At 37.5% G+C, this 121,896-nt stretch overlaps 15 protein-coding genes and 1 non-coding gene across 28 annotated transcripts; 3 read left to right on the forward strand and 13 right to left on the reverse strand.

The window, feature by feature from the left end:
• Nucleotides 1–630: 630 nt before the first annotated feature.
• LOC145898358 (uncharacterized) lies at nucleotides 631–9,245 on the reverse strand. Of its 3 annotated transcripts, none has more exons than XM_082986788.1 (21): nucleotides 9,048–9,245; nucleotides 8,127–8,201; nucleotides 7,788–7,880; nucleotides 7,448–7,692; nucleotides 7,251–7,382; nucleotides 6,337–6,492; nucleotides 6,218–6,280; nucleotides 5,637–5,871; nucleotides 5,390–5,574; nucleotides 5,225–5,296; nucleotides 4,926–5,120; nucleotides 4,625–4,696; nucleotides 4,366–4,560; nucleotides 4,195–4,266; nucleotides 3,711–3,902; nucleotides 3,569–3,640; nucleotides 3,130–3,324; nucleotides 2,901–2,972; nucleotides 2,539–2,730; nucleotides 2,322–2,393; nucleotides 631–1,205 (listed from the first exon to the last, which is right to left on the reverse strand). In XM_082986788.1, the coding sequence occupies exons 1-21, from the start codon at nucleotides 9,175–9,177 to the stop codon at nucleotides 963–965; spliced, it is 2,958 nt and encodes a 985-aa protein (XP_082842914.1). In that variant the 5' UTR covers nucleotides 9,178–9,245; the 3' UTR covers nucleotides 631–962. The 3 variants fall into 3 exon arrangements, with proteins under 3 accessions (XP_082842914.1, XP_082842912.1, XP_082842913.1); XM_082986786.1 differs by having other exon boundaries at nucleotides 1,064–1,904; XM_082986787.1 differs by lacking the exon at nucleotides 7,788–7,880 and having other exon boundaries at nucleotides 1,064–1,904.
• A 10,579-nt stretch (nucleotides 9,246–19,824) lies between these two features.
• Nucleotides 19,825–22,001, forward strand: LOC145899044 (endonuclease V-like). 3 transcript variants are annotated; one of them, XM_082987753.1, is made up of 6 exons: nucleotides 19,825–20,025; nucleotides 20,318–20,474; nucleotides 20,594–20,725; nucleotides 21,077–21,235; nucleotides 21,371–21,568; nucleotides 21,629–22,001. In XM_082987753.1, the coding sequence occupies exons 1-6, from the start codon at nucleotides 19,982–19,984 to the stop codon at nucleotides 21,674–21,676; spliced, it is 738 nt and encodes a 245-aa protein (XP_082843879.1). In that variant the 5' UTR covers nucleotides 19,825–19,981; the 3' UTR covers nucleotides 21,677–22,001. The 3 variants fall into 3 exon arrangements, with proteins under 3 accessions (XP_082843879.1, XP_082843880.1, XP_082843881.1); XM_082987754.1 differs by having other exon boundaries at nucleotides 21,371–21,461; XM_082987755.1 differs by having other exon boundaries at nucleotides 21,077–21,230; nucleotides 21,489–21,568.
• Nucleotides 22,002–33,017: 11,016 nt separating this feature from the next.
• Nucleotides 33,018–37,442, reverse strand: LOC145898364 (uncharacterized). 2 transcript variants are annotated; one of them, XM_082986793.1, is made up of 11 exons: nucleotides 37,381–37,442; nucleotides 37,082–37,153; nucleotides 36,824–37,018; nucleotides 36,662–36,733; nucleotides 36,185–36,376; nucleotides 36,044–36,115; nucleotides 35,636–35,830; nucleotides 35,419–35,490; nucleotides 35,057–35,248; nucleotides 34,823–34,894; nucleotides 33,018–33,709 (listed from the first exon to the last, which is right to left on the reverse strand). In XM_082986793.1, exons 3-11 carry the CDS (start codon nucleotides 36,998–37,000, stop codon nucleotides 33,467–33,469), a joined length of 1,287 nt encoding a protein of 428 aa, XP_082842919.1. In that variant the 5' UTR covers nucleotides 37,001–37,018; nucleotides 37,082–37,153; nucleotides 37,381–37,442; the 3' UTR covers nucleotides 33,018–33,466. The 2 variants fall into 2 exon arrangements, with proteins under 2 accessions (XP_082842919.1, XP_082842918.1); XM_082986792.1 differs by having other exon boundaries at nucleotides 33,568–34,408.
• A 206-nt stretch (nucleotides 37,443–37,648) lies between these two features.
• Nucleotides 37,649–41,256, reverse strand: LOC145898365 (atlastin-2-like). The gene is made up of 9 exons (XM_082986795.1): nucleotides 41,059–41,256; nucleotides 40,137–40,211; nucleotides 39,472–39,722; nucleotides 39,271–39,402; nucleotides 38,772–38,927; nucleotides 38,653–38,715; nucleotides 38,063–38,297; nucleotides 37,813–37,997; nucleotides 37,649–37,720 (listed from the first exon to the last, which is right to left on the reverse strand). Exons 1-8 carry the CDS (start codon nucleotides 41,186–41,188, stop codon nucleotides 37,918–37,920), a joined length of 1,122 nt encoding a protein of 373 aa, XP_082842921.1. The 5' UTR covers nucleotides 41,189–41,256; the 3' UTR covers nucleotides 37,649–37,720; nucleotides 37,813–37,917.
• A 10,554-nt stretch (nucleotides 41,257–51,810) lies between these two features.
• LOC145899191 (endonuclease V-like) lies at nucleotides 51,811–54,132 on the forward strand. Its single transcript, XM_082987919.1, has 6 exons — nucleotides 51,811–51,977; nucleotides 52,279–52,435; nucleotides 52,563–52,694; nucleotides 53,261–53,419; nucleotides 53,555–53,752; nucleotides 53,815–54,132. The coding sequence occupies exons 1-6, from the start codon at nucleotides 51,934–51,936 to the stop codon at nucleotides 53,860–53,862; spliced, it is 738 nt and encodes a 245-aa protein (XP_082844045.1). The 5' UTR covers nucleotides 51,811–51,933; the 3' UTR covers nucleotides 53,863–54,132.
• A 784-nt stretch (nucleotides 54,133–54,916) lies between these two features.
• On the reverse strand, nucleotides 54,917–58,043 carry LOC145898058 (atlastin-2-like). The gene is made up of 8 exons (XM_082986500.1): nucleotides 57,914–58,043; nucleotides 57,430–57,504; nucleotides 57,202–57,335; nucleotides 56,646–56,801; nucleotides 56,521–56,583; nucleotides 55,367–55,601; nucleotides 55,118–55,302; nucleotides 54,917–55,033 (listed from the first exon to the last, which is right to left on the reverse strand). The coding sequence occupies exons 1-8, from the start codon at nucleotides 58,041–58,043 to the stop codon at nucleotides 54,917–54,919; spliced, it is 1,095 nt and encodes a 364-aa protein (XP_082842626.1).
• Nucleotides 58,044–59,621: 1,578 nt separating this feature from the next.
• LOC145897540 (uncharacterized) lies at nucleotides 59,622–68,612 on the reverse strand. Of its 3 annotated transcripts, none has more exons than XM_082985871.1 (21): nucleotides 68,398–68,612; nucleotides 67,437–67,511; nucleotides 67,256–67,333; nucleotides 66,916–67,160; nucleotides 66,719–66,850; nucleotides 66,218–66,373; nucleotides 66,095–66,157; nucleotides 65,523–65,757; nucleotides 65,267–65,451; nucleotides 65,102–65,173; nucleotides 64,804–64,998; nucleotides 64,535–64,606; nucleotides 64,277–64,471; nucleotides 64,106–64,177; nucleotides 63,622–63,813; nucleotides 63,480–63,551; nucleotides 63,041–63,235; nucleotides 62,812–62,883; nucleotides 62,450–62,641; nucleotides 62,232–62,303; nucleotides 59,622–60,397 (listed from the first exon to the last, which is right to left on the reverse strand). In XM_082985871.1, the coding sequence occupies exons 1-21, from the start codon at nucleotides 68,528–68,530 to the stop codon at nucleotides 60,056–60,058; spliced, it is 3,045 nt and encodes a 1,014-aa protein (XP_082841997.1). In that variant the 5' UTR covers nucleotides 68,531–68,612; the 3' UTR covers nucleotides 59,622–60,055. The 3 variants fall into 3 exon arrangements, with proteins under 3 accessions (XP_082841997.1, XP_082841998.1, XP_082841996.1); XM_082985872.1 differs by lacking the exon at nucleotides 59,622–60,397 and adding an exon at nucleotides 60,482–61,110; XM_082985870.1 differs by lacking the exon at nucleotides 59,622–60,397 and adding an exon at nucleotides 60,968–61,805.
• A 1,669-nt stretch (nucleotides 68,613–70,281) lies between these two features.
• On the reverse strand, nucleotides 70,282–74,063 carry LOC145898572 (uncharacterized). The gene is made up of 10 exons (XM_082987077.1): nucleotides 73,923–74,063; nucleotides 73,796–73,864; nucleotides 73,226–73,420; nucleotides 73,082–73,153; nucleotides 72,822–73,001; nucleotides 72,694–72,765; nucleotides 72,433–72,609; nucleotides 72,198–72,269; nucleotides 71,165–71,338; nucleotides 70,282–70,869 (listed from the first exon to the last, which is right to left on the reverse strand). Exons 1-10 carry the CDS (start codon nucleotides 73,932–73,934, stop codon nucleotides 70,816–70,818), a joined length of 1,077 nt encoding a protein of 358 aa, XP_082843203.1. The 5' UTR covers nucleotides 73,935–74,063; the 3' UTR covers nucleotides 70,282–70,815.
• Nucleotides 74,064–74,792: 729 nt separating this feature from the next.
• LOC145899393 (ATP-dependent RNA helicase DDX54-like) lies at nucleotides 74,793–84,635 on the reverse strand. Of its 2 annotated transcripts, XM_082988149.1 has the most exons (19): nucleotides 84,503–84,635; nucleotides 84,042–84,184; nucleotides 83,222–83,493; nucleotides 83,038–83,108; nucleotides 81,383–81,571; nucleotides 81,127–81,314; nucleotides 80,721–80,904; nucleotides 80,334–80,465; nucleotides 80,020–80,230; nucleotides 79,590–79,724; nucleotides 78,169–78,292; nucleotides 78,013–78,110; nucleotides 77,866–77,939; nucleotides 77,658–77,797; nucleotides 77,226–77,292; nucleotides 76,170–76,306; nucleotides 75,895–75,979; nucleotides 75,181–75,400; nucleotides 74,793–75,095 (listed from the first exon to the last, which is right to left on the reverse strand). In XM_082988149.1, exons 2-19 carry the CDS (start codon nucleotides 84,170–84,172, stop codon nucleotides 74,857–74,859), a joined length of 2,697 nt encoding a protein of 898 aa, XP_082844275.1. In that variant the 5' UTR covers nucleotides 84,173–84,184; nucleotides 84,503–84,635; the 3' UTR covers nucleotides 74,793–74,856. The 2 variants fall into 2 exon arrangements, with proteins under 2 accessions (XP_082844275.1, XP_082844276.1); XM_082988150.1 differs by lacking the exons at nucleotides 84,042–84,184; nucleotides 84,503–84,635 and adding an exon at nucleotides 83,572–83,656.
• A 520-nt stretch (nucleotides 84,636–85,155) lies between these two features.
• Nucleotides 85,156–86,516, reverse strand: LOC145897384 (uncharacterized). The gene is made up of 4 exons (XM_082985651.1): nucleotides 86,185–86,516; nucleotides 86,013–86,123; nucleotides 85,882–85,956; nucleotides 85,156–85,805 (listed from the first exon to the last, which is right to left on the reverse strand). The coding sequence occupies exons 1-4, from the start codon at nucleotides 86,250–86,252 to the stop codon at nucleotides 85,418–85,420; spliced, it is 642 nt and encodes a 213-aa protein (XP_082841777.1). The 5' UTR covers nucleotides 86,253–86,516; the 3' UTR covers nucleotides 85,156–85,417.
• Nucleotides 86,517–87,164: 648 nt separating this feature from the next.
• LOC145898620 (translation initiation factor eIF2B subunit gamma-like) lies at nucleotides 87,165–92,009 on the forward strand. Its single transcript, XM_082987148.1, has 11 exons — nucleotides 87,165–87,423; nucleotides 88,019–88,167; nucleotides 88,227–88,383; nucleotides 88,464–88,555; nucleotides 88,694–88,821; nucleotides 89,903–90,024; nucleotides 90,299–90,474; nucleotides 90,532–90,609; nucleotides 91,020–91,168; nucleotides 91,229–91,332; nucleotides 91,543–92,009. The coding sequence occupies exons 1-11, from the start codon at nucleotides 87,273–87,275 to the stop codon at nucleotides 91,596–91,598; spliced, it is 1,362 nt and encodes a 453-aa protein (XP_082843274.1). The 5' UTR covers nucleotides 87,165–87,272; the 3' UTR covers nucleotides 91,599–92,009.
• Nucleotides 92,010–92,072: 63 nt separating this feature from the next.
• Nucleotides 92,073–102,133, reverse strand: LOC145898059 (uncharacterized). The gene is made up of 19 exons (XM_082986501.1): nucleotides 102,124–102,133; nucleotides 101,648–101,847; nucleotides 100,936–101,141; nucleotides 100,084–100,162; nucleotides 97,270–98,942; nucleotides 96,360–96,549; nucleotides 96,137–96,284; nucleotides 95,816–96,005; nucleotides 95,280–95,418; nucleotides 95,068–95,199; nucleotides 94,553–94,615; nucleotides 94,358–94,489; nucleotides 93,742–93,905; nucleotides 93,449–93,571; nucleotides 93,148–93,315; nucleotides 92,955–93,075; nucleotides 92,636–92,845; nucleotides 92,413–92,519; nucleotides 92,073–92,286 (listed from the first exon to the last, which is right to left on the reverse strand). The coding sequence occupies exons 1-19, from the start codon at nucleotides 102,131–102,133 to the stop codon at nucleotides 92,073–92,075; spliced, it is 4,269 nt and encodes a 1,422-aa protein (XP_082842627.1).
• A 3,469-nt stretch (nucleotides 102,134–105,602) lies between these two features.
• On the reverse strand, nucleotides 105,603–107,188 carry LOC145898061 (uncharacterized). Its single transcript, XM_082986502.1, has 5 exons — nucleotides 107,164–107,188; nucleotides 106,952–107,088; nucleotides 106,726–106,843; nucleotides 106,234–106,362; nucleotides 105,603–105,892 (listed from the first exon to the last, which is right to left on the reverse strand). The coding sequence occupies exons 2-5, from the start codon at nucleotides 107,000–107,002 to the stop codon at nucleotides 105,603–105,605; spliced, it is 588 nt and encodes a 195-aa protein (XP_082842628.1). The 5' UTR covers nucleotides 107,003–107,088; nucleotides 107,164–107,188.
• An 829-nt stretch (nucleotides 107,189–108,017) lies between these two features.
• On the reverse strand, nucleotides 108,018–110,333 carry LOC145899334 (uncharacterized). Its single transcript, XM_082988077.1, has 6 exons — nucleotides 110,251–110,333; nucleotides 110,025–110,142; nucleotides 109,533–109,661; nucleotides 108,922–109,184; nucleotides 108,502–108,565; nucleotides 108,018–108,435 (listed from the first exon to the last, which is right to left on the reverse strand). The coding sequence occupies exons 1-4, from the start codon at nucleotides 110,299–110,301 to the stop codon at nucleotides 109,003–109,005; spliced, it is 480 nt and encodes a 159-aa protein (XP_082844203.1). The 5' UTR covers nucleotides 110,302–110,333; the 3' UTR covers nucleotides 108,018–108,435; nucleotides 108,502–108,565; nucleotides 108,922–109,002.
• Nucleotides 110,334–111,255: 922 nt separating this feature from the next.
• On the reverse strand, nucleotides 111,256–120,372 carry LOC145898608 (cubilin-like). 5 transcript variants are annotated; one of them, XM_082987128.1, is made up of 24 exons: nucleotides 120,232–120,372; nucleotides 120,043–120,170; nucleotides 119,531–119,742; nucleotides 119,302–119,452; nucleotides 119,010–119,224; nucleotides 118,730–118,880; nucleotides 118,432–118,646; nucleotides 118,151–118,304; nucleotides 117,853–118,067; nucleotides 116,735–116,888; nucleotides 116,435–116,649; nucleotides 116,057–116,204; nucleotides 115,752–115,978; nucleotides 115,422–115,572; nucleotides 115,124–115,335; nucleotides 114,778–114,943; nucleotides 114,163–114,513; nucleotides 113,763–113,870; nucleotides 113,551–113,687; nucleotides 113,325–113,442; nucleotides 112,833–112,961; nucleotides 112,218–112,484; nucleotides 111,798–111,861; nucleotides 111,256–111,731 (listed from the first exon to the last, which is right to left on the reverse strand). In XM_082987128.1, exons 2-24 carry the CDS (start codon nucleotides 120,101–120,103, stop codon nucleotides 111,596–111,598), a joined length of 3,957 nt encoding a protein of 1,318 aa, XP_082843254.1. In that variant the 5' UTR covers nucleotides 120,104–120,170; nucleotides 120,232–120,372; the 3' UTR covers nucleotides 111,256–111,595. The 5 variants fall into 5 exon arrangements, with proteins under 5 accessions (XP_082843254.1, XP_082843253.1, XP_082843257.1 ...); XM_082987127.1 differs by having other exon boundaries at nucleotides 115,752–116,204; XM_082987131.1 differs by lacking the exon at nucleotides 120,232–120,372 and having other exon boundaries at nucleotides 115,752–116,204; nucleotides 119,650–119,742; nucleotides 120,056–120,132.
• Nucleotides 120,373–121,042: 670 nt separating this feature from the next.
• Nucleotides 121,043–121,116, reverse strand: Trnat-ggu (transfer RNA threonine (anticodon GGU)). The gene has a single exon. It is a non-coding gene; the product is annotated as a tRNA-Thr (tRNA).
• Nucleotides 121,117–121,896: the final 780 nt, after the last annotated feature.

Raw genomic sequence — 121,896 nt, forward strand, 5'->3', positions numbered from 1 at the left:
AAAAATAATGTCTAAAATCTATTTTTCACGTGATATAGGCTACGTCAAATTATTGCCTGATAAGGTTACGCTTGCTTATTCTAAATGAAAATTGTGTAAGTATAAATTTTTCAGATGAGTCATCTCAATCGAAAAGCGATTTAAAACTTGTCATTCACTTAATTTTGTTTGTAGGCCACGAAACATCCCGGCCAGAAGTCCAATTCCCGCCCCTATAAAACCCCCCGAAAAAAATCCAGCTGCAGCACCAAGCGCAGCATTTACCACTACACCACCTATACGACGTACCCATATCCACCTATTTTTACGGTTGTTTTTTTGTATGTTTTTGTAGAGATTGTCCAGTTCCTGCATGCAAATTTCTCGAAATTCTCTCCAAAACGGATATTCATTTGCATCTGCTTGCTGAGCAAAATTATTCTTGAGTTGTGTCTTCAACTGCTCGTGCGCCTTGTCAAGGTCATTGGGGTCAATGTACTTGGAATCACACAACTGCCAAATGTAAATGTGACGCAATAAATTCAGGTTACCCTTTTAGATGTAATTCGAGGTTATGTAAACAATTCCTGTCCTGGGAATCCTGTTTTCTAATACTTACACCAATTTATAACACAAAGGGTTTTGTCATGCTGCTATGCGGGTTTATTTACAAATGCTACGAATAATATAGTAATAATACACAGTACATTCCTAAACACAATAATCAACGTAATGTTTTCAAAATTATTAAGTTTGGTGATAAAAAAGAGAAAATGCTATAGCGAAGTGTCAGTTTTGTTCACATGAGTCAAAGTACGCCAGATTTCGAATATACACATTTAAGGGACAAGTTAGTAAAAGTTCTGATTCAACTATTTGCAAATCCAATATAATCAAACCTGGTTGTAGGATTGTCAATGATTGTAAATTTTTGCAGAAGCACGAAGCGTGGAATGCAGTAGGAAAAGTTTTTAAAGATTCAGTTAAAAAAGACTTCGCACAATCTTCCACCCTTGTTTAACATAATCCAAAACTCCTTTCTTTGCCTCGTTGTTTTTCTTTATTGTTTTAAACATTTCTTCCATTTCCCTTTCATACGTTTGTGTTCGTTGGAATGAAATGTCTTCACCCAACGACCGAAAACGGATGTTTCGTAGTAATTCCAATTTACATTGCTCGTGCGCACGATCCAGATCTTCTGGGTTTACATAACCACGGTCGCACAACTAAAGCAATATTTGGTAAACAATATAAGTGTCATAGGTAGCAAAGTAGTTAAAGGACAACAGTATTTTTGTCCTAAGGACGCAAATAACATACACCTATTCAATGTACACAAAGCTTTCCATGTAACATGTAAAACAAATAACAAAGCAAATAAGAAGGCTTGTAAATGTTATTTCTACAGGGTGTGCGCTTATATTCTTTCATTCTTTAGGGGTTGATTTGGTGTAAGGTGGTGGAGGGCTTGGGGGAGGGGAAGGATTTGGACGAGGATCAACAGAACTTGAAGGTTGCATGCTAAGAAATGGAAATTTTTTGTCCCGAAAAGTTTCACAATCTTGCTTAAGTGAAAAACCATCTTTGTCGTCCTGAAAGCTGGTAAGTAATCTAGAAAGTCCTGAAATTCCGGCCACAATCCAACGTTTTGGGTGGCTTAGGTTGGTAAAAAATGCTGTTGCACCATAGAGAAGAGCCTCGCCTATTTTAGGCAGAACTTGTTTGTACCAAAGATTTTTATTCTTTTCGTTCAAGAGGGAAATGGATTGAAATCTTTCTTTTGCGTATTGCCGAAATTGGTCTGACATTCGATCGGCAACTTCTGGGGCAGGAACGTGTTCCCTAATCTTGCTCTGAATATCCCGACACAAGGAATCATTTTCTTTTTCCAGCGCCACTGGGTCAACGTACTGCCCATCACATAACTAAAGAAAACCACAAATCGACATTCACCGCACAGCGCTTGAAAATTTCACTTGTTTGTTTAAGCAACACGACTGTGTAGCATTTAAGAAAAAGGGTTTTGGAAGTAATGATCCTCATGTTAGATAAAATCGACATTGTAAAGGTTTTGGGCAACAGGCCAAATCTGGCTATACTTGTGTTTGTGTATTATTGAACTAGGCTCCGTATTAGGTAATAAATTCAACCTGCAGTATTGCATTTCCCTAAATAATGCACATGAGTCGAACAAACAAAATCACAGTTAAAGAAACGCTACGATGTTGTTATTCACTAATTTAGAGCATAAAAAGTTGTGCATAGGAATCCGAAAACATATTAAAAACATACCTAGTGAAACAAACTTAACATTTGGACAAACAAAAACAAATCGGTCTCACGTTGGTCATGTGCTTCATGTAGCCCTCTTTAATTTCCTGCAGAACTTTTTCCGCTGTTTGTTGCATTTGCATCTGTGGAATAGCAACACGCTTTGGTTTAGTAGGATTGCAAAAATTTTGAAGTAAATCTTATTGTAGACTGTAAATACCTCGAGGGGACACGTATTTGTACTTCTAGAAACAATATTTATTCGTTTGATTTTTCATTGCTGCCAACCTTAAGCTCTTCATTCTTTTCGCAGATCAACTTGTAATGATCAATGATATCACTTTTCAGCTTGTTCAGTACATTGTCACGATCTTGTTTCGGAATATTTGTGTCAGTTTTACTGAAGTCGTTTATTGCTTTTTCCTTTTCATTGCTATGCAACCTGTCTAGACGACTTTCATCCACGTATCTCACTGTTGCCTGCAACAATTTAAAGATTTTCGAACCGTTCGTCAACGAAAAAACAATAGCAATGTCATGAAAATTTCAAAATTAAGGAAAATGCTGTTAAAGAACTTTCCACATGAAAAGTGTATTTACCATTAATGTTAAATAATTTTTAAATTGGAATTACTATCATTTCAACTCACTTGGTCAACTTCCTTAGTATAATTTGTGTATACTTCAATTTTTCTTTGATGTAACATATTCAAACAATCTATCTGCAAAACGAATCACATCACGAAACCACAACAAAATACAACCAGACATAACCAGATATAACCAGTCACATTATCAACTGAGACTTCACTAATTAATTTTCAGTCATAATATATGTCTGTCTGCATGGATGACAATTCCAACAAAAAACAAACTTACTTTCCGATTTGCGTTTTTCCTTTTTATCTTTTCGTACTCATTTTCCATAAATTCATCAAATTGAGATAGGCACTTTTGCACGAAGCCAATTTCTTTGTGATGTTCAAGCGATGAAATGACAACCATGGCACTTTGCTTGCTGTCAGCATGTGCTTCTCTCAGATTTTTGTCATCCACAAAGCCATGACCACACACCTGAAGAATTGTAAAGTACTGTTTCTATCCACTTCAAGCAAAACAATAAAGCCTTAGAACAACATAATGCATAACTACGCCACAGCTACATCGTTAAGTTGTAAAGTCTCCGTCATCAAAAAAAACTGTTTTCGCAGGATTATGAAGTTGAGTAAAAAGGAAAACATTAAACGGAGCACAAAGGTAAATATCCTACACCTATGAGTAGCGACACCACATAACTATTCCACTGATAATTACCTACCTCTTCCATAGCGGACTTATACATACTTTTCGCTTCTTTCATGGCTTCTAGAGTTTGTGTCTGTGCAAATTTCTGAAATTTCGACGAAGTTATGAACACTCTACCAAACACAAAATTCTTAGATATATCGAAGAAAGATTACTTCGTTCATGTCGTTGGCTCTTTTGTAATTTGTTTTCTCTATTTCAATTCTCGAATCCAGGAGATCTCGTTCTTCTTTGCTTTGCCGTGATGAGTTATCACATTTGGAGTCAAAGTTGTTCAAAGCATCAGTCTTGGCAATTTCATGGACTTCATCAAACTGGTCTTTCCTCATCACCACATCGTTGCATTTCTTGAAGAATCAATACTTTTTTACTTAAGTTTTTACTGTGCTGTTAACTTTGTTTCCAATGAAAGATGATACGAGAAAAAGTTTTATTACCGCAACAGAGTAACAGCAATGAAGATCATTCCAATATTTATCACCAAGGGAAGAGAAATAGACAGTTTGGTTTGGTTTAGTATTACGCGTACAGCATATGTATATCGCAAATTCAACACATGTCATTTGTTTAAAACAGAAGTATCAAAACCTCGGGATGCAAACTTCAAGAAATTTAGTTAAACAGTGTAATATCACTCACCACATCCATTAATTGAATATATTTTCGAATTGCAACAAGGGATTCTTTTTCCAGATGACGCCTCAAGTCTTCCTGTGCATAATACAAAACATCGCATTACAAAATAATTTCCACAAAAAACAACATATATATTTACACACAACAAAGCACTTAGTATATTGTATACCCGACCTTTTTGTGATTATTGGTTTCCTGGAACCTCCTCAGGGCTTGGGCGATCAAGTCATGCAGTTTTACACGATATTTTTCCACAATTTCTAGTGGAAGATCGTTTGTTTTTTCTTTGTATAGTTGTAAAGCTTCTTGGCGGCAAGTTTGAGAAATCTCCTTCAATGTTTGTTCGTCCATGTGTTGACCACCACTGCACTAAAAAGCGATTCACATTTGGAAATTTATGCATCACATAACATAAATATCATCTGTAACTTACGTCATCAAGACCCTTCACATAAATTTCCTCAGCTTCCGATGCAGCTTCTCGAGCCGTAAATTTACTTCGTTCCTAAAATGATAGTTGTTTTCTTGCTTTGTACAGAATAGACATTCAAAATTGTTAAATTTATACAAACATGTATTTCAAAAGTTAAAATCTGTTGACTTTCGTGTAAATCAATCGTCAGTGTGATATTGAAATGAAATCAATCAATATTAATTTGATAGGCATTAGAAGATTTTGCCTCGTAATATAATGCAACGCAAATATTCATGAATTGTTACAACTCATTTCAAACCTTTTGAGTTTTATTGATTTGTTCAAATACAGCAAACTCCTGTTCAATGAGCTCTTTCAAATTACTTCGATATTGCTTAATAAAGTGATCGTCCCCAAATTTGGGTTTTTTGTCAAATATTTTTAAGGCTATTGTCAGGCAAGCAATGTGAGTTTCCTTCAAGTCTCTTTCTCCGATAAACTTGTCCTTGCATCTCTAAAAGAAACACATGAAGAATTTTGTTGTGCAGTAACATAACCCCAGTAACATTAGAACAACGAAATTAATTTGGTTAGAAAAATAATACCACATAGATCTACCTTGTTCATTTCATCCTTATATGCAGCTTTGCACTCCTGGAGAGTTGTCAAGATGGCAGCTTTGGCCGTTGCCTTTGCAACACCACAAACGTTACTTTACTTATCAAAGAAATATGAATGTGTAGGGATATCTTTTTGACCTTGTGCAAGGTTTTGAGAACTAACCTGCAAAATGGTTCCAACTTCAGGCATATCTCCACTGGCAAACACTTCAAAATATGCAAGGGTATAATCAACAAGTTCTCTTCCGGTGACCGTTTTGTTGTTGATTCTTTTCACCACAATTTTTTTGGGAGAGAAGAGTGTACGCACCAAAATGTCAACAGTTCGTAAAAACTCTTCTTTGATGTCTAAATATTGCAATAAATGTATTTAAAATTGTTAATAGTTTGTATAACGAGCACACGCCTACCCGTTAAGCGAAGAAAGTTTTTTTGTTCTTCACTTCTAACAGCAACTTTCTCGCCTGGATAAGGCATCAGACAACACGAAACTCGTTCAAAAGATTCAAGCAGATTTTTTCGAACAGATTCTGTATCTTTGTGTTCGAGTTGTGTGTGCAGTACATTTTTCAAGAGTCTATTGCCGCCATTAAAGTCATATGTGTAAGAAGGATCAGCCCAATCACGAATAAGGAACATCAAATCCTGAAATGCATTTCAATGTAGGCTACTTTGATATTGGAGCAAAAAGCAGTATGTACTTAAGCGGAAATTCTATTTGGTGAGATTGGTTTGAGTTAGCAATAATAAAAAAGACTTTGAAAGGCAAATTCAATAAGTTATAGGTTGTTTAAAGTGTCGATAAACGACTATATAGACGATTTTGATGGTGCCTGCGGATCTTCTATTGCCTTTTGGTCCAGAGAAAGCGCAGTGTCACCATCAACAGTAAAATTTTACAATGTCCAAAAACCTACTTGGCGACCGAAAAATCGAAAACTAATGGTTTCCAAATAGTATAAACTTGTTAAATGTAACAAGGTGTACCAACTTGAAACGGCTTTTCACTACGATTTGGATTTCCTTTCGCGATTTTTCCATATTCAGTAAAAAGCTGCAAAATAAATGACTTGTTGCTTCTCCGATGAAGAAACAAAACTAGGGACTGACCTGGAGATTCTGCAAAATGTCTTCTTGCAACTGCTTGGACACGTTGTAAATTTGGACAGAACTTATCAGAGTACTGAGTCCAAATATAACTGAGCAGTCTTTTACGTTACGCGTGGGATCAAATGCCCCTTGTGTGTCCATTAGAAACAGTGCCACCTTTAAATTAACAACAAAAATATTGAAACAGCCGTGCTTTAAAAAACATTCATTGATACATATATTCACACACACACAGCGCTTGAAACATGATTCACCCTTTACTATGTAGAAAAATATGTTTTTCTTCTATGTAGTGTGTGTGCATAATTCCATTGTTAAAGAGGCATTGATCGCTAGGAAATCATCTGCACATGTGGTTTTGATCCCCATACTCAAAACTAGAAGTCATCTCTTACATATATATGCTATAGATCAGTGGTTCTCAAACTGTGGTACGCGTACCACTAGTGGTACGCGAGAGCTTTTCAAGTGGTACGCGATTTAGTCTACTCTATACAATTTGCCGCACTTTGCAGAAGCCAAAACCGCTGCAAATACATGATGTCGGTTTTCTTTATTGTGCATTTGGGACGCAATAGTATCAACGTGAAATTGTTGCATTGTTGAAGTAATTCTGACATCGTGTATTCAACTGTGCAACAATTCCACGTTGATACTATTGCGTCACAAATGCACAATAAAGAAAACCAAGTAACTGGTGATATTGGCTAAATTGTTATTCATTGGTGTTATGTCATAACAGTTATGGTATGGTACTCAGTGTATTAAAAAAAACTGAGCGGTACGTGATTGCAAAAAGTTTGAGAAACACTGCTATAGATATGGACAAACCTTAAAGACACACCTAGACATCCTGGAAATATTTTGTTTTATGCTTCATGCGACTAATTAGACACAGTCTAGATTTTTTTTACTTTTCCATTCCGTGTTTCGATGAAAAACGGTTCGTCCCAAATCCATATTCCTTGAGTATGTTTATTTGCTCCTCCCCGCCAAACGAATCCTTTGTTGAGTTCGTCCTGTTTCGCATCCAGCCATTTATCAGTCTGTGATTAAATGGTAAAAATTGTATGAGTTCTACTAACAACAACAACAAAAAAACAATAAGTACCGCTCCTTTTTTGTTGGCCCACAGAAATCGTAAGAAAAAGTTTAAAATAAAAGATTTTCCTTGTCGAAAAGCTCCGGCAACGGAATAAATTGCAACAGGTGTATTGACTACATCTCGATGTTCGAAGATGGTTTGGATTACATGTTGGTTAATGCAATACCCTCTCCCCCCAATTTGTGGTGAAACAATTTGTACAGCTTTGTGGCGCATGGGTTGTTGTGAACCGCCATCGAATCTTGGCAAACCTAAACATATGATCCAAAAATGACCAATTGAAAAACGAGCAACAAAATTTCTGGAAAGATAGGGCAGCAAAAAAAATAAACGAATACAAATTTACCAAACACATCTTGCGACTCAACATTAAATGATGAAAGATTGCGATGTGGAAAAAAATTTGCATGGTGATACATACTGCTTGTTGCAGGGTGCTCTGTAATATTAATGTACGTTGTGTTTATCCCAAAAGACAAACTTTTTATTTGCATGTAAACATAGAAGCATTGCGAAAGTCTTCACCAATACCTTAAATGTTTTTACATGCGGAATTACCAAAATGGGGTTTTGTCATAAATGCTGACCCCAGAACCAACTTGATCCAAAGTGTCATGACTTCCTTAAACTTAAGGGTAATGTTTCTGACGCAAACTCAATTCATTGTATTGTCTTCAACACCTACCTGGACTGTATCCGATGTCACTATTACTCAGCACTTCAATGAGTTTATGTAAAGTTGAGTTGTTGATATCAACACCTGGTATGAAATCTAATATTAAAAACGGAAATATTGAATAACAACGTGCTGCAACCATATAACTATTGCCTTTACAACGCATTATTGCTGTACACCCAGTAGCATATTCAATTGTTGTCGTAAACAAACAACGAAGTATAGCAGTAAAACCATCAGCATGGCGCATTCGCAGTAATGTTTTTTAGACTATATAATATTTAATTTATCTGAGCAAAGTTTGTTTGCTGGTACATGATGTGTGTTATGACATCCCACAGCAAACATTTGTGTCAACAACTATCATGCGAATCATCAGTTGTTTCGCTTATCTGCAGACATCCTCAATATCGCTAAAGTCATACAACAATGCAATATAAAATAAACATGCATAAAAACTCTGACAATCAGGTTTCACATTGTGAAATGTCCTGTGGACTTTGACAAGCGTTTACATTGGGTCTGAGGTCACAATGCTATCTTATTTTTGGTGCTTTATTCTTCGACAGTTTCTGCTTTGCCTAGACGATTAGAGTTACGCTACACAAGTTTTAGCAAATAATTCCTTGCTAAACCGTTTTCAGCCAGCCTTTACTCGCAGCATTGTAACGTCAGACCCAAGATAAAAAGAAACAAAGGGATGAAAAGCGGTTGCTTTTCTGTTTGATTAGGAGGTGTTTATACCAGGCTTGATGCGTGGCACAAATAAAACGATTTGTGACGTACTGCTGTTAAATAAAAGTTGTTATCAAATGACTATGCCTTTTGTATTTTGGCGCAATTTGCGCGAGTGCACAAGGATGCAATTTTTCAGCAGGAGCAAAGAGTTATCTTAATCAATAGCATATCGCAAAACGTTAACTATTATACCAAGGTTCTTAGCAACTTGTCTTATCTTCGGTTCTTTGAGGCCCATCTCCTCTAATTTGGTCATAGCTTCATTGCGGTCGCTGTAGGAATTGTCACTATCGTCGTCGGCGTCCCATTGATTGTTGGCCATTATTAACTTTCAGCAGGAGAATAAGCGCACTTTCATAATATATCTTATTTGAAGACAAAACTAAAACAAACGCTGTTGACATGCCCAATGACAGCATGAAACAAAAGTTTAAGTGAAATCAGTAGCCTCAAATATATGTAACAGTTGTGTTGTGACTTTTCTCTGCCCAAAGCCTATTCTGCGTTTATGAATGTTCTTTCAAACACGAAAGTTACTGCCTCATAAATATCCTCCACTGTGATGCGATTGTCTTCAACTGTGGTTAACTGTACCATTAAAATGTCAATTTCCGCAGCACTAGAACCAATGCCACCTATGCTGTGTTTGGCAACTAGTTCCTCTCTCTGGAGAACATTTAGAAACCACTTGACTGAGTATGTTTTCCCCGCGCATATTAGACCATAAAGTCCCCCACAAAACTGGAAACGTATTTGCTACGTCGACAGTTACTAAAAAGTAAACCCACACCGTTTTTTGGTGTCCCTGGTAAACTGCGGCGCCCTTTCTAAATGTGCTTGACAAGATAAACACATTGCACACAAGTGTTTTATCGAATAAAATGTTATACGCCAGTATTTTCGTTTTCTTAAATCCCCAAAATAGAATCTTGCAACTTTTCTTGCGATGTAGGCACAAATAAAAAGGCTTGTGACATACTGATATACAAACACAAGTGTCTTTGGAAGCAGTTTAAAGTAATCTTTATTTAATAGCTTATCGCCAAAGAAACATTTGTGGCGCGTCTCTTTCTTTGTTTGAGTTCTATTAGTCACCAGATTTATTAGCCTACTATCTTTGGCGTCGTCCGCGTAAATAGCCTCCACTAAACTGCGATGAACTTTGACTGTAGTCAACTGCGCAATTTAAAAGCAAATGTCCTTGAGCACCAAAACGTCTGCTACCAAAGCTGTGTCTGGCAACTAATTCCTCTTTCTGGAGAACATAAAAGAAATCCGCTTCACTGAGTTTGTTTGCCCCGCCTAATTACACGATAACGGCGTCGACATGAAGAAAAGCTTTGAAATCAGATATTTGACAAAGCTACAAAAAACAATGACAGATTCAAACACAACGTTTTTGCATTGATTCGTTTGTAATCAAGGTTGTTTCTCTGTCCTTATCAGACGTTTGAAAAAAAAATTACCCATACAATATATTTAATCACTTTAATCTATTGTAGTATACATCATAAAGCCATATAACTCGTAAAAACACAAGCTTGATAAGCGTATGACATTAAAAATGAAACACAATAAAAGGTACAAATTTGACGCAATGTCGACATGACATTAAAATATAAATTTGTAAAAAAAGAAATTTGACAGAGCAACACGACTGCCAAAATTTCATTGAAAATCCTGAAGTGCTGAGAGCTCGAAAAGAAGCTGCCAGACAACGGAAGCAAGAGGAATTGAAAAGAAGAAATACGAGGAAATAATCATCACCAAGAAAGGCAGAATCAACGTCCACAGACCGAAGGAGAAACCAAGGAAACGGCAAAAGGTGGTCAAGAGGATAGCAGAAAAAAGGAAGTTAACAAATCACAACAAGAAAAATATGGCTACGCGTAAAGCAACGCAGGGATTTGAAGAATTTATTTGTTTTAGATGTTTATGCGTGTATCTGCCTGATCGTAAAAAAATGCTGCAAAAATAAGGGTTGGGGAAGTTGTTATTTTTTCCTAATTTAACTTTTTACCGCTCCGGGATTCGAATCTCAGTTTCCTGCGCACGAATTACGATTGGGTGTCCAATATTTTGGAAAAAACGCCGCCTGTCATAATTGTGGTTTGTGGCAATGTTGTTGGCATATTTTCAGTTTGTGTCAACTGTATGTCATGGAATTGTAACAATCAGCTTTAACTTTTTTGATCCAATCTTTTCATTTTTGAGCACTCTGTACAACAAGATGCTTATAATGAGGAGAAGTCCTGTAAACTGAAAAGTACATTTATTATTATTGCGAAACAGAACAAGGCGAGTAAAATTGCACAAAGATAAGCAACGTTACACAGCACATGTTTTTGTCCTCATCACACGGAGTGATTTTATGCTTATCAGGTAAATGTAGTTTCACGCAAGTTGTTGTCTGCGTCGAAACTTCAACGAGTGTTTTTTATGCGGAAAGTTTTGACTGTGAAAGGATTTGATAATTATCATCATAAACGTGTGGAGAATAGCCATAATGTTACGTCGCTGGCGACGACTGTGCTAATGCTAAGGCAGTCACAGTTTGGTGTTTCATAAGCTGTTCACACGCTCCGCTGGCTATGTCATTTCGTTTCTATCGTTCGCTTCGCAAGGCTTGTGCCTGGCATTCTATTCTATTGGTTATCACGTCAACTACTATTAGATTCTATTCGTTGCAATGTTTAATTCTATTCCATTCGCTTGATAAGTTCACTGCTGACTGGAAGAGACTGAAGTTTAAACGTTTCCTGCCTCAGTCCAGATTAAGGACCGGGGTAAGGCATAATTTAAAATAAGTCAATAATTTGTTCATCAAATTATGCCTCACTCCGATCGTAAATGTGGACTAAGGCAGGAAACGTTTAAACTTCAGTCTCTTCCAGTCAGCAGTGAACGTGTTAAGCGAATGGAATAGAATTAGACGCGGCAAGGAATACAATCGAAATATAGTTGACGTGATAACCAGTAGAATAAAATGCCAATCACAAGCCCTGCAAAGCGAACGATAGAAAGAAAATGGCATAACCAGCGGAGCGTGTAAACAGCTTATGAAACACTAAACTGCGTTTGCCTTACCATTAGCACAGACGTCGTCAGCGACGTAACATTATCGCTATTTTGCACACGTTTTCGATGACAATCATCAAATCCTTGCAACAGCAAACTCTTCCTATTTCTCAACGTAACCAGCCTTCCGCGATTTATTTGGGTTTAACTTCAGCTGGGAGTCATGTGAGAAATTGGTTTGGCAAGGGGCCACGACTTGACCAGAAGGGAGTGTGAAGCGCACACTTCTTTTCTTCTTTTGTCGTGTTTTATCTCTGACAATCTTCGCGCAGTGTTTTTCTTTTCGCTGCGAAGATTTGCAAACGGTCGCGTCGTCCCACAATTTTGATGGACCTGCTTCTGTGTTTAAAGATTGTCGAGCTCTTTCCGCTTTAAAATATTCCAACCAATCTTCGTCGGTTGGACCTCCACATCGTTCTTCCTTCTCCTCAGTCTTTGATCCAACTCTTTTGATCATTGCCATCAAACTCCGAGGACTTAGGGGTTTAAAAATCTTGTTGCTTTTCACGCAAGGTTCGTAACTGACAATTTTAGTTGGAGATCGACTGAGTTTCAGCTTTGGGAACGACTTTGTTGCGGAAAGGTGGTTTGACGTGCTTGCGCCACTAGATGACAGTAGAGTGAGTTTGGCTTGTGGCCCTTCCACTTGTTTCCCAGGGAAGCTATGAGGAACTTCACACGTTTGAGTGTATTTGTTCTCACTGGGCTTGTCAAATTCACTTTCCAGAAGTTTAGAGTTTTCTAAAAACTCCATTCCTTGTGTGTACAATGCATCAATAAGGCGCCTGGAAACTCGAACCTCGCCCACTGGGATATGACAACTGTCAGTCGTTGCGATTGTTCGGTGTTGAAATGCTTTACAAAATCCTTGCCCTTGTGAACTGATGATCGCAGAAATCATCCCAAATGTTTCCGCCCCAAAAAACTCGGGTATAATAAACATGGCGGGTTGTCGGGTTGGATTTCCCGTCTGAAAGTAAATCACCATCGAGACTGGCAGCAGTAAACGTTTATTCCAGGGCCTCGGAAGCTGCAACATGTTTCGGCCCATTTTCTGGGACACAGCATGTTCTGCGAAATACAAAATGATTGTAATGTGTTTGTGGTTTGAATTTATTTGTACGCAAATGTGACGCGAAACACTTGAATTCCCTAATCGGGTTTGTAAATTACTTAGCGGTATTGTCATTAATTTATATCGGAATATTGTACTTTGGCTGCTTACCGGGAGTGTTGTAAACAGAAAGAAAAGTTTCTGATACAAATTGAATGCCGATATTTTCTTCACGTTGTGCACATTCCCGAGTTTCCTTTACCAATAAAATGTGTTTGTTTTTCTGAAAAAGACCACATCAAAATGATCATTATTGCTGAAAAAAAAATTAAGTAAACAGTATAATGTAAAACTGTTCTGGTGTAGATCAAAATTTTAGTGCAATAAGTTTAACAGAATAGAAAAGTTGTTGGTTGTAACCAAAAACATCTCAAAATGCACTTAACATTTACGTTTCGGGAAATATTTTATCAATTTTCTGGAAAAAATGGGACGCGATTGTTTCTTTACCGTGGAGCTTCTACATCCTGCGGACGAAGTATCCGAGGTTTGTTGAACTTCGTTGGCCTTGTAACTTTTATCGTTGGAAGCTGTATTGATATTCACCGGGTGTGGGTAGCTGGTAATTGTAATTGGAGAATGGCCCAGTCGTAACTTGTGTTTACAATTAATGAGGTTTGTCGTCGTCATATTATCAGTTGTCTGTGTATGTTGATGAAAACTGGGTTTGTCGCGAAGACTTAACAGAATCCCCACGTTTTCAATAAATTCTGCAACTTGCGTGCAAACTTGATCTATCAAGTACGTAGGCACCAGGACCTCATCATCTGAGGGATTCAGACCACTAGATTCAGCTGAATGACAATCAGGTTTCAGAACTCCACTTAATGTCAATGGTTTTGAAAATTCTTCTTGCGATCTTATGATCAGCGATAATATCCCGAAGGTTTGCTCGCCAAAAAACTCCTTGGAAATAAAAATGACCGGTTGTTGGGGTGGACGTCCTGTCTGATAAAACACAACCAAAGAAACAGGCAGCAATGAACGTTGGTTCCAAAGCAGTCGAAACAGAAACTTGTTTTTCTTCTTTTGTTGATTCCCAACTTGCCCTGACAAACATATAATGGTTGCAAGCATCGTGATTTTTATTTTGCTTACTTTAACAACCTTCTCTATAATGTAACCTTATTTTACTTACCAAAATTGTTAAAGTCAGAAGGCAGGGTGTCATTTGCCAAAGCACCGAAATTATTTTCAAATCCTTCCTCTTTTTGAACGTGAGTTTCCTTTACATGTGCATAAATGGGTTTAATTTGAAACAAGTTACAAGATAAAACAAAAAATATATATTTATAATTTTAATCCTCTCTGTTTCTTATAATTTTTTTAGAGTTTGTTGCGAAAAAGATTTTAACACCTCACAATCTTTGTGCAAATAATATTTTCACTCAAACATTTCGATAAATACTTTACCTTATTTTTGGACGAGGCAAGACAAGATAATTCTTTTGGTCGTGGCCAGAACCATACTGCTGTTGATGGGTAAGAAAGCTGCAGAACTATCTTCTCTTTTCGATATCCTGGCCAACATTTGTCCTCTTTACTATAGCCTCGTTCCCAATCACTGCCTCCATCATCATGTAACATTTTTGGCAGTGTATTGAAACTAGAGGTATTGAAGTGCTTAACTTCAGAAATGACATTGACAATATTCTCTTTGACTGTAGGTTGGTTTGACTTGCTTGCTTCTGCAAGTGGCACTGCTTTGAGATTAGTTTTAGAAACATTCTGTGCAGAAGGCGACTTTCTGTATGATAAACCCTTAGTATCAACAGAAACAGATCGTGGCGATTTAAGTTGAACACGTGGGCCACTTGAAGTAACATCGTCTTCATGCAGATTGATTTCAGTTCTGTCAGCGATTGCAATGTCGAGTGGATCTATCAACATTTCGATTAAGGAGTTGCCAAGTTGGTGTTTTTGCTCAGCAATAGACTCTTGTGCAGTAACTTGGTTTGTTGTGCTTGCTTCGACCTGTAACACTTTTGTGAAGTTGTTTGGAAAACCCTTTTGTTCAGTATCTTGCTCACATGAAGTACAAGCCTCATCGTCAACAGAAACACTCGATAGTTTCGCACTAACATCTTGGAATTCTTGTAACGCGTCACCCATCAAGGTCTGCGTACAAATGTTGTGAAACTGCACATTGTTGTCTATCGTTGTCACACCATCATCTGTCTGTGTAGATTGGTGCTCACAGGGTTTATCGCAATCAATCAGTAAAACCTGGGCGTGGCCAATAAGCTCTGTAACTTCTTTGCACACTTTTCCAACCAAGTACCTGGGAACAAGAACCTCCTCGAGCCAACTATTTCGATTCGGTTCAACAGAAAATTCGTCGGTAAATCCATGCTGTTGCTTCCTAATGATCGAAGATAATATCCCAAACATTTGGTCGCCGAAATATTCTGGTCTAATAAATATAGTCGGCTGTCGGGTTGGTCGTCCCGTTTGATAGAAAACAACCAATGAAACTGGCAACAATAATGGTTGGTCCCAATTCAGTGGGATATGGACTGAGCATAACGGATGAGTCACAACTCCTCCTTCATGTTTGTTCTCAGCGAAATCATCAGCTGCCGTTATGTGGTTTGATTCAGTACGGAATTTACAGTGTAGGAGACATTTCTTGTGGTGAACAGAACCAGTCATCAACGGTTGGTGCGCAATTAAGACCTGTAAATTGTCACACGTCTGTGTGCTATTGGTGCGTGAATGTAGTTGAACTTCGTTTGTCTGCGTGGATCGATGCACGCAGAGTTTGTCGCGATTCCTCAGCAGAATTTGGACATTTTTCATGAGGTCTGCACCTTCTACGCACACTTTTTCAATCAAGTACCTGTGGACGGGAATCTCATCCAGCAGTCTCTGGCCATCGGGTTCAAGTTCATCAAAATCAGCTTTTGGAACTTTAAATATTAATCGATGTGGGAATCGTTGTTTCCACCTAATTATCGGAGATATTATCCGAAACATTTGCTCGCCGAAAAACTCGGGTGTGAGGAACATGGCCGGGTGTCGGGGTGGGCGCCCAGTCTGCCAGAATATAACCAACGACATCGGCAACAATATAGGTTGGTTCCAAACCGATTGGATCTGGAACATGTTTATTAATGGTGGATACACAACTTGTCCTGAAAAAACGTATGACGGTTGTAAGTATTTTGTTATTTTTTGGTTCATGATAACAGCTATATTTTCTTACCATTCCTGCATTGAACATTACTCGTAAACCAGCTATCTTGACATAGAAAATCTGCCACTGTAGGGATTTTTATGTCAGCCGCATTCTTCCAGTGAAAACCTTGCAAGGAAATTACTATTAGGGCTTTTTCACAAATAATTTATTACATAACCTTGTATTTTAGATGCTCACCGAAGGTATTATAGATGGATATAAGTGTGTCGGTTTCCAGTGGTGCGCTGATATTTTCTTCAGGTTTCATATGCCGTTGAACGGGATTTTCCTTCGCAAAATAAGTTTGCTAAATCATAGTCAAAGCAAAACCCAACAAAACGTAATGAACATTTGCACATCAATTCAAACATGACATTTTGCGTAGATCCTATTATTTAATTTCAAATATTCCTAAAATACTCACCATATTTCTGGATGGAACGGAAGAAGGAAATTCCTTTCTGTCCAAAGAAAAACATCCTTCTGTTGATGAGTCAAAAAGCGTTTTTTCTGCATTGCGAGATTCCAGGCATTTATTCTCGCTTTGATTATCGCCTGTTGCAGGATCTTCCTTGTCTTCATGTAAATTGCTTTCAATTCTATCGGCGATTTCTATGGCGGGGCTCGGATTAAGCTCTGAGATTTTTTGGGCCTCATCCGATTTCATGCCTGCCTGGGTAGGTTGATGTACACAGGGTTTGTTGTGATTATTCAGTAAAACTAGCGAACGCCCCACGAGCTCAGTAACTTTGCTCAATTTCTCAATCACCAACAGCGAGTCTGACAGCAAGGGTTGGAATTTCGATATTTGAGTCATTGAAAGTGGGTTTTTGTTCATTTGTCCTGAAGAAGAGTTTAAAGTTTATACACGTTTATTTGTCTCCGAGATTTGTCTCTCACCAAATGAATTCAACTTGCATTCCATATCCAGTATTGTCATATCTGTTGAATTTACAACATCATGGTCGGTTTGACAATCTTCACAGTGCGCTTTTAGCGATTTCCATCCGTTTGTGGATTGACAACTTTTGTGACTAGCGGGAGTGTTGGAAGGAAAATCAAGGTTTTGACGTGGCAGGATGGAAGTTTCCTTTAAAATTAAAAGTGGATATTGCATAAGTTGACATATCGAATGAGCCTAGCAAACACAAAGATAAGTAAAGCTTAAATGTGGCAAAAGTTGGCAGTATTTTTACATACATATTCATTTATACTTTACCATGTTTGTGACTGAAACGGAGTGAGGTAAATCCTTGCTGTTCACCGAAAAACATCCTTCTGTTGACAAGTCAAAGGTCTCGTGGGATTTCTCTGCATTGCGAGATCCCACGCAATTTTCCTTGCTTTGATTATCGCCTGCTGCATGTTCTTCCTTCTCTTCATGCAAGTTGTTATCAATTCTATCGGCGATTTCAATGGCGGGGCCCGGATTAGACTCTGTTTGTGTAGATTGGTGTACACAGTATTGGTTGCGATTATTCAGTAAAATCTGCACACGCCCCAGGAGTTCCGTGACTTCACAAAATTTCTCCATCACCGCCAACGAGTCTAACAGCAAGGGTTGGAACTTCGAAGTTTGTAAATACGGAAATGGATTGTTGTGAATTTCCTGGGACATTGCTTGTCCTGAAAAAGAGTCAAAAGTTTATACACTTTTTTTTGTCTCCGATTGCTGCCATATTCTCTCACCAAATATGGTTGATGAATTCCACATGCATTCCATATCTCGTATTGGAATATCTGATGAATTTACTGGAGCTGCATTTTCAAGTTGAGTTGCCAACGAGAATTTCCAGATATTTCTGTAAAGGCAATTATTCTATTAGCCGTTTAACATCATATGCGAATGTACAGTTTAAAACTATTCAAGATCAACACTCATCTAAAATGAATGTAGTTGTTGGTGCAAAAAAGCACTCTAGGTTTTTGTTGTTTTAAAATTTAAAGATTTGCTATGGTTTTGCACAGGTCGCTTAACTTATAAGGTTATACTAAGAAACACAGAAGTATCACCATGTCTTTGCATAGCAAGAAAGGATCGCCCCACTGCGCGGGCCGTTTCTATTTGGCGATCTCATCTCTCGTACTTTGATCATAGAATTCACAGGGTTTGCAAATGAAGGGACTGCGCAGTGGGGCGATCATGTCTTGTTATGCGAATACATGAAGATCCCCTATATATGTGAAGGTCGCCTGGCAAGTTGTGCGTTTGCGCACCGGTGTACCTATTGGCCACAATATACCTAACGCGTAAAACCACTGAGCGCCTGTGGCTCAGTTGGTAGAGTGTTGGGCCTGGTTAGCCCATGGTCGTGAGTTCAAACCTCACCGAGAGCTTGATTTTACAGATCTCGCTCCAAATTGTCGGGAAAAATCCAGCTTGGCTGGTATGCCTTAACTGCGAAGTCTGTGAACCTTATACTACAAAAGTAATCATTTTTCGTACCGGTGCTTATTTATGGGTGCTAGGTTCTGTACATCTTTGCCCGTGGGAAAAACACGCAACGAAATATGTAAGTTGGCTGTAGCAAGGTTTGTCAAACGTATAACGGGCTCAGTTGTGCGTGAAACGATCACCAATTTATGAATTCTTTGTGTGAAATTGTAAATATGAGAACATAAAATGGCTCTTGTATGCAACCATGGCAAGGGTTGGATAATAAACTGAAGGTGTGCTTATCGAAAGTTCAACACAGATATGTAATTTGTGAACAGACCCATACTTCGCAATAAAGACGATTGCGTCGGCTACATGTATCCAAGTGACGCTGAAACTGAACTATCGGTATGGAAAAGTGAATAATTAAACCCTCACTACTAAGCTTATAATAGTTACCAGCTCACCTTTTCACAAAGAAGAAGATCTGTTTGCCCAAGATCAATATGATCATTCCCAACATCAAAATAACTAGATAGATAGCCAAATTACTTCTCATGAGGTCAAGAACGAGGTGAAGAGTCGCTCCAATGCCGTGTTCGTCGGGTTGGACAAAAACGCCAGTGTACTGAGCGACACACTGCCACAAGTTGGAAAATTGACGGCAGTCAAGGACTTTTTCTTCAGGTTTTGTGAAGCCGAACAATTCCTTGAGGTATTTGATACCTTCAAATGGAACAAGGTTCCCAATTGCAGAAACTAACTTCTTATAAGCGAACATCATTTTAATTTTATGATAAACTGTTACCACTAAATTGCTAAGATGTAGTCAACATATATGTAGCTGCTGCCAAGAGATATTTTCGGCCAATGTGACGTCATAAAGTTCGTTTCATGACGCTACTTCTACGTGTGTACTGTGTAGTTCAGTACGATTTTGCCAGCATGCTTTGTTTACCGTATTCAATTTGTTTACGCACTGGAATGAGTATATTTGTTAGCAATAGATGTTTTTGTCCCGTTAGCACCCTTTTGTAAAATGTTTTTGGTGTTTTTTCAGGCTGACTGGTGTGGGATTTATTTTCTAATTATAAAAACCTAAACCAGTTAGCTACATCTTATGCGAGCATGAAACCATACGCTGTTGCTTCACCTTGTTTGGTTTTGTATCACTATATATTTTAATATTGTTATGTTACAAAACACGCACTTTTCCAAATGGCCTTGTATCATTGGGGAAGCCCCATCCCAAAGTTCCAAAAACCTAAAGCACCTTATGTTTGTGAATAGTCCAGAATAAATAGATACGAAAACAGCACTTAAAAATAGAAATTCAAAGATTTTATTCATCTGCTACTAGTTTGGTAGCCATAACTGAAATGGCGAAAGTATTGTCAGAAACCATGCTTCTAGATTGGGCCAAGTAAGTGTGTTCATCTTTAGTATGCTTAATTAATTACGAAGCATTTTTAGATGAATGCTAATACAATTGTGCAGTAAATATGTTTTTGTGTAAAATTGTCAGAAATTATGTTGTTTCTTATGTGAACATTTTGATAATCTACACATTATCTGCGCATTCATCGAAAGAAATCATCCTTACTAATTACAAACTTTCCAATCCACCCTGCAGACAATGAAGAGTATCCGTAATGAAAAGCAAGAACTTGTTTTCATTGGGCTAAAACAAAACATAAAGACTTCCATATTTACAGGAAGCAGAACAACCTTCGCCAACAACTTAGCAATACTGATGATGAATTATTATGTAACATTACTCGCGTGGGTGGGCTTGACATATCAGTACCAAAGAATGGGGATTCAAACATTGCATGTGTTACACTCGTCGTACTTGATTTTGCGTCACTTAAGGTGAAATTAAGCGACACTTTTTACTTTATGATAATTCATATTGATGAACTTTTGTGATGTTTGGAAGTACATCTTTTGTGTTTGAGCTCAATTAACATTATTAACAAATCAAATAACAGGTTTTGTATGAAGACAGTCAACTAGAAGAGTTAACTATCCCGTACAAACCTGGGTTTCTTGGCTTCCGAGAAGTGCCACTGTTCAAAAAAAGAGTGGAACAGCTTAAAATGAAGCCCAGTATTATGCCCCAGGTAATGATTCCTCAAAGGAAAATATGTTTGTGTTTTGCAGTCTAGCTAGATTTCAATGCACAACTTGCCAGGTAAACCTTCGCATGTATGTAGGGGATCTCCACCACTATAATCAAATAATGCAATAACGTTTCATGCAATTGCATGATTGACTGGGTCGCCCCACTGTGCAGGCGATCATAGCCATTGTTTCAAGATCGTTAGATTTACAGGATTCGCTGTAGCTCAGAGCGATGGGCAGATTTGTCAGGAACACGTGGCTGATCAAGCTAGGCTGCAATGCCTGGGTGTTGCTGGGACCGGACTTTCATTTATTTTAAAATTGAGCACTTTTCACTCTTTTTCACGAAGGTATTCCTTGTTGATGGTAATGGTCAGTTTCATGTAAGACGTTGTGGTTCTGCCTCTCATCTTGGTGTTGAATGTGACATTCCAACGATTGGAGTTGCAAAAAATTTGCAGTGCCTTCATGACGAGGGAGTGAATCGTGATGAAGAACACAAAAGTAAGGTGTGATCTGTTTGTTGCTGCAGTGTACTTTTACTTTATGAACTACATCATGCTGTAAATGATAACATCGTAACATATGGCCACTTTACTAATGATTCAGAAAAATTTTTCGTTACAGTTGCGGTATTTTTTTAGATTGAAGGACTGCTTGATAAAGGTCACCAATTTCCTATAACCACCAATGGTGGTGAAACAATTGCTGTGGCTTTGAGAACATCCATAAATGGTAAAAACCCAGTGTATGTTTCAGCAGGCAACAAATGCTCACTTGAAACTGCAGTTAAAATTGTGCTTAAGTGCTCTATGTTTCGAATACCTGAACCTATCCGACAGGTACAATGATTTTGATGTGAGTCAAAACTGATTTTTTAATTCTTGTTGTATTTTTTGCAGGCAGACATGAGGTCACGGGAGATACTTCGAAAAAACTTTTATGAATAAAAAAAAGGTTTAAACTTTTTTACTACCAAGCTTTTCTTTTACAATGACAACCTTTTTTATGAGTTTTTCAGATTTTCGATATGCTTTATAAGTTTTTTTGGAATATGTTTTGTTTTATTGGTCTTTGAAAGTTCACTACTCTGTTGTGTGATGCCAGTTTGTTTCAATGTAAACATGTTTTTTACTCATTACCATGTAAGGAGAATGATAACATCTAAATCATTGTTATGTGCAATATGGATAGACTGAAGTTGTGCTTTGTTTTTATTTTGAAAAACGTTTTTAAACTTTGCAACATGTCAGGTATTCATATGAACTGTTATTTGATCGAAACGTTCTTTTTATTTTTTACAATATTTTTCAATGTATTTTTTGCTTATCTAATAAAAAAAATCTTCTGAAAGTGTAGTTTCTCCCATTCCAACAAGGTTACATTTATAGAGAATAAATCTCGAGCGGGCACAAATACTTTTATGATAAAGTACAGTTGACAATTGTAAAAAGATTAAATCTTAGCCTTTTTTTGTTACTCAAGTGACACATGTCAAAATTTACGTCCTCTGCGTATCGGAGGCGGGTAAATCCATTAATGCTATTGTAATAATTGCTAATTTGTGCAATAATCTGTATAAGTCTTATGACACTAAATTGCATTTAAAGTGCCAAGACCAGAAAAGTTCAGTTCAGATTTTATGTTATACGGCAGCGAGCAACAAATTCGTTTATTGGGCCTTTTAGTAGTCCGCTAGGTGGGCTGGGTGCACTAGGTTCCTTTTAATACTGCACGTGCTCTAGGTCTAGCCTACTAATACTACAGGTCTGTTGGGTACCTTCCAAAAGTGTAGGTCCCACTTTCTAATGCTATAATTGGTACACTTAACGCGTGCTCTGTTTTGAGTACTTTAGTATTATAAGAATTGACCTAGCCGACCTGCAGTATAGGAAGGTACCGGTATATGGGGCATAGAGCCGCTGTGGTGACTATAGAAGGTCAACATATTTTGTGTGCACATAGGGGAGACCGGGGATACGTCGGACACGGGGATACCTCGGACCAGGTGTTTTACGTCAAAATTAGGTATTGTTAAGACACTTTTACAAAAGCTTTATGTCTCCATCAAACGTTAACAGGAACTTTGGAATTAAATCATGTCTGCTTAAAAAGTTATAATCGAAAAAGTCAATTTATCAGTGAAACCAAGTTTTTCAATTTGTATGTGGAAGGTTATATATCTGTCACAGTTAATCAAAATGCAGTAATTTTGGGTTGATTGCATAATCAAATATGTATTCTTGGATAGGCCAATGATGATTTTGTGTAACCTTTAAAAATATGGCCATAGTTTAAGAATTTCTATGTCGTCACGTGGTCGGGGATACGGACATCATGGCAAAAAATCGCGAGAAGGCAACAATTTTTGAGTTTTATGAAAAATTATCGGTCATAGTAGAGAATAAACAGAGGCTGGATGAAATAATTGAATTTTGGCAGTAAGAAAAAGTCCCAAGCAATTAAAATAAATGATGTTAAGACGCATAGACGAAATTCTTTGTTTATGATAGTTAAATTATTCCTTTTGATTGGGTAACACTAAACGAAAATTGTGCATCGGTAAGTTTACAAAACTTGAACTTCTCAAGAGTTTTGTTACAAATTAGAAATTAGAAATTAAAATATCAATTACAAATAGCCTAATCACAAAAATCGTTATTTGTAAATCCACGAAGAAATCCGCCCATAGCGCCAATTCCCGCTCCAATAGGTCCCCAAGAAAAAAGTCCTCGCACAGCACCAGCGGTAGTGCTTAACACCACACCACCTATACGACGTACCCATATCCACCTATTTTTACCGTTGTTTTCTTGTACGGTTTTGTAGAGATTGTCCAGTTCCTGCAAGCAAGTTTCTTGAAATTCTCTCCAAAAAGGAAATTCATTTGCTTCTGCATGTTGAGCAAAATCATTCTTGAGTTGTGTCTTCAACTCCTCGTGCGCCTTCTCGAGGCCTTTTGGGTCAATGTACTTGGAATCACACAACTGCCAAATGGAAATGTGAAGAGCAGTAAATCATCCCATGCCCGAAAATACTAACATTTCAATATTTTAGATATGTTAAGAATGACAAAGTCGTAAAAAATTCCTGCCTGGTATCATCTACGTAAATGATCACTCAAACACAAAAGTGTTTTGTTTTGCACTGCATAGTACATGCTGTAATTGTAATAACGTTTGAAAAACAGTTTGCAATCCGAATCATACATCAGCAGATGTCGAAAATTAGAAACTTCTTTACATAGGAAAAAAATTGCAAGTAGAAATAATATGCAGCGCTTTCCTAAAACACAATACAATTACAAAATGTGTACAATAATTTAACAATTGGTGTTCTTTGCACCAAGCTTTGTACATGTAAAGGAAATATATCTGTGGGTCAAAAACTAATCCATGTCGAATGCAAATTTTTTCTACGTAGCGAATACGTGTAAACAGATGCAAAATCACTTAAAAATAAAAAAAACATGCAATAAAAACAATTAGTTGTGGGTTCGCCTGTAGTTGCATGTGGGCACCTCGTATAGAACCGAAAAGTTTTTGAGTACAGTGTAACAAATAAATTGAAAAAATATTAAAATAAAAATTTTAATACAGACTTAAGCCCGTCCTTTACTTTCACAACAATTCCTTTCTTTGTCTCGTTGTTTTTCTTTATTGTTTCAAACATTTCTTCCATTTCCCTTTCATACGTTTGTGTTCGTTGGAATGAAATATCTTCACCGAACGATCGAAAACGGATGTTTCGTAGTAATTCCGATTTACATTGCTCGTGCGCACGATCCAAATCTTTTGGGTTTACATAACCACGGTCGCAATACTAAAGTAAGTTTATGTATATGAACAGTGTGTAATAGGCAGCAAAAGTAGTTTTACCGATAACAACACTGCATGTTTAGCGGTTAAACAAGATTTGACCACGGACGCAAATACGCTGAAAGTAGATATTTACAGCACTCTATGTATTAAACTTTGCTGGAACAATGATAAACGTTTACTTATAGCAACAATGTGTATATGGTGCGCGGTACATTATTCAAGTTTTTGGTGTAAGGATGTGGAAAGCTGGGGGAAGGGGTACGATTTAGATGAGCAAAAGATACATGCCACGAAATTAAATTATTTATCTCTAAAGGCGTAAAACTATTTTGTCACGCTTTCCACGCATGCATGAAACTGAAATAAAATTGACCAACTTATTTTCACACATTAAAGTGTAAAGGAGTCTACGACAATGATAAAATGTAACTTTGATAATTCTATGATCACATTACAAGTTTTATCTGAAACAAAACCTAATATTTGTGGCCAAAATTACTTACATACAGTTAGACCTTTTATGTATGTACTCATTTTGTATGTTATTTGCTAGCTGGCCCGCACAAGACTTATCGCAGAACAGCCGATTGTGCGATAAGAATTGCCGGAGATATTCGGTGGAAATTATTTGCTCCTATGCCGATGCTACTCAATCTGTGGTATACGTTCGAGTATCGGTAAAAGGTGGGCGATTAGATTGCTGGTACAGCCACTATTTCTTTTACAAAATGTATGAAGTTTAACGGACCGTAAATTATGCGTGATAAAATATAATAAAAAAACTACGCAAGGAAAAGTTCGTTATTAAGTCTTACGTTGGTCATCTGCTTCATGTAGCTTTCTTTAATTTCCTGCAGAAGTTTTTCCGCTGTTTGTTGCATTTGCATCTGTGGCAGATATATGCAAGTTTGAAGGTGGAATATTTCTCAGATACTTTTAATCATAAAATGCAATGGTTTGAAAGCAAAAAAATATTGTGTTTTAATAAGAATATACACAATAAATTATTCACCTAAAAATCCATTAAATTTGGCATTTTTTACTTAGACTGTTTAACTTTTCATTGCTGCTAACCTTAAGCTCTTCATTTGTTTCGCAGACCAACTTGTAATGATCAATGATGTCACTTTTCAGCTCCTTCAATATATTGTCACGATCTTGTTTCGGAATATCTCTGTTAGTTTCACTGAAGTCGTTTATTGCTTTTTCCATTTCATTGGTATGCAGATTACGTAGGAGAATTTCATCGACGTATCTCACTGATGCCTACAATTATTTTACTTCATTAACGGCTACGCAATCTTGAAAATTGATAAAGTCCAATCATATACTGTATTTCAACTTACTTTGTCAATTTCTCTGGAGTAATATTTGTATACTTCAATCTTTTTTCGATGTAATCGATTAACTGCATCTTTCTGGAAAAAAGTTATCATCAGTGCTTCAGAAGAAGTTTTTCAAAATTCGATTATAGTTGCATCTCGTCGAAACAGTTTGGCCCACATATTTCACTTTCTTATTTTTTGTATTTAAATTTTATGTTTTCACCGTCATCGGCTAGCGTGAAAAATCGTTCCAGCAATGCAAAAATTAAGGAACTAACTTGTTGAGTTTCATTTCGTCGTTTCAGACTTCCGTACTCTTTGTCCATAAACTCATCAAATTGTGACCGGCACTTTTGCACAAAGTCCATTTCTTTGTGATGTTCAAGGGATGATATGACAACCATGGCGATTGCCTTGCTCTCACGATGTGCTGCTTTTAGATTTTCTTCGTCTACAAAGCCTCGACCACAGACCTGAAAGTCGTAACCCAACGCATAGTTAAACAACGTTGAAGTATAATTCATGGAAAAATTGTTCCGTTGTATGAGAGAGAAGTTCTGAAATTGTTTCCAAATATTACTAATTAATTACCTCTTCCATTTCGGATTTGTACAAGTTTTTTGCCTCCCTTAAAGTTTCTAGAGTTTGGGTCTGTGCAAGTTTCTGAAATTTTAACATAAGTTGTAGATGTGGACAGTGTGTATCAAAGGGTGACCTGCTCTCAATACGCGATTGGCTATATAATTTACAAACGCATTAGATTTTCGCTAAGAAAGATTACTTCGTTCATCTCGTTGGCCTTTTTATAATTCATTTTCTCTGTTTCAATTTTTGAAACCAAGAAAGCTCGTTCTTCTTTGCTTTGCCGTGATGAGTTATCACAGCTAGAGTCAAAACTGTCCAAAGCATCAGTCTTGGCAATTTCATGGATTTTGATAAAGTTGTCTTTCCTCATCACCATATCGTTACATTTCTAAAAGAAATAAAGTAATAAACAAGGTAGGACTTGCTTAATAGCTGTAGAGGTATCTGGCCCTCGGTTAAGCATTGTTTATTTATCTGCGACAGCAAATTACTTTAGTTGGTTTATATAATGAATGAACGCAACACGCTTGTGATTTACGTCAGCAGATTTTATTGTAAAAAATCGATTTCGCTGATGTAAGTTACCATAAGCATCGTCAGTTTCAGCAAAAAATACGTAGTAGTAATAATGAAAGCAATAAAATACACACAAAACACCGCTGCAACTGGAAGTCTTTTATTCACGCTAACTCCTTAAGCTCAAACTTTGAACTACATTGTTTAGCGAGGTAAACAGAAAATTTAGTTAAACATTGTAATATCACTCACCACATCCATTAATTGAATATATTTTCGAATTGCAGCGAGGGATTCTTTTTCCAGATGACGCCTCAAGTCTTCCTGTGCATAATACAAAACATCGCATTACAAAATAATTTCCACAAAAACAGCATGTATTGGCACACAACAAAACTACTTTGCATATTGCACCTGACCTTTTTGTGATTATTGGTTTCCTGAAACCTCCTCAGTGCTTGGGCGATCAAATCATGAAGTTTTACACGATATTTTTCCACAATTTCTAGTGGAAGTTTGGCTGTTTTTTCTTTGTATAGTTGTAAAGCTTCTTGGCGGCAAGTTTGAGAAATCTCCTTCAATGTTTCTTCGTCCATGTGTTGACCACCACTGCACTAAAAAGCGATTCACAATTGGAAATTTATGCATCACATAACATAAATATCATCTGTAACTTACGTCATCAAGGCCCTTCACATATATATCTTCAGCTTCCGATGCAGCTTCTCGAGCTTTAAGTTTAGTTCGTTCCTAAAATGATATTTCATTACAACTGTCTGGCTAAGTATACAGATAAATATGATGCAACAAAAAAAATTAACATAGGGTAAAAATTCTATAAAAAAACATTTTGGCACGATTGTATTCATCTGTGTGTTACGAGGACAGGACTTGTATAAAAATTAAACCTTTTCAGCTTGATTGATTTGTTTAAATACAACAAACTCCTGTTCAATGAGGTCTTTTAAATCACTCCGATATTGCTGAATAAATTGATTGTCTCCAAACTTGGATTTTTGGTCAAATTTTCGCAACGCTGTTGACAGGCAAGTGCTGTGAGTTTCCATAAAGTCTCTTTCACTGATAAACTTGTTCTTGCATCTCTAAAATAAATGCAACATGGATCTTGTTGTACAGTAACATGAATACATTAACATCACAGCAATGTGTAGCCTAACAACATTATGTATAGTCTATAGACTATGGCCTTCACTACAGGCAACCTTTAGTTATACAAAATGTAACCAGCCATGCTACCTTGTTCATTTCATCCTTATATGTAGCTTTGCTCTCCTGTAGAGTTGTCATGATGGCGATTTTTGCCGTTGCCTTTGCAATAACAATTACGGTGGTATTGAATTTAACATTAAAATACAGTTATTATTCAGCTATGTAAATGTTTTAGGAACTAACCTGCATAATGGTGCCAACTTCAGGCATATCTCCACTGGCAAACACTTCAAAATATGTAAGAGTGTAATCAACAAGTTCTCTTCCGGTGACAATTTTGTTGTTGATTCGTTTCAACACAATTTGATCGGGAGAGAAGAGTGTACGCACCAAAATGTCGACAGATACTAAAAACTTTTCTCCGATGTCTTGAAGCGTATAATGAGTGATATATTAATGTTCATAATTTTTGCATAAAAATCGCACGCATACCCTTTAGACGAAGAAAGTTTTTTTGTTCTTCACTTCTAACAGCAACTTTCTCGCCAGGATAAGGCATCAGACAACACGAAACTCGTTCAAAAGATTCAAGCAGGTGTTTTCTAACTGACTCGGTGTCTTGGTGTTTAAGTTGTGTGTGCAGTACTTCTTTCAATACTTTTTCACCGCCATTGAAGTCATATGTGTAAAAAGGATCAGCCCAATCCCGAATAAGGAACATCAAATCCTTAACGTAGATCAATTTATACACGAAAAGGGCACCGTAAGAGTTTGTTGGTTGCCGAAGAGAGCTCAATGTTTATGGATACTTGATGATTGTTTCTATGTCTATACAAATCACATTGTTTGAGCAAATAGGGTTTCTCTAATTGGAAAAGCTTCTGCGCGTTTTAAATTGAATTAGACTTTTGTCAATGAAGGTACAATGCAACCAATCCGGATTGTTGTACAGGGACATAGACTAATTCGAATATAATGCCATAGTGAAATCGATTGGTTGTTGGCTGCCACTTAACTCGGCCATCAACAGCAAATTAATTGCATAACTAATGTAGATTCCTAAACCAAAATTGATTATTTCTTTTCGTCATTGTTGTGATTTCTATGTTTGACGCAACATTCATAACAAAGGCTGCGCAGTAGCTCTGCGCGTGCAGACCGCGTGGGTGGTTAGGTTTGCTTGTACTTGTGTTGCCAGTTTTTTTTTGTCATGTGCTTTAACCTGATTCTATTTCAATAAGGATCATATTTGAACAAGGCGTGGGTAGTGTTTACGTCTGATAGCTGTGTTTATCTCTGAAAACTGTGTGACATTTTGAAGTTTTGCCGGCATCTGATAGATCGGTCGCAAACGGTTTGGTGAGAGTACTAGAATGTTTGCAAACCGTATGTACAATTGTGTTTCTTTTTGTTTATAGAAACCGTTCCTGTTCCGTTGGTGTTGTGTTGGTCATTTTCGTTGTATTGAATACAAGTGTCTGTTGTGTTCTGCTGGCTTCGCCACTACCTAGGAGAACTGGGACGCGTTTTTAACACATTTGGGTTAAAGGCCAAAACTGCTGTGTAGCGTGTAACGCCGCCGATCCGTTGAAAAAGCACGTTACAGCTAATATTTTGGAAAATGGTAATAGTTGAATATCAAGATGTACCAACCTGAAACGGCTTTTCGTCACGTTTTTGCATTCTTTTGGCTGCTTTTCCATATTCAGTGAAAAGCTGCAAAATAAATGACATGTTGCGTCATCGATGGAAAAAATGAAAATAAACTAGAGACTGACCTGGAGATGCTGCAGTTTGTCTTCTTGCAACTGTTTAGACACGTTGTAAATTTGGACAGAGCTTATTAAAGTACTGAGTCCAAATATAACAGAGCAGTCTTTTACGTTACACGTTGGATCAAATGACCCTTGTGTGTCCATTAGAAACAGTGCCACCTTTAAATTATTAACAAACGGTAAATATTGAAAAAAATAGAAAACAACAGTAATTTTTGTTGCAAAATATTTTACAATCCTATATTAACAATCTAGTTACTTTTCCTTGTGGCGTTTCAATAAAAAACGGTTCGTCCCAAATCCATATTCCCTGAGTGTGTTTATTTGCTCCTCCCCGCCAAACGAATCCTTTGTTGAGTTCGTCCTGTTTCGCATCTATCCATTTATCAGTCTGTGATTAAGTGGAGTTGTGTAAGGTTTTATACGATCTGTGATACAATACATACCTTTCCTTTATTGCTCGCCCACAGAAATCGCAAGAAAAAATTTAACACGAAAGATTTTCCTTGTCGAAAAGCCCCGGCAACGGAATAAATTGCAACAGGTGTATTGACTACATCTCGATGTTCGAAGATTGTTTGGATTTCATGTTGGTTAATGCAATACCCTCTCCCCCCAATTTGTGGTGAAACAATTTGTACAGCTTTGTGGCGCTTGGGTTGTTGTGAAATGCCATCGAATCTATGCGAACCTTAATAAATGATTTAAAACGGACCAATTTAAAAGCAAGGCTCACAAACTTATTTGAAAGTACAAACCCAGCTTTCATTTAAACTGTGTGCTACCTGTAATATATCCGGTGTCAACATTTTTGAGGATGTCAATAATCAAACCCAAATTTGAGTTGCTAATGCCGATACCTGGTGTAGAAGAAAATGTTACAAACCATTCTGTTTCAATGCTTAAGTAGCCGAGACTAAATAGTTTATATTGCCTTCATAACACTTACTGGGGCATAATTAAGTCCTTTTATTTATGTGCTATAACACTTTTAATTATGTGTTAATGTGATTAAATTTTTACGTTGTACAAACAATAGTCAAAATGCTGTTTTTGAATGTTTGCTTAACAAATAAACAAAGAGATAAAATGCTCTACTTTTTCATTCAGTGCTGCTGGTGTGGGCTACTCGGTATAATGTGTGGACACAAATAAAAACAACACTGGCCAAGTATCGATAAACAAAACCCGCAAATGATATTTGTGATGCTCACAGGCACAGTTTTGAGAAATTATTTGTCAGCATCACTAATACAGTAAGTCACCATACCAACACTCTCGGCAGCCCGTCTTATATTCGGTTCTTTGAAGCCCATGTCCTTTAATGTGGTCAACGCTTCATGGCTTTCGCTGTAGGAATTGTTACTATCTTCGTCGGTGTCCCAGCGGTTGTTAGCCATCATTGACTTTCGATAGCAGGTTAACCACCACTGCCAAGAAAACTTGTTATAAATTTAAGTGGATCCGTAAACAACGTAAAGCTTGTTTCATAATCCTACTTAAACTCAAAGGCCGAGCTGCGAGCAATTTACAGTTTATCAAGTGTCCTTCCCTGTGCTGCAATGTAGTGCTACTTTGTAGACAACTGCGTCCGCCACTAAGATACCATGTCACCAACCAAAATGCTATTTATAATGTGATCGTTCTTTTTTTGAGAAATGAAAACCTTATTCCTGAGTCCACAGACAATAAAACTTTCCTGTGACGCTGTAAGTTTACTCACAACGTTATCGCGTGAAATATATATTGGTGTTGGTGCAATATTGTGCCCGACACCAAGGAAAAGGCAAGCAGAGGGGACACTTTGTTTGCTTTAAAGTTAAGTGGTATGTTTGACATCAAACATCCAATTATGTTTCGTTATGTTATTGTGTATGAATTGGACTATGTCCCTGTGCGACATACCACATTGGTCGCATTGTACCTCCATCGAAATGATTTCATACTTTATTTCTCATATGGCTTATTTAACGTTATATAACGCTCAGAGGTTACTCAAACATGAAAAATTATTTTTGCTAAAACAAATAGATCATTGCTGTTAAGAACACATCACTAAATTTTAGGCTTTTGTTATTGTAAGACTACCTTGTTTAAGTACAATACTTTATTAGCACTGAAATCTGCATTTAAATGTAGCCCTGTGTGTTCATTTTGTATTGACTATGTTTTGTAATAAATATACGTCCAGTGCATGTCCATCCTCATATTTGACGATCTGTGAAAAGACATGACCCACGCAATTGGCGACCTCATAAGTTTTATTTGCGAACACAAACTGCATGAGTAAGAATGAATAGCATAAAATATGGCACATTGAAACTTTCAGGAGCAAGTTTGCTGCAATGACGGCATAGATAAAAAAGGCAGGACTTTGACAAAGCAACACAATTATAGTTTCAAGGCTACAGTAATCATAAACAAGTATATTTCTATTGTGAAACTAAAGCAGAAACCACAGATATCAGTGCAAATTTGCAAGTACAGAAATAAACATTGAGAAAACAGGCAGTGAATGAAAACAATATGCACTGTAACAACCTTTTTATTTTTGACTTAAGTGCAGCAAACCATTGCATGTTTGGTAATAATAATGTCTAAAATCTATTTTTCACGTGATATAGGCTACGTCAAATTATTGCCTGATAAGGTTACGCTTGCTTATTCTAAATGAAAATTGTGTAAGTATAAATTTTTCAGATGAGTCATCTCAATCGAAAAGCGATTTAAAACTTGTCATTCACTTAATTTTGTTTGTAGGCCACGAAACATCCCGGCCAGAAATCCAATTCCCGCCCCTATAAAACCCCCCGAAAAAAATCCAGCCGCAGCACCAAGCGCAGCTTTTACCACTACACCACCTATACGACGTACCCATATCCACCTATTTTTACCGTTGTTTTTTTGTATGTTTTTGTAGAGATTGTCCAGTTCCTGCATGCAAATTTCTTGAAATTCTCTCCAAAACGGATATTCATTTGCATCTGCTTGCTGAGCAAAATTATTCTTGAGTTGTGTCTTCAACTGCTCGTGCGCCTTGTCAAGGTCATTGGGGTCAATGTACTTGGAATCACACAACTGCCAAATGTAAATGTGACGCAATAAATTCAGGTTACCCTTTTAGATGTAATTCGAGGTTATGTAAACAATTCCTGTCCTGGGAATCCTGTTTTCTAATACTGACACCAATTTATAACACAAAGGGTTTTGTCATGCTGCTATGCGGGTTTATTTACAAATGCTACGAATAATATAGTAATAATACACAGTACATTCCTAAATACAATAATCAACGTAATGTTTTCAAAATTATTAAGTTTGGTGATAAAAAAGAGAAAATGCTATAGCGAAGTGTCAGTTTTGTTCACATGAGTCAAAGTACGCCAGATTTCGAATATACACATTTAAGGGACAAGTTAGTAAAAGTTCTGATTCAACTATTTGCAAATCCAATATAATCAAACCTAGTTGTAGGATTGTCAATGATTTTACATTTTTGCAGAAGCACGAAGCGTGGAATGCAGTAGGAAAAGGGTTTAAAGATTCAGTTAAAAAAGACTTCGCACAATCTTCCACCCTTGTTTAACATAATCCCAAACTCCTTTCTTTGCCTCGTTGTTTTTCTTTATTGTTTCAAACATTTCTTCCATTTCCTTTGCATACGTTTGTGTTCGTTGGAATGAAATGTCTTCACCAAACGATTGGAAACGGATGTTTCGTAGTAATTCCAATTTACATTGCTCGTGCGCACGATCCAAATCTTCTGGGTTTACATAACCACGGTCGCACAACTAAAGCAATATTTGGTAAACAATATAAGTGTCATAGGTAGCAAAGTAGTTAAACGACAACAGTATTTTTGTCCTAAGGACGCAAATAACATACACCTATTCAATGTACACAAAGCTTTCCATGTAACATGTAAAAAAAATAACAAAGCAAATAAGAAGGCTTGCAAACGTTATTTCTACAGGGTGTGCGCTTATATTTTTTCATTCTTTAGGGGTTGATTTGGTGTAAGGTGGTGGAGGGCTTGGGGGAGGGGAAGGATTTGGACGAGGATCAACAGAACCTGAAGGTTGCATGCTAAGAAATGGAAATTTTTTGTCCCGAAAAGTTTCACAATCTTGCTTAAGTGAAGAACCATCTTTGTCGTCCTGAAAGCTGGTAAGTAATCTAGAAAGTCCTGAAATTCCGGCCACAATCCAACGTTTTGGGTGGCTTAGGTTGGTAAAAAATGTTGTTGCACCATAGAGAAGAGCCTCGCCTATTTTAGGCAGAACTTGTTTGTACCAAAGATTTTTGTTCTTTTCGTTCAAGAGGGAAATGGATTGAAATCTTTCATTTGCGTATTGCCGAAATTGGTCTGACATTCGATCGGCAACTTCTGGGGCAGGAATGTGTTCCCTAATCTTGCTCTGAATATCCCGACACAAGGAATCATTTTCTTTTTCCAGTGCCACTGGGTCAACGTACTGCCCATCACATAACTAAAGAAAACCACAAATCGACATTCACCGCACAGCGCTTGAAAATATCACTTGTTTGTTTTAAGCAACACGACTGTGTAGCATTTAAGAAAAAGGGTTTTGGAAGTAATGATCCTCATGTTAGATAAAATCGACATTGTAAAGGTTTTGGGCAACATGCCAAATCTGGCTATACTTGTGTTTGTGTATTATTGAACTAGGCTCCGTATTAGGTAATAAATTCAACCTGCAGTATTGCATTTCCCTAAATAATGCACATCGAACAAACAAAATCACAGATAAAAAAAACGCTACTATGTTGTTATTCACTAATTTAGAGCATAAAAAGTTGTGCATAGGAATCCGAAATCATATTAAAAAATACCTAGTGAAACAAACCTAACATTTGCACAAACAAAAACAAATCGGTCTCACGTTGGTCATGTGCTTCATGTAGCCCTCTTTAATTTCCTGCAGAACTTTTTCCGCTGTTTGTTGCATTTGCATCTGTGAAATAGCAACACGCTATGGTTCAATATGATTGCAAAAACTTCTTTTTTCACAAACTTTGAATTAAATGTCATTGTAGATTGTAAATACCAAGAAGGGGGCAGGTGTTTGTACTTCTAAAAATATTAATCATTCGTTTGACTTTTCATTGCTGCCAACCTTAAGCTCTTCATTTTTTTCGCAGATCAACTTGTAATGATCAATGATGTCACATTTTAGCTCTTTCAGTACATTGTCACGATCTTGTTTCGGAATATTTGTGTCAGTTTCACTGAAGTCGTTTATTGCTTTTTCCATTTCATTGCTATGCAACCTGTCTAGACGACTTTCATCCACGTATCTCGCTGTTGCCTGCAACAATTTAAAGTTTTTCGAAGCATTCGTTAACGAAAAAACAATAGTAATGGCACAAAAATTTCAAAATTAAGGAAAATGCTATTTAAGAACTTTCCACATGAAAAGTGTATTTAACATCAATGTTAAATAATTTTTAAATTAGAATTACTATCATTTCAACTCACTTTGTCAACTTCTTTGGTGTAATTTTTGTATACTTCAATCTTTCTTTGATGTAACATATTCAAACAATCTATCTGCAAAACGAATCACATCACGAAACCACACCAAAAACCAGACATAACCAGATCACATTATCAACCGAGACTTCACTTAATTTTATGGTCATAATTTATGTCTGTACGCATGGATGAAATCGATTCAAACAAAAAACAAACTAACTTTACGGTTTTCGTTTTTCCTTTTTATCTTTTCGTACTCATTTTCCATAAATTCATCAAATTGAGATAGGCACTTTTGCACGAAGCCAATTTCTTTGTGATGTTTGAGCGATGAAATGATAACCATTGCACTTTGCTTGCTGTCAGCATGTGCTTCTCTCAGATTTTTGTCATCCACAAAGCCATGACCACACACCTGAAGAATTGTAAAATACTGTTTCTATCCACTTCAAGTAAAACATTAAAGCCTTATAACAACATAACGCAGAAATACGCAGCAGCTACATCGTCTAGTTGTAAAGTTTCCGTCATTTCAAAAAAAACGTTTCCGCAGGATTGCGCAAAGGTAAATATCCTACACCTGAAAGTAGCGACATCACACCACATAACATAACAAATAATTACATACCTCTTCCATAGCGGACTTATATATGCTTTTCGCTTCTTTCATTGCTTCTAGAGTTTGTGTCTGTGCAAATTTCTGAAATTTTGACGAAGTTATAAACACTCCACCAAACACAAAATTTTAGATATATCGGATAAAGATTACTTCGTTCATGTCGTTGGCTCTTCTGTAACTTGTTTTCTCTATTTCAATTCTCGAATCCAGGAGATCTCGTTCTTCTTTGCTCAGGCGTGATGACTTAACACTGTTGGAGTCAAAACCGTTCAAAGCATCAGTCTTGGCAATTTCATGGACTTCATCAAACTGGTCTTTCCTCATCACCACATCGTTACATTTCTAGGAGAATCAATACTTTTTTATTTAACTTTTTACTGTGCTGTTAACTTCGTATTCAATGAAAGATAATACGAGAAAAAGTGTTATTACCGCAACAGAGTAACAGTAATGAAGATCATTGTGATATTTATCACCAAATGAAGAGAAATAGACAGTTTGGTTTGGTTTAGTATTATGCGTACAGCATACGTATATCGCAAATTCAACACATGTCATTTGTTTAAAACAGCAGTATCAAAACCTCGTGATACAAACTTCAAGAAAAAACAGTGTAATATCACTCACAACATCCATTAATTGAATATATTTTCGAATTGCCACAAGGGATTCTTTTTCCAGATGACGCCTCAAATCTTCCTGCGCATAATACAAAACATCGCATTACAAAATAATTTCCACAAAAACAACATATATTGACAACAAAATACTTTGTATATTGTACCTGACCTTTTTGTGATTATTGGTTTCCTGGAACCTCCTCAGTGCTTGGGCGATCAAATCATGAAGTTTTACACGATATTTTTCCATTATTTCTAGTGGAAGTTTGGCTGTTTTTTCTTTGTATAATTGTAAAGCTTCTTGGCGGCAAGTTTGAGAAATCTCCTTCAATGTTTGTTCGTCCATGTGTTGACCACCGCTGCACTAAAAAGCGATTCACAATTGGACATTTTGTATCCAGACATATAAATATAATCTGTAACTTACATCATCAAGACCCTTCACTTAAATTTCCTCAGCTTCCGATGCAGCTTCTCGAGCCGTAAATTTACTTCGTTCCTAAAATGATAGTTGTTTTCTTGCTTTGTACAGAATAGACATTAAAAATTGTTAAATTTATACAAAAATGTATTTCTAAAGTTAAAATCTGTTGACTTTCGTGTCAATCAATCGTCAGTGTGATATTGAAATGGAATCAATCAATAATCATTTGATAGGCATTAGAAGATGTTACCTCGTAATAATGCAACGCAAATATTCATAAATTGTTACAACTTATTTCAAACCTTTTGAGTTTTATTGATTTGTTCAAATACAGCCAATTCCTGTTCAATGAGCTCTTTCAAATTACTTCGATATTGCTTAATAAAGTCATCGCCCCCAAATTTGGGTTTTTTGTCAAATATTTTTAACGCTTTTGTCCGGCAAGCAATATGAGTTTCCTTAAAGTCTCTTTCACCGATAAACTTGTCCTTACATCTCTAAAAGAAACACATGAAGAACTTTGTTGCACAGTAACATAAATCCATTAAAAATGACACCACATAGAACTACCTTGTTCATTTCATCCTTGTATGTAGCTTTGCACTCCTGAAGAGTAGTCAAGATGGCAGCTTTGGCCGTTGCCTTTGCAACACCACAAAAGTTAGTTTACTTATCAAAGAAATATAAATATTAAGGCTTATTTTTTAGCCTAATTCAAAGTTTTGAGAACTAACCTGCAAAATGGTGCCAACTTCAGGCATATCTCCACTGGCAAACACTTCAAAATATGCAAGAGTGTAATCAACAAGCTCTTTTCCGGTGACAGTTTTGTTGTTGATTCATTTCAACACAATTTTATTGGGAGAGAAGAGTGTACGAACCAAAATGTCAACTGCTCCCAAAAACTTTTCTCCGATGTCTTGAAGCGTATAATAAGTGACATATTAATGTTTATATATTTTGCATAAAAAAGCACACGCATACCCTTTAAGCGAAGAAAGTTTTTTTGTTCTTCACTTCTAACAGCAACTTTCTCGCCAGGATAAGGCATCAGACAACACGAAACTCGTTCAAAGGATTCGAGCAGATGTTTTCGAACAGATTCTGTATCTTTGTGTTCGAGTTGTGTGTGCAGTACATCTTGTAAGACTTTATTACCGCCATTAAAGTCATATGTATAAGAAGGATCTGCCCAATCTCGAATAAGGAACATCAAATCCTTAAATGCATTTCAATGTAGGCTACTTTGATATTAGAACAAAAAGCAGGATGTACCTACACGAAAATTCTAGTTGGTCAGATTGGTCTGAGTTAGCAATAGAAAAGACTCAAAAGGCAAATTCAATAAGTTATAAGTTGTTTAAAGTGTCTATAAATGACTATATAGACGAGTAACTATATTTCATTGGTGCCTGCGGACTTTTTATTGCCTGGTGGTCCGATGAAAACGCAGTGTCACCATTAGTTGTAAAATTTTACAATGTCCAAATAAAAGGCTACGTGGTGGCCGAAAAATCGAAAACTAATTGTTTCCAAATGGTATAAACTTGTTGAATGTAACAAGGTGTACCAACCTGAAACGGCTTTTCACTACGATTTGGATTTCTTTTGGCGATTTTTCCATATTCAGTAAAAAGCTGCAAAATAAATGACATGTTGCTTCTCCGATGAAGAAACAAAACTAGGGACTGACCTGGAGATGCTGCAAAATGTCTTCTTGCAACTGCTTGGACACGTTGTAAATTTGGACAGAACTTATCAGAGTACTGAGTCCAAATATAACAGAGCAGTCTTTTACGTTACACGTTGGGTCAAATGACCCTTGGGTGTCCATTAGAAACAGTGCCACCTTTAAATTAATAATAACAAAAATATTGAAACAGTTGTGCTTTAAAGAACATTTACTGATACATATATTCACACACTCGCTTGAAACACGATCAACCCGTTACTATGAAGAAAAATAAGTTTTTGGTCTATGTAGTGCGTGTATATAATTCTATTACTAAAAGAGGCATTGATCGCTAGGAAATCATCTACACATGTGGTTGTGATCCCCATACTCGAAACTAGAAGTCATCTGTTACATATAAATGCTATAGATAGACGAACCTGTAAGACAAAGCTAGACATCCTAGAAATATTATGTTTAATGCTTCAGGCGACTAATTAGACACAGTATAGATTTTTACTTTTCCATTCGGTGTTTCGATGAAAAACGGTTCGTCCCAAATCCATATTCCCTGAGTATGTTTATTTGCTCCTCCCCGCCAAACGAATCCTTTGTTGAGTTCATCCTGTTTCGCATCCAGCCATTTATTAGTCTGTGATTAAATGGTAAAAGTTGTATGAACTCTTCTATAATCGTTGTAACAAAAAAAAACAATACGTACCGCTCCTTTTTTGTTGGCCCACATAAATCGTAAAAAAAAGTTTAAAATGAAAGATTTTCCTTGTCGAAAAGCCCCGGCAACGGAATAAATTGCAACAGGTGTATTGACTACATCTCGATGTTCGAAGATGGTTTGGATTACATGTTGGTTAATGCAATACCCTCTCCCCCCAATTTGTGGTGAAACAATTTGTACAGCTTTGTGGGGCATGGATTGTTGTGGACCGCCATCGAATCTTGGCGAACCTGAACCTATGATAAAAAAAATGTCCAATTGAAAAAACGAGCCACAAAGTTTTGAAATATAGGGCAACAGAAAAGATAAACAAATACAAATTTACCAAACACATCTTACGACTCAACATTGCGATGTGGAATGAAATATGCATGGTGATACATACTGCTTGTTGCAGTGTCCTTTGCAATATTAATGTACGTTGTGTTTATCCCCAAAAGACAAACCTTTTATTTGTATGTAAACATAGAAGCATTGCGTAAGTCTTCACCAATACCTTAAATGTTTTTACTTGCGGAATTACCAAAATGGGGTTTTGTCATAAATGCTGACCCCAGAACCAACTTGATCCAAAGTGTCACGACTTCCTTAAACTTACGGGTAATGTTTCTGACGCAAACTCAATTCATTGTATTGTCTTCAACACCAACCTGGAATGTATCCGATGTCACTATTACTCAGCACTTCAATGAGTTTATGTAAAGTTGAGTTGTTGATATCAACACCTGGTATGAAATCTAATATTAAAAACGGAAATATTGAATAATAACGATACTGCAACCATATTACTATTGCCTTTACAACACATTATTGCTGTACACGCAGTAGCATATTCAATTGTTGTCGTAAACAAACAACGAAGTATAGCAGTAAAACCATCAGCATGGCGCATTCGCAGTAATGTTTTTTAGACTATATAATATTTAATTTATCTGAGCAAAGTTTGTTTGCTGGTACATGATGTGTGTTATGACATCCCACAACAAACATTTGTGTCATCAACTATCATGCGAATCATCAGTTGTTTCGCTTATCTGCAGACATCCTCAATATCGCTAAAGTCATACAACAATGCAATATAAAATAAACATGCATAAAAACTCTGACAATCAGGTTTCACATTGTGAAATGTCCTGTGGACTTTGACAAGCGTTTACATTGGGTCTGAGGTCACAATGCTATCTTATTTTTGGTGCTTTATTCTTCGACAGTTTCTGCTTTGCCTAGACGATTAGAGTTACGCTACACAAGTTTTAGCAAATAATTCCTTGCTAAACCGTTTTCAGCCAGCCTTTACTCGCAGCATTGTAACGTCAGACCCAAGATAAAAAGAAACAAAGGGATGAAAAGCGGTTGCTTTTCTGTTTGATTAGGAGGTGTTTATACCAGGCTTGATGCGTGGCACAAATAAAACGATTTGTGACGTACTGCTGTTAAATAAAAGTTGTTATCAAATGACAATGCCTTTTGTATTTTGGCGCAATTTGCGCGAGTGCACAAGGATGCAATTTTTCAGCAGGAGCAAAGAGTTATCTTAATCAATAGCATATCGCAAAACGTTAACTATTATACCAAGGTTCTTAGCAACTTGTCTTATCTTCGGTTCTTTGAAGCCCATCTCCTCTAATTTGGTCATAGCTTCATTGCGGTCGCTGTAGGAATTGTCACTATCGTCGTCGGCGTCCCATTGATTGTTGGCCATTATTGACTTTCAGCAGGAGAATAAGCGCACTTTCTTAATATATCTTATTTGAAGACAAAACTAAAACAAACGCTGTTGACATGCCCAATGACAGCATAAAACAAAAGTTTAAGTGAAATCAGTAGCCTCAAATATATGTAACAGTTGTGTTGTGACTTTTCTCTGCCCAAAGCCTATTCTGCGTTTATGAATGTTCTTTCAAACACGAAAGTTACTGCCTCATAAATATCCTCCACTGTGATGCGATTGTCTTCAACTGTGGTTAACTGTACCATTAAAATGTCAATTTCCGCAGCACTAGAACCAATGCCACCTATGCTGTGTTTGGCAACTATAGTTCCTCTTTCTGGAGAACATTTAGAAACCACTTGACTGTGTATATTTTCCCCGCGCATATTAGACCATAAAGTCCCCCACAAAACTGGAAACGTATTTGCTCAACGTCGACAATTACTAAAAACTAAACCCACACCATTTTTTGGTGTCCCTGGTAAACTGCGGCGCCCTTTCTAAATGTGCTTGACAAGATAAACACATTGCACACAAGTGTTTTATCGAATAAAATGTTATACGCCAGTATTTTCGTTTTCTTAAATCCCCAAAATAGAATCTTGCAACTTTTCTTGCGATGTAAGCACAAATAAAAAGGCTTGTAACATACTGATATACAAACACAAGTGTCTTTGGAAGCAGTTTAAAGTAATCTTTATTTAATAGCTTATCGCCAAAGAAACATTTGTGGCGCGTCTCTTTCTTTGTTTGAGTTCTATTAGTCACCAGATTTATTACTATCTTTGGCGTCGTCCGCGTAAATAGCCTCCACTAAACTGCGATGAACTTTGACTGTAGTCAACTGCGCAATTAGAAGGCAAATGTCCTTGAGCACCAAAACGTCTGCTACCTAAGCTGTGTCTGGGAACTAATTCCTCTTTCTGGAGAACATAAAAGAAATCCGCTTCACTGAGTTTGTTTGCCCCGCCTAATTACACGATAACGGCGTCGACATGAAGAAAAGCTTTGAAATCAGATATTTGACAAAGCTACAAAAAACAATGACAGATTCAAACACAACGTTTTTGCATTGATTCGTTTGTAATCCAGGTTGTTTCTCTGTCCTTATCAGACGTTTGAAAAAAAAATTACCCATACAATATATTTAATCACTTTAATCTATTGTAGTATACATCATAAAGCCATATAACTCGTAAAAACACAAACTTGATAAGCGTATGACATTAAAAATGAAACACAATAAAAGGTACAAATTTGACGCAATGTCGACATGACATTAAAATATAAATTAGTAAAAAAAGAAATTTGACAGAGCAACACGACTGCCAAAATTTCATTGAAAATCCTGAAGTGCTGAGAGCTCGAAAAGAAGCTGCCAGACAACGGAAGCAAGAGGAATTGAAAAGAAGAAATACGAGGAAAAAATCATCACCAAGAAAGGCAGAATCAACGTCCACAGACCGAAGGAGAAACCAAGGAAACGGCAAAAGGTGGTCAAGAGGATAGCAGAAAAAAGGAAGTTAACAAATCACAACAGGAAAAATATGGCTACGCGTAAAGCAACGCAGGGATTTGAAGAATTTATTTGTTTTAGATGTTTATGCGTGTATCTGCCTGATCGTAAAAAAATGCTGCAAAAATAAGGATTGGGGAAGTTGTTATTTTTTCCTAATTTAACTTTTTACCGCTCCGGGATTCGAATCTCAGTTTCCTGCGCACGAATTACGATTGGGTGTCCAATATTTTGGAAAAAACGCCGCCTGTCATAATTGTGGTTTGTGGCAATGTTGTTGGCATATTTTTAGTTTGTGTCAACTGTATGTCATTGAATTGTAACAATCAGCTTTAACTTTTTTGATCCAATCTTTTCATTTTTAAGCACTCTGTACAACAAGATGCTAATAATGAGAAGTCCTGTAAACTGAAAAGTACATTTATTATTATTGCGAAACAGAACAAGGCGAGTAAAATTGCACAAAGATAAGCAACGCTACACAGCACATGTTTTTGTCCTCATCACACGGAGTGATTTTATGCTTATCAGGTAAATGTAGTTTCACGCAAGTTGTTGTCTGCGCCGAAACTTCAACGAGTGTTTTTTGTGAGGAAAGTTTTGACTGTGCAAGGATTTGATAATTATCATCATAAACGTGTGGAGAATAGCCATAATGTTACGTCGCTGGCGACGACTGTGCTAATACTAAGGCAGTCACAGTTTGGTGTTTCATAAGCTGTTCACACGCTCCGCTGGCTATGTCATTTCGTTTCTATCGTTCGCTTCGCAAGGCTTGTGCCTGGCCCTCTATTCTATTGGTTATCACGTCAACTACTATTAGATTCTGTTCGTTGCAATGTTTAATTCTATTCCATTCGCTTGATAAGTTCACTGCTGACTGGAAGAGACTGAAGTTTAAACGTTGCCTGCCTCAGTCCAGATTAAGGACCGGGGTAAGGCATAATTTAAAATAAGTCAATAATTTGTTCATCAAATTATGCCTCACTCCGATCGTAAATGTGGACTAAGGCAGGAAACGTTTAAACTTCAGTCTCTTCCAGTCAGCAGTGAACGTGTTAAGCGAATGGAATAGAATTAGACGCGGCAAGGAATACAATCGAAATATAGTTGACGTGATAACCAGTAGAATAAAATGCCAATCACAAGCCCTGCAAAGCGAACGATAGAAAGAAAATGGTATAGCCAGCGGAGCGTGTAAACAGCTTATGAAACACTAAACTGCGTTTGCCTTAGCATTAGCACAGACGTCGTCAGCGACGTAACATTATCGCTATTTTGCACACGTTTTCGATGACAATCATCAAATCCTTGCAACAGCAAACTCTTCCTATTTCTCAACGTAACCAGCCTTCCGCGATTTATTTGGGTTTAACTTCAGCTGGGAGTCATGTGAGGAATTGGTTTTGCAAGGGGCCACGACTTGACCAGAAGGGAGTGTGAAGCGCACACTTCTTTTCTTCTTTTGTCGTGTTTTATCTCTGACAATCTTCGCGCAGTGTTTTTCTTTTCGCTGCGAAGATTTACAAACAGTCGCGTCGTCCCACAATTTTGATGGACCTGCTTCTGTGTTTAAAGATTGTCGAGCTCTTTCCGCTTTAAAATATTCCAACCAATCTTCGTCGGTTGGACCTCCACATCGTTCTTCCTTCTCCTCAGTCTTTGATCCAACTCTTTTGATCATTGCCATCAACCTCCGAGGACTGAGGGGTTTAAAAATCTTGTTGCTTTTCACGCAAGGTTCGTAACTGACAATTTTAGTTGGAGATCGACTGAGTTTCAGCTTTGGGAACGACTTTGTTGCGGAAAGGTGGTTTGACGTGCTTGCGCCACTAGATGACAGTAGAGTGAGTTTGGCTTGTGGCCCTTCCACTTGTTTCCCAGGGAAGCTATGAGGAACTTCACACGTTTGAGTGTATTTGTTTTCACTGGGCTTGTCAAATTCACTTTCCAGAAGTTTAGAGTTTTCTAAAAACTCCATTCCTTGTGTGTACAATGCATCAATAAGGCGCCTGGAAACTCGAACCTCGCCCACTGGGATATGACAACTGTCAGTCGTTGCGATTGTTCGGTGTTCAAATGCTTCACAAAATCCTTGCCCTTGTGAACTGATGATCGCAGAAATCATCCCAAATGTTTCCGCCCCAAAAAACTCGGGTATAATAAACATGGCGGGTTGTCGGGTTGGATTTCCCGTCTGAAAGTAAATCACCATCGAGACTGGCAGCAGTAAACGTTTATTCCAGGGCCTCGGAAGCTGCAACATGTTTCGGCCCATTTTCTGGGACACAGCATGTTCTGCGAAATACAAAATGATTGTAATGTGTTTGTGGTTTGAATTTATTTGTACGCAAATGTGACGCGAAACACTTGAATTCCCTAATCAGGTTTGTAAATTACTTAGCGGTATTGTCATTAATTTATATCGGAATATTGTACTTTGGCTGCTTACCGGGAGTGTTGTAAACAGAAAGAAAAGTTTCTGATACAAATTGAATGCCGATATTTTCTTCACGTTGTGCACATTCCCGAGTTTCCTTTACCAATAAAATGTGTTTGTTTTTCTGAAAAAGACCACATCAAAATGATCATTATTGCTGAAAAAAAAATTAAGTAAACAGTATAATGTAAAACTGTTCTGGTGTAGATCAAAATTTTAGTGCAATAAGTTTAACAGAATAGAAAAGTTGTTGGTTGTAACCAAAAACATCTCAAAATGCACTTAACATTTACGTTTCGGGAAATATTTTATCAATTTTCTGGAAAAAAATGGGACGCGATTGTTTCTTTACCGTGGAGCTTCTACATCCTGCGGACGAAGTATCCGAAGTTTGTTGAACTTCGTTGGCCTTGTAACTTTTATCGTTGGAAGCTGTATTGATATTCACCGGGTGTGGGTAGCTGGTAATTGTAATCGGAGAATGGCCCAGTCGTAACTTGTGTTTACAATTAACGAGGTTTGTCGTCGTCATATTATCAGTTGTCTGTGTATGTTGATGAAAACTGGGTTTGTCGCGAAGACTTAACAGAATCCCCACGTTTTCAATAAATTCTGCAACTTGCGTGCAAACTTGATCTATCAAGTACGTGGGCACCAGAACCTCATCATCTGAGGGATTCAGACCACTAGATTCAGCTGAATGACAATCAGGTTTCAGAACTCCACTTAATGTCAATGGTTTTGAAAATTCTTCTTGCGATCTTATGATCAGCGATATTATCCCGAAGGTTTGCTCGCCAAAAAACTCCTTGGAAATAAAAATGACCGGTTGTTGGGGTGGACGTCCTGTCTGATAAAACACAACCAAAGAAACAGGCAGCAATGAACGTTGGTTCCAAAGCAGTCGAAACAGAAACTTGTTTTTCTTCTTTTGTTGATTCCCAACTTGCCCTGACAAACATATAATGGTTGCAAGCATCGTGATTTTTATTTTGCTTACTTTAACAACCTTCTCTATAATGTAACCTTATTTTACTTACCAAAATTGTTAAAGTCAGAAGGCAGGGTGTCATTTGCCAAAGCACCGAAATTATTTTCAAATCCTTCCTGTTTTTGAACGTGAGTTTCCTTTACATGTGCATAAATGGGTTTAATTTGAAACAAGTTACAAGATAAAACAAAAAATATATATTTATAATTTTAATCCTCTCTGTTTCTTATAATTTTTTTAGAGTTTGTTGCGAAAAAGATTTTAACACCTCACAATCTTTGTGCAAATAATATTTTCACTCAAACATTTCGATAAATACTTTACCTTATTTTTGGACGAGGCAAGACAAGATAATTCTTTTGGTCGTGGCCAGAACCATACTGCTGTTGATGGGTAAGAAAGCTGCAGAACTATCTTCTCTTTTCGATATCCTGGCCAACATTTGTCCGCTTTACTATAGCCTCGTTCCCAATCACTGCCTCCATCATCATGTAACATTTTTGGCAGTGTATTGAAACTAGAGGTATTGAAGTGCTTAACTTCAGAAATGACATTGACAATATTCTCTTTGACTGTAGGTTGGTTTGACTTGCTTGCTTCTGCAAGTGGCACTGCTTTGAGATTAGTTTTAGAAACATTCTGTGCAGAAGGCGACTTTCTGTATGATAAACCCTTAGTATCAACAGAAACAGATCGTGGCGATTTAAGTTGAACACGTGGGCCACTTGAAGTAACATCGTCTTCATGCAGATTGATTTCAGTTCTGTCAGCGATTGCAATGTCGAGTGGATCTATCAACATTTCGATTAAGGAGTTGCCAAGTTGGTGTTTTTGCTCAGCAATAGACTCTTGTGCAGTAACTTGGTTTGTTGTGCTTGCTTCGACCTGTAACACTTTTGTGAAGTTGTTTGGAAAACCCTTTTGTTCAGTATCTTGCTCACATGAAGTACAAACCTCATCGTCAACAGAAACACTCGATAGTTTCGCACTAACATCTTGGAATTCTTGTAACGCGTCACCCATCAAGGTCTGCGTACAAATGTTGTGAAACTGCACATTGTTGTCTATCGTTGTCACACCATCATCTGTCTGTGTAGATTGGTGCTCACAGGGTTTATCGCAATCAATCAGTAAAACCTGGGCGTGGCCAATAAGCTCTGTAACTTCTTTGCACACTTTTCCAACCAAGTACCTGGGAACAAGAACCTCCTCTAGCCAACTATTTCGATTCGGTTCAACAGAAAATTCGTCGGTAAATCCATGCTGTTGCTTCCTAATGATCGAAGATAATATCCCAAACATTTGGTCGCCGAAATATTCTGGTCTAATAAATATAGTCGGCTGTCGGGTTGGTCGTCCCGTTTGATAGAAAACAACCAATGAAACTGGCAACAATAATGGTTGGTCCCAATTCAGTGGGATATGGACTGAGCATAACGGATGAGTCACAACTCCTCCTTCATGTTTGTTCTCAGCGAAATCATCAGCTGCCGTTATGTGGTTTGATTCAGTACGGAATTTACAGTGTAGGAGACATTTCTTGTGGTGAACAGAACCAGTCATCAACGGTTGGTGCGCAATTAAGACCTGTAAATTGTCACACGTCTGTGTGCTATTGGTGCGTGAATGTAGTTGAACTTCGTTTGTCTGCGTGGATCGATGCACGCAGAGTTTGTCGCGATTCCTCAGCAGAATTTGGACATTTTTCATGAGGTCTGCACCTTCTACGCACACTTTTTCAATCAAGTACCTGGGGACGGGAATCTCATCCAGCAGTCTCTGGCCATCGGGTTCAAGTTCATCAAAATCAGCTTTTGGAACTTTAAATATTAATCGATGTGGGAATCGTTGTTTCCACCTAATTATCGGAGATATTATCCGAAACATTTGCTCGCCGAAAAACTCGGGTGTGAGGAACATGGCCGGGTGTCGGGGTGGGCGCCCAGTCTGCCAGAATATAACCAACGACATCGGCAACAATATAGGTTGGTTCCAAACCGATTGGATCTGGAACATGTTTATTAATGGTGGATACACAACTTGTCCTGAAAAAACGTATGACGGTTGTAAGTATTTTGTTATTTTTTGGTTCATGATAACAGCTATATATATACCATTCCTGCATTGAACATTACTCGTAAACCAGCTATCTTGACATAGAAAATCTGCCACTGTAGGGATTTTTATGTCAGCCGCATTCTTCCAGTGAAAACCTTGCAAGGAAATTACTATTAGGGCTTTTTCACAAATAATTTATTACATAACCTTGTATTTTAGATGCTCACCGAAGGTATTATAGATGGATATAAGTGTGTCGGTTTCCAGTGGTGCGCTGATATTTTCTTCAGGTTTCATATGCCGTTGAACGGGATTTTCCTTCGCAAAATAAGTTTGCTAAATCATAGTCAAAGCAAAACCCAACAAAACGTAATGAACATTTGCACATCAATTCAAACATGACATTTTGCGTAGATCCTATTATTTAATTTCAAATATTCCTAAAATACTCACCATATTTCTGGATGGAACGGAAGAAGGAAATTCCTTTCTGTCCAAAGAAAAACATCCTTCTGTTGATGAGTCAAAAAGCGTTTTTTCTGCATTGCGAGATTCCAGGCATTTATTCTCGCTTTGATTATCGCCTGTTGCAGGATGTTCCTTGTCTTCATGTAAATTGCTTTCAATTCTATCGGCGATTTCTATGGCGGGGCTCGGATTAAGCTCTGAGATTTTTTGGGCCTCATCCGATTTCATGCCTGCCTGGGTAGGTTGATGTACACAGGGTTTGTTGTGATTATTCAGTAAAACTAGCGAACGCCCCACGAGCTCAGTAACTTTGCTCAATTTCTCAATCACCAACAGCGAGTCTGACAGCAAGGGTTGGAATTTCGATATTTGAGTCATTGAAAGTGGGTTTTTGTTCATTTGTCCTGAAGAAGAGTTTAAAGTTTATGCACGTTTATTTGTCTCCGAGATTTGTCTCTCACCAAATGAATTCAACTTGCATTCCATATCCAGTATTGTCATATCTGTTGAATTTACAACATCATGGTCGGTTTGACAATCTTCACAGTGCGCTTTTAGCGATTTCCATCCGTTTGTGGATTGACAACTTTTGTGACTAGCGGGAGTGTTGGAAGGAAAATCAAGGTTTTGACGTGGCAGGATGGAAGTTTCCTTTAAAATTAAAAGTGGATATTGCATAAGTTGACATATCGAATGAGCCTAGCAAACACAAAGATAAGTAAAGCTTAAATGTGGCAAAAGTTGGCAGTATTTGTACATACATATTCATTTTTACTTTACCATGTTTGTGACTGAAACGGAGTGAGGTAAATCCTTGCTGTTCACCGAAAAACATCCTTCTGTTGACAAGTCAAAGGTCTCGTGGGATTTCTCTGCATTGCGAGATCCCACGCAATTTTCCTTGCTTTGATTATCGCCTGCTGCATGTTCTTCCTTCTCTTCATGCAAGTTGTTATCAATTCTATCGGCGATTTCAATGGCGGGGCCCGGATTAGACTCTGTTTGTGTAGATTGGTGTACACAGTGTTGGTTGCGATTATTCAGTAAAATCTGCACACGCCCCAGGAGTTCTGTGACTTCACAAAATTTCTCCATCACCGCCAACGAGTCTAACAGCAAGGGTTGGAACTTCGAAGTTTGTAAATACGGAAATGGATTGTTGTGAATTTCCTGGGACATTGCTTGTCCTAAAAAAAGAGTCAAAAGTTTATACACTTTTTTTTGTCTCCGATTGCTGCCATATTCTCTCACCAAATATGGTTGATGAATTCCACATGCATTCCATATCTCGTATTGGAATATCTGATGAATTTACTGGAGCTGCATTTTCAAGTTGAGTTGCCAACGAGAATTTCCAGATATTTCTGTAAAGGCAATTATTCTACTAGCCGTTTAACATCATATGCGAATGTACAGTTTAAAACTATTCAAGATCAACACTCATCTAAAATGAATGTAATTGTTGGTGCAAGAAAGCACTCTAGGTTTTTGTTGTTTTAAAATTTAAAGATTTGCTATGGTTTTGCACAGGTCGCTTAACTTATAAGGTTATACTAAGAAACACAGAAGTATCACCATGTCTTTGCATAGCAAGGAAGGATCGCCCCACTGCGCGGGCCGTTTCTATTTGGCGATCTCATCTCTCGTACTTTGATCATAGAGTTCACAGGGTTTGCAAATGAAGGGACTGCGCAGTGGGGCGATCATGTCTTGTTATGCGAATGCATGAAGATCCCCTATATATGTGAAGGTCGCCTGGCAAGTTGTGCGTTTGCGCACCGGTGTACCTTGGCCACAATATACCTAACGCGTAAAACCACTGAGCACCTGTGGCTCAGTTGGTAGAGTGTTGGGCCTGGTTAGCCCATGGTCGTGAGTTCAAACCTCACCGAGAGCTTGATTTTACAGATCTCGCTCCAAATTGTCGGGAAAAATCCAGCTTGGCTGGTATGCCTTAACTGCGAAGTCTGTGAACCTTATACTAGAAAAGTAATCATTTTTCGTACCGGTGCTTATTTATGGGTGCTATAGGTTCTGTACATCTTTGCCCGTGGGAAAAACACGCAACGAAATATGTAAGTTGGCTGTAGCAAGGTTTGTCAAACGTATAACGGGCTCAGTTGTGCGTGAAATGATCACCAATTTATGAATTCTTTGTGTGAAATTGTAAATATGAGAACATAAAATGGCTCTTGTATGCAACCATGGCAAGGGTTGGATAATAAACTGAAGGTGTGCTTATCAAAAGTTCAACACAGATATGTAATACGTGAATTGACCCATACTTCGCAATAAAGACGATTGCGTCTTCTACATGTATCCAAGTGACGCTGAAACTGAACTATCGGTATGGAAAAGTGAATAATTAAACCCTCACTACTAAGCTTATAATAGTTACCAGCTCACCTTTTCACAAAGAAGAAGATCTGTTTGCCCAAGATCAATATGATCATTCCCAACATCAAAATAACTAGATAGATAGCCAAATTACTTCTCATGCGGTCAAGAACGAGGTGAAGAGTCGCTCCAAAGCCGTGTTCGTCGGGTTGGACAAAAACGCCAGTGTACTGAGCGACACACTGCCACAAGTTGGAAAATTGACGGCAGTCAAGGACTTTTTCTTCAGGTTTTGTGAAGCCGAACACTTCCTTGAGGTATTTGATACCTTCAAATGGAACAAGGTTCCCAATTGCAGAAACTAACTTCTTATAAGCGAACATCATTTTTATTTCATGATAAATTATTACCACTATCTTGCTAACATGTAGCCAACATATATGTGGCTGCTGCCAAGAGATATTTTCGGCCAATGTGACGTCATAGAGTTCATTTCATGACACAACTTCTACGTGTGTACTGTGTAGTTCAGTACGATTTTGCCACCATGCTTTGTTTACCGTATTCAATTTGTTTACGCACTGAAATAAGTATATTTGTTAGCAATAGAAGTTTTTGTCGAAAGTCGCGTGATCCCGTTAGCGCACTTTTGTAAAATATTTTTGGTGTTTTTTTTTCAGGCTGACTGGTGTGGGATTTATTTTTCAATTATAAAAACCTAAACCAGTTAGCTACATCTTATGCGAGCAAAACACGCACTTTCCAAATGGCCTTGTATCATTGGGGAAGCCCCATCCCAAAGTTCCAAAAACCAAAAGCACCTATGTTTGTGAATAGTCTAGAATAAATAGATACGAAAACGGCACTTAAAAATAGAAATTCAAAGATTTTATTCATCTGCTACTAGTTTGGTAGCCATAACTGAAATGACGAAAGTATTGTCAGAAACCATGCTTCTAGATTGGGCCAAGTAAGTGTGTTTATCTTTTGTATGCTTAATTAATTACCAAGCATTCTTAGTTGAATGCTAATACAATGGTGCACCAAATATGATTTTGTGCAAAAATTGTCAGAAATTATGTTTCCTGTATGTGAACATTTTGATAATAATGTAATGTACACATTATCCGTGCATTCATTCGAAAGAAATCATCCTTACAAATTACAAACTTTCCAATCCACCCTGCAGACAATGAAGAGTATCCATAATGAAAAGCAAGAACTTGTTTTCATTGGGCTAAAACAGAACATAAAGACTTCCATATTTACAGGGAGCAGAACAATCTTCGCCAACAACTTAGCAATACTGATGATGAATTATTATGTAACATTACTCGCGTGGGTGGACTTGACATATCAGTACCAAAGAATGGGGATTCAAACATTGCATGTGTTACACTCGTTGTACTTGATTTTGCGTCACTTAAGGTGAAATTAAGCGACACTTTTATGAATCATAGTTTATAGATAAATTCATATTGATGAACTTTTGTGATGTTTGGAAGTACATCTTTTGTGTTTGAGCTTAATTAACATTTAAAAAATCAAATAACAGGTTTTGTATGAAGACAGTCAACTAGAAGAGTTAACTATCCCATACAAACCTGGGTTTCTTGGTTTCCGAGAAGTGCCACTGTTCAAAAAAAGAGTGGAACAACTTAAAATGAAACCCAGTATTATGCCACAGGTAATAATTCTTCAAGGGAAAATATGTTTGTGTTTTGCAGTCTAGCTGGATCAACCGCTTTTTCCTGACATATTTTCAAAATCAAGCTTACAGGGAGGTTTGAACTTGCAAATGTGTGCCATCCAGGCCCATCACTCTACTGATTGAGCAATAGAAGCTCAGCGATTTCACTGGGCATATTGTGGTCGAGATACACTGTGTGCAACGCACAACTTATCAGGCAAACCTTCACATGTACGTAGGGGATCTCTACCACGATAATCAAACAATGTAGTAACGTTTCATGCAATTGCATGATTGACAGGGTCGCCCCACTGCACAGGTTCTTACTTGGCGATCATGGCCATTGTATTAAGATCATTAGGTTACCAGGATTCGCAGTAGCTCTGTTGGTAGAGCAATGGGCCTGGTTAGCCCAGGGTGTTGAGTTTAAATCTACCGGGAGCTTTTTTCAGATTTGTCAGGAAAAAGTGGCTGATCAAGCTAGGCTGCAATGCATGGGTGTTGCTGGGACTGGGCTGTCATTTATTTTAAATTTGGGCACTTTTCGCTTTTGTTTTCTGAAGGTATTCCTTGTTGATGGAAATGGTCAGTTTCATGTTAGACGTTGTGGTTCTGCTTCTCATCTTGGTGTTGAATGTGACATTCCAACGATTGGAGTTGCAAAAAATTTGCAGTGCCTTCATGACGAGGGAGTGAATCGTGATGAAGAACACAAAAGTAAGGTGTGATCTGTTTGTTGCTGCAGTAAACTTTTACTTTATAAGCTACATCATGCTGTAAATGATAACATCGTAACATGTGGCCACTTTACTAATGATTCAGAGAAATTTTTCATTACAGTTGTGGTACTTTTTTAGATTGAAGGACTGCTTGATAAAGGTCACCAATTTCCTATAACCACCAATGGTGGTGAAACAATTGCTGTGGCTTTGAGAACATCCATAAATGGTAAAAACCCAGTGTATGTTTCAGCAGGCAACAAATGCTCACTTGAAACTGCAGTTAAAATTGTGCTCATGTGCTCTATGTTTCGAATACCTGAACCTATCCGACAGGTACAATGATTTTGATATGAGTCAAAACTGATTATTTTATTTTCTTGTTGTATTTTTTGCAGGCAGACATGAGGTCACGGGAGATACTTCGAAAAAACTCTTATGAATGAAAAAAGTGAAAAAAGGTTTAAGCTTTTTTACTACCAAGCTTTTCTTTTACAATAACAACCTTTTCAAACTGTATCTTTGTGGGTTGTTTTCTTTGGCAATTCTCTGACCTTTTTTGTGAGTTTTTCAGATTTTCGATATGCTTTATAAGTTTTTTTGGAATATGTTTTGTTTTATTGGTCTTTAAAAGTTCACTACTCTGTTCTGTGTACCAGTTTGTTTCAATGTAAACATGTCTTTTACTCACTACCAGGTAAGGAGAATGTTAACATCTAAATCATTGTTATGTGCAATATGGATAGACTGAAGTTGTGCCTTGTTTTTGTTTTGAAAAACGTTTTTAAACTTTGCAACATGTCAGGTATTCATATGAACTGTTATTTGATCGAAACGTTATTTTTATTTTTTACAATATTTTTCAATGTATTTTTGCTTATCTGATAAAGTTGTTGCAATGTGATGCAAGAATTTTTTTTCTGAAAGTGTAGTTTCTCCCATTCCAACTAGGTTACATTTTTAGAGAAAAAAAACTCGAGCGGGCACAAATACTTTTATGTCAGAGTACAATTAACAATTGTACTTCAGCCTTGAAAGAAAAGGCTGAAGTACAATTCAGCCAGAAAAGTTAAGTTCAGATTTTATGTTATACGGCAGCGAGCAACAAATTCGTTTATTGGGTCTTCTAATAGTCCGCTAGGTGGGCTGGGTGCGCTAGGTACCTTTTAATACTGCACGTGCTCTAGATCCAACCTACTAATACTACAGGTCTGAAGGGTACCTTCCAAAACTGTAGGTCCCACTTTATAATGCTATAACTGGTACACTTAACGCGCGTGCTCTGTTTTGAGTACTCCAGTATTATAAGAATTGACATGGCGGACCTGCAGTATTGGAAGGTACCGGTATATGGGGGCATAGAGCCGCTGTGGTGACTATAGAAGGTCAACATATTTTTGTGTGCAAATATATGAAGACATGCGAAGTCATTCAAATTTTGATACAATCTGAAAACTGACACGCGACGTTTAAAAGTTTTCTGATCCTTATACTCGGTGATCACAGGCAACCTTTAGTTATACAAAATGTAACCAGCCATGCTACCTTGTTCATTTCGTCCTTATATGTAGCTTTGCTCTCCTGTAGAGTTGTCATGATGGCGACTTTTGCCGTTGCCTTTGCAATAACAATTACGGTGGTATTGAATTTAACATTAAAATACAGTTATTATTCAGCTATGTAAATGTTTTAGGAACTAACCTGCATAATGGTGCCAACTTCAGGCATATCTCCACTGGCAAACACTTCAAAATATGCAAGAGTGTAATCAACAAGTTCTCTTCCGGTGACAACTTTGTTGTTGATTCGTTTCAACACAATTTGATCGGGAGAGAAGAGTGTACGCACCAAAATGTCGACAGATACTAAAAACTTTTCTCCGATGTCTTGAAGCGTATAATGAGTGATATATTAATGTTCATAATTTTTGCATAAAAATCGCACGCATACCCTTTAGACGAAGAAAGTTTTTTTGTTCTTCACTTCTAACAGCAACTTTCTCGCCAGGATAAGGCATCAGACAACACGAAACTCGTTCAAAAGATTTAAGCAGGTGTTTTCTAACTGACTCGGTGTCTTGGTGTTTAAGTTGTGTGTGCAGTACTTCTTTCAATACTTTTTCACCTCCATTGAAGTCATATGTGTAAGAAGGATCAGCCCAATCCCGAATAAGGAACATCAAATCCTTAAACGTAGATCAATTTATTTTCGAAAAGGGCACCGTAAGAGTTTGTTGGTTGCCGAAGAGAGCTCAATGTTTATAGATACTTGATGATTGTTTCTATGTCTATACAAATCACATTGTATAGGATTTCTCTAATTGGAAAAGCTTCTGCGCGTTTTAAATTGAATTGGACTTTTGTCAATGAAGGTACAATGCAACCAATCCGGATTGTTGTACAGGGACATAGACTAATTCGAATACAATGCCATAGTGAAATCGATTGGTCGTTGGATGCCACTTAACTCGGCCATCAACAGCAAATTAATTGCATAACTAATGTAGATTCCTAAACCAAAATTGATTATTTCTTTTCGTTATTGTTGTGATTTCTATTTTTGACGCAACATTCATAACAAAGGCTGCGCAGTAGCTCTGCGCGTGCAGACCGCGTGGGTGGTTAGGTTTGCTTGTACTTGTGTTGCCAGTTTTTTTTTGTCATGTGCTTTAACCTGATTCTATTTCAATAAGGATCATATTTGAACAAGGCGTGGGTAGTGTTTACGTCTGATAGCTGTGTTTATCTCTGAAAACTGTGTGACATTTTGAAGTTTTGCCGGCATCTGATAGATCGGTCGCAAACGGTTTGGTGAGAGTACTAGAATGTTTGCAAACCGTATGTACAATTGTGTTTCTTTTTGTTTATAGAAACCGTTCCTGTTCCGTTGGTGTTGTGTTGGTCATTTTCGTTGTATTGAATACAAGTGTCTGATGTGTTCTGCGGGCTTCGCCACTACCTAGGAGAACTGGGACGCGTTTTTAACACATTTGGGTTAAAGGCCAAAACTGCTGTGTAGCGTGTAACGACTCCGATCCGTTGAAAAAGCACGTTACAGCTAATATTTTGGAAAATGGTAATAGTTGAATATCAAGATGTACCAACCTGAAACGGCTTTTCGTCACGTTTTTGCATTCTTTTGGCTGCTTTTCCATATTCAGTGAAAAGCTGCAAAATAAATGACATGTTGCGTCATCGATGGAAGAAATGAAAATAAACTAGGAACTGACCTGGAGATGCTGCAGTTTGTCTTCTTGCAACTGTTTAGACACGTTGTAAATTTGGACAGAGCTTATTAAAGTACTGAGTCCAAATATAACAGAGCAGTCTTTTACGTTACACGTTGGATCAAATGACCCTTGTGTGTCCATTAAAAACAGTGCCACCTTTAAATTATTAACAAACGGTAAATATTGAAAAAATAATAGAAAATAACAGTAATTTTTGTTGCAAAATATTTTACAATCGTATATTAAGAATCTAGTTACTTTTCCTTGTGGCGTTTTAATAAAAAACGGTTCGTCCCAAATCCATATTCCTTGAGTATGTTTATTTGCTCCTCCCCGCCAAACGAATCCTTTGTTGAGTTCGTCCTGTTTCGCATCTATCCATTTATCAGTCTGTGATTAAGTGGAGTTGTGTAAGGTTTTATATGATCTGTGATACAATACGTACCTTTCCTTTATTGCTCGCCCACAGAAATCGTAAGAAAAAATTTAACACGAAAGATTTTCCTTGTCGAAAAGCCCCGGCAACGGAATAAATTGCAACAGGTGTATTGACTACATCTCGATGTTCGAAGATTGTTTGGATTTCACGTTGTTTAATGCAATACCCTCTCCCCCCAATTTGTGGTGAAACAATTTGTACAGCTTTGTGGCGCTTGGGTTGTTGTGAACCGCCATCGAATCTATGCGAACCTTAATAAATGATTTAAAACGGACCAATTTAAAAGCAAGGCTCACAAACTTATTTGAAAGTACAAACCCAGCTTTCATTTAAACTGTGTGCTACCTGTAATATATCCGGTGTCAACATTTTTGAGGATGTCAATAATCAAACCCAAATTTGAGTTGCTAATGGCGATACCTGGTGTAGAAGAAAATGTTACAAACTATTCTGTTTCAAGGCTTAAGTAGCCGAGACAAAATAGTTTATATTGCCTTCATAACACTTCCTGGGGCATAATTAAGTCCTTTTATTTATGTGATATAATACTTTTAATTATGTGTTAATGTGATTAAATTTTTACGTTGTACAAACAATAGTCAAAATGCTGTTTTTGAATGTTTGCTTAACAAATAAACAAAGAGATAAAAGGCTCTACTTTTTCATTCAGTGCTGCTGGTGTAGCCTACTCGGTATAATGTGTGGACACAAATAAAAAAACACTGGTCAAGTATCGTTAAACAAAACCCGCAAATGATATTTGTGATGCTCACATACACAGTTTTAAGAAATTATTTGTCAACATCACTGATACAGTAAGTCACCATACCAACACTCTCGGCAGCACGTCTTATATTCGGTTCTTTGAAGCCCATGTCCTTTAATGTGGTCAACGCTTTATGGCTTTCGCTGTAGGAATTGTCACTATCTTCGTCGGTGTCCCAGGTGTTGTTAGCCATCATTGACTTTCGGTAGCAGGAAAACTTATTATAAATTTAAGTGGATCCGTAAACAACGTAACGCTTGTTTCATAACCCTACTTTAAATCAAAGGCCGAGCTGCGAGCAATTTACAGTTTATCAAGTGTCCTTCTCTGTGCTGCAATGTAGTGCTACTTTGCAGACAACTGCGTCTGCCACTAAAATACTATGTCACAAACCAAAAAATGCTATTTATAATGTGATCGTTCTATTTTTTGAGAAATGAAAACCTTATTCCTGAGTCACAGACAATAAAACTTTCCTGTGACGCTGTAAGTTTACTCACAACGTTATCGCGTGAAATATATATTGATGTTGGTGCAATATTGTGCCCGACACCAAGAAAATAGCCAACAGAGGGGACACTTTGTTTGCTTTAAAGTTAAGTGGTATGTTTGACATCAAACAACCAATTAGTTTCGTTATGTTATTGTGTATGAATTGGACTATGTCCCTGTACGACATACCTCATTGGTCGCATTGTACCTTGTTACATACGTCACAGAAACCAGTGCTTGAATTGCGTAATGTTTTGCGTGCAGCTTTGCACATGCACTGCGTAATCCCATAATGTGACCCAAATGATTTAGCCATCGAATATTCTCGAGTAAAGTGATTCATTCAACACCCTGTTTGCCACATAAAATGTTCTCCTATGCTCAGGTCACATCACACCTATGTTCTTGTATTATATTACTTCGACTGGCTCATGATATCACGTGACATTATTGACCAATCAGCTCTCAGTATGGGGAGCTTTAAAAAGCCCAGGTTGGACCGGTAAATTCATTCTATTTGATTCTATTTGATTCCATTCGATTCTACTTGTTCTATCGTATAACTGTTACACTGCTATTATTACTGAGACTCTACAAGCTATTCGCCGGCTTGGGATTTATTCCCACAGCCTAATAATAAACTGTTTAATCGGGGTGAGGTGAGGTTCAAACCTTCATCGAAATGATTTCATACTTTATTTCTCATATGACTTATTTAACGTTAAATAACGCTCAGAGGTTACTCAAACATGAAAAATTTTTTTTTGCTAAAAGAAATATATGATTGTAATGAGATGAAAACAACATATACACTTGGGTCTTGTCGTTTTTGCAACGTTCATTAAATCAGCTGCACAATATAATGAAATATCTGTGATTATACAACTGTTTCATTCAATTACCATGCATTGCTGTTGAGATGCTTAATCTTGTGAGGAATTATTATAGATATATATAATCGATTTTCCTATTACACCATTGTTTCTTTCGATTAAGTTATCACATCTCATCTCAGTTAGTCACACCAAACGAAACATTGCGATGACCAAGCTCACTGTTTTGTTGAATTAAACCACTTTATTAGCACTGAAATCTGGATTTAAATGTAGGCCTGTGTGTTTCATATTGTATTAACTTTGTTTTGTAATAAATATCCGTCCATGTCCGTCCTCATATTTGACGATCTGTGAAAAGACATGACCCACGTAATTGGCGACATCATAAGTTTTATTTGCGAACACAAACTGCATAAGTAATGGTGAATAGCATAAAATATGGCACATTGAAACTTTCAGGAGCAAGTTTGCTACAATGACGGCATAGATAACAAAAAGGCAGGACTTTGACAAAGCAACACAACACAATTATAGTTTCAAGGCTACAGTAATCATAAACAAGTACATTTCTATTGTGAAACTAAAGCAGAAACCACAGATATCAGTGCAAATTTGCAGGTACAGAAATAAACATTGAGAAAACAGGCAGTGAATGAAAACAATATGCACTGTAACAACATTTTTATTTTTGACTTAAGTGCAGCAAACCATTGCATGTTTGGTAATAATATTTTCTGTCTAAAATCTATTTTTCACGTGATATAGGCTACGTCAAATTATTGCCTGATAAGGTTACGCTTGCTTATTCTAAATGAAAATTGTGTAAGTATAAATTTTTCGGATGAGTCATCTCAATCGAAAAGCGATTTAAAACTTGTCATTCACTTAATTTTGTTTGTAGGCCACGAAACATCCCGGCCAGAAGTCCAATTCCCGCCCCTATAAAACCCCCCGAAAAAAATCCAGCCGCAGCACCAAGCGCAGCATTTACCACTACACCACCTATACGACGTACCCATATCAACCTATTTTTACCGTTGTTTTTTTGTATGTTTTTGTAGAGATTGTCCAGTTCCTGCATGCAAATTTCTTGAAATTCTCTCCAAAACGGATATTCATTTGCATCTGCTTGCTGAGCAAAATTATTCTTGAGTTGTGTCTTCAACTGCTCGTGCGCCTTGTCAAGGTCATTGGGGTCAATGTACTTGGAATCACACAACTGCCAAATGTAAATGTGACGCAATAAATTCAGGTTACCCTTTTAGATGTAATTCGAGGTTATGTAAACAATTCCTGTCCTGGGAATCCTGTTTTCTAATACTGACACCAATTTATAACACAAAGGGTTTTGTCATGCTGCTATGCGGGTTTATTTACAAATGCTACGAATAATATAGTAATAATACACAGTACATTCCTAAACACAATAATCAACGTAATGTTTTCAAAATTATTAAGTTTGGTGATAAAAAAGAGAAAATGCTATAGCGAAGTGTCAGTTTTGTTCACATGAGTCAAAGTACGCCAGATTTCGAATATACACATTTAAGGGACAAGTTAGTAAAAGTTCTGATTCAACTATATGCAAATCCAATATAATCAAACCTAGTTGTAGGATTGTCAATGATTTTACATTTTTGCAGAAGCACGAAGCGTGGAATGCAATAGGAAAAGGGTTTAAAGATTCAGTTAAAAAAGACTTCGCACAATCTTCCACCCTTGTTTAACATAATCCCAAACTCCTTTCTTTGCCTCGTTGTTTTTCTTTATTGTTTTAAACATTTCTTCCATTTCCCTTTCATATGTTTGTGTTCGTTGGAATGAAATATCTTCACCAAACGACCGAAAACGGATGTTTTGTAGTAATTCCGATTTACATTGCTCGTGCGCACGATCCAGATCTTCTGGGTTTACATAACCACGGTCGCACAACTAAAGCAATATTTGGTAAACAATATAAGTGTCATAGGTAGCAAAGTAGTTAAAGGACAACAGTATTTTTGTCCTAAGGACGCAAATAACATACACCTATTCAATGTAGACAAAGCTTTCCATGTAACATGTAAAAAAAATAAGCAAATAAGAAGGCTTGCAAACGTTATTTCTACAGGGTGTTCGCTTATATTCTTTCATTCTTTAGGGGTTGTTTTGGTGTAAGGTGGTGGAGGGCTTGGGGGAGGGGAAGGATTTGGACGAGGATCAACAGAACTTGAAGGTTGCATGCTAAGAAATGGAAATTTTTTGTCCCGAAAAGTTTCACAATCTTGCTTGAGTGAAGAACCTTCTTTGTCGTCATGAAAGCTGGTAAGTAATCTAGAAAGTCCTGAAATTCCGGCCATAATCCAACGCCTTGGGTGGCTTAGGTTGGTAAAAAATGCTGTTGCACCATAGAGAAGAGCCTCGCCTATTTTAGGCAGAACTTGTTTGTACCAAAGATTTTTATTCTTTTCGTTCAAGAGGGAAATGGATTGAAATCTTTCATTTGCGTATTGCCGAAATTGGTCTGACATTCGATCGGCAACTTCTGGGGCAGGAATGTTTTCCCTAATCTTGCTCTGAATATCCCGACACAAGGAATCATTTTCTTTTTCCAGCGCCACTGGGTCAACGTACTGCCCATCACATAACTAAAGAAAACCACAAATCGACATTCACCGCACAGCGCTTGCAAATATCACTTGTTTGTTTAAGCAACAGGAGTGAGTAGCATTTAAGAAAAAGGGTTTCGGAAGTAATGATCCTCATGTTAGATAAAATCGACATTGCAAAGGTTATGGGCAACATGCCAAATCTTGCTATACTTGTGTTTGTGTATTATTGAACTATAGTTCATAGGCTCCGATTTAGGTAATAAATTCAACCTGCAGTATTGCATTTCCCTAAATAATGCACATGAGTCGAACAAACAAAATCACAGTTAAAAAAACGCTACTATGTTGTTATTCACTAATTTAGAGCATAAAAAGTTGTGCATAGGAATCCGAAATCATATTAAAAAAATACCTAGTGAAACAAACTTAACATTTGGACAAACAAAAACAAATCGGTCTCACGTTGGTCATGTGCTTCATGTAGCCCTCTTTAATTTCCTGCAGAACTTTTTCCGCTGTTTGTTGCATTTGCATCTGTGGAATAGCAAAACGCTTTGGTTTAGTAGGATTGCAAAAATTTTGAAGTAAATCTTATTGTAGACTGTAAATACCTCGAGGGGGACACGTATTTGTACTTCTAGAAACAATAATTATTCGTTTGATTTTTCATTGCTGCCAACCTTAAGCTCTTCATTCTTTTCGCAGATCAACTTGTAATGATCAATGATATCACTTTTCAGCTTGTTCAGTACATTGTCACGATCTTGTTTCGGAATATTTGTGTCAGTTTTACTGAAGTCGTTTATTGCTTTTTCCTTTTCATTGCTATGCAACCTGTCTAGACGACTTTCATCCACGTATCTCACTGTTGCCTGCAACAATTTAAAGATTTTCGAACCGTTCGTCAACGAAAAAACAATAGCAATGTCATGAAAATTTCAAAATTAAGGAAAATGCTGTTAAAGAACTTTCCACATGAAAAGTGTATTTACCATTAATGTTAAATAATTTTTAAATTGGAATTACTATCATTTCAACTCACTTGGTCAACTTCCTTAGTATAATTTGTGTATACTTCAATTTTTCTTTGATGTAACATATTCAAACAATCTATCTGCAAAACGAATCACATCACGAAACCACAACAAAATACAACCAGACATAACCAGATATAACCAGTCACATTATCAACCGAGACTTCACTAATTAATTTTTAGTCATAATATATGTCTGTCTGCATGGATGACAATTCCAACAAAAAACAAACTAACTTTACGATTTGCGTTTTTCCTTTTTATCTTTTCGTACTCATTTTCCATAAATTCATCAAATTGAGATAGGCACTTTTGCACGAAGCCAATTTCTTTGTGATGTTCAAGCGATGAAATGACAACCATGGCACTTTGTTTGCTGTCAGCATGTGCTTCTCTCAGATTTTTGTCATCCACAAAGCCATGACCACACACCTGAAGAATTGTAAAGTACTGTTTCTATCCACTTCAAGCAAAACAATAAAGCCTTAGAACAACATAATGCATAACTACGCCACAGCTACATCGTCAAGTTGTAAAGTCTCCGTCATTAAAAAAAACTGTTTTCGCAGGATTATGAAGTTGAGTAAAAAGGAAAACATTAAACGGAGCACAAAGGTAAATATCCTACACCTATGAGTAGCGACACCACATAACTATTCCACTGATAATTACCTACCTCTTCCATAGCGGACTTATACATACTTTTCGCTTCTTTCATGGCTTCTAGAGTTTGTGTCTGTGCAAATTTCTGAAATTTCGACGAAGTTATGAACACTCTACCAAACACAAAATTCTTAGATATATCGAAGAAAGATTACTTCGTTCATGTCGTTGGCTCTTTTGTAATTTGTTTTCTCTATTTCAATTCTCGAATCCAGGAGATCTCGTTCTTCTTTGCTTTGCCGTGATGAGTTATCACATTTGGAGTCAAAGTTGTTCAAAGCATCAGTCTTGGCAATTTCATGGACTTCATCAAACTGGTCTTTCCTCATCACCACATCGTTGCATTTCTTGGAGAATCAATACTTTTTTACTTAAGTTTTTACTGTGCTGTTAACTTTGTTTCCAATGAAAGATGATACGAAAAAAAGTTTTATTACCGCAACAGAGTAACAGCAATGAAGATCATTTCAATATTTATCACCAAGAGAAGAGAAATAGACAGTTTGGTTTGGTTTAGTATTACGCGTACAGCATATGTATATCGCAAATTCAACACATGTCATTTGTTTAAAACAGAAGTATCAAAACCTCGGGATGCAAACTTCAAGAAATTTAGTTAAACAGTGTAATATCACTCACCACATCCATTAATTGAATATATTTTCGAATTGCAACAAGGGATTCTTTTTCCAGATGACGCCTCAAGTCTTCCTGTGCATAATACAAAACATCGCATTACAAAATAATTTCCACAAAAAACAACATATATATTTACACACAACAAAGCACTTAGTATATTGTATACCCGACCTTTTTGTGATTATTGGTTTCCTGGAACCTCCTCAGGGCTTGGGCGATCAAGTCATGCAGTTTTACACGATATTTTTCCACAATTTCTAGTGGAAGATCGTTTGTTTTTTCTTTGTATAGTTGTAAAGCTTCTTGGCGGCAAGTTTGAGAAATCTCCTTCAATGTTTGTTCGTCCATGTGTTGACCACCACTGCACTAAAAAGCGATTCACAATTGGCCATTTTGTATCCAGAAACATAAATATAATCTGTAACTTACGTCATCAAGAGCCTTCACATAAATTTCCTCAGCTTCCGATGCAGCTTCTCGAGCTGTAAATTTACTTCGTTCCTAAAATGATAATTGTTTTCATTACATTTCTGCAAACGTGTATTTCCAAGGTTAATATCTGTTAACTTTCGTTTAAGTCAATAATCAGTGTGATATTAAAATAGAATCAATCAATCATCATTTGATAGGCATTAGAAAATGTTACCTCGTAATAATGAAACATAAATATTCATACTTTGTTACAACTAATTTCAAACCTTTTGAGTTTTATTGATTTGTTCAAATACAGCAAACTCCTGTTCAATGAGCTCTTTCAAATTACTTCGATATTGCTGAATAAACTTTTCGTCCCCAAATTTGGGTTTTTGGTCGAATATTTCTAACGCTTTTGTCAGGCAAGCGTTGTGAGTTTTCCTCAAGTCTCCTTCACTGATGAACTTGTCCTTGCATCTCTAAAAGAAACACATAAATTTATGATGTACAGTAACATAAATCCAATAAATATCAGAACAACGTTAACAGTTTGGTTAGAAAAATAATACCACATAGATCTACCTTGTTCATTTCATCCTTATATGCAGCTTTGCACTCCTGGAGAGTTGTCAAGATGGCAGCTTTGGCCGTTGCCTTTGCAACACCACAAACGTTACTTTACTTATCAAAGAAATATGAATGTGTAGGGATATCTTTTTGACCTTATGCAAGGTTTTGAGAACTAACCTGCAAAATGGTGCCAACTTCAGGCATATCTCCACTGGCAAACACTTTAAAATATGCAAGGGTATAATCAACAAGTTCTCTACCAGTGACAATTTTGTTGTTGATTTTTTTCAACACAATTTGTTTGGGAGAGAAGAGTGTATGCACCAAAATGTCAACTGCTCCCAAAAACTCTTCTTCGATATCTAAAGATTGCAGTAAATGTACTCAAAATTAATCAATGATTGAATTGTTTGCATAACGAGCATACGCGTACCCTTTAAGTGAAGAAAGTTTTTTTGTTCTTCACTTCTAACTGCAACTTCCTTGCCAGGATAAGGCATCAGACAACACGAAACTCGTTCAAAAGATTGAAGAAGATTTTTTCGAACAGATTCTGTATCTTTGTGTTCGAGTTGTGTGTGCAGTACATCTTTCAATACTTTTTCACCGCCATTGAAGTCATATGTGTAAGAAGGATCAGGCCAATCTCGAATAAGGAACATCAAATCCTTAAATGCATTTCAATGTAGGCTACTTTGAAATTAGAACAAAAACAGCATGTACCTACACGGAAATTCGTTTTGGTCAGAGTGGTCCTACTTTATAAGGCAAATTCAATATGTTATAAGTTGTTTAAAGTGTCGATAAACGACTATATAGACGAGTAATTCCAATTCATTGGTGCCTGCGGACCTTTTATTGCCTTGTGGTCCGGTGAAAACACAATGTCAGCATGGTTGTGCAATTTTATAATGTTCGAATAAAAGGTTACTTGGTGGCAAAAAAATCGGAAACTAATGGCTTTCAAATGGTATAAACTTGTTGAATGTAACAAGGTGTACCAACCTGAAATGGCTTTTCACTACGATTTGGATTTCTTTTGGCTGCTTTTCCATATTCAGTAAAAAGCTGCAAAACAAATGCTTGCTGCTTCACCGATGAAAATATCAAAATAAACTAGGAACTGACCTGGAGATGCTGCAGTTTGTCTTCTTGCAACTGTTTAGACACGTTGTAAATTTGGACAGAGCTTATTAAAGTACTGAGTCCAAATATAACAGAGCAGTCATTTACGTTAGACGTTGGGTCAAATGACCCTTGTGTGTCCATTAGAAACAGTGCCACCTTTAAAAAAATATTAACAAAAGTATTGAAACAGTTGTGCTTTAAAAAACATTTAGTGATACATATATTCACACACACATCGCTTGAAACAGAATCACCCGCTACTATGTAGATAAATATGTTATAGGCCTATGTAGTGTGTGTGCATTATTCTATTACTAAAGAGGCATTGATCGCTGGGAAATCATCTGTACATGTGGTTTTGGTCCCCATACTCGAAATTAGAAGTCATCTGTTACATATACATGCTACAGACGGACGAACATGTACGATAAAGCTAGACATCCAGAAATATTTTGTTTAATGCTTCATGCGACTAATTAGACACAGTCTAGATTTTTTTACTTTTCCATCCGGCGTTTCAATGAAAAACGGTTCGTCCCAAATCCATATTCCCTGAGTATGTTTATTTGCTCCTCCCCGCCAAACGAATCCTTTGTTGAGTTCATCCTGTTTCGCATCCAGCCATTTATCAGTCTATGATTAAATGGTAAAAGTTGTATGAGTTCTACTAACAACAAAAAAAACAAAACAATACGTACCGCTTTTTTTTTGTTGGCCCACAGAAATCGTAAGAAAAAGTTTAAAATAAAAGATTTTCCTTGTCGAAAAGCTCCGGCAACGGAATAAATTGCAACAGGTGTATTGACTACATCTCGATGTTCGAAGATGTTTTGGATTTCATGTTGGTTAATGCAATACCCTCTCCCCCCAATTTGTGGTGAAACAATTTGTACAGCTTTGTGGCGCATGGGTTGTTGTGAACCGCCATCGAATCTTGGCAAACCTAAACATATGATCCAAAAATGACCAATTGAAAAACGAGCAACAAATTTTCTGGAAAGATAGGGCAACAGAAAAAATATACAAATACAAATTTACCAAACACATCTTGCGACTCAACATTGCGATGTGGAAACAAATTTGCATGGTGACATATACTGCTGGTTGCTGGGAGCCCTGTAATATTAATGTACGTTGTGTTTACTTCCTCAGGCTTACGGGAAACTTACAGGTAGTTTCTCACTCTAACTCAATTCATTGTATTGTCTTTAAAATCTACCTGGAATGTATCCGATGTCACTATTACTCAGCACTTCAATGAGTAAATTCAAAGTTGAGTTGTTGATATCAGCACCTGGTATAAAATCTAATATTAAAAACGGAAATATTAAATATTAACGATACTGCAACCATATTACTATATTGCCTTTACAACGCATCATTGCTGTACACGCAGCAGCATATTCAATTGTTGTAAAGAAGCAACAAAGCATGGCAGTAAATAAGACTATCAATAAGGGACAATCGCAGTTTTGGACTATATAATATTTCATTTAAGGAGCAAAGTTTGTTTGCTCGTACATGATGTGTTATGACATCCCACAACAAACATTAGTGTCAACAACTATTATGCAAATCATCAGTCGTTCGTCACACATAGTATTGTTTGCTACATTTCACTTACTTGCAGACATCTTTAATATCGCTAAAGTCATACAACAATACAATATAAAACAAACATTCATAAAAACTCACAAACTGACAATCAGGTTTTTACGTTTTTTGTCAAGCGTTAACATTTGGTCTGACGCCACAATGTTATCTTATTTTTGGTGCCTGGTACTTACATTCTTCGACAGTTTCTGTTTTGCCTAAATGCAATTTTTTTCCCGCAAAAGGATTTAGGGCTGCGCTACACGAGTTTTGGTGAATAACTCCTATCTAAACCGATGCATTTTCAGCCAATCTTTACCCGCGACATTGTAACGTCAGACCCAAGATAAAAAACAAACAAAGGGATGAAAAGCGGTTGCTCTACTGTTTGATTCGGAGGTATGCCAGGCTTGGTGCGTGGGCAAAAATAGTTTGTGACGTACTTTTATTAAAAAAAAGTTGTTATCAAATGACAATGCCTTTTGTATTTTGGAGTAATTTATGCGAATGCGCAAGGACGCATTTTTTCAACAGGAGCAAAGAGTTATCTTAATCAATAGCATATCGCTAAACGTTAACTTTCATACCAAGGTTTTTAGCAACTTGTCTTATATTCGGTTCTTTAAATCCCATCTCCTGTAATGTGGTCAAAGTTTCATTACGGTCGCTGTTGGAATTGTCACTATCTTCGTCGGTGTCCCAGGGATTGTTGGCCATCATTGACTTTCAGCAGCAGAATAAGCACAGTTTCTTGATATATCTTTTTTTAAGACAAAACTAAAACAAACGCTGTTGCCATGCCATGCCTAGTAACAACGTAAAACACAGGTTTAAGTGAAATCAGTATGGGTCCAAAATATATGTAACAGTTGTGTAATGCCCAGCACCAAAACGTCTGCTACCTATGCTGTGTCTGGCAACTAGTTCCTCTTTTTGGAGAACATAACAAACCGCTTGACTGAGTATGTTTCCCCCCCGCATATTAGACCATAAAGTCCCCAACAAACCCGGAAACGTATTTGCTACGTCGACAATTACTCAAAACTAAACCCACACCATTTTTTGGTCTCCCTGGTAAACCGCGGCTTCCTTTCTAAATGCGCTTGACAAGAGAAACACATCGCACACGAGTGTTTTATCGTATAAAATTTTATTATATTTTATTTTTTAGACAAAACTAAAACAAACGCTGTTGCCATGCCATGCCTAGTGACAACGTGAAACACAAGTTTAAGTGATATCAGAAGCCCTAATATATGTCACAGTTGTGTCGTGACTTTTCTTCACCTAAAGCTTTCACCGCGTTTGTGAATATTCGTTTAAGCACGAAAGTTACTGCTTCATAAATATCCTCCACTGTGCTGCGATTGTCTTCAACTATGGTTAACTGCGCCATTAAAATGTCAATTTCCGCAGCACCAGAACCCCTGCTACCTATGCTGTGTTTGGCAACTAGTTCCTCTTTCTGGAGGACATAAGAAACCGCTTGACAGAGTATGTTTTCCCCGCGCAATTATCCATAAAAATACTTGAAACGTATTTGCTACCCACACCATTTTTTTGTGTCGCTGGTAAACTGCGGCGCCCTTTCTAAATGTGCTTGACAACATAAACACATCGCACACAAGTGTATTATCGTAGGAAATGTTATACGCAGAAGGGTGTTGAAGTTTATATTATGGCAAACAAAAAGTTGTTCAACAGAGCTGTCAATGAAGTTTAATTGTAGTAATGTCACATAAAATAGTTCACTTACAATTGTGTTTTCTGGTACCGGGATTGTGTGTTGACAATTCGTTACAAACACTTCTATATACTAATGCAAGCCACGGCAAGCCTGGAGTAACCATAAAGGAAGTTTTTTTCGTTTTCTTAAATCCTCAAAATAGAATCTTGCAACTTTTCTTGCTATATAGGCACAAATAAAAAGGCTTGTGACATATTGATATACAAACGCGAATGCCTATGAAAGCAGTTTTTGAGCAGAGTAGAAAGTAATCTTTAATTAATAGCTTATTGCCAAAGAAACATTTGTGGCGCGTCTCTTTCTTTGTTTAAGTACTATTAGTCATCAGATTTATTACTATCGTTGACGTCGTCAACATAAATAGCCTCCACTAAACTACTAAACTGCGATGAACTTTAACTGTAGTCAACTGCGCAATTAAAAACAAATGTCCTTGAGCACCAAGACGTCTGCTACCTAGGCTGTGTCTGGCAACTAGTTCCTCTTTCTGGAAAACATAAAAGAAATCCGCTTCACTGAGTTTGTTTGCCCTACCTAAATACGCGATAACGGCGTCGACATGAGGAAATATAAGCTTTGAAATCAGATATTTCACAAAGCTACAAAAAACAATGAAAGATTCAAAACATACTGTTTTTACATTGATTTGTTTGTAATATAGGGTGATGCCCGTCCATGGTTCTCTGTCCTCATATATCAGACAGTTGAAAAAAATATTGACCGACAGGCTACAATATATTTAATCACATTAATCTGTTGCAGTACATCATAAAGCCATAGAACTCGTAAGCACAAGCTTGATAAGCGCATGACATTAAAAAATAAAACCCGATGAAGCTTTCAGGTATAAATTTGATGCAGTGATGACATGGCAATGAAATATAAAGCTGTAATATAAGAAATTTGACAAAGCAACAAGACAGCACAAGTAACGTTAAAGGTTCCCTTGTAAGTAAAAGATTCTGTGTTGTGAAAACAGAACAGAAACCGCAGACTTCGGGAACAGATAAGAACGCATTGAAAATGTATAGTATGGACATGAGCATTAAAAGTTTACATGCTCTAAAATATTTTACGTAAATGCTAACCAATATCATACAGGCGTTTGTTTGAACATACCCTTTAACACAAATTTAGCCATCGTACATCTGCTTTTGATGCAGGCGAAGACTCGTCTAGTTGGTTACGCATATTACAAAATCTTTTAATCTTCCAGCACAAGCTCGTACCGTGGACAATAAACAAACTGGAAGGATGCTCATCTCAGCAACAAGCGGACAAAATCCCGAGCAAGATCTTCCCGCATGTTTTCCTGAATTAAAACCGAAGAAAAAAATCCATTAAATTGAAGATTGTAATATGAACGCACAAGTAATTTAAATTATTGTTGTCCAGTAGAACTGACGAGTCTCATTGTCATTAACGATATCCTATATGAAGGAAATATGTTTACTGCGTTTACCCTGGCCAGTGGCCGCCATACTTTTTTGCTGGTGTTATTTTTGGCGTGTAAATACAAATACATTAATACTTATTTCATAAAACTTGTGTTATGTTAAATACTATGAACAAACAAAGTTGTGTTTCCCAATTAATCGTTGCTTTACCAGGAGTAATTGACGAGCGAATTCGTTGATTTGGTCAAGCAGTTCCTGGCCGATTTCATTAAACTTAGAGACCGGATCATGGGGACCACTTTCCTCAAATGCCTTGACTGCAGCTGCTTTACAAAGAGCGTGGGCCAACTTGAATCCTTCACTGTTCAAATCGCGAATTTGTCGCTGTGACATAAACAGATTAAAGTCCTATGCATTCCTAACGTTTTTTCTGTTTGTCTCCTCATCCGTTGAGTAACATTACATTATTTAGGACTTTTGTACACGGATCTATGCTGTCGTAGAATAAAACGAATATCGTACAATAAAAACAGAATCTCATTATTAATACAGGTTATCAATCCGAAACATTTAAATATGAGATTTGGTAAAAGAGTTTGCTGTACTGTTCGTTTCATAATGAGACATAATTCGGCATATTTTCTTGTCAAACTAGTATGGAAAGACTGATTCGAAATGAGAAATTTACAAAATCGCAAAAATAATCACATACTTTCATATATAACAACCTACGTTTTAAAAGCTGTGGTTAGAGTGCTTACAATAAATTTCCATATTGGACACCGCACATTGAACAGGCTATGTTAAGGTCCAATACTTTCAGACAATTTTTGTCGGTATCTCGGCCTTGTTTGTGATTGTAGAATCACTGATAACTTTTTAAAGTGTCTCGAGCGTCGCAACTGAGTACTATTATGTTAATTCACAGGCTCCTGTAGGTGCCACCTTCAAAATTCCGCCAACCTTAAGGTTATAAACTGTACCTTGTCGGGGTTAAAATTCAAAAAAAGTTAACGATTAACTTTCTTCATAAACGATTTACGAAAAGAGAGGACGCTGTATGCCGGGGTTTGGTTGTGTTCGTTCCTTGGGTGAAAATTGCTTTCGACAAGTGTTTTGGTTTCCATGTTGTGGCAATTTTTAATTCGTATTGAATGCGTTTAAATGACCGTGGTATTCTTAACAATTAAGATATTGGGGACTGGCGACCTTGACGGATTACAAAGTACATAACACATAATACCTGGCACATGCTCTGCTTGTAGGCGGCTAAGGACAATTTTTTTCGTTCTCGAAATGATGCCACAGCTTTATCCTGAAACAAAACAGTGATAAAAGCCTGGTTTGACAAAAAAAATTTGTTTTTGGTTTTAATGTGTTAATTTGTAGCAGTATTTCTGTTTCTCACAATAAATGCTCGATGGTAAGTTTACATACTTTATTTGTTGTTTAGTGGCAGGTTATTTCGTTAATCTTACTAAGCTCAGTTGCTGAAAAGCTGGTTTTAATCTGGCAGCCTCCCGTTTCACTTCCTCCACCTCTCTGTCTGTTCGCGAACCCATTTTCAAAGCAGTCAGAACAGACAACGCCCCTTGCAGGGAAGCAGAATGCGCCACTTCCAATCTCAGCAACCCAAGAAAAGATGCCTCTGCCTTCTTTTGTAAGGAAATACTTTTGTTTTATTTAACATCTTAAAACATTCCAAATTACTAACAAAAATCAAACATTTTGTGATTTACCTGCTTCATAGATGCTTTGTATTTCTCCAAAGCTGCAATTTTGGCTTTTCTAACAGCATCTTGCATAGCATTCTAATAAGTTTTATACGCGTAAGTTATAAACCAGATTAAACTTGAGACGTGGGTACTTTTGTTTGTTTGCTTAATGTTTCCTTTTCATGACGAATGGCAGTGTACAAATCGGAAAGTGCTTCTTGCTTAACATCACCGCCAAGTCCGAATTCCACAGCATTAAATTGTTTCATTGCCGCAGCAAAGGCGGCATCATGAACTGCATCAATGTTACAAACCGCATTGCTGGTCAAAGCCTAAAAAGTCAATAGTCAATAGACATTACTTTTATTGGTGTAAATATTGGATTTAAATGTAAGTCACCCAGACTAACCACCTTATTCATCGTTGCTGTGTACACAGTTTTTGCTTGGACGCTTGCTTGAGTAAACTCTGACTGTAAATCTTGCTGTAAAATCATAATGCAAATTATATATTTGCTCAAAAACGTGGTCGTCACGAGCACATCATAGTAACAAACCTTTTTATTATTATTTTCATCAAGAAACTGGTGAAACTTTCGACGCAAGTTTCCGTTCAATACCGTCTCGAACTCATCTATTTCATCCTCTCCAAAATACGAGCATAGACGGTGAAAATGATCGACAGCTTCTTGTGCACAAAGTTCGTCTAAGGCGTTTAATTTGGTTGGGTCGGCGTACTTGCATTTTGTATGCTGGAGGTAACAAATACATTGGAAGCTTGATTCGCTCAAAGCAGAACAAACATTGTCGCGATGATGTTTGCTTTTAGAGATGGTACTTACCAGAAATGTGTTGGTTTGTTCGACACCAAAACCCCGGTTTACAATATTAAAGTAACATAATAAAGTGAAAATTCAACACAAGACTAGTTCGTGAGCTACATACACACATTTTACAATTTATGTCTAGTTTAATCTCAACCTGTCGATTAGCCTACATAAAGCAGCATTTCAGGTCGAGCTGCAGCAGGTTTTGTTGGGCAACTGTAATGAACTTTGGTGTAAGTTGCACGTTCAAATAAAAACCCTGACATGTTTGAGATATGTAGGTAAAACATTTTACAATACCTCATTCATTTTCTTGACATAGTGCTTTTCGGCTGCCGCCACATTGGCCATTAAGCGTTTTCGAACATCCTGTGAATGAAACATTAATGCAGTTGTACCCTAATCGCATTATTACAATGTATCTTACTGCGTTGGTCATGACCCTTGTAAGCTGGATGCCTAGAGGTTCGTTTACCTTGACAATGAACTAACTGTAGGGCAGATGTCTGCAAAACCACCTTTGCCTCAACAAATCTGTGAAAGAGGAACCAATGTGTTTTGTTACGCTTCGCAAGTTGTGACGTTTTCCACGTGATATGACGCAAGCCCAGTCAACAAAAGAAAGGCAATTAATCTCTAACTCTTTACACGCACCGGTACCATTGCTATACCTGTACTTAGTAGTTTTAATCGTAACACAGGTGAAATTTTTTTATCTAACTGTGACATATGGAGATATACTACTGTGGCTTTGCTAAACCAACATTTTACGCTTGTGTTGGTAAAATGGGCAGTGTGAAAAGATTTGTATTATGTCATAGTAAAGTTTAATTTAAAATCCAAATGCCCACGCTACCAGTAATCTGAGCAATCACGGTTCACGCGAATAGTTTTATTGTTACATTAAATTTCTCAGTACTCATTCAAAAACCTATTTCACCTTCAACTGGGTTGCAAACGTTTGTAGGTCTGTGCTAATGCCGAAAGTCCGAAGCTACTCTATATTGCACTGTCATACCTTAGTTAATAAATACCCAATCAAAGCAGCTTCTGCTAAACTAAAAAAAGTCTTGCCTCCGTTCGTAGTGCAAGAAAGTGTGCGAACAACTGGACTAGTAGATATCACTTCTGTGCGTATGACGTTGAGCAGTGTTTTGGGAGCAAGAAGCGCGTGAGGTTAAAACACTCCAATCGTTTTTTCGGGATGTGCAAATGTTAAAATTTAAGCGATTTATGTCGACATCCTACTATCTAACCAGGCCAAAATCATTTCACAATTAAATCGAAGGCGAACTAGTGCAGCTAAATGCGTTTAAACATTAAAAGTTTTATTTTCTCAATATCGCAACACCAATAAGAACTCAACGTTTTTTCGCATTCCGAGGTCGACGGTTTCCTTTTTGCTTTTTTTTTAATTGTTTTTGCTTGCGTTCTTTTAATATCTGCTCCGGTCTTTTCAGCTCTGAACGGACCTTGCTTTCTTTCTGTTTATTGAAGCGTTTTCCAAGTTTTCCTCCAAGGTGCAGACGGTTTCCTTCGCTGTTTTCGGTCTTTCGTCGAAGGTCAGAACGATTTTTGTTGAACCGCTTCTGGCGTCCACCTAAACATAGTCTGACGTTTACAAAGCGCTCGGCACACAACTGCCGTAAAACACTTGTTGCACGCAAACGGGGATTGTCGCAAACCTCTCCAATCTTGCTTTTTCTCAACGTCTGCCGCATTTTCTCTTTCTTCAAACTTGGATTTCTTTTTCCACTCGGAGTAGAGATTTTTCTTATAGCTAGAGGAGATGATTCCGCCGCTCTCTGTTTTGATTTTCTTCTTCTGCGGGGCAACGTCCTGTGCGTTGACGAATCTCTTCCGTTTGCGATCCCAAACCTTCCTTTGCGTTCGCTGCTTCCGCAACTGTGTGTACAAGTTCATCAAACATAAAAATAAATTCTGTGAGCTGCGTACAGTTGGCAACTGTTATGAATTACAAGGTCTAATCAGTGCAGCTCGATGTGACTAGAATTCTTTGCCTGGACGTTTAGTCGGCAAGATCGGCCATTGTCACACCAAGCTACACTTGTGAGAACTTATAGATCAAAACAGTGGTCACCTGTATGAAGCTCACAAAATTCATAATATACTTATTTATAAAACTAAATATTGTGCTGTTATTGCTCGTCATACAGTAGGAAAAAAATGGGTTAGTAAACAAAGGTTAATCTTTTGACATAATTTTTACCTGCAGTATATAATATACAAATTGTACTATTACACTCCGCTGACATTGATTTGAAGCCAGGGTTGTTGGATGGGAATTATTCGATTGTCTAATTTTTTTGGGGGGGGCCAAAATACTTGCATGAACAAGAAGGCGTGCGAATTAAAATAACATTATTTTTTGTACGAACCTGTACATCCTCATCTCCCATCAGGTCGATACTGGCGTTCGTTGCTTCCTTTGAGAAACTGCTCTGTCCGGACGAAACTGATAACCTGCAACATTAGACGTACACGGATAAAAACGGAGCTTTGTATGCCGTGGTTTCCAACGTTGGGTTTATAAACGCCCTCAACAAAAATAAAACTTGATATATACAAAATTTCAGAAATTTTCTTTTTTCGTTATTTTGTTTTGCGCAAGGAACCAAGATTTCAACAATCTGTCGATATTGTCTGTACTTGCCCAGATTCTGTGTGGTGATCTTTCGGCGCGTAACCAATGTAGAATTGCTCGTCGCGAAAATGTTCACGTTTTTTCTTCGATTTTCTCGTGTGAGAAAACTCCTTGGAAGCAGATTTGATCACACGGGTGAAGACTTCCTAAAAATGGAAGGAAAACTTTTGGACTTTGTCAGAATTATGTTTAATTAATAAACAAAAAATTGCCTGATGCTATCACACTGCTGAATTGACTCCAAAAAATTGAATTACAATGTATAGTATCTACTACGTTTTGTGGAAATATTAGGTGTAAGGAAGTATTGTGATAGTTTTTGAAATAAGTTGAAATAACAGTGCCAAACCAGAAAAGTACACTTCAGCGTCACAGGATTGATATGGTTTATTATATAATTTGAAATAACAATAATTTCATTATTCCCTCACACAAGCACATTTAGTAAGTTCTGAATGGTCTAATTCAGCGTTTCTCAAAACTTTTTTTCTGCACCGCCCCCTAAACACCTTAGTCATTTTACAACGCCCAACAGAACAGACAAAAACATAACAAATTTATTTGTTGCTTGTCAATTAAGTTCGTTGTGACGTCAGAATCGATAACTTCCAGTTCAGCATGCGAGAAAAACCCTTTTTAAAGTAGCATAAATTATACAAAGATTGGACTGACCTTTTCGTGGTTGCGTACTACTTGGAGGTAAAACAATTTCGTCGTGTACCAACTAATTGTATGTTACAAAGTAACCTAGGGGGATTTGAAATCAAGTACGATTTTTTAAATTCGAACTTTACACGCAAATTACGGAAAGGTGCTCACGTACCACCAGGAATGCGGTCGCGTACTACTAGTTGTACACGTACCACCGGTTGGAAAACACTAACTTACGCTATAAGAGAAAATTTGCCCGGTCACCAAGCGCCCACCAATCGGTCATTTATTTCCTATAGCGCCTCCCAATTGTTCATTTGGTCTCCAGCGCCCCCCGTACGATTGCAAACCATAAGGCTGGCACAAACTTTGGGAACGACTGGTCTAATTGAACCAATTGAATCAGAACAGTACCTTAATTTCTTCTTCCGTGGACTTGTCAAGACTATCATTTTCAGATGATGGTTGAACACTCTGTGTGCTGTGAAAAGTCAAATTCATTGCTCACATGGACATTAGTTAAATACATAACACATGTTTTTTCTTTGTTTTCTTTAAAAAAACTATTTCTGTCATGTATGAAAATAAACAAAACACTATTGACATATCTAACACAAGGTTGCCATCAATCCAAAATTAACATAAGTACGACTGGGAAAACATTTTTGGGGGATGATGTCTCATGGACAGAGGGTCACAAAAATTAGGACACTTCTTAAAACTAAACTTGCATTATACATAGTTGGAACAAAGAAAACATATCCACCCTTTTTATGCACCTCATTTACAAAACACAAAAATTTAATATGTTTTTCCAACCACAAGACTATTTGTCAACAATGATACCTTGGTTTACTTGCATGGTTTTCTTGGAGCATTTTGATCTTTTCCTGGTATTTGTCAACAAATTTAATGTTTCGTTTTCTGGTTTTCTTCATAACCACAGCTCCTTTTGCCTTCGCTGTGGCTCCAATTTCAAAAATAGTCTTTACAGCATAATAAAAAAGCTTAATTTCACAATCTTGGTGGTTTTACTGTATTTTGTTGTAATTACCGATCTTGGTTTGTATTTCTTCACGTCGGAAAGTAGATTAAGACGAACATTCTCGGATGCGTCAATCACATCACCTTGTCAATAAAACAACCATATTTTGGGGAAACTATTTATGGTATTGTACAAAAAACAAATGCATTACTCTACCATAAATAGGATGAATTCCGATTTTGCTTGAAATTAGCATTTCCTTTGCCCGTTTGACCGACTCTGAAGCTGGTGCTGGTCGGGATTTTAAATATTGTCTACAAAAGAGATATTTTTTCAAATAGATCCATATTTTATCTCCAACAATACACAAACCTATATGCATTTTCCGAAACTTTTTTAAGAGCTTGCAGTTCTGCATTATATGCAATTGTGTGCAAAGTTGATCTCTCCTCATCAATGACAAGTTGTGCCACGGAGCCATAAAGAGAATCCCATGCTGTAACACAGTGTAAGAAATGTAATTAAAATTGCAAACACAACCACATGGTGCTACAGTGTAAAAAATGTCATGTATGTGCCGTAACTGTCCACACCAATGTTGTCTGCAAATGGCGGGGTTCTCAAACACATGTGTATAATGTCGGAAGGCCTCAGTGACAAATGCACACATCTTTGCACAGTCGCGTACCTACACCTTCCTAATAAATCAAGTTAGGTCATCATTGTCATGTTCACCTTGGTAATTACCGAATAAAACTGTAAAATCAATTAGGCAGACAGCTCTAAAGATGTTTATTAGAAATATATAAGTATCACATACCAGTGCCTACTAGACAATGACGACACAGCACTAGGAAACTATTTAAAAAAGGACACAGTCAAATTTTTTATCAAAAACCGTCACTACCATGCTGTTACAGTGTAACTTATGTGCAGAAACCTTTTGCAGAAAACTTGGATTTGTATAAGGACCTGTGGCTGCAGAGGACAAGGGCACAAATTAACGTGCATAGCATGATTACACCTGCATGCAAACAGACTTTGCAATGTTGCCCACTGATACATTTGTAATGTGCCCTCTATTTGTTTAGGTTGCTTTCTTTGTGGTGGTTTATTTCATCATAGTTGGGTGGCAATATCAAGTACAAGATTGTGTGCCTAAATGCTCAAAAGCTAAAGTCTTGTGACCCCTTCCTTGTGTTTTTTTCTCTTCGTTTTGTTGCATTTCTTTGGTGTTGTATATATACATACATTTTTTTTTTATTTGGCTGTCTCAATTTTGTTTTTATAAATCTAGTTTTTAATGCGATTAATAAATAAAAACTGGATCAAAAACCAAAGGCCCCTGGCAGGCTGTCGATCGCACACCGTATTAATAATATAGATTGAATAAGTTTAGATGAAATTCAAATAGATTTAGATTGAAATTCAAATAGATTGAATAAGTTTTGGTTAATGGAGAAACTAATGATGCCGTTTTAGGCGAAATATATTTTTCTCTTAATAAATCCATCTGAGCTGTCTAAAGATCGCTTACTTAGGGGATTTTAATATATTTGTTTTTAATGCATGTTTAAAATCAGGTAACATTTCCATATCCACCACCAACTTTTTATGCTGTTTCTGTTTTTAAACTCTGCAGAAACTGATGATTTTTCTGCCATTAAACATATTTTGAGATGTCTGTCTTATTGATTTTTACAGTTTTACACAGTAATTATAGATATATTGGTCGATAGCCTACCAGGATGCTTCGTTCACCGATCCAACAAAGTTTATGCTACTATTTTCACCTTGGTACTTTTCGTTATCTTTGACAAATGTAAGTGGTCGCCCAAGAAACAGGTGAAGATCAATGACGAAAGGTAGCTCATCGGGACTCACTATGGAGTATGCAGATCCAGTACGTCCAGCTCGAGCAACTCTACCTGGAAACACATATTCGGTTTGTAAATCACAAATTACTAAGAAAAAAATTAGGAAAGAAACCCACCAAAATTACCTTGTAAGGCCATAAATAGGTAAAAACTTTGAATTACAACACTGTTTGCTCCAAACAGTTTATGAGTAACACAATTACCTAAAGCTACTTAACTTAGTTAATGACATATACTCATTCAAATATTTATGTTTTTGATAAAAATAGCACAGTTAACACATTTGTACTTTAAATATAAGAATGTGTACAAAGACCACATTTACAGATCTACAATATTCACTCACCAACTCTGTGTACAAACAATTTGCACTTAGATGGAAAGCAGTAATTGACAACATTATCAAGCATAGGTATGTCAATACCACGAGCAGCAACATCTGTGACAATAAGTGTCATTGTTTTCTTATTTCTAAACTTCGATATGTTGATGTTTCGAGCTACTTGATCCAAACTGCTATAAACATAGGAACATTCCATTCCAAACAATGACAATACCTGAAAAATCACACAATACATACTGAGGAGTAATCAGCAGGTTCCATTGCAAGCATTATATATAAGCAGAGTTGTTTCACCAAATGTTTTATGTAATTTTTACCTCTTTTATGTACTCAACATGGTGTTTGGTAGGAACAAAAACTACAGTCTGCTCAGTTTCATTGAAGACATTTCTTAATAGATGAAGAAGAACTGGAAGTTTGTCTTCAAAGCGACAATGCAGAAATGCCACCTTTAAAAAGTGCACACCGGTATGCGGTTTGTCAACCAATTTGTATAATATATATATTGGTTTTATCTTCAGAAAAATTTAACACTTTGGTAAATATATTACAATACACTGTTAAATAATATGTAAAAAGATATATGTTGTAAGACACAGTAGTTTAAACCAGTGATTTTTAAATATCAACAATTGCAGAATTTACACCAGCATATATTTGTTGAAGTGCTTTTGTGTAAATTAATGGTGAAAGTACCTACTAACCTTGAGTTGTTCACTGAGCTTTGAATCAACATCAAGTCGGACAAGTGTTGGGTCATTCAAACCAGCTTTTGCAAACTCTATTAATTGTTTTGGAAGAGTTGCAGAAAACAGCAAAGTTTGGCGATCTTCTGGCAATCGTTTCAGTATTTCAAGTAATTGTTCTTGGAAACCAAGTTCAAATAACCTTTATTGATTACAGCAAGTTAGATACTTGAGATGTAAAAAAGGATTTATGTAAAAACAATTCTCCCACAATTTTTTTTCTTTTCTATCTACATTTTATCTATGTTATTGGCTTTATTACAAACTCACCCACAATTTTATAACAATAATTTTGCATTATTCCTTCGCATCATAAATGAAAGGAAAATTGTAACACACAATTTTACAGATTTATTTTGCATACCTGTCAGCTTCATCAAACACTACATATTGCACACATGAAAGTCTTAATTCCATCTCAACCAAAACATGCACCAATCTACCAGGAGTGGCAATTATAACATCAGGGTTTTCATGCAGAGCAGCAAACTGATCATCCATCTTGTCACCACCAAGTATGCATGCAGTTTTTAAGGACGTGAAACGACCCAACTAAATGACATCAGATAAATATAATGTGAACACAAACTTTGTAAACTTATCAAACAACATGGACAAACCTCCCGAAAAAATTTCATTGTCTGAAGTGCAAGTTCTCTTGTTGGAGAAAGAAGAAGTGCTCTAGCACCCATCGTACTCTGTCGGGTTTGTAGCTTTTCAAACAACGGAATGAGGAAAGCGGCAGTTTTACCACTGCCAGTCCTGGCCATGGCAACAACATCCTTGTCATCCATAATGAGGGGAATACACTTTAAAAATAAGTTCATAAAATTGCCAGTAAGTATAAAATAAATAAAAGGACCTATGGAGGTCAAGGCTAGTTGTCAAAATTATGAAAAAAGCACCCTGGTTTGGAGCATGCGACTCTTACACTTTAAGCAAATTTCAATGCTTCGATGGTTTATGCTTGGTTGCTGGTCGGGGTTTTCAAACGGGCATAGGCTAACCCCCTTTCCACTGCTGTGTCTTTAACATTCCAAACAAGCAACACATTTGCTATTATGACAAGATCTGTCCAGTTAACAAAACACAGAAACCATCCAATTGTTAGAAAACGTGGTGACTTCAGTGTATTCTGACATTGATAATTGTTTTAATGTATTTTGAATAAAGTTGGCATGTTCAGATATAATTTGTGTGGAGGACGAGAAAAACATTAATGTCTACAATAAGAATACTACATTAAATCACTCCTTAAAAACACACTTTCAATTTAACCAAATTTACAAAAAAATGGTTTGGACAAACCAGGGTTTCAAAACAATAATATATTAACCTAAGTCTTCTCTGGTATTTGTTCTACAAATGGATGACATGAAAAATACAAGAATAACTTAAAAGTCAGGCTAAACATGTAACTGCCATTATATTGAATTGGGCCTATTCATTATTGGAAAGTAGACAAATAAATTTGCGCAGATAATTTTTAGACCATTCATTGCAATGACATGTGCATGTTCAATACACATTAACGCCAGGTTGAAATTCGTAATTTGAATGAAAAAGGGGTGCAGAATCGTATATAACTATGTTCTGGACGTAGAAGATCCCTCAAATTACATCACTACAAAGGTTAGCGCAAGCTGTGACATCACACAAAAAAAGTATATATGTCATTGTGGCGACAAGGACCAAAGTTAAATGCACTGGCATGTTTGTCTCTGATTATCAGCAGAAGGTACAGCAATAAAATTGGTTTGTACTTTTTAAACTTAAGCAGAGTTAGGGGCAGTGTTTTTCATACTTTTCTTCTGCAGTCATCTAACCACGCCCAACAGAACAGACAAAAAACACAATGAATTTATTTGTTGGTTGTCATTAATGCGATGGGGGAGGTTGGTGGAATGACACCAATTTCTCAATATCAGGTTTCATGTGGGACAAAAACAATCGTAAGTCTCCTCAATTGCCAATATCAAGACGATTTCTTTTTCCATCTAAAGGAGTGGTGAATGCGCAGAACGCATTGGGAAACACTGGCTTACACTACAAGAGAAAATTGGCCCTGTCACCAAGCGCCCCCAATCGCCCATTCAGTCTCCAGCGTCCCCCATACAATTGCAAACGCCCCTAGGGGAGCGCTGGCGCCCACATTGGGAACCACTGTATTAAACCATGCTGCATATGTGTAAAACTATAGGGTTGTTATTTCGTTGCTGTTGTGCCACACAACATCAAATGCCCTAATGCGAAATGCATTTTTGACAAATCTTACTTTTCGTTGAATTGGAGTTGGCACCTTGTAACCCTTCTTCATTATGCCTTTGTAAATCAGATGTGAAAGTCCTGATGATAAAAAATATTTACAGGTGAAACTTCATTTATTATGAATAATTATGATTTGTAACATCATTTTTTTAAATTAGCATTCACTTTAGACCTATAAACCAAGACTATACCCATGGATTGAAACCCTCCAGATTTCTTTTTTTTTCTGTTCATTTCAGACACTAGTTTTCTGGTGTTCAACTCCGGTTCGGATGTGTATCCTACATCATCGACCAACGAAACTAATTCATTTATGTTGTTAGAATCAAATTTGCTGAGACTCGCGTCTTCCTCAGTTTCGTTGTTGTCTTCCATCTTTCCTTTATATGCTGACATAGGCGGATATATTGTGACGTAAAGACAAATAACATCCAAACTCTTCAATAACAATTCACTGTCTTTCCTAAAAATGCGATAGTTATCGAATGGTGGCGTGTTTATATACGTACCAACGTGGTTTACTTAATTTAATCATCCGTACCACGACGGTGCAATTTCGGATATTTATGTGTCTGTTCCTTTCTTTTCATAACTATGCTTGTACATTTAATTAGGTGGATTGTGCTTGCGGTATTTAAATCTGCAATAAACTTTTTGCATGTATCCCTTACGCATTAAAGTTTAACCTTCATCAAAATGTCTTTATATTGATTGATGTTCCATATGTGTCTGATTTCATAATGGTCAATTTTATTAAATGTTGTTTTACAAAGCATAGTCCTGGCTGCAAACATAATTTTGCTAATTAAATGTTCATAAAAATATATTTTGTGTATAACTTAATTGCACTGGCAACATAAACATTTTTTTTCTATTTGGAACACCAAATATTGTTTGGGATGTCATTACTACTATCATTAGCCTATTTTATTATGAAGTGTAAATTCCCTTGCACAGGACATGACAGTTTCTCAAATAATGTTACTTTTACTGCAGTACAATGAAACTTACCAAGGTTTTAGGATTGCTAAAGACTGAAATAAACAAATCAAGTTCAACATTTTACAGTAACTTGCTAAAATGTTTTCCGGGAAGCATGAGTTTAGCCTTTTCATATGGATCTGGAATTTTTCCACAAACATCAGGAGAAACTCCTGCAAGTAACATGCTGGATTTCATTTTTGTTGTTAATAATGCGAAAAAATGGCACACTGAAAACCTAAGGATGAACCGATCACACTATTCAGCAATAATGAGGCTTGGAGGAGTTAAAAGGATAGTCGATTTAATGCAAAATTATGGTGCATCTGTATATTACAATACAGATATACAAATGTTCAACAGAAGTATTAAATATGGTGTAATTACAGAGGAAAACTTGGTGAAAGATCTTACTACCTGGAATAAGTTGTATGTTGCTGGACGGTTACACAAACCTGTGCATATTGCTTACCACAACTTTGAAAACTCACCAGGATTGTTATCAGGCTTGAAAACTAATTTAATCAGTGCAGTTATAACATCTTTGATTTTGTTGCCAGAAACCTTTACTGAAAATGAGTTATTTGAAACCATTACTGGACTGTCTTATACCGGGGACTTTCGAATGACCTTTGGTGAGGACAAGAAGAAAGTTGAAAAAATTGTAAAATCAAACTATGAGAGATTTCAACAACTGTACTATCCAGTTTTAGAAGGCATTTGTGAAACATCATTTGGTAGATCAGCTTCCTCCCAAAGTTTTATCTACTGGAAAAAGGACAGTCGTATTGTTGACCAGGACAAATCTCCAGCCATACAACATAGTCATTTAAAACGCCTTCCCATTACAGTACAACTACAAGTGTGTCGCATTTTTGACATACAAGCAAAGCACATTCGAGATGTGGAGGAAATTCTCAAAAGTGTTGCAAGGTATCCAGACTGTGCCGAAGTAGTTCAACAAGCTGTGTCCAACATTGTTCAAAAACCAAGCAAAACTCAAAGCCTGAAGGGCATTCTGACTGCTGGCCCTTTTACAACAGTAAAGTATAGCGGGACCAAATTACGAAAAATGATTAAGAGTATGGGCACTAAAAAAGGTGCTACTATTTAACATTTTGTAACTGACTATTCAAGGCATGAAATTATGCAATAAACATGATTTATTTAAAGTTATTAAAATACTGAACTTATGAATATTGAATTCAGGAAAGATTACAGGAGACATTACATACTGTAGCACAAGCATCTGATAAAAAGAGTGAAGTGGCAATACAAACCTTTTTAAAATTCTTTTGAAATCTTTAATTTCCCACCAATATTTTTGAATAAAGTAATTAAAAGTATGTGCTCTATCTAACTTTGATGATACAATAATTACATAAACACATCAAAATCCCTTAGCGCTAAAGTTTTGGTTGGTGTTGTGGTTTCATTTTAATCTTTGACAGACCAGATAGGAGGTGATCTGGTAAGCAGCTTACTGGTCTTTGGTGACTGGGGTCAACAAAAACATGCACTGGTGAGCCAATTGCACTCGTTTCACAGGAGTAGTAGTTTTCCAACTCATTCCAAATATGTGTATTTTTGTCATTAACCAATAGACCTTGTGATCCAATGCCCAAGATTAACAATGGGTCGTATTTCCTTGGGTTTTCTTGTTTAACTGCACATAATGAGGTGTTGTAATCCTGCTTTGGCTCAAAGAAAGCTACTTCATAATGCACACTGGATCGGCCAAGTTTCTTAACACCAAGTCCAGCCAGCACTACTTGCGGAAAAATCAGCGGTTTTCTGTTAAATCAATTTTAGCATAAAACCCAACTGTAAATGTAGACACAGCAAATTATGGAATGTTGTCTGCACTCACTTGTATGTGCAGTTGGTCTGAACCATATAAGCCAAAGCACTAGCATTTACTATGTCTGTGTTTAGTCCGCAGTACCTGCAATATAATATAAATAGTTTTTAAATTCTCAAAAATTACATTAAAGTTTATACCATATTAGGTAGGTGTTAACTATTGTGTCACAGTAAAGATGATATTGTGAGTTGTTGACATGTCTGTAGTAGTCATTATCAGCACATCTGGTCTGAATTGGCAAGAAAAACCTTTTTGAATGTATATGGAATAATAATTTCCTGGGAGGCATGTTTTACTACAGGGACAAACCTGTATTGTGAAAAGTTGGATTGCATTCTAAATATCGAGGTTAAAACACTTTTACCAACAGAAAGCATTTCCTAAGTGTTTGTATAAATGCTGCAAACAAAAATATGTTTTGAAAAATTTTACATATATACTGCACACACAAAAAGGCAAAATATATTTCAATCATTGTCAAAAAACAAATAGGCTTTGTTGATTATTAGAGACTTGAATTGTCAGTTGCAATGCAAATTTGAGGCTGGTCCAAGCTCCAAGGGCTCCTTTCAGAAGTTAAATTTCCTTCATAACTTAATTGGAAACTTCCTGTAATGTTAATTGCGCCTCCCAGTTATTATTTGCTCTGAGAAGTACTCTCTTCGGGTTTTGGTTTTCTGCAAGCAATAGTTTTTTTGTCATTGCTTGATATAAATGATAATGAATATGGATTGCCTACATAGGCAGCAAATCTGCAATTGGTATTGCAGGATTGGGCACAATTAGTTGCGGATTTTCTTCAAGATTTTCTATGAACTCATCATATGTTGGCATCATTGGGTGGATTTGGAAAGTTTTACCTCCAATTACAACTTCAAGTTTTTGCTCTAATTCTGCTAAAAGAGGTCTGTACATCATATCAGTGCTTACATAATTTTTTTTAATGTAAAATAGTATACAAGTATGCAGTCATTTTGGAAGAATTGAAAAGTGACATATAGTAGACTAAGTAGAGTAGATTGCATTATTTACTTGCGTCCACAGAGGCAGTGTTGTCTGAACTATTAGAGTGATTTTCCAACAAACTTGAAATAGTGCTTCCTTGCTTTACTTTGTCTTCGAATTCCGACCATGTCATCGCAGAAGTCATGTTTATTAGATCTTTAGATGCACAAAACTCCCAACAACCTAGCGCTTACGATTTTCAAACTAGGGTATTTCCCCACCGTAAACCTGCGTCATGGTTCAGTAAACTTTGGGTTGGTCAACGTGCTTCCATCAATTTGTATTTCAAGGAGGCTATCCAAATCTTGTCTGAAAATTCTATAGTTTTAGCGAAACTGTGTTATCCGTCACCAAGGCCAGCAGAAGCGTGAATATTTGTATCGATAAACACCATGGAGTTGCAAGCTGTGGTAATGGCTGGAGGACGTGGAAGTCACATGCTGGATCTTACTCAGGGACTGAGACCAAAACCTTTTGTTTCAGTTGGCAATAAGCCTCTAATTTGGTATACAGTAAACATGCTGGAGAGTGCTGGATTTAGTGGTAAGTGAATTTTAGTTTTTGAATATATTATATTTGATTTTAGCATAAAGCCTGTGGTATGAATTCTTTGAGCTGCATACAAATATTGCCACTGTTTCGACCTATAAGGTGTCATCAGTGCAGCTTGGTGTGACTAGACGATCTTGTCAGCCAAATAGCCAGATAAAGATTTCCATTTTGTGGTGACTATACAATCACTGTCTTCCGTTGGGCAGCAAACTAGGTGCCACTGTGTCTGTGCTAATGTCCGGAGAAAACAAGGTGGAAACAAAGTGGTCAAGCAAAAGTGTCACAACAAATCCTATATATAAGGAAAGAACTAATAATATGAATTCTTTAAGCTGCATACAGATGGCCACCGTATCGATCTAGAAAGTTCTCATCAGTGCAGCTTGGTGTGGCTAAATGCCAGGCAAAGACTTTCACTTTGTGGTGACTATGCATCACCAAGATACACTGATAAGACCTTATTGGGCAAAACAGTGGCCCATCTGTACAAATAAGAATTGTTTTAAAGAACTTTGAATTTATTCTCTAAATAATTGTAAACACAGCATTTACGTTTGTATTGTAAAACTGTTTGTGTACAAATTAGAGGCAATAATCATCACTTTGAACTGTGTAAAAACACACATGGAACTTCTCCTGAAGGATTTCAACATGTCAACAAAAGTTGTTGGGATTAACGAAGAAATGGAGTTGGACACAGTCGACTCACTCTGTCTTGTGAAGGACCACATCAAAGTCTGTATTTAAAACACAAATCCCTTACAACCTTTTGCTAGCATAGCATTTTTGTACAGTCTGATGTTCTCATACTAAGTTGTGATTTGATGACTGATATTCCTTTTCATCGATTGGTGGATATTCATCGATTACGGGACTCTTCTCTCACAATGCTTTTATGTCCTACAAGACCTGACATTGAAAATATTCCTGGTGTTAAGCCGAAGAAGAAAAGTAATTACCTTATCCTGAATACTTTTTCAGTTGCCTAATCTACATATATATAACTGTAATAACATTCATTACATTCCCAGGTCAGCAGAAACAGAGAGAATTCATTGGACTTTGCCCTATAGATCAACAAAACCACAGAATTTTGTTTATTTCAAATGAAGCAGACATGGAAGTAAGCAATATATTCACACTTAGCCTTAGAATTTTTTTTATGGCCTTTAGTTTCACAAATGAAATACATCTTTATTTTTTTTATAAAGCACTTCAGTTTAGTTGTAGTCTTTTAAAAGAGATTTTTTTGTGTTTGTAGGATGATCTACTTCCTGTCCACCAATCTTTGCTAAGAGAATTTCCTAAATTTCAAGTGAGGACTGATCTGCATGATGCCCATGTATATATTATGAAGAAGTGGATAATCAACTATTTAAGTCATAACAGGTGAGTAAAATGCTATTTTTTATCTAATCTGAGAAAGCCTCCAACCATTCACTGGATAGCTTTGATTAAGCTAGTAACAGATATTGTCATAAGCTGATATTTGGTGTAATGTTAATAGAATTGAAAATGTTGCTTATGAAAAATATATATTTATATGTTTGCATTTACCCTCTGATCATTATAAACATTCTAAAAAATTAAAATTTTTGTTGAAAAGAATATTGTGCTGTTGTTACTGCCTGGCAAAGTATAAAAGAACACCCAATAAAAGTTGAAAAATACTATTTGGAGGTGCACTACATGATAGTTAAAAAAAAATGTTTTGATTATTGGAAACATTAACACCCACCTCTCTGTAGTTGTGCTGGTAGAAAGGTTTCGCAGGTGAAACAAATTAGTGTAATCACCATGCTGGGGGCAATATCATGTGCTCTATTTTGATTGCTGTGTTTGTTGTATGCTTATTTAGCTTGAAATAGAAAAACCAAAGCTAATATGCTATTAATCATGTTACCTAGAGTAGACGTTTCAACACTAACTACGTTCATCATCAGTACTATGTTCAAAACGTCTACTCTAGGTAACATGATTAATAGTAACATGATAATGAAAATTAATAGCTTTGGCTTTTCTAGGTAATTAACTCTAAGTATTTGGCACCCACTTATTTAGCTATAAGTGTGCCAAGCAATGAATTTGTAGCATGTTTAACAAGAGCTACATGACATTTATTTATACTAGGTATTGTATTTCATGCTGCATTGTGATTGTTGATGTAGGTGTCCAACCAGCACAGCTTTGTGTATCTAGGCTTGTCCAAGAAATCACATTCAACAAATAATATCAAAATAAAGATCAAACAATCCCAAACAGTTATCAGTGCGAGTTCTTCATATTTTGAGCAGACAAAAAATAATCCTTAAAATAAAATATACTATCAATAAAAATATACTGCAAAGACTGAAGCAAAAAAATGTGTGCTACGATTGTGTTTATTTAAAAGTGTTGCTTTATTTTCACTTTGCATGCTTAGTGAATGTTTCTATTCATGTACAAAAGTTATCTTAACACTTTTTTGCAGGCTTCGCACTTCCTTACGCAGTGAGCTAGTTCCCTACATAGTTCAAAAACAATTTACGAAAGCCCACAAAGAACACAATGTTACTGTAGAAGCAGAAAATGGAAAAATATCAGACCTAAAAGGTGTGCAAACATATTTTTGCTTCTTGCATGCCATTTGTGATCTCTGGCTAGAGACTGTGTGTTTAAGTGTTAACTACATTTATTATTCACTGCTTTAAAAATTCTTTTTATTCACTGAGTTTGTGATTTTTATGGCGACCTTTCTTATGTTTTGGAAAACAATTTATAAAGATAATGTGGGCTGATCAATACTTAATTGTTAATCAATATTTTTGCACCCATTGCTGTCGTATTATTATCTAGGCCACTTTCATGGTCTTGTTTTCTTTTTCAGATATATTTTCATTTATAAGTGAGGATAAAGAACGAGATTTCATTTATGACCTTACCCTCAGTCCTGAAGAAAACCAGGCTAAATCCAAAAAAATATCCTGTTATGCTTATGCATACGAAGAGGGTGTTTGTATGAATGTCAACACAATATCCTCATATGTTGAAGCTAACAGACTTGTAAGCCAAGTTTGAATAAGTTAATACCTTTTGTATGTCATCATGTTTGCTTTGTAGGTTTCTAAACCAGATTCTTTGTTTGTCTCTTCACAAAATCGCATTCATCCTACAAGTAAAGTCGATGAAAAGTCACAGGTTGTAATAATCATTTACTAATTTAAGCTAAATTAAATTTGTTTGGTATTTGGTACGTTCTGCTGTGTATTGTATTGCAATGTATATTGCTTTTGATCATTACCATACCAGGGCATCTCAATTTTCGGGCTGCCAGATTTGCCTTTGTTGGGACAATTCACTATTTTACACTTTTAGTTGTCACAAAAAATTATTTTTATTATCTTTTAAAATGAAGTCACATGACAAAAAAATTGCGCTGATAAATACAGTGTTTTGTGTGTATTGGACAATTTGCAACGAAAACCTCTATTGGCTGAACTAAAACCTTTTCAGCTAATGTCATGTTTAAGTTAAATTGACCATGATCAAAAATTAAGTTCGGGAGAGCACCAAGGTTTGACAAAAACTAATCGTCAGCAACTCGTCAGGTGGGAACGGATTGCTTGGTTGGAGAACGAACGGAGATCCTCAGCCGATCATCGGTGAAGCGATCAGTTGTCGGTCGCAACTGCGTCATAGGTACGGGAGTGAGATTATCAAACTGCATTATTATGGACCGGGTTCACGTTGAGAACGGGTAAAATGATCACTGGGTTTGAAAATCTTGTGCAGAGGTAACATCTTTCAATTTTTCCAGATGTAACGTAAACGGTTGTATTATTTGCGACGATGTTTTGATTGGGGAAAAAGGCGAATTAAAAGACTGTTTTGTTGGTACACAGATGAAGTTGCCCGCTGCATGTAAGTTGGCTTTTAAATATTTACAAGTCCTTAAACACTTTTTGTAAACTATTTGAACGTGGTGTCCTGTAACTAGTACGGGAAAAAAAGTGGAATTTCAGTCTTAAATGTGCCTTGCAATAACATATTCCTTGAAAAACAAAACACTTATCCGCTATTGTAAGGCAAATAGATCCGTAGAACATCTAATAACTTATCTGTATGTTACAGCTCGTCTGTCAAAAGAATCTATGGTTGAAAATCAAACTATGATGGAATTTGAGTAAATGTCGTATTTTGCTGCTAATGGTATGTTTCGTTGGTTTGTGATCTGACGGAACATCAATAGGAATTGCGCTGCTTTGAATTTGCGACGTAATATTTTTTTGAAATGTTGTTTTTAAGGATTGTTGCGGGTTGTCTGTTTTGTTACTGCTGAAGATACATGCCATTTACGTTTGATTACATCAAAACGGTTTATTTGCGGTATTTCTTGTTCCGAAGCAAGATATTGGTATTACAAAGTTCTCCCATATGGTTTTGCAATTTCAGTTGTTAGATCCTCTTTTCTACAAACGTTTTCCTTTTGTTTTGTTGTGGTTTGCGGCACAACAGGGACTTAATACGGTGTTGGTAATATAATGTGCAAACTCTGCGTCACCATGTTTACGATGATCGTGGATGCTGAATATACTGCTGAAAAACTGATGTTTGTTTGAATTTGTTTCACCAAAACCAAACAAGTTTAGGAATAAATTTATTCAAGAAGCAACATTTTCACGGTGCGAGGTAACCCCATTGGATTCGAAATGCCCGGTGGAGTCGCGTTTTTCCAATTCTCCAAATGAATGGGGTTGACGAAGCAAATCATGCGAGAGAAGCAGAAGTTCATCAGCCAATGTTTCCTCTCGAAACGCAAGTCTTATATCCGGAACATTTGTTTTTGAAATATCGTTTCCCGCTGAACCGTCATTTCTACACGACATAAGCAATTTCTTACAGTGACAATTTGAAGATTGAGTCGTCATTAAAAGAGAAAAGATTACAAAAACGCAATTTTTTTTAAAGGTTTGAAAATCTTAGGAAACTTATTTTACTAACCTGTAATCGTCTCCGAGCCATCTCATTTTTTCTTCGTGCGAAAATCCACTTAAACGAACGCTGGTTCGCGAAAGCTCACACATATCGCAAACACTAAGCTTCCAAACCTGCAAATAACCGGTGCGAATTTAGCGTTTTAAAATGTCAGCTCGATTAACACAACATAGACGGTGACGCAAGTGATAAGTCAGGCCCTACTTACGTTACATCAATTTCAACTAACCTGCGCTGCTACAGCGTATTCCTCCATAAGGGGCTCCATAGTAAAATGAAACTGAAGCGGATCGTCAGTTGACAGACATACGTTAAGGCCTCTGGCAAAGTAGTCAGGGAATGGACTTTTGTTGTACTCGAGAAAGAGGTGGTTGTTGCTGAGTGGAGACATGCAGATGCCGACTTGAGCAAGATAGTACAAGTACTGCAGAACCGGCACCTAAAAGTGTATTTACAAAGTGTATCATGCGAAAAAAGTGATTTTATCTTTTCAAACATAATCTGTTTATGTCGTCGAAACGCTCGTGATTTTTGTCAATATTTAGTACCTTCTTTAAAACCAGGCCGTGTGAGATGTTTTCGGCGAGCAAAAACCCAGTCAGTAGGTGGTCTAAATGACCTGCCTCTCCACAATGTGGACGTAACGCAAATGTATTCATTCCTCGAGAACTGAAAGCAAATTGGTGAGTTGCGACCAATATACAAATTATAAATAAACTTGTTTAAACCATGTCGACTTACTGCCGAAGGTAATTAATCCTCATCACGTTGGCGTACATATAGAATATGTAATAAGTGTAAGAAGGGTTTGAATCTCTTCTCCACTGATCTGGAGTTGGAGAGGATTTCTTCATGAAACCAGCTTCTTGCTTTGATTCATCATCGACGCTGTCGAATCCTATTACATGCCTGTCGTATCGAGAGCTGTTACAACTTGTAATAACTTTTCAGACAACATGCACGTAACAATTCCAAGGAAACAAAATTTACACTTGCTAACCAAATACAACAGTCGGTGCCGACAAATAGACTAAGTTTATACCTAAGAAACATGCTGATATCTTTGTGCTTGTGGGGTTTAACGCTGGCTTCCATCACTGGACGAAAGACGTTGTCCAAAATTTGTTGAAACGTTTCAACGGCGCCTTTGGATTTATACATGTCGCTGCATCAACATTAAAAACGACATGCTATATGACAAAGGCACTCTGTTTGACTTATCCAACCACATAGCCAGAGTTAACGAAATCTAATTGAAATGTCATATTGATTTTACATTGCTGGACAACAGAACAAACAATTTTTCATCGTTATTGATAACATCACACGTCTTACTAAAGTCGAGGAACTTGTATAAGCCAACGTATGTGAGTGCTTTCAAGCTTGTGGGAGCAAAACCAATGTGCCAGGTTTTCCCATTCATCGTAACTCTTTCCATAAATTGAGATCCGTAATTCAAGAAGATGATACTTCTGCTCAGTCAAGTTTTGTTCAACTTGCTGTGGATAGTTTGTATATGTTATATTACATAAGTTATATTTTGTATGTTTAAGGTATAGGATCGGCTGATTGTGTAGGTATTTTGTTGGCAGTCCAGCGTATGCGAATCTTCTATAATGGCATGGTGGTAACGCAGACAGTTGTAGATCAGAGAATTTCACTTGATGAACAGGAGCGAGATAACTCAGTCCCCACCCAACAGATAAGTATCATTTCCGTCCACCCACCTGCACTGATGTATGTATTAGGCCACTGTAGGCCACTGATAGTTAGTGTGGGTTTGGAGGTCAACTTATGCAGGCACACAACTTTTACATTTATTGAGATTTGGTGCCACCGTATTACAGTAACGTAGATATATTACTCTATGCAGGAGGGGGGTCACACCATGAAACGCACAAATTCCCCAAATTTTTGTGGCACCCTCCCATGTAGAGAAGGTTTCACTTACACTTATTATTTCTGCAAAGTAGTCCCCATTGATATCGTTATTGGTTTTCAGAAAGATTTCTCGCAGTTCTGATGCTCCCATTGGGCTGTACAAGTTGTTAAAGCGATCGAACCGATGAAATGTTTGCCTGTCCTGCCAAAATTACATACATTTATTTAAATGGATAAAATCTACCAACCTGAACTATGCACTTACTGCGTGGACATCCAATGAGTCAACGTTTAAATGAAAAGGGTCAAGATGAAGAAAATGGAAAACCTGTTCAATAGATTGTTTTTCAGTAAGTTACAGTTTACACATACCAGTTCTCCTTAAACTTTTTTTGACCATGACAATTTTTTGACAATGCTACATTCCATTCACCCAAATGCAAACCAACATGACCGCAATATCCCAACTATACAGAATAATGTTATTTCGATTTTTGTGCATTGTTCAGAATCTACTCAAGCTATTTGCTGCGATTAGAGAAAACCTCATCAATATCTACAGACGATGTTTGTTGAAGTTTTTTGGATAGGCACAGATTTAGCATTGCGAACAAACAGCAGTATAAAAAAGAAATTATTTACTCTATTCTGTTGGTCACCCTTGCAAAAATCCATTCACCTTGTGGTGTGAACCATTCACCAGAAATACTGGTTTATGCTGTGGATTCTCTCACGCTAATAGTTGCTCGTGTATGTTTAATCGTAGAAAAATTTCCTCACCTCTCTGAGAGTCATTTTTCTGCCTTCCTTTTTTAAAACCATCCTCTCAGGTTCTTTCTTAGCTTTTTCTTGTATAAATCCAAGCAAATGCTTTTGACTCATGCAAGCAGCAGCGTGTATATGGGTGTCTACCTACGAAAAACGTTACATATATGTGTGAGCTCTTGGCCATTTTTTTGGTTTTTATTTATAAAGCGCTTTGTTCGATTAACCTTTCTGACGTTGTAAAAATCTCTCCGACAAGAACGTCCAGGATTTTTCATCATTTCCAGCTCAGTTTCTTCGTTAAGAAGGCGATGCATTCCAAATTTGTTTTTCAAATATGATAATCGCTGATAGCAGAACGACTTGCTAAAAACAACATATAGTACAGCGTAAAGCAGTGTGGTGGCAAACTTTTCGACTCACAGGCAAGGAATTAAAATTTACAAGCGGACTATGACCCATGCAAGTATAAAGTGTACAAATAACGTTTACAACAATGTAAACTATGACTTTTCCATTCTTTGTACACTTCTGTACTAACCCATTGACAATAATTGGAGTTTAAAAGTTGTAACTGAAAAGAAAAAAAAAACGTGCACCAAAATTATACGACGCTTATTTGTACCAAGTTCTGGTGGGCCAGGTTAAAAGGCCTAACGAGCCAGATTTGTCTGGTGTAAAGACAGTACTTAAAATCTAAAAATTTACTCCATTAAAGTACTTCTATGTGATATACAAACACAATGATATTCTTTGTACCTACAGGGGCCCGTCAGCAACGAGTGCATACAGAAGGTTTCGATTGGTGATAAAGGTATCGCGGTTGGCAAGGGGCAAGTAAATCTCTTTTCCGTTTTCGCCGTCGATTACGGTCACTACTCCCTTGCAACATGTAACCTCCCAATGTTTCTCGTCGTTAGGAATACTCGGTTTCTCCATTGGATACAAATAGTCTACAAAAAAAACCTATTATTAAATATAACACTTCTAGTATATTATTCATTATACATTAAGTATATTATTATACTACTAAATGTACGAATAACGTTATATGGTGAGTATTATTTTTAAAACTATTTATTACCCGGATATGATGCAGGCCTAAATGTAGAGTGAGTCGCTTTCGAAGTAAACTGGGCCACAACGTTGGGGAAATTCTGTCTCGCAAGTCTCATGTAGTACTGTCTAGTTTTTAAGGCGTGGATTAGGCTAACGCAAGAGTCGCGTAGTTCCTGTAAATTACAATGCATATATTTACCACTTCCATCAATCATGTCACAAGCAAATCCAACAGAACGCATTTATACCGGAAAAGCAAAGTCTTCGCTTTCTCCAGAGACAAAAACACGTTGAAATGGAATGGTTTCAGTACTTCTTTCCAATTCGTTTGAAGGTTTTGTGTGCATCGTATGTTGAGGTTCTGAAGACTGCGTTTCCGCCTCTTCAATTTCCACTACGCTCATTCGCTCGGGTTTATGCAAGTTGTTTACAGATTCCCTAAATTCAAATTTATTTCACCCAATGTGATTAGTAAATCAAATCTGGATCAAAAAAACCAAAGGCCCCTGGCAGGCTGTCGATCGCACACCGTATCAATAATAATGTATTAAAATCCAAACACAGCGATCTTCAGACAGCTCAGATCGATTTATTTAGAGAAAAATATATTTCGCCTAAAACGGCATCATCAGTTTCTCCATTTACCAAAACTGCCAAAAAGGAAAAACAGAAAGGAAAAAGTCAAGAATGTAACGCAAAAAGGTTACGCAAGCTAAAAATAAATAAAAATTAATAAAAACTATAAAAATATTCAGGTTTCAAGCATTAACTAAAAAATAATAAAAGTATGAATTAACTGCATGTGGTCAGACCTGTCTGTACTACTTTGCTTTCAAAAACCACTGGCGCTGACACCGAGTGAGCACACAAACATACAGAAGCAACTGAATGTAAAAACAGAACAAAAGTGGAAGGGGAATGGACGTCACGAACTGCAGACAGGTAGGCCTGTGGGCGAACAGGTGTGACCGATAAGACTCGGTGAATGATAAGACGATAAAAACAGGTTAACAACACAGGAAAAGTCATCAACCCGTTACAGCGAAAACAAGCGCAAACAAAAACATAGTCCTACGGGCGGGGAATAGCAAAACAAACTATTTGCATGATGGTGTTACCATGGTTTGCACATTGATTTGTGCCCGTATTCTGTGCAACCATAAGTCCTCATATAGATCCAAACTCCCTGCAGGTGGTTTTTGCACGAACGTCACGTCATAGCAACTTGGCAATATGGGTCTTTGCTGGAATGTTTCGCTATGCTTCTTCAGGTAGTGGTTACCCAGCGCCGTAGCATCGCTATCTAGCGAGCACTCGAACTGGTACCAAGTAGACCTGTGAGCATTCCAGCGAGTGGAGAACTTGTTTTTCGTCTGCCCAACATACTGGGCTCCGCAGGTTTTGCACGAGGCCACATATATCCCATAGTCGCGACATGTTAGTCGCTGACGCAACATTATTCTGCCTTTGGGGGTACACAGGAAGGTAGTTGTGGGCACCATGGGCTCGTGGTTACCATGGTGCCCGCACAGCGCACAGTGGCCGCAAGGGGCCGATTGGCCAGTGTCCCGAGGCTCGGTGCGATGGGCAAGCTGCTTGTAGTGGCATAGTTTGTTAAACATCGTTGGTCCTCTCCGATAAACGATGGAAGCATTTGCCTGGAGGCTCAATTCATTGGGCGAAAGACGCAGTATATGAGGGAATGCTGTTGCCCAGATAAGTTTGTGCAGGCTTGGAAGCGAGTCTACCGACTTGTTGTGGAAGAATCTAGACTTCCAAGCGCTGGCTGTTGCTAACACATCGCATGTCATCCTCACCGGGAAATTGGATTTCACAGCTTTATCTTTCAGCCACAATAGGGCCTTTTTGTAGTCGCTTTCATTCTCGTTTAAGCGCCGCATCCGTATGGCTTCGGAAAACACAATTGATTTAAACACATGGATTGGGTGGTGGGAACGCCTATTAAGAAAACAACGGTCAAGTGCTGTGGGCTTAGTGTGATTGGTGGTTTTGAAGCCCGCCAGTGACACGGGGTCGATAATGTGGCACACATCAAGAAATTCAACTCCAGTGCATGGCTTTGCCGTTGTGGCTTGGCGGAAAGTTAGTTCCAAGCCTGCGTTACGAAAGCATTCCACCAACTTCTGTTGTATGACATTGGTTGTTTTAACCCCAAGCGACACCCATATAATGTCATCAATGAACCTCTTAAATATGTACGCCTTGTTTATTGCTGTGGCAGCTTTGCAAACAATGAAGTGAACAGCAATGTTAGCCACCGATACTGAGTTATTGTCACCTGTGACAATGCCTTCTTTTTGGCAATAAAAAGAATCTGCATTCCTCAATATGGCGTTGTCAATGCAAAACATTGTCAATTCGATGATGGTGTTTCTTGCCTGCGCGGTGAATGTTGAGTGACCATTCAAAGCCGCCTTCAAAGCCTGGCGTATAATGGATCTGGGAAGGTTGGGATATAATGATTTTACATCCCCTGCCACAATGCATAGTTCCTGGCGCCGCATTTTCTTGGAGAGGTGTTGCGCATTTTCCATTTTCCACTTGTGGAGTTCTTCTAAATAATCTTTACTGTCCCGGGAATATTCATTTACGTTTGCCTTGCAGTAGAGTACACTGATCGGCTGCAAAATGCTTTCCAGGAAAATCGTAGTTCGGGACGTCGTGGTGTTTCCAGATGCTTGCACCAGTCTCACTGGCATCTCTCCAATACTGCAATGCAGCAGCTCTTCAGGTGCGAGCTTGTGGGTTTTGAACAACGGATACGCATATCCGGGTTCGTTGCACGCAAAGAATTTTGCTGTAGTCTGGTCCTACATCTGGAAACACCACGACGTCCCGAACTACGATTTTCCTGGAAAGCATTTTGCAGCCGATCAGTGTACTGCAGATTCTTTTTATTGCCAAAAAGAAGGCATTGTCACAGGTGACAATAACTCAGTATCGGTGGCTAACATTGCTGTTCACTTCATTGTTTGCAAAGCTGCCACAGCAATAAACAAGGCGTACATATTTAAGAGGTTCATTGATGACATTATATGGGTGTCGCTTGGGGTTAAAACAACCAATGTCATACAACAGAAGTTGGTGGAATGCTTTCGTAACGCAGGCTTGGAACTAACTTTCCGCCAAGCCACAACGGCAAAGCCATGCACTGGAGTTGAATTTCTTGATGTGTGCCACATTATCGACCCCATGTCACTGGCGGGCTTCAAAACCACCAATCACACTAAGCCCACAGCACTTGACCGTTGTTTTCTTAATGGGCGTTCCCACCACCCAATCCATGTGTTTAAATCAATTGTGTTTTCCGAAGCCATACGGATGCGGCGCTTAAACGAGAATGAAAGCGACTACAAAAAGGCCCTATTGTGGCTGAAAGATAAAGCTGTGAAATCCAATTTCCCGGTGAGGATGACATGCGATGTGTTAGCAACAGCCAGCGCTTGGAAGTCTAGATTCTTCCACAACAAGTCGGTAGACTCGCTTCCAAGCCTGCACAAACTTATCTGGGCAACAGCATTCCCTCATATACTGCGTCTTTCGCCCAATGAATTGAGCCTCCAGGCAAATGCTTCCATCGTTTATCGGAGAGGACCAACGATGTTTAACAAACTATGCCACTACAAGCAGCTTGCCCATCGCACCGAGCCTCGGGACACTGGCCAATCGGCCCCTTGCGGCCACTGTGCGCTGTGCGGGCACCATGGTAACCACGAGCCCATGGTGCCCACAACTACCTTCCTGTGTACCCCCAAAGGCAGAATAATGTTGCGTCAGCGACTAACATGTCGCGACTATGGGATATATGTGGCCTCGTGCAAAACCTGCGGAGCCCAGTATGTTGGGCAGACGAAAAACAAGTTCTCCACTCGCTGGAATGCTCACAGGTCTACTTGGTACCAGTTCGAGTGCTCGCTAGATAGCGATGCTACGGCGCTGGGTAACCACTACCTGAAGAAGCATAGCGAAACATTCCAGCAAAGACCCATATTGCCAAGTTGCTATGACGTGACGTTCGTGCAAAAACCACCTGCAGGGAGTTTGGATCTATATGAGGACTTATGGTTGCACAGAATACGGGCACAAATCAATGTGCAAACCATGGTAACACTATCATGCAAATAGTTTGTTTTGCTATTCCCCGCCCGTAGGACTATGTTTTTGTTTGCGCTTGTTTTCGCTGTAACGGGTTGATGACTTTTCCTGTGTTGTTAACCTGTTTTTATCGTCTTGTCATTCACCGAGTCTTATCGGTCACACCTGTTCGCCCACAGGCCTACCTGTCTGCAGTTCGTGACGTCCATTCCCCTTCCACTTTTGTTCTGTTTTTACATTCAGTTGCTTCTGTATGTTTGTGTGCTCACTCGGTGTCAGCGCCAGTGGTTTTTGAAAGCAAAGTAGTACAGACAGGTCTGACCACATGCAGTTAATTCATACTTTAATTATTTTTTAGTTAATGCTTGAAACCTGAATATTTTTATAGTTTTTATTAATTTTTATTTATTTTTAGCTTGCGTAACCTTTTTGCGTTAGATTCTTGACTTTTTCCTTTCTGTTTTTCCTTTTTGGCAGTTTTGGTAAATGGAGAAACTGATGATGCCGTTTTAGGCGAAATATATTTTTCTCTAAATAAATCGATCTGAGCTGTCTGAAGATCGCTGTGTTTGGATTTTAATACATTATTATTTCACCCAATTTAAGTTATAGCCTACATATTTTGTTACAAAAATAAACGATTTTATCGTGTTTTTAATTGCAAAAAAAAACTCAGGACCGAATTTGTTTAAATTTATTAAAACTTACGTGGGGAAAGTCTGCGATAGGTCTGGATCGGCAACAATGGGAATTATACTTGGTCTGGGCCAACTTGTCACCAGGTTCGTACCGGATCCAACACTTATTGAAGCTCTGTGCTTTTGCATACGACGCCTCGCCTGTTCAGATTCCAACTCTATAGGCTTCTCATTTCCCATTTCGACGTGTCGCTTGGTTTCCATCTTAAGGTCCTCCTGGAAGGCACTTGTTAAAGTAAACAATGGCTTTTATTTTGAATTAAAATTTAAATACAATAAAATTCACAACTAACTGCAACACCAATAAAGCAATCTTCATTTTAGGGGAAATTTGATTTCGCTTCCCTTATAATCTCTTATCTTGTCTATTTGCAGGTGCATTGTAGTCTGAAGTTACAGTCGACCATGCACGTGTATAAACCTAGTACAGCATTTTAAATTCTTGTTTATTCTCCCGCCCCAAACACTCAGTCAAAAAGAAATCGCTCGTCTTTAAATATTTGTTAGCTTAACACAGTTGATTTCAGCTGGGAGTCTGCAAAACATTTTTAATGCTGGGTCCGCTAATAAATAACAATCCACAAAGTTCAGTTGCTGTACAACGTTTTTAAGCAAAAGTATTGTTTGCAAAACTGCCCCATTGGTATAAAACAACAATAAAAAAATGCTATTTAACACCTCTATATCAACCAGCAATCTTTTTTGTTTATTTTTATTTTTACCATAAAGAGACGTTCAGCGATTTCTGAAAGCCGTTTCGTGTACTGTTCCTCATCGGTAAGAATCACACTGCTTCCTGCTGTCTCTTCAACCTGTGCAGCAAGAATGCGCACAATATCATTTGCCAGGGCTGCCGAAGCTGTTTTTCCAATATCATCACAGCTTGATGTCGTGGGTGAAGCAAGAAATAGAGTCTTATTTTCTGAAAAAAATATCAACTGTTGTGTTATAGTGCCCGTAAAGTAAACGTCAATTTGTTAATTCGTGCTTATTGTAGCATCCTAGTGCCTTTTTTACTTTTTGCACCAGTGCTTAACATTGTAACAATAAAGACTGATTAGTTGTCTAGTTCAGGGATCACTAAGGGCTTCGCGAACCTGCGGGGGTCGCACGGCGAATTTAATGGATTGCGAAGATTACGGTAATTTCTAAATACATTAGCACAAAATACGCACGTGCTATTTCACACGCCACGTACTCGTATGCATTCTTGTATGTTCCCTAAGTTCTAGAAGTTTTCAGTAGATGCCAAAAAGTATTAGAGTCTATAGCTCTGGCCTAGTTAACACAGCTATCCACTAATTAACACAGCTATCCACTAATTAACACAGCTATCCACTAGTTAACACAACTATCTACTATTTAACACAGCTATTCACCAGTTAACACAGCTATCCACCAGTTAACACAACTATCCACAAGTTAACATAACTATCCACTAAAAAGGCTAAACTATCCACTAAAGGCTAAAAAAGTGAACACCACATAGCACAGATACCGCTGTTAGTCTTACAATAAGACCACAAGTCGAGATGAGATAACCTACCGGTTTGAACTTTCGTTCGAGATAAGCAGTTACCCATGTTTTAAATCAAATATTTTGATAAAAAAATTCAGAATCTTTTCTGTAGCCCAAAACCAATTGTTTGCAAAAAACGTTTCTTTCGTCATAGTTACCTAAAGTCAATTGAGGTAGAAATAGGTATTGTGCCAATCAGGCAAGATATGTTCTCACGGTTCCATAGTTCCCGACACAACTCAAAAATACAGGCGCAATTAGACTTTTCAGCAGAACTCACACAGCCTTCTGACATCCGGCACGACGGAAGACCTTTTTCCTTGCACTGTACTATGAATGTTTTGTTACCCGTCGGTACCGTTGTGTAAGAGACTCAACTCAACTAAAATATCAGCACGCTCACTTGGATTCTGAAAGTTAGTTATTACTCGCTCGATCGGTAAAGACTATAGTTTTTCGCTCCTCGGTTATCAGTTCGCCAAGTGGTCACTTTGATAGCCGCCTGGCATCGCAACACGTGTTTCTACTTGCTTATACTGCGTCAGATTAGTAGTAGATTTTAAAAAACGCTCCAAGCAAACTTGGAACACTTTGATTGCCAGATCTGAACAATTGTTATGGGTCCGAGAGTAAAGGCAATTTAGAACCAGTACGAATTGCGCTCCATTGGCATAGTAGACGCCGACAGTCATTCTTGGATAGGCTATATGGGGGCGGAAATGAACCCGAAAAGTTAAGCGAATTTGAGCACTTTAATTTTGTGAAACGGAGCTTAATCTGAACCTGTTGTTGTTTATCTAACAACCCGAACCGGAATTGAAAGATCAAACAAACCTACTATGGTATGTCGTCACATTCGTTGTCGACATTTGCAGCATCGTTTGTCAAACAAAACGTTTGAAATCCATAGTCGCTTGCACAATATAATTTTACGGGTCTCGAACCTTGCGTTATTAATACAACGCTCTAATCTAACCAACTGAGCTAACCGGCCTCACGTAAAGCCATCTTCTATTTGAGATTGCATTCAGAGAATATATGTGAAGAGGTTTCTTTATGAGAAGTGTTCTCCTTTCTCAAATAAAATTAATTCCTTTGAAACTGTTTTTAAAACCACGTGTTCCCTCTTTGAAGTAGTAAGGAAGGTGCAATGGGTGCAGAAGACAAACAGGATGAAAATGAATGTATACTCGATATTTAAAATAGCATTGAATCCAACGAAACAAAGTTCAAATTTGCATTGGCCGGGAAACGAACTCTAGCCTCCCGCGTGGCAGGCGAGAATTCTACCACTGAACTACCAATGCTAAGCTTTCAAAACTGGGAAAGCCAGGAATCCTGAAATTTTGTAAATTCCTCTACCCGGGATTGGAGCAGGGACGTTTAAATCTTCAATCTAAGGTTTTCCTGCAACTACAGACTTTCTCACATTACATCGAAACTACTCATGCGCATTACATAGTTATTTATGCTGAACGTTAATCGTAACTAATAGAGATCAGTATGTGGCCTACCGTATGTGTGCAACATATAAACAAATCAGGGATTTAAATGGAATCGAAAACAGTTATTAATCTACAAATATAATTAAATAGCATTTGAAAAGTATTCCACAAATGCAAAGCGATATGAAAAGTTTCTTGCTGTCTGTGTAGTTGCACATTGACCACTCTCTGGTCGGCTGAACAACAAGACTATTTATTCCACTTTGTGGTCACTTTGCAGTCGACATCGATCTGTAATGTACTAAACTTGTTGTGAACTACCATAGATCTCATCGTTATTGCTTCATGAGTACATAAAATAAAATTTTATACTGACCGTGACTAAAATATTTTTTTTACCGCACTGGTATTTGAACCCATATCAGGTTTGGCTTATTTCTCATAAATAACGACAATAGAATAGAATTTCTCGCTACAGCGAATGTACAAACAGTGCGTGGTATTTATCGACTGATATGCAAATTTATGGCGCCATTAAAAATTAGAATTCGACCGAATACGGGTTGCAGGTATTCGGATTAGGCCGAATCCCAATCTTTTTAGGGTAAGGTGATCTCTGATATTTATAAATGAACATGTTTTCTCCGGCTAATGTTATCTCTTCCCGAATTGTCAGTGGAGCAGAATGTAATTTTTGCTCAAATATATTCTGCAGCAAATCCATCAATAGAGAACAAAAATGTTGATTTTTCTACAGTTGGAAACTGTGACGTTTATTTCGCATACGCAAGCATTTTGATATTTCTTACAATAATCATTCGTAGTGATTTGGGCTTTTTTCATTTAATGGAAAGCAACGAGTAAGAATAAACATAAGACTATGAACAGAATCAATTGAAAATAATCGATACGAGGAAATTCAGTGCATGGCGTCATATGTGACGTCAATGGTGCTTTAAAGCAGTTTTAAGTGGTTCTGCAACTCCAGAACCTGCAAATGTTTGTGACTAAAACAATGATTGCATTCTGCGATGTCATCTATCCACGTTTTTACATTGTTCAGTGACGCCAGGTTGATTTGAGGGCAAGGAAATCACGTGATAACGATATACTGATATCAGATTAATATTTCGTAATGTCCCTCGTCCTCCGGAAGAGCTGCAGGACCAGCCCTGAGGTTCAGATAAACACTTTCGACAGCAGAGAACTCGGCTTCTCGTCCAGGTGGTAATCGATGTTGATCATTTACGCTGCAACAAGGGTTACGTCATCACTCGAACACAAGCGAAACATAGTTACAAAGATTTAATCCTTACTAAATGGGTTGTGTTTTTGGGGTCTCGACTGTTGCAACCATCTCCATTCCTTCAGGTTTCGCGACTGCATAAAAACATATAGGTCGTGAAGTGAGGAAGAAAGTGGTGTATATTCTTTGCATGGTCGCGTCGATTCGAACAAGTTACAATGCTTGTATGCTGTGAGGTTGGATATGAGCAACTTAAACGCTAGGAAAAAGGGAGCCTGGCACAGTGCTTGCAGCGATATGGTATCGGTGAGGAAATGCCGTCATATCTACCGACAACAATAGAACGTGGACAAGAAACCAAAATATCAAGATAAGATTTCGCAAATATAATCGCCAAGCTCAATTCTTTATTCTCCGGTGATTTCTAATAGGTGCAACAGAAGCGAACCCAGCGATTAAAACCACAATCATACGTAAGTTAAATACTTACTTCTTCTGGAGGCTGCAAGGCGATGACGTCGAACACCAATAATCACACCCGCTACTATTATAACAACACACACAACCAACACTATTGGTAGAATGATATCAAGTATAGAATGTAATTTATTTTTGTCAGGGGAATTGTTTACAAAAGTTGGTGATTCGTATTTTAGTGTCAGCTCTATTGTGTGCGCAGCATTAAACGGAGGTCCGGAGATGATTTTATTGGACGTGAGGTTCGAAGTTACCACCACGTTTTTCGTGGTTGTTCCTCCTGTAATAAAATCGATTTCTTAACAAGTGGCATTTGACATAGTGTGAGTGCAACATTTGTGAGGCAATTACAGTTTGTTTAAAAATTATAAAATCGTGAGTTAACTTTTAACCAATAATGACTCATATTATTGCCTTGTCTGCTGTCTGAAATCTCATCAAAATAAGTGATGACAAAAAAAAATTGGTTACTGGGCTATACTAATAAGTTCAATGGTTCTGAGGAACTTTTCAGTTTTCCAGCGTGTTTTACCACAAAAAAATAGGCCTTTATAACGTGCTTTGAAATTAAAGTAGTGTCTCGTGATAGGACAAATACATAAATGTTTGCTTCGAACAAACCTGGCTTGGTAACTTGCACTTTACCATTTCCTGCTGTTGGTGGATTCGATGTGAATCCCAAGCTGACAAATGTTTCCTGGTGCAAGGTGACACTTTTTCGAATTACTTTGTCATGAATTATGGGCCGATCTGCAAGGAATAACAAGAATTTTAAAAGATCCCGAAACCAAGTTTCGTGACAAGTATTACTTTGAACAGTATTTTGAATAGGGTTCGTTTTTTCTGTACGGTCATGACACAGAGCAATAATCAATATGATAAACACCAGGCATTAATCAAACACAAAGCGAGGAAGTTACGATAAAACAAACCCAATTTATGAAACGAGCTTTCTATAAAAAAATGCGAAACCGAAAATGAGTAATTTGGAAACAACCCAGAGAATCTCCACACAACAATGGTGATATCTTAGAAATAGTTTTGTCCACAATACTTGGTTGCGAATGCGAATTTCTTTGGTGTATACTGTTTAAGGGTGACGAGTTTCCTTACATTGAACGTTAAGTTTCAGATATCTTGATGTCGATTGTTTGTGTTCCTTGGAGTTTTGGTAACACGACACCAAGGTACCGTGGTCTGAAGCCGTCACTTGAATGAACGCAAATGCGAACTGAAACGAAATGTATAATTTACTTAATTTCTTTTGACTTTGTTCTGAAATCAGTTCACATTTGTGGATAAGTTAGTAACATAGGTTTAATCTAAATCATAAACATACTTCTTTGACCCAATACACTTGGTTGCCCACGCTTATATAAACAGAATTCATGTCATCGCTCAATTTCTTGCAATAAAACAGAGCTTTTCCCTCGGTCAACGTAGTTGTGTTGGAGGAGTTGATATCCACAAACAAACCTGTAAAATTCCCCATTAATTGAAAGAAAATGCTAATTATCAAATTTTCGGCAATCCCAAATATATTAAAGTCACCTTTCCAACACGATTCATTGTTCAATCCGGCAGTCGCCTGGTTTTTGTAAAATCAGTTTTTGTGGCTTGCAAGTTGAACAATAGTGAGATTTGGAAGATGTAGGCAACATAATACAAGATAAATGTTAATATCTTATTCGTCCATTTGGCGAACTAGGCAAACACCAATGGGGCGCATAATTTGTCTGGTGGTTACGCATCAGGACGACCTTTCCTACTGTGACTAAACTATTTTTTTCCGCACTGGTATTTGAACCCAGATTAGGTTTTCTTCTAGGTATATGATCGTATACTTGAACGATGTGTTTTGTAAACTGTCGTGTGCACTTTGTGGAATGGGAATAACAAAAATCGAAACATATTATCCGAGTTTTTACAACGACAGTTAGAATTGGACATTGCCGTTAACTGGAATTTATGCACGAAACTTGAATTTTACAAAACAAACACTGGCTTATTTCTCATAAATAACGACAACAGAATAGAATTTCTCGCGACAGCGAACATACAAACGGTGCGTGGTATTTATCGACTGATATGCAAATTTATGACGCCATTAAAAATTCGAATTCGACCGAATACGGGTTGCAGGTATTCGGATTAGTTCGAATCCCATTCTTTTTAGGGTAAGGTGATCTCTGATATTTATAAATGAACATGTTTTCTCCCGCTAATGTTATCTCTTCCCGAATTGTCAGTGGAGCAGAATGTAATTTTTGCTCAAATATGTTCAGCAGCAAGTCCATCAATAGAGAACAAAAATGTTGATTTTTCTACAGTTGGAAACTGTGACGTTTATTTCGCATACGCAAGCATTTTGATATTTCTTACAATAATCATTCGTAGTGATTTGGGCTTTTTTCATTTAATGGAAAGCAACGAGTAAGAATAAACGTAAGACTATGAACAGAATCAATTGAAATTAATCAATACGAGGAAATACAGTGCATGGCGTCATATGTGACGTCAATAGTGCTTTAAAGCAGTTTTAAGTGGTTCTGCAACTCCAGAACCTGCAAATGTTTGTGACTAAAACAATGATTGCATTCTGCGATGTCATCTATCCACGTTTTTACATTGTTCGGTGACGCCAGGTTGATTTGAGGGAAAGGAAATCACGTGATAACGATATACTGATATCAGATTATTATTTCGTAATGTCCCTCGTCCTCCGGTAGAGCTGCAGGACCAGCCCTGAGGTTCAGATAAACACTTTCGACAGCAGAGAACTCGGCTTCTCGTCCAGGTGGTAATCGACGTTGATCATTTACGCTGCAACAAGGGTTACGTCATCACTCGAACACAAGCGAAACATAGTTACAAAGATTTAATCCTCACTAAATGGGTTGTGTTTTTGGGGTCTCGACTGTTGCAACCATCTCCATTCCTTCGGGTTTCGCGACTGCACAAAAACATATAGGTCGTGAAGTGAGGAAGAAAGTGGCGTATATTCTTTGCATGGTCGCGTCGATTCGAACAAGTTTCAATGCTTGTATGCTGTGAGGTTAGATATGAGCAACTTAAACGTTGGGAAAAAGGGAGCCTGGCACAGTGCTTGCAGCGATATGGTATCGGTGAGGAAATGCCGTCATATCTACCGACAACAATAGAACGTGGACAAGAAACCGAAATATCAAGATAAGATTTCGCAAATATAATCGCCAAGCTCAATTCTGTATTCTCCGGTGATTTCTAATAGGCGCAACAGAAGCGAACCCAGCGATTAAAACTACAATCATACGTAAGTTAAATACTTACTTCTTCTGGAGGCTGCAAGGCGATGACGTCGAACACCAACAATCACACCCGCTACTATTATAACAACACACACAACCAACACTATTGGTAGAATGATATCAAGTATAGAAATATATTTTTGTCAGGGGAATTGTTTACGGCAGTTGGTGATTCGTTTTTTAGTGTCAGCTCTATTGTGTGCGCAGCATTAAACGGAGGTCCAGAGATGATTTCATTGGACGTGAGGTTTGAAGTTATCACCACGTTTTTCGTGGTTGTTCCTCCTGTAATAAAATCGATTTCCTAATAAGTGGCATTTGACATAGTGTGAGTGCAACATTTGTGAGGCAATTACAATTTGTTTAAAAATTATAAAATAGTTTTATATGAGTTAACTTTTAACCAATAATGACCCATATTATTGCCTTGTCTGCTGTCTGAAATCTCATCAAAATAAGTGATGACAAAAAAAAATTGGTTACTGGGCTATACTAATAAGTTCAATGGTTCTGAGGAACTTTTCAGTTTTCCAGCGTGTTTTACCACAAAAAAATAGGCCTGTATAACGTGCTTTGAAATTAAAGTAGTGTCTCGTGATAGGACAAATACATAAATGTTTGCTTCGAACAAACCTGGCTTGGTAACTTGCACTTTACCATTTCCTGCTGTTGGTGGATTCGATGTGATTCCCAAGCTGACAAATGTTTCCTGGTGCAAGGTTACATATTTTCGAATTACTTTGTCAGGGATTATGGACCGATCTGCAAGGAATGATAAGAATTTTAAAAGATCCCGAAACCAACTTACGCGACAAGTATTACTTTGAACAGTATTTTGAACAGGGTTCGTTTTTTCTGTACGGTCATGATACGGAGCAATAATCAATATGATAAACACCAGACATTAATCAAACACAAAGCGAGGAAGTTACGATAAAACAAACCCAATTTATGAAACGAGCTTTCTATAAAAAAATGTGAAACCGAAAATGAGTAATTTGGAAACAACCCAGAGAATCTCCACACAACAATGGTGATATCTTAGAAATAGTTTTGCCCACAATACTTGGTTGCGAAAGCGAATTTCTTTGGTGTATACTGGTTAAGGGTGACGAGTTTCCTTACATTGAACGTTAAGTTTCAGATATCTTGATGTCGATTGTTTGTGTTCCTTGGAGTTTTGGTAACACGACACCAAGGTTCCGTGGTCTGAAGCCGTCACTTGAATGAACGCAAATGCGAACTGAAACGAAATGTATAATTTACTTAATTTCTTTTGACTTTGTTCTGAAATCAGTTCACATTCGTGCATAAGTTAGTAACATAGGTTTAATCTAAATCATAAACATACTTCTTTGCCCCAATACACTTGGTTGCCCACGCTTATATAAACAGAATTCATGTCATCGCTCAATTTCTTGCAATAAAACAGAGCTTTTCCCTCGGTCAACGTAGTTGTGTTGGAGGATTTGATATCCACAAACAAACCTATAAAATTCCCCATTAATTAAAAGAAAATGCTCAAATTTTCAACAATCCCAAATATATTTAAGTCACCTTTCCAACACGATTCATTGTTCAATCCGGCAGTCGCCTGGTTTTTGTAAAATCAGTTTTTGTGGCTTGCAGGTTGAACAATAGTGAGATTTGGAAGATGTAGGCAACATAATACAAGATAAATGTTAATATCTTATTCGTCCATTTGGCGAACTAGACAACCACCAATGGGGCGCATAATTTGTCTGGTGGTTACGCATCAGGATGACCTTTCCTACTGTGACTAAACTATTTTTTTCCGCACTGGTATTTGAACCCAGATTAGGTTTTCTTCTAGGTATATGATCGTATACTTGAACGATGTGTTTTGTAAACGGTCGTGTGCACTTTGTGGAATGGGAATAACAAAAATCGAAACATATTATCCGAGTTTTTACAACGACAGTTAGAATTGGACATTGCCGTTAACTGGAATTTATGCACGAAACTTGAATTTTACAAAACAAACACTGGCTTATTTCTCATAAATAACGACAACAGAATAGAATTTCTCGCGACAGCGAACATACAAACGGTGCGTGGTATTTATCGACTGATATGCAAATTTATGACGCCATTAAAAATTCGAATTCGACCGAATACGGGTTGCAGGTATTCGGATTAGTTCGAATCCCATTCTTTTTAGGGTAAGGTGATCTCTGATATTTATAAATGAACATGTTTTCTCCCGCTAATGTTATCTCTTCCCGAATTGTCAGTGGAGCAGAATGTAATTTTTGCTCAAATATGTTCAGCAGCAAGTCCATCAATAGAGAACAAAAATGTTGATTTTTCTACAGTTGGAAACTGTGACGTTTATTTCGCATACGCAAGCATTTTGATATTTCTTACAATAATAATTCGTAGTGATTTGGGCTTTTTTCATTTAATGGAAAGCAACGAGTAAGAATAAACGTAAGACTATGAACAGAATCAATTGAAAATAATCAATACGAGGAAATACAGTGCATGGCGTCATATGTGACGTCAATAGTGCTTTAAAGCAGTTTTAAGTGGTTCTGCAACTCCAGAACCTGAAAATGTTTGTGACTAAAACAATGATTGCATTCTGCGATGTCATCTATCCACGTTTTTACATTGTTCGGTGACGCCAGGTTGATTTGAGGGCAAGGAAATCACGTGATAACGATATACTGATATCAGATTATTATTTCGTAATGTCCCTCGTCCTCCGGTAGAGCTGCAGGACCAGCCCTGAGGTTCAGATAAACACTTTCGACAGCAGAGAACTCCTCGGCTTCTCGTCCAGGTGGTAATCGACGTTGATCATTTACGCTGCAACAAGGGTTACGTCATCACTCGAACACAAGCGAAACATGATTACAAAGATTTAATCCTCACTAAATGGGTTGTGTTTTTTGGGTCTCGACTGTTGCAACCATCTCCATTCCTTCGGGTTTCGCGACTGCATAAAAACATATAGGTCGTGAAGTGAGGAAGAAAGTGGCGTATATTCTTTGCATGGTCGCGTCGATTCGAACAAGTTTCAATGCTTGTATGCTGTGAGGTTAGATATGAGCAACTTAAACGTTGGGAAAAAGGGAGCCTGGCACAGTGCTTGCAGCGTTATGGTATCGGTGAGGAAATGCCGTCATATCTACCGACAACAATAGAACGTGGACAAGAAACCGAAATATCAAGATAAGATTTCGCAAATTTAATCGCCAAGCTCAATTCTTTATTCTCCGGTGATTTCTATTAGGTGCAACAGAAGCGAACCCAGCGATTAAAACTACAATCATACGTAAGTCAAATACTTACTTCTTCTGGAGGCTGCAAGGCGATGACGTCGAACACCAACAATCACACCCGCTACTATTATAACAACACACACAACTAACACTATTGGTAGAATGATATCAAGTATAGAATGTAATTTATTTTTGTCAGGGGAATTGTTTACAAAAGTTGGTGATTCGTATTTTAGTGTCAGCTCTATTGTGTGCGCAGCATTAAACGGAGGTCCGGAGATGATTTCATTGGACGTGAGGTTCGAAGTTACCACCACGTTTTTCGTGGTTGTTCCTCCTGTAATAAAATCGATTTCTTAACAAGTGGCATTTGACATAGTGTGAGTGCAACATTTGTGAGGCAGTTACAGTTTGTTTAAAAATTATAAAATAGTTTTATATGAGTTAACTTTTAACCAATAATGACTCATATTATTGCCTTGTCTGCTGTCTGAAATCTCATCAAAATAAGTGATGACAAAAAAAAATTGGTTACTGGGCTATACTAATAAGTTCAATTGTTCTGAGGAACTTTTCAGTTTTCCAGCGTGTTTTACCACAAAAAAATAGGCCTTTATAACGTGCTTTGAAATTAAAGTAGTGTCTCGTGATAGGACAAATACATAAATGTTTGCTTCGAACAAACCTGGCTTGGTAACTTGCACTTTACCATTTCCTGCTGTTGGTGGATTCGATGTGAATCCCAAGCTGACAAATGTTTCCTGGTGCAAGGTGACACTTTTTTGAATTACTTTGTCATGAATTATGGGCGGATCTGCAAGGAATGATAAGAATTTTAAAAGATCCCGAAACCAAGTTTCGTGACAAGTATTACTTTGAACAGTATTTTGAACAGGGTTCGTTTTTTCTGTACGGTCATGATACGGAGCAATAATCAATATGATAAACACCAGACATTAATCAAACACAAAGCGAGGAAGTTACGATAAAACAAACCCAATTTATGAAACGAGCTTTCTATAAAAAAAATGCGAAACCGAAAATGAGTAATTTGGAAACAACCCAGAGAATCTCCACACAACAATGGTGATATCTTAAAAATAGTTCTGCCCACAATACTTGGTTGCGAAAGCGATTTTTTTGATTGATACTGTTCAAGGGTGACGAGTTTCCTTACATTGAACGTCAAGTTTCACATATCTTGATGTCGATTGTTTGTGTTCCTTGGAGTTTTGGTAACACGACACCAAGGTACCGTGGTCTGAAGCCGTCACTTGAATGAACGCAAATGCGAACTGAAACGAAATGTATAATTTACTTAATTTATTTAAACTTTGTTCTGAAATCAGTTCACATTTGTGCATAAGTTAGTAACATAGGTTTAATCTAAATCATAAACATACTTCTTTGCCCCAATACACTTGGTTGCCCACGCTTATATAAACAGAATTCATGTCATCGCTCAATTTCTTGCAATAAAACAGAGCTTTTCCCTCGGTCAACGTAGTTGTGTTGGATGAGTTGATATCCACAAACAAACCTGTAAAATTCCCCATTAATTAAAAGAAAATGCTAATTATCAAATATTCGGCAATCCCAAATATATTAAAGTCACCTTTCCAACACGATTCATTGTTCAATCCGGCAGTCGCCTGGTTTTTGTAAAACCAGTTTTTCTGGTTTGCTGGTTGAACAATCGTGAGATTTGGGAGATGTAGGCAATCTATAATGTAAGAAAAATGTCAATATCTTATTCGTGCATTTTGCGAACTAGGCAACCACCAATAGGGCGGACCATAATGGGTCGCATAATTTGCCTGGTGATTACGCATCGAGGTTGACATTTCCAATTGGTTCGTTAAAACATTGTTATCTACCATAGCAATTTAATACACAACGATTTGGCGAACCAAGGTAACCTTCGCGTGCTGTCGATCATGATATGTCTTTATATGTAAATTCAACACGGCGATTATGCCGACAGCTCAGATAGTTGATGTTTCCAAACAACTCACTTTCATCAGAATTTCCTTGACTCCTTATCGTTGCATCGTTGTAACGACAAAAGGCAATTTCGCGAAAACTGCTGCCAAATAGTTCCGAAGACAGTATTGTTACATTTGGCGTTTTATCCACGTCCACTCTCATATCGTTGCTTGGAGTTTTAAAAGTAACATTAGGACAGAAACTTGCCACGACCTTGCTTACATTTAAGTTTTTTGCAATCAAATATAATTTTAGCTCGTCAGGTTCGCATCCACGATACGACAGAGTGGAGGAAACCGTGCTGTTCAGGACCCCCCCAGCCCATGAAGAAGTCGTATTGATGAAACTTTCATTTGACTTGAAATCAGTCCAACATTTTACTGCAAAAGCATATTATGTCATATATAAGGTCAAGAAATTTTGGGCACGGCATTAAATACCATCCACAACTTGACGCAAACTGTTTAGGATTACATTATGAACTCAGGGTTTGACGTTATTGCACAATTTAATGCTGCAGTGTATATATTGCAAAAACACGTAGAGAAATGAAACAGCTCAAAACCAAGTTACAGTGGTAGCAACTCAACCAAATATACCTCAGAAATATTAACTTCATCATCATCTAATATTCGTATTCCTACCTGCTTTGTATCCAATGGAGAAACCTGGGTTTGTTCCAACGGAAGAAGTAAATCTATATGAAGTAAACGTAAGTCGAACTGCATTGTTAGGTGATGTGAAATTGAAACCAGGTTGCAGATTTCCATGATAATAATCCAACCGCGTTTTTAAGTCCTTGTCGTAAACCTGTTATTATTTTTAATTTATGTTTAGTACACAAAAGATAAAAATGCAGTAGGTAAAATATTCAAAGCAACACTCTTAGATGAAAACGTTACGTGCTTTAGGGTGGACATAATTAAAACAACTGCTGACAACAAAAGTAAACACATAACTAAAAAAATATTCCAGTTACTTTTATCTAACCTGCAGTTTGTCACCACGAGACTTAGTTGAAAACGAAACAACCTCGAACAAGATCACATGATTTGTTGGTGCTTCGATAAACCACTCGCAATCTTCAAGATATTTATATTTACCAGGCCAACCTGGTGACGTCAAATGTTTCGTTACATCAACGTATGCTATGCGGTTTCTTTCGCCGCATCGATGCAAAGGTGGATATAAACCTGATGCAACTGCAAGAAAATAATAAATACTTCACTTTTTAATCATGTTGTGTTTTAGTGATACATTCGGCTACAACCAACATTGGTCTTCCTACCTGCTTTATATTCAATGGAGAAACCTGGGTATGTTCCAGAACTACTCGAAGTAAATGTAAGTCGAACTACATTGTTGGGTGATGTGAAATTAAATGGTTGCACATTTCCACAATAATAATCCAACCGTGTTTTCCCGTCCTTGTCGTAAACCTGTTATTGTTATGAGGTTATTTCAAGTACCTACATGACAGTTAAAAAAAAGCAAGAAAACCAAAATTCGTAAAAATCTTTGTTGAAAACGCTACAGGCTCCTCTTTAAGATAGGCCTCGTTAAAACAACTGTTCAATGATAAAAAAAGTACTCACAAAAAAGGCTATTTTAATCTAACCTGTAGTTTATGATTATAGCAACTAGTTGAAAACGAAACAACCTCGAACAAGATCTCGTGATTTGTTGGAGCTTCGATAAACCACTCACAGTCTTCATTGTTGTTATAGTTACCAGGCCAACCTGGTGAGGTCAGACGTTTCGTCACACCTACCTTTGCTGTGCGATTTCTTTGTCCACAACCACAACCTGGTTGAAGTGTTGTGTATACACCAGGAAGTGCTGAAACTAGTTTAAATTCCGAGATTGGAATTTGACAGGAAATGGTTTGTTTTACAATAGGGTTGGAAACTGATGTCCACCAACCAGCTTTGAAGCTAAGCATGAAGCCTTGTTGGGGTCCAAAGTTAGATGTAAACCTCAATCGCGCAACATGTTTTAATGACGTAAAGTTGAAACGCGGCAATTTTCCAGAAAACTTCACAATTGGATATGGACCACTGTCATTGTAAATCTGTTAATGAAATTGATTATTTCCATTCGCATTCTTCATAAAACATATAGAGCATTCTAAATACAAATATAGACTATGAAATCGGAACTAGAGGATTGTACTAATTAGCTCAAAAACAAGAAAAAATACTAGAAGAGATTTTTCTTTGATCAAAACAATGTAGGACTTCGGCGTGTTTTGTTATAGTCCTGGTAAATACGCGTTTCATCGCATTTAAAAAAAAATCTAACCTTCAGATAATCGCAACATGAGTGGGTTGAAAACGAAATAACTTCGAACAAAATCACGTGGTTTATGGGAGCTTCGATAAACCACTCGCATTCTTCGTCGAATTTATAGTTACCAAGCCAACCCGGTGACGTCAGACGTTTCGTCACATCAACGTATGCTGTGCGGTTTCTTTCGCCGCATCGGTTTTGCAAAGGTGGATACAAACCAGACAAAACTACAAGAAAATAATAAATATTTCACTTTGTGAACATGTTGGCTTTTAGTGATTACATGTGAAACAACTAACATTGGTCGCGAACCTGCTTTATATTCAATGTTGAAACCTGGGCCTGTTGTATAAGTCTCTGAAGTAAACGTAAGTCGAAAAACATTGTTGGGTGATGTGAAATAGAATGGTGACAGATTTCCATAATAATAATAATCCAACCGCGTATTCCCGTCTTTGTCGTAAACCTGTTATTAATTGGTATTAATATTTGGTAAACCACGGATAAAAATGTAACAAGAAAAAAAACATGGGCAATAGTCTTTGTTGAATAAGCATTATGTGGTTTAGTTTAGGATTGGCCCAGATAAAAACAACTATAACACAATCATAATAAAAGTAAAAACAAAACTTCATAATTTTCTGACAACGCAGAAGTAATGCCATGCTTACGCATAGCAAGGCGGGATCGCCTCACTGCGCAGGCCCTTTATATTTGGCGATCACAGCTCTAATATTCTGATCATAAGGTTCACAGGCTTCGCAGCCAAGGCATTGCAGCCAAGCTGGATCAGCCACTTTTCCCGACAAGTCGGAGCGAGATCTGAAAAATCAAGCTCCCGGTGAGGTTTGAACTCACGACCCTGGGATAACCAGGCCCAACGCTCTACCAACTGAGCTGCAGGAGCTCAGTGGCTTCACGGGGTATATTGTGGCCAAGGCACACTGGTGCGCAAGCGCACAACTTGTCAGGCGACCTTCACATGCGTAGAGGATCTCCACCACCGTAATCAGACAACGCAGAAGTAATGCCATGCTTACGCATAGCAAGGCGGGATCGCCCCACTGCGCAGGCCCTTTATATTTGGCGATCACAGCTCTAATATTCTGATCATAAGGTTCACAGGCTTCGCAGCCAAGGCATTGCAGCCAAGCTGGATCAGCCACTTTTCCCGACAAGTCGGAGCGAGATCTGAAAAATCAAGCTCCCGGTGAGGTTTGAACTCGGAGCGAGATCTCCTGTAGCTCAGTTGGTAGAGCGTTGGGCCTGGTTAGCCCAGGGTCGTCAGTTCAAACGTCACCGGGAGCTTGATTTTTCAGATCTCGCTCCGACTTGTCGGGAAAAGTGGCTGATCCAGCTTGGCTGCAATGCCTTGGCTGCGAAGCCTGTGAACCTTATGTTCATATTTTTCTCGGTTCTTTTCATCTAACCTGTAGTTGATTCGAATAAAAATGTGTTGCAAACGAAACAAACTTGAACAAGATCACGTGATTTGTGGGAGCTTCGATAAACCACTCGCAGTATTCATTGTATTTGAAGTTACCAGGCCAACCAGGTGACGTCAGACGTTGCATCACACCGACGTTTGCTGTGCGGTTTCTTTCGCCGCAACGGTTTCGCAAAGGTGGGTACAAACCGGTTAAAACTAGAAGAAATCAATTAATATTTCACTTAGTAATGTTTTGTCTTTGTGAGTAATTCTGAAACAAGCAGTATTGGTATTCCTACCTGCTTTATATTCAATTAAGAAACCTGGGTTTGTTTTAAATCTATATGAAGTAAACCTAAGTCGAACTACATTGTTAGGTGATGTAAAATTCAAACCAGGTGGCAGATGTCCATCATAAAAATCCAACCGCGTTTCATCATCTTTGTCGTAAACCTGTTATTGTTTTGAGTTCATCTTTAGTACATGGTAGACAAAAATGAAACGAGAAAAAAACGAAAGTAACTATGATAATAAAAGTGATTACAAAACTAAATAATTCTTCCGGTTCTTTTCATCTAACCTGCAGTTTGTCGTTTCTGTAATAAATTGAAAACGAAACCACTCGGAACAAGATCACGTGATTTTTGGGTGCTTCGATAAACCACTCGCAATCTTCATTGTTTTTGTAATTACCAGGCCAACCCGGTGACGTCAGATTTTTCGTCACATCAACGTTTGCTGTGCGGTTTCTATCACCGCATCGGTTTTGCATAGGTGGATACAAACCTGATGCAACTACAAGAAAACCAAAAATAGTTCACTCAAACATGCTGTGTTTTAGTGAATAATTCTGCAACAACCAACATTGGTCTTCCTACCTGCTTTATATTCAATGGAAAAACCTGGGTATGTTTCATAAATATCTGAAGTAAATCTAAGTCGAACTACATTGTTGGGTGATGTGAAATTGAATGGTGACAGCTTTCCATAAAAATAATCCAACCGCGTTTGTCTGTCCTTGTCGTAAACCTGTTATTGTTTTGATTTCATCTTTAGTACACGACAGATAAAAATGCAACAAGGAAAAAACAAAAGCAACTATGATAATAAAAGTAATTACAAAAGTACATAATTTTTTTCCGTTTTTTTTAATCTAACCTGTAGTTTATCCCTAAAATTACCAGTTGAAAACGATACCACTTTGAACAAGATCACGTGATTTGTGGGTGCTTCGATAAACCACTCGCAATCTTCATTGTTTTTGTAATAACCAGGCCAACCGGGAGACATGAGATTTTTCATCACATCAACGTATGCTGTGCGGTTTCTTTCGCCGCATCGGTTTTGCAAAGGTGGATACAAACCAGAAAAAACTAAAAGAAAACAATTATTGTTTCACTAAAACATGTTTAGTGATAAAATCCGAAATATGCAGCATTAGTCGTCTTACCTGCTTTATATTCAATGGAGAAACCTGGGTTTGATCGAATAAAATGTGAAGTAAACGTAAGTCGAACTACATTGTTCGGTGATGTGAAATCGAATGGTGACAGAATTCCATAATAATAATCCAACCGTGTTTTCCCGTCCTTGTCGTAAACCTGTTATTGTTTGGAGTTCATCAAAAATGCAACAAGAAAAAAACTAAAGCAATTTTGATTAAAAAGTTTACATATAACCTGCAGTTTGTCCCATATTTCTGTTGAAAACGAAACCACTCGGAACAAGATCACTTGATTTTTGGGTGCTTCGATAAACCACTCGCAGTTTTCATTGTTTTTACAGTTACCATACCAACCTGCTGACGTCAGACGTTTCGTCACACCAAAGTTTGCTGTGCGGTTTCTTTCGCCGCATCGATTTTGCAAAGGTCGATATAAACCAGATAGAACTAGAAGAAGAAAGTCAATATTTACTCAATAAACATGTTGTGTTTTTTTTTCGGAAGCAACCAACATTCGCTGCAACGAGTTACCCGACCTGCAAGTATTAAAAACTTACAGTTTGGTGAATTTTTCTCATAAATGTGACAAAGTTTTAAAGTGAAAAGTACGTGAGCTCTCATTTGTCAACATAATAAAGTTATACATTTATAATATAAATGCACGCTTCGTTATTTGTTGACAATTGTATTGAAACGAAAATTATTTTTTGAGTTTATTGTTGTTTGTGTCCTAAATATTACACGAACCTGGAGAGCAAACCTGAAATAATCCCAACACAACAAATTGCAGAAGAATTGTTCGAATCATTACCAGATATTCCCTGGCTGCATCGGCAGTATATACATGTAATTTATTATCGTATTTTCTTCTTTGGCTTAAAAGAAAACTTTCGGTTAGTTTTAAAGTTATACCAACGATTCGCAAAAAAGACTTACCATCAGACAAATCACAATCCAAGGTAATGTTTTTATGAACCCGATATTCACGACGTGATATATGTTGCGCAACAACAATCGAAACACTGCAAGGAGGCTTTCGACCTATATGCAACAAAATAGCTGTGCAAGCGACAAACCAATGGCAGCGACCGAAATAATCAAAAGTTAGCAGTCTTTGAAGCCAGTTCAGTGGAGACGTTTTATAGATGGAGAAGCGATGACATCATATCCGTTATTGCATTCTCCCTTTTTCTAATGCCGATGGCACCTGTAAGGTATTTACCTACCTCACCCCGATTAAACAGTTTATTATCAGGCTGTGGGAATAAATCCCAAGCCGGCGAATAGCTTGTAGAGTCTCAGTAATAATAGCAGTGTAACAGTAATACGATGAAACAAGTAGAATCGAATGGAATCAAATAGAATGAATTTACCGGTCTAAACTGGGATTTTTAAAGCTCTCCAAACTGAGAGCTGATTGGTCAAAAATCGCACGTGATATCACGAACCGCTCGAAGTAATATAATACAAGAACATAGATGTGATGTGACCTTAAGCATAGGAGAACATTTTATGTGGCAAACAGGATGTTAAATGAATCACTAAACTCGAGAACATTCGATGGTTAAATCATTTGGGTCACATTATGGGATTATGCAGTACATGTGCAAAGCTGCACGCAAAACATTACGCAATTCAAGCACTGGTTTATGTGATCATAAGGTTCACAGGCTTCGCAGCCAAGGCATTGCAGCCAAGCTGGATCAGCCACTTTTCCCGACCAGTCGGAGCGAGATCTGAAAAATCAAGCTCCCGGTGAGGTTTGAACTCACGACCCTGGGCTAACCAGGCCCAACGCTCTACCAACTGAGCTACAGGAGCTCACTGGCTTCACGGGGTATATTGTGGCCAAGGTACACTGGTGCGCAAGCGCACAACTTGTCAGGCGACCTTCACATGCGTAGAGGATCTCCACCACCGTAATCAGACAACGCAGAAGTAATGCCATACTTACGCATAGTAAGGCGGGATCGCCCCACTGCGCAGGCCCTTTATATTTGGCGATCACAGCTCTAATATTCTGATCATAAGGTTCACAGGCTTCGCAGCCAAGGCATTGCAGCCAAGCTGGATCAGCCACTTTTCCCGACAAGTCGGATCGAGATCTGAAAAATCAAGCTCCCGGTGAGGTTTGAACTCACGACCCTGGGCTAACCAGGCTGATCCAGCTTGGCTGCAATGCCTTGGCTGCGAAGCCTGTGAACCTTATGATCAGAATATTAGAGCTGTGATCGCCAAATATAAAGGGCCTGCGCAGTGGGGCGATCCCGCCTTGCTATGCGTAAGCATGGCATTACTTCTGGTTTCTGTGACGTATGTTACACACCGTTTATTTACTGGAAGTTCGATTACTCGACAAATTCGACAGGTTCGCACTCTACAGAAATTTGTGTGAATATTAACGATTATGTGTGAATAAAGCAGCCACTATATTTTTAGTTATATATTTGAGTTGAAATGCTATACTAAATTATAGCGTTAATATTCGCAAAGATTTCTATGTTGCATATAAACATATGTGTTGGATCAAGTTTACTGAAAACTTTGTGTCCCTGTGTATAAGTATCTTCCTTCACATACGGATTAATCATAATTACCATT

This window comes from Ascidia mentula, chromosome 4, assembly GCF_947561715.1.
Source record: "Ascidia mentula chromosome 4, kaAscMent1.1, whole genome shotgun sequence".
NCBI lineage: Eukaryota > Metazoa > Chordata > Ascidiacea > Phlebobranchia > Ascidiidae > Ascidia > Ascidia mentula.

Bases quoted from the DNA above. Each gene is read 5' to 3' on its own strand.
- LOC145898059 (XM_082986501.1), bottom strand. The intron at 93,572-93,741 runs GTAAGACGTGTG...ATGTTGATGCAG, and splicing joins ATACAAGTTCCTCGACTTTA to CGACATGTATAAATCCAAAG. The intron at 93,076-93,147 runs GTAAGTCGACAT...ATTTGCTTTCAG, and splicing joins AGGATTAATTACCTTCGGCA to TTCTCGAGGAATGAATACAT.
- LOC145898364 (XM_082986792.1), bottom strand. From the start codon at position 37,000: ATGGACGAACAAACATTGAAGGAGATTTCTCAAACTTGCCGCCAAGAA. The intron at 36,377-36,661 runs GTGAGTGATATT...TGATTCTCCTAG, and splicing joins ATATTCAATTAATGGATGTT to AAATGTAACGATGTGGTGAT. The intron at 34,895-35,056 runs GTTGGCAGCAAT...GCTATTTCACAG, and splicing joins AAAAAAATGAAGAGCTTAAG to ATGCAAATGCAACAAACAGC.
- LOC145897384 (XM_082985651.1), bottom strand. From the start codon at position 86,252: ATGCTTTCTGTTGGTAAAAGTGTTTTAACCTCGATATTTAGAATGCAA. The intron at 85,957-86,012 runs GTATAAACTTTA...ATTATATTGCAG, and splicing joins GTTAACACCTACCTAATATG to GTACTGCGGACTAAACACAG. The intron at 85,806-85,881 runs GTGAGTGCAGAC...TTGATTTAACAG, and splicing joins CAGACCAACTGCACATACAA to AAAACCGCTGATTTTTCCGC.
- LOC145897540 (XM_082985870.1), bottom strand. From the start codon at position 68,530: ATGATGGCCAACAATCCCTGGGACACCGACGAAGATAGTGACAATTCC. The intron at 67,334-67,436 runs GTAGATTTTAAA...TTAATATTACAG, and splicing joins TGACATCGGATACATTCCAG to GGCTCCCAGCAACCAGCAGT. The intron at 65,452-65,522 runs GTACGCGTATGC...TGCAATCTTTAG, and splicing joins AAACTTTCTTCACTTAAAGG to ATATCGAAGAAGAGTTTTTG.
- LOC145898572 (XM_082987077.1), bottom strand. The intron at 73,421-73,795 runs GTATTGTAAAAT...TGTTACCTCCAG, and splicing joins ATGTCAAGAAAATGAATGAG to CATACAAAATGCAAGTACGC. The intron at 72,766-72,821 runs GTACCCACGTCT...AAAACTTATTAG, and splicing joins CATTAAGCAAACAAACAAAA to AATGCTATGCAAGATGCTGT.
- LOC145898358 (XM_082986786.1), bottom strand. From the start codon at position 9,177: ATGGCCAACAATCAATGGGACGCCGACGACGATAGTGACAATTCCTAC. The intron at 7,881-8,126 runs GTAGGTGTTGAA...TTAATATTACAG, and splicing joins TGACATCGGATACAGTCCAG to AGCACCCTGCAACAAGCAGT. The intron at 3,325-3,568 runs GTAGGTAATTAT...ACAATTCTTCAG, and splicing joins ATAAGTCCGCTATGGAAGAG to GTGTGTGGTCATGGCTTTGT.
- LOC145898608 (XM_082987127.1), bottom strand. From the start codon at position 120,103: ATGATTCGAACAATTCTTCTGCAATTTGTTGTGTTGGGATTATTTCAG. The intron at 116,205-116,434 runs GTTAGATTTTTT...TTTCATTAACAG, and splicing joins CATGTTGCGATTATCTGAAG to ATTTACAATGACAGTGGTCC. The intron at 112,962-113,324 runs GTAAGGAAACTC...CATTCCTTGCAG, and splicing joins TGTGAAACTTGACGTTCAAT to ATCCGCCCATAATTCATGAC.
- LOC145898365 (XM_082986795.1), bottom strand. From the start codon at position 41,188: ATGGCCAACAATCAATGGGACGCCGACGACGATAGTGACAATTCCTAC. The intron at 39,723-40,136 runs GTTGGTGTTGAA...TTTTTATCATAG, and splicing joins TGACATCGGATACATTCCAG to GTTCAGGTTCGCCAAGATTC. The intron at 37,998-38,062 runs GTATGCGTGTGC...ATACGCTTCAAG, and splicing joins AAACTTTCTTCGCTTAAAGG to ACATCGGAGAAAAGTTTTTG.
- LOC145898058 (XM_082986500.1), bottom strand. From the start codon at position 58,043: ATGGCTAACAACACCTGGGACACCGACGAAGATAGTGACAATTCCTAC. The intron at 57,336-57,429 runs GTAGCACACAGT...TCATTTATTAAG, and splicing joins TGACACCGGATATATTACAG to GTTCGCATAGATTCGATGGC. The intron at 56,584-56,645 runs GTCAGTTCCTAG...TTTATTTTGCAG, and splicing joins ACAAACTGCAGCATCTCCAG to CTTTTCACTGAATATGGAAA.
- LOC145899191 (XM_082987919.1), top strand. From the start codon at position 51,934: ATGACGAAAGTATTGTCAGAAACCATGCTTCTAGATTGGGCCAA. The intron at 52,695-53,260 runs GTAATAATTCTT...TGTTTTCTGAAG, and splicing joins AACCCAGTATTATGCCACAG to GTATTCCTTGTTGATGGAAA. The intron at 53,420-53,554 runs GTGTGATCTGTT...GTACTTTTTTAG, and splicing joins ATGAAGAACACAAAAGTAAG to ATTGAAGGACTGCTTGATAA.
- LOC145899393 (XM_082988149.1), bottom strand. From the start codon at position 84,172: ATGTTTGTGGAAAAATTCCAGATCCATATGAAAAGGCTAAACTCATGC. The intron at 81,572-83,037 runs GTAAGATTTGTC...TTATTTTTAAAG, and splicing joins CAACTCCAATTCAACGAAAA to TGTATTCCCCTCATTATGGA. The intron at 77,940-78,012 runs GTAGAGTAATGC...TTTATTGACAAG, and splicing joins CGGAATTCATCCTATTTATG to GTGATGTGATTGACGCATCC.
- LOC145898620 (XM_082987148.1), top strand. From the start codon at position 87,273: ATGGAGTTGCAAGCTGTGGTAATGGCTGGAGGACGTGGAAGTCACATG. The intron at 88,168-88,226 runs GTCTGTATTTAA...ATTTTTGTACAG, and splicing joins TTGTGAAGGACCACATCAAA to TCTGATGTTCTCATACTAAG. The intron at 88,822-89,902 runs GTGAGTAAAATG...ACTTTTTTGCAG, and splicing joins AACTATTTAAGTCATAACAG to GCTTCGCACTTCCTTACGCA.
- LOC145899334 (XM_082988077.1), bottom strand. From the start codon at position 110,301: ATGAATTCTGTTTATATAAGCGTGGGCAACCAAGTGTATTGGGGCAAA. The intron at 110,143-110,250 runs GTATGTTTATGA...ATTTCGTTTCAG, and splicing joins AAGTGTATTGGGGCAAAGAA to TTCGCATTTGCGTTCATTCA. The intron at 109,662-110,024 runs GTAAGGAAACTC...CATTCCTTGCAG, and splicing joins TCTGAAACTTAACGTTCAAT to ATCGGTCCATAATCCCTGAC.
- LOC145898061 (XM_082986502.1), bottom strand. From the start codon at position 107,002: ATGAATTCTGTTTATATAAGCGTGGGCAACCAAGTGTATTGGGTCAAA. The intron at 106,844-106,951 runs GTATGTTTATGA...ATTTCGTTTCAG, and splicing joins AAGTGTATTGGGTCAAAGAA to TTCGCATTTGCGTTCATTCA. The intron at 105,893-106,233 runs GTTTGTTCGAAG...ATTTTATTACAG, and splicing joins AGTGCAAGTTACCAAGCCAG to GAGGAACAACCACGAAAAAC.
- LOC145899044 (XM_082987753.1), top strand. From the start codon at position 19,982: ATGGCGAAAGTATTGTCAGAAACCATGCTTCTAGATTGGGCCAA. The intron at 20,475-20,593 runs GTGAAATTAAGC...ATCAAATAACAG, and splicing joins TTGATTTTGCGTCACTTAAG to GTTTTGTATGAAGACAGTCA. The intron at 21,236-21,370 runs GTGTGATCTGTT...GTATTTTTTTAG, and splicing joins ATGAAGAACACAAAAGTAAG to ATTGAAGGACTGCTTGATAA.